This window comes from Oryctolagus cuniculus, chromosome 2 (genome assembly GCF_051225735.1).
Source record: "Oryctolagus cuniculus isolate XC-2025 breed Fujian yellow rabbit chromosome 2, ASM5122573v1, whole genome shotgun sequence".
Classification (NCBI taxonomy): domain Eukaryota; kingdom Metazoa; phylum Chordata; class Mammalia; order Lagomorpha; family Leporidae; genus Oryctolagus; species Oryctolagus cuniculus.
In genome coordinates, this window is record NC_142868.1 from 99,486,248 (window position 1) to 99,608,143 (window position 121,896).

Sequence of the window (121,896 nt, forward strand, 5' to 3'; positions counted from 1 at the left end):
ACTTTAGTACCTTCTCACTAAAGTATGGACAGGGCCAAGAATAAAGCATTGATTTACTGGCCCCAGAGCCAGAGATAATAATCTGAGGATCAAAAGAAATTGGCAATGTTTTTTTCCCAACACCAAACTTTGCTATTCATTCAAGATCACCATTTTCCAACACACACACACACACACACACACACACTCAGGCTAAAAAAGCAAAACTTCTTTATTATAAAGAAACTTTACTATTGACATTCAGAATGTCTTTTAATTTATTCTATGTGGCTTCCCATGTCTGTTCATGAAATTTAAGGTAGAGTTGATGTTTTTCTTCATTAACAGGTAATCAAAATACACCATTGGCACATCTAATCTTAGTAAAATAATAAAAACTTTCAATAATCAAAATTATAGCTACCTTTTTTTCCCAATTCAATCCTAACACAGGCTGACCATTTACAGGAGAAATAGGATGTGACAGGTACCTGCAGATAATCTGATTTAGTTAAGCACTCTCTTCACTTACTATGCTAGAAAAGATGGTAATTCACCTGACTTTTGGCATCACTGACACTTGCTAGTCAGGTATATGGGTCTAAGACAATCTGTATCATCTCTCCTGTGCACATGGACCAACTCTATTCCATGACATAAACTTAAGCAACAATTGTTCTTACAAACTCTAAGAATACAGGTCACTTAAAAAAGCCAACTCTTTGTCATTCCACTTTCAAAACATGTGGCCAATCAGTCTTGGGCATGAGTCAGATTCAAGTCCAACATGGCAGGAGTCACTATTTATGCTCCCCAGATAATCTTCTGAAAGCCCCTCTCTCCTGATCATATGAAGGGAGTTGCATCCTGACTCCTTCACCTGGGAAGTGTGATAGGACACTTAGCACAGTAGCTAGTCTCTGTTTTTGTTTTTGTTTTAATTTTTATTGACAGGAAGACCAGTCTGTTCCCTGACTCATACACTCCCAATCCTTTATAAACTTGACATGGTTAAATATCTTGAAAATCATGTAACTCATTTCCCCCTCCTCCTCATGTAAGAACTAGATCATGTTTTATTCTCTCACCTTCAAATCCTTTGTCTAGGGCCTCAGCTAACATAAATAAGGAGTCTCATTTTAAGATTCTGTCTCATGTGGTTCCAAAACTGCATTGAATTCAAGTAAGGAAAAATAATTATTTTTTTTTATTAAATGAGGTAGACCAAATGGTGACAGGTGATTTTTTTTGAGAGGCAGAGAGACATATAGACAGGGAGCACCCTTTGGTTGGTTCACTCCTAAGATGTCCCAACAGCCAGGGCTTGGCCAATACCAAAACTAGGAGCTGTGAACCCAGTCTAGAAACCTTATGTGGGTGGCAGGAGCCTAAATACTTGAGCTGTCACTGTTGACTCCCTGAGTCTGCATTAGCAGAAAGCTGGAGTCAGGAACCACAGCTGGGCATTGAACTCAGGCATGCATGGGACGTGGGCATTATAAACAGCATCTTACCCTGGGCTAAATGCTTGCCCTATCAGCAGATGATTTCAAGATATTTACAGCTGAAGTGAGATCACCATTTGACCTGTATTCACCTATCTCCATGCTTTTATTGGCAACCATATGCTCATCTTTATAACAATTAAAAATGTGGTGGAGTTGATGATTTTGATGTAGCAGGGATAAAGGCTCAAATCCCAAGAAAACAGATACGCTACTCTTTTCACAAAACCAATAATCTTTCTTCCACAGAGGACTCTCCTTAGAGAATCTACAGGTCAAGAAGAACTCAAGGAGAGGGATATCTGCCTTTCTGGTAATACTATCTTAGGGAACTCATAGGCTATTAAGAAATAATTAACATCAGATAGGTCAAATAATAGATTTTCCATCAAAGAAGATAGTGGCTCCCGGAAAGCCCCAAATAAAGTGACTCTATGTAGAACGAAAATCAGGAGCTGATTTTAAATCAATAGTTTTGTAATATGGAGAAACAATCTAAAATAGAGTCTGCTGGGTTTAAAAATCTCTAGAACTCTGAATTGTGCTTAATGAGAATCAGGCTTTGACTTCCACAGCATTTGGGTTTGAAATTCCTCTTGAATATCAGAAATCTTAGTATTTCAACACGACCCATTTCCACGAGCATCAGAAACACACTAGCTACAACACTGTGGAATGTTTTCCCTGTAATTTGCTGTTTTAACATGTTTTTGCTTGGCATTTTCAAATTTTACTTTTTCTTTTGCCATTAACTATTTCTAGGGTAGCTTTATGAATTTAAGTTTTGGTATTTGTGCAAGATTTACCTGGTTAGAAAGAATAATTTCTAAAAATTACATTTTAATAAATCTTATCAAAGTTCAGAATATGTTAGGATGAAACCATGCACAGTTTACTTTGTGGATAATACTTTTCCTTCATACCCACAGAAAGAACTACATAAACTACACAGATTTGCATTCAGAGGGCATGTTGAAACTAAGAGGTAGCATTGACTTAAAATTCTTGGTGGGAAAATGGCCAACAGGCACATGAAAAAATATTCAAGGTCACTAGCAATCAGGGAAATGCAAATCAAAACCACAATGAGGTTTCACCTCACCCCGGTTAGAATGGCTCACATGCAGAAATCTACCAACAACAGATGCTGGCGAGGATGTGGGGAAAAAGGGACACTAACCCACTGTTGGTGGGAATGCAAACAGGTCAAGCCACTATGGAAGTCAGTCTGGAGATTCCTCAGAAACCTGAAGATAACCCTACTGTTCGACCCAGCCATCCCACTCCTTGGAATTTACCCAAAGGAATTTAAATTGGTAAACAAAAAAGCGGTCTGCACCCTAATGTTTATTGCAGCTCAATTCACAATAGCTAAGACCTGGAACCAACCTAAATGCCCATCAACGGTAGACTGGATAAAGAAATTATGGGATATGTACTCTTTAGAATACTATACCGCAGTAAGAAACAATGAAATCCAGTCATTTGCAACAAAATGGAGGAATCTGGAACACATGATGCTGAGTGAAATAAGCCAGTCCCAAAGGGACAAATACCGTATGTTCTCCCTGATCGGTGACAACTGACTGAACACCAAAAAGGAAACCTGTTGAAGTGAAATGGACACTATGGGAAACGGTGACTTGATCAGCATAGCCCTGACTGTTAATGAACAACTTAATACATTATCCCTCTTAGTAGTTTTTTTGTCTGTTCTACTTAATATGACTGGTTTAATTCTGAAATTATCACACAGTTATTCTTAAGTGTTGAAATTTAACTGAAATGTGATCCCTGTTAAACATAAGAGTGGGAATAAGAGAGGGAAGAGATGTATAATTTGGGACATGCTCAAGCTGACTTGCCCCAAATGGTAGAGTTAGAAACATACCAGGGGACTCCAATTTAATCCCATCAAGGTGGCATGTACCAATGCCATCTCACTATTCCAAGTGATCAATTTCAGTTCACAATTGATCATAATGAAAGGACTAAGAGTCAAAGGGAGCACATAAACAAGTCTAGTACCTGCTAACACTAACCGATAGAATAAATAAAGGGGAGAGTGATCCAACATGGGAAGTGAGATACTCAGCAGACTCATAGAATGGCAGATGTCCTAAACAGCACTCTGGCCTCAGAATCAGCCATAAAGGCATTTGGTTCTGGCTGAAAAGCCCATGAGTCTATTTCAGGTATAGAAAGCCAAGACATTCTGGCAAAAAGATCTCTGTGAGTGAGATCCCAGTGGAAAGAACAGGTCTTCAAAGAAGGAGGTACCTTTCTCTGAAGGGAGGAGAGAACCTCCACTTTGACTATGACCTTGTCTAAACAAGATAAGAGTCGGAGAACTCCGAGGGCTTCCATAGCCTTGGAAACTCATGACTGGAGCATAGGGAGATTACTGATGCCATAGACAGGAGTGTCAATTGGTAAAGTCAACAACAGGAGTCACTGTGCACTTACTCCTCATGTAGGATCTCTGTCCTTAATGTGCTGTGCATTGAGATTTAATGCTATAACGAGTACTCAGACAATATATTTCACTTTGTGTTTCTATGGGGTGCAAACTGTTGAAATCTTTACTTAATGCATACTAAACTGATCTTCTGTAAAAAAAAAAAAAAAGAAATTATCAATTCCCAACTTGACTCTCACTGGGATTAAACATGACAATAGGTCTGATCTGATTACATCATCATTTAAAAAAAATCATCTATTATTTTCCACTTTATGTTTCTGTGTGGGAGCAAACTGTTGAAATCCTTACTTAATGTATACTAAGCTGATCTCCTGTGTATTAAGATAACCGAAAATGAATCTTGATGTGAATGGAAGGGGAGAGGGAGTGGGAAAGGGGAGGGTTGTGGGTGGGAGGGACGGTATTGGGGGGAAGCCATTGTAATCCATAAGTCGTACTTTGGAAATTTATATTCATTAAATAAAAGTAAAAAATAAAATAAAATAAAATAAAAAATTCTTGGTGGAAGTCAAACCTTTATCATGTAAACATATTTTCCTGTGTAATTTCATGAAAGCTCATTTATTTATCTTGCTAATACTACTGTCCAATATAACTTTATTTCTAAATTCACTTTTATAAGCTATAGCTTTTTGTAAAGATAGTAGTAGGAAAACATTTATAAACCATTGATTTTCATAAATTGGCCCCAATCAGATGTTTAGTAGGCATAGTATTATCTCCAGTTTTTACTGTCTTTAAATAAAAGCATTGGAAACTTTCATTTTGTTAATATTAAAAAGGCCAATTTATTAGATTCTGTGTCCTATGGACAGCTGAAAGAACCTATCTCTGCTTCCTTTTGGTTCTAACTTCCCCCCTTGTGTATGTATATTTGAGTGTGTGTTCATGAGTATAAAGAAATCATTATTTTTGCAGTAAATGCATTTCTGGCCTAAATGCATTTTAGTCCACTTGCTATAATTCAATTTACTTCCTTCTAAAAATAATGCCTCAGTTGCAATCATCTCCTCCTTAAAATCTTCATGCAAGCAAGCTTAGTTAATAAACACAGATTAATATAGCTGAATACCAATTCCCACCTTAAGCCCTCTTTCTTGGAATATTATCATCAGATTGGTTTATGGAGAGAAGAAAACAACAATAAGGTTGAAAGGGTTGGAGACAGTGGTAAAATAGCAATAAAAATAATTATATAAAAATGCTAAAGATATAACATCTGTTTTTTGCTTAGCCCACTGAGCTTGACAGTTCCTGATTTATGCTATAGTCCATGTTTGAACAGATATGAAAAAGGGAAAGGTTAAAGAATGTCTATGTGAGATTATTAAATACTGCAGGAAAAATAAGAGCCGTTATTACCCTGGCAAGAAAAAGAGAAACTCAGTGAAATTTCTTTCCACAGATTTGCCTTTGTGATCTGCAAGGTGCTGTTCCTCTGCTTACAATTCTGTTACTCTGGCAATGCGATCCTGTGAAATAAAGATTATTAAAGTGCATATGACTATTTTGCTGCTTAGTAAATAAGACAAGATGCTTCTGAAATGCCTTATCAGAGAAATTCAATTTTAGACCCAATTGTGTTTTTGCCTCCTTCTAACTTTCTCCTCCCTCCCCTCACTTCAAATAAAGCCATCATCTCCACAGTTACTACATGATATTTTGTTACTCATTGATACCCTGAGTATTTTAAGCTTTCTTTTAATTTCATGAACCCATTTTTCCCATTTTATTATAGCTTTAGTCTATTTTCCAGCTATATACCATCTGTTTGGAAATCAGTATGCAATGTGTCTTTGACTTGATTTTTATTACATAGTAGTAATAAAAGTAATGAATTCTGAACTAAATGTAAATACATATATTACCCACTGGATATGCAATATTTGAGCAAAGGATGAAACAAAGAGCTTAGATATGGCATAAGGTATATAATGTGTACATATTTTCCTGTGTAATTTTATGAAAGTTCATTTATCTTGCTAATACTACAACCCAATATTACTTTATTTCTAAGTTCATTATCTTTTTTGCAAAGATAATGGTAGGAAAACACTTATAAAACATAGATTTTCATAAATTGGCTCCAATCATATGTTCAGTAGGCATTTTCTTATTGCCAGTTTTCACTCACTTTTAACCAATCTTTAGTCTCTTGGGTATTCCCCATCCCGTACCACCCTAAGGTGACATTATAAAGATGGGAAGTTCTATAGTTACATTGATAGCCACACTTTTGTTGCCTGATACCTCTACATTTCTATTCAGTTATGTAAGATAGTAGAGGAAAGATTCTCGCAAGTCTTAAAATTATTTAATACCAAACTTCATGAGGTTCTCTATCATTAGCCAATTTCCTGAAGAGAGAGTGATAATAGTTTTGCTAGCATTATCTATTGATTTTATGGGAACCTATAGTTTTAGCATGTACACAGTCCAAGCAAAGGCTAAGCAAACACAAATTGGCAATGGTTAGTGTGCACTGTTTTCATGCTATCTGCATGCTGATCTAAGTTTCTCACCTAAACTAGTTTACATCATTATTACATCTAGTTGCCTAAGCTGTATTGCACTACATGAAAGGGAAGATAAAAGAGCAGCTGGGAAGAGATAGAAGAAAGAATCAAAGAACATAAAACACAAAGTCTTGTATTGAGAAGCTGCACCAATTAACTCCAAATTACTGCGAAAGTCAGAAAAGAGGAGCCTTCAAGGAAAAATATTTGTTGCTGCACTGCATCTTGTTTTAGTGGGGTGTCGTCACTCATGTAACTTGCAGTTAAAGCCATCCCCTTTTAAGAACTATGTCTTTTAATCTCTGCTCTTCCCCCTATAGTTTAATTAAAAGACAATGAACCTTTTAAAGTAGTCAAATGGGAAATATAAAATTGCACCATTTTATCAAGTCTTAAGATATTCCTATTCTCAAAGCATGAGAAGAATCAAAAAAATCATACTTGGCACTTTATTATATTCCAGTTACTCTGTGCCATCTCTTCATCAGGGTTCTTGGCTGGAATAGCTATTTGAAATCATAAAGGCAATTCAATCTCAGACTGAGTCAAAAATTTTAAAAACAATGGTTAAACTATACCAATCTGATGTATTATCTTGACCATAACACATAATTCTTAATTTTTAAAATGATATTTTTGTAAATCTGTATTCTTCCTATGTTGAAGTGACACAGTTCTAAAAATTAATGGACTTTCTTTTCAAGGTATTATTTACTCAAATATGTGATAGTTTTAGGGCAAGTCAGCTAAAATAAACTTAGTAAAATGTTAATGATTGATAAGCAGGCCTAAATGCTTAGCTTTCCTCCAATTCCGTAGCCCAAATCTATTAATTTTGGCAAAGGCACCAAGAAATATCCATCCCATTTGAAATGTTCCATGGGAGTCTTTAAAAATGAAGGTGTTGTCTACTCTTTATAGACATTAAAATGCTTCATCCCAAGGACCCCTTTATAGCAAATTGCAACCTGTTCTGTTTTATCTGCTTTGACAGGATGAAGGGCTGAGCTGGCCCTAGAGAAATGGGATACAGAGTCTGAGTAGCTCAAATTTGAGATTTCCAATAAACCCTCTCCACAATTAGAGGAAAGGCATAGAGGAAATTCATTTCATCAAAGAGTTGCAACCCATTAAGGATTATTCTATACTTCCTTACTTATTTCATCACTAAAAATCTAACTAAAATTGTATTCCTTCAATGTTTCACTCCAAGCTAACACAAAAGCTCATTTATAATCAGCCTAGTAAAGCACTGGCATGCACATGTGTTCTTTTTATCACCTGACTGTAATACTCACTATCTTAATTCTTGATTTCTTGCAAACTTAAATAAGCACTACTCTTATAGAGTCATTATTATTCTTTAAAATTTATTATTTTATTTGAAAGGCAGAGTTATAAAGAGAGAGGAGGAGAGACAGAGAGTGGGAGAGGGAGAGAAACCTTCCATCCTCTCCAGATGGTTGCAAGAGCCATGACTGAGCCAGGCCGAAGCCAGGAACCAGAAACTTCTGGTCTCCCATGAGGGTATAGGCGCTCATGTACTTGGACCATCTTCCGCCGCTTTCCCAGGCCCATTAGCAGGGAGCTGGATTGGAAGTACCACAGCTGGGACTACAACTGGCACCCATATCAGACGCTGGTGCTGCAGGCCAGGTATTTAACACATTGAGGTACAGCACCTGCCCCAGTCATTATTATTCTTCAGCTATAAGTCCAATCGCCTAGTATAGGTTAAAACTTGCATAGCTTCCTTTTTTTCTTACTGGCCTAACAATTGCTACTAAGTAAATAATGGGCATATTTTAGTTAGTTAATAATGCAGGCAAGGCATGAGATTTAAGTTTAATTCTTCACCCACAAATTCCTATACTTGGAATGTTGCTAAAACTTCTCAATATACTACTCAGTTCAGGAATGACAACTCTCACCATCTTTTATCCTTCTGTAAACTATGTCTGTCTCATTTCTTAGAGTGATTGCATGCACAACAGATACCAAGAGTCTGAAATATTAACTTGGAAAAAATGATGCTTTCCTTTAGATTGTAAAAAGTTATTGTGATTAATCTAACATTAAAAAAAAAATACCAAAGCCACAAAATCACAAGGATGTCTCTTTGTTAAGTCATCTACAAATATCATATTAATAAAAATGGAAGAATGGGGAAAAACAAAGTCCCTCATCACCACCTCCTAAACATTAGCAATTGCATAAATGATAATTTATTAGGAAAAATCCCAGCAATTCAGGGAATGTTCCTCAAATGCATTCTGAAATCCTATATTACAGTAAACACAAGCTGAAGTTCTGAAAAATGCGGAAATCATGCAGTCTGTTCCCTTCTCTAATTTCTCATTTTTTGTATGAAAATATCATTAAATTGTACTAATCTGTCAGAAAGGAGATGAGAATATAATGCAAACTTCTCTCAATTAGCATAGAAAAGCATAAAAAAGTGATTTAAAGCACAGACTCAAATGAGATATACCTACATTTGAATACTGATTCTACTGACTACTGACAAGGTTTTCAATAGACTAAGATTCAAATTATTCTTTTATACAATGACAATCATATAAATTTTGCAGGGTTGCTGTAATTGAATAAAATAGGTAAAATGTTCAGCATAGCAAATGTAATATAGCAAGTAAATATTCAACTGTTAGTTGAAACTGAAAGGATTTTCCTGTGAGTTGGGGGGAAATCCACTGGAGAAATATTAATTTTTTAAAAAAGTTTTATTTCAAGGGCAGAATAATATACAGAAAGAGAGGGGAGAGGGGAGAGGGGAAGAGGGGGAGAGACAGAGAGAATGTCTTCCATCCTCTGGTTGCAAGAGACAGGACTGAGCTAGACTGAAGCCAGGAGCCACGAGGTTCTTCCAGGTCTCCCATGTGCGCACAGGGATCCAAGCACTTGGGCCATCCTTTGATGCTTTACCAGGCACATTAGCAGAGAGCTGGATCAGAAGTAGAGCAGCTACTCAAAACAGAAAACATTGTATATGAAATATAAAACAGAAAACAAAAAGCATAACCAGGCTCAGAAATAAGATATAAACCTCCATGGCCCAACATAGAAAAAGAAATTCAAAGCAGGGTGTAGGGCTGAGGCTACTGGCATGCTGGATCCAAAGAGAAATGATGGTAGCCAGAGGTGGGGCTCCAGTGAGGTAAGAACATATGTTTCATAGAAATGGGAAGGAAAGAGTACATGGGACGGCCGGCGCTGTGGCTCAACAGGCTAATCCTCCACCTAGCGGTGCTGGCACACCGGGTTCTAGTCCCGGTCGGGGTGCCAGATTCTGTCCCGGTTGCCCCTCTTCCAGGCCAGCTCTCTGCTGTGGCCCAGGAGTGCAGTGGAGGATGGCCCAAGTGCTTGGGCCCTGCACCCCATGGGAGAGCAGGAGAAGCACCTGGCTCCTGCCTTCGGATCAGTGCAGTGCGCCGGCTGCAGTACACTGGCCATGAAAAGAGTACATGGGACATTGAGGGCCGGTACAAGGCTCCTGCTCACCTGAAATAGAGTACAGTGGGGGCTGTGGTGTGGAGCAGTGGATTAAGGCACCCCTTGCAATACTAGCATCTCATATAGGAGTGTTTGGTCAAGTCCCAAACACTCTGCTCCCAAGTTAGCTTCCTGCCAACAGGCTAGGGTAGCAGTGGAAGATGTTTCAAGCACTTGGGTCCCAGCCACCCATGATGGAAGTCTGGAGGGAGTTCCTGGATCCTGGCTTTGGTATAGCCCAAACCTGGCTACTGCAGCCATTTGGGGAATGAATCAAGAAGTGGAAGATCTTTCTCTTCCTCTCTCTGTTACCCTGTATTTCAAACAAAACAAACAAACAAAATCTTTAAAAAAGAAAGAAAATGCAGTAGCTGAATGTGTAAACCAAACCAATACCCAGTAATACTCTGGGTTGAACATCAAACTGTCATTATAAAACCTATGGATGGGAGTGTTAGGGAACCAGATGCAGGTAATTGAAAAATCATCATAGGGAGTAATGAGCAAAGTCAAATTAAAAAAAAAAAAAACACTAAGCTCATAAAACCTCCCACTCAAAATAGGCCTGCAAACCAAAATTCACAAAAATCTAATGCAAACAAGGTATCAGGGTGGGTGCTGTGGCATAGTGGGTAAAGTCACTGCTTGTAGTGCTAGCATCCCATATGGGCATGAGTTCAAGTCCCAGGTGCTCTGCTTCAGATCCAGGTCTTTGCTGTGGCCTGGAAAAGCAATGGAAGATGGCTCAAGTCCTTGGGCCCCTAAAGCCACATAGGAGACCTGGAAGAAGATCCTGGCTTCTGGCTTCAGATCGGTGCAGCTCTGGTCATTGCAGCCAATTAGGGAGTGAACAAGCAAATGGAAGACATCTCACTCTCTCTGCCTCTCCTCTCTCTGTGTAACCCTGACTTTCAAATAAATAAATAAATAAATAAATCTTTAAACAACAACAAAAAAAAGGTATCGAACAGAATGAACAATTGACAGTCAGAAAATTCTATCATTCCATGTAAAATTAGTTTAATTGAAACAGTTTGACAGGGGCCAGTGCTGTGGTGCAGTGGGTTAAGCCCTGGCCTGAAGTGCAGGCATCCCACATGGGTGCTGGTCTAGTTCCACTGCTCCACTTCTGATCCAGTTCTCTGCTATGACCTGGGAAGGCAGTTGAAGATGGCCCAAGTGCTTGGGCCCCTGCACCCGTGTGGGAGACCTGGAAGAAGCTCCTGGCTTGTGACTTAGGATCCGCGCAGCTCTGGCTGTTGTGGCCATTTGGGGAGTGAACCATTGGATGGAAGAACTCTCTCTGTCTCTACCTCTCTCTGAAACTCTGTCTTTCAAATAAATAAAATAAATCTTAAAAAAAATAAACCGTCTGACAAAGAGTTAAGAGAAGTACATTTACAATGTTTGAAAATATAAATGAAGGAAGAATTTCTGGCCAAAGGAAGAAATTGTAACATCAAAAAGGAAGAATAAAATAAGAACAGGAAGATATGGGTCAAAAAACATGAAGTAGTCAATGAAATTAACTCAATAACATGGATAAACTCTGAACTTGAATTTGAATATACAAAATCCTGAGGAATCAGCCAAAATTGTTATTAGATCTATTAAATGGGGTCAACAAATTGTAGAATATGAGACAAATATACTGTGCAAAGATCAAATGCATATCAATATGCTACCAATATATGGGCTACAATATTTGAAAATTAAGTAAATAATTCTTTTTAAAGTGGCATCAACAAAAATAAATACATAGAAATAAATGTTAAAAGAAAAAGGCATATTTCTATACCTTAAAGTAAAAATGTTAAAAAATCTTAAGAGATCAAAATAAGTGTAAAGATATCTAACGGTTTTCCAGTAAACAGAAAGATCTGTTGACAGCAATGCTCCTCAAATTAATGTATAGATTCAAAAGGATCCCTATTAAAATTCCAGATACTTTCTTTAAAAAACTGACAAACCAATCCTAAAATTTAAGTGGAAATTCAAGGGACCCAGAATACCCCAGGAAATCTTCAGAAAGGTGAATAAAGTTGTAGGATTTATAGTTCCTTATTCTAAAACTTACCAAAAAGTTACAGTAATCAAGAATCTGAGGTACTTGCCTAAGGATAAACACATAGTTCAGTAAAGAGAATTAAGATCCTAAAAGCACACCCATATATTTCTGGTCAATTGAGTGTCAACAAGGGTGCCAAGATAATTTGATGGAGGAAAGAAAAATCTTTTCAACAAATATGCTGTGTTATCCACATACAAATAAATTATGTAATCCCTTACCTCACAGCATATACAAAATTAAGTCAAAACAGATTAAAGACCTATAAAAATGCTAAAAGAAAACAGAAGGGGGCTGGCGCTGTGGTGTAGTGGGTAAAGCTGCAGCCTGCAATGCCAACATCCCATATGGGCGCCAGTTCAAGACTCAGATGTTCCACTTCCGATCCAGCTCTCTGCTATGGCCTGGGAAAGCAGTAGAAGATGGCCCAAGTCCTTGGGCCTTCGCACCCATGTGGGAGACCCAGAAGAAGCTCCTGGCTCCTAGCTTCGGATTGGTTCAGTTCCAGCTGTTGCAGGCATCTGGGGACTGAGTTAGCAGATGGAAGATCTCTCTCTCTCTCTCTCTTTCTCTCTCTCTCTCTATCTGCCTCTGCCTCTCTGTAACTCTGCCTTCCAAATAAACAAATCTTAAAAATAAGAAAGAAAACATAGGGATAATATTCTTCACACTGGCTTAGGATATGATACCAAAAGCACAAGCAATAAAAGGAAGGCTTAATGAATAGGACTTTATCAAAGTTAAAAACTTTTGTTTTTCAAAGGACACCATCAAGCAAGTGAAAAGATAACTGATAGAAACTATTTGAAAATGATATAGCTGAAAAAGAACACATATTCAAAATGTGTAAAACACACATAAAATTAACAATGAAAAGACTAAAAATCCAGTTTTAAAAATGAGTAAAAGATCTGAACAGAACTTTCTCTAAAAAAGATACAGAAATGCCACAAATATATGGAGAGATGTTCATTAGTCATTAGTTATTAAGGAGATGGAAACCAAAACTCCAAGATACCACTTCATGCATACAAGGATGTATAATATAGATACAATAACAGATATTAGAAGGTACACAGAAACTGAAAATTTCAGATATTGCTGGGGTGATTATAAGATAGTGTAGGTATTTTTGCCACTTCCTCAAAATGTTAAATATAGTTGTCTTGATCATCCAGATCAATTCTACTCCCAAACATATACTCAAGAGAAATAAAAATATATCCATAAAAATCTTATCCATCTAAATTCATAGCATGATTATTCACTCTCAGCAGGGAGCAGAAATAACCCAAATAATCATCAAATCATAATGAATAAATGAAATGTGGTAGTACTATTCTTCAAAAGAAAATAATGAAACACAGGCACATGCGACAATATGAATCGACATCAGAAATATTGTGGTAAATGAAAGCAGCCAGTTTCTTAAGAGACAAAGTACAGCATGTTATCATACATACAAATGTTAGGAGAAGGAAATCTATAGAGATAAAAAGTACACCAGTGTACTTTTATGTACTCTATAAGCATAAGCAAACTGAATGAGGCGGGGCTGTAACAGAAAATGACCCACCAGTGGATACAAGGTTTATTTGGGGTGATGGAATGAAAATGTTTTAAAATTAGATTTTGGTAGTAGTTGTAGAATTCTACAAATATACTACAGTCTACTGAATTATATATATACAGGTGATATCTTATTATGGTATATAAACTAGATCTAATAAAATTTTAAAAACTTAGGATGGGGATATAAACAGCTTCAAATGCTTTGAAGAACAATTTGGAATATCTAATATATTTAAATATATACATAGACCCAAGAATTCATTTTTACCTACATAAAAAGGTGGGAGTCTTAAATATGAGCACAATGAAACAGGCAAAAGTATTCATTATATATTCTAATAATTGAAAAAATAGAAATGATAGACATACTGTCATAGTATTTAGAATTCAAAAATATGATACACAACATATACCATTTTCAGATAAGTAACCATTTAATAATTTCTTAGGAATAAAAACCACTAACTTAAGGGGCTGGGGCTATGGTATAGTAGGTTAAGCCTCTGCCTGCTGTGCCATCATACCACATGGGTGCCAGTTTGAGTTTGGCTGATCCAGTTTTTTTTCAAAGATTTTTTTTGACAGCAGACTTAGACAGTAAGAGAGAGAGAGACAGAGAGAAAGGTCTTCCTTTTCCATTGGTTCACCCCCGCAAATGGCTGCTATGGCTGGCACACTGCACTGATCCGAAGCCAGGAGCCAGGTGCTTCCTCCTGGTCTCCCATGTGGGAGCAGGGCCCAAGCACTTGGACCATCCTCCACTGCCTTCCAAGGCCTCAGCAGAGAGCTGGACTGGAAGAGGAGCAACCAGGACAGAATCCACTACCTCAACTGGGACTAGAACCTGGGGTGCTGGTGCCGCAGGAGGAGGAGGATTAGCCTAGTGAGCCACAGCACTGGCAATTTTTCAAAGATTTTATTTGTTTATTTGAAAGTCAGAGATACAGAGAGGCAGAGGCAAAGGCAGAGAGAGAGATCTTCCATCTGCTGGTTCACTCCCCACATGGCTGCAAAGGCTGGAGCTGCATGGATCTGAAGCCAGGAGCCAGGAGCTTCTTTTGGGTCTCCCATGTGGGTGCAGGGGCCCAAGGACTTAGGCCATCTTCTACTGCTTTCCCAGGCCATAGAAGAGAGCCAGATTGGAAGTGGAGCAACCGGGACTCAAACCAGAGCCCATCTGGGATGCTGGCACTGCAAGTGGAGGCTTTACCTGCTATGCCATGGTGCTGGCCCCTGGATGCTCCACTTCTGATCCAACTCTCTGCTAATGCCTGGGAAGGCAGTGGAGGATGGTCCAAATGTTTGGGCCCCTGCACACATGTGAGAGACAGGGATGAAGTTCCTAGCTCCTGGCTTCAGTATGCCTCAGCTCTGGCTGTTGCATTTGGGGAGTGTACCAGTGGAAGGAAGTCTCTGTCTCTGTCTCTCCCTCTGTAATTGCCTTTTGAATAAAGCAAAAAATCTTTAAAAAATACTAAGTTCATGGTGTAACTGCTAAGAAAGGTGATGGGTCTGGTAATGAATTTTATCTACAGTGTAACATTATTATTATCAAAAATTCTGTAGCAATCAGAACAAAATATTAATTTATTAACTTGTATAATAGTCAAATAGGCACTGCTTTGATTAGTCTCCATCTTTCTTTTTAGAGATTAAAATATATTTTAACACACAAAAATGCCATGAACCAATAAATTTAAAGTTTCCCCAAACATCAAAGCTCAAAATGATTTTTTTTTTTGTTTTTCAATCAATATATCAAGGGCAAATACTCACTTGAGCCAATATTAGAGTACCACTAAAAGTTAAAGAATTCACTTAGTCAAAATGCTACTTTTAAAAAAAAAAGGTGAAATTACTATGCGTGAATTCAAGCACTTCGAAAATCATATGCTCTCTGGCCTTCCCAGTAAAGTGTCACCTGACAAGGTCGTTATTCAAAAAATGTAGTAATTATTCAGGAATGAGGGAGAACATTCAGTGAGGTATTCTCCCTACTGCTTTCTCTGTTGAAATCACAGAAATGACAACTGTAACTCAATCTTTTTTAAAAGTTACCTATGAGTTTTAAGTTGGGATGGAAATTATTTCTAACCTTATGAACTTTCACATTACACTGTACTAAAAGAAATCCTTCCAGTTTTCCTCTCAATATGACAGTTAAATAAATAGGAAGTCTTCACTTCTGACCTTTCATAGCTATTCAAAAGAAGCAATTTGGTTTGCCACTATTCTATTTACCAAAGATAAAAATGAAGAAAGTTTAAACACTAATTCATCTCTTTTCCAAGATTTGAATGATTTAAGAAAATTATTATTACAAAAAACAAGAGAGAGAGAGGGAGACAGAGGGTAATATTTAGCTCCTAAGCCACAGAAATTAACAGTTTCTTTCCTTCTGGTAGCGATGATTTCAATTTCAAAAAACAAAAGAAAAAGGAAGATTTTTCAGGTTGAAGGTAAACATCATATAAATTTAACCATCCACAACTATTATCATTATATTAAAGTTTAACTTCTTGGCCAGTGCTGCGGCTCACTAGGCTAATCCTCCGCCTGTGGCGCCAGCACTCCGGGTTCTAGTTCTGGTTGGGGCGCTGGTTCTCTCCTGGTTACCCTCTTCCAGTCCAGCTCTCTCCTGTGGCCTGAGAAAGCAGTGAAGGATGGCCCAAATGCTTGGACCCTGCACCTGCATGGGAGACCAGGAGGAAGCACCTGGCTCCTGGCTTCGGATCAGTGCAGCGTGCCGGCTGTAGTGGCCATTTTGGGGGTGAACCAATGGAAAAGGAAGACCTTTCTCTCTGTCTCTCTCTCTCACTGTCTATCTCTGCCTGTCAAAAAAAATACTTTAACTTCTTAGGAAGTTTAAGATTTAACTTTTAATAATATAACAAAATAAATTACCTTTTATTGACATGCTCTCCAAGAGATATAATGAAACAAAATGTCATATTCTAAAATTTTCTAGACTTCAGTTACATTCATCTCAGGAATTACAAACAGGTCTCATGCTGGAAGCAACTCCGAATGACTAAAAAGGACCCTGCTGGGGATACTACATCAGGAAATGTCCCTAGGGCATACAAGTTGATCAGTAAAGTGACAGACTTATTAGGGAAAAAAAAAAAAGTAGTGATATGTAGCCAAATGTTTCCCAAATTGGCTTTGTATCTATAGCTAGGGACAAGAAAAACTATCATGTTTATTCACCCATAAATATATTTAAGGATATGTACTAAAATTGGTTCCTGCCAAAATAATTTAAATAAAATTCAAATAATTGCTGGCACATAACATAAGAAACAAATAACATATAAGAGAAAAGGAAGACTTTTTCAACCAGGAGGAATATATAGGAATTGGTAGCAGGGCTGGAGGGAACATGAGCCATAAAAGGAAGAAACTCAATGATTCAAAATATTATTGCTTAGCTGATTCTAAACATTTTATATAAGTGGAATCATACAACATTTTCTTGTGAACAGCTTCTTTCATTTAGCATAATGCTTTCAAAACACATCTGTGGGGGCCAGTGCTGTGGTGCAGGGGGTTAAGCCTCTGCCTACGGTGCTGATATTCCATTAGGGGTACAGGCTTTTGTCCCAGCTGCTTCTCTTCTGATCTAGCTCTGTGCTAATGGCCTGGAAAAGCAATAGAATACGGCCCAATCCAATTGCTTGGGCACTTGCACCTGCATGGAAGACCCAGAAGAAACTCCTGGCTCCTGGCTTTGTACTGGCCCAGCTCCTGCAATAGTGGCTATTTAAACTAGCAGATGGAAGACCTTTCTCTCTGTTTCTCCCTCTCTCTGTAACTCTGCCTCCCAAATAAATAAATAAAATAATTAAAAAAATTCATGTTGTAGTATGTATAACTTCTTCATTCCTTTTTATGGCCAAATAATGTTTCATTGAACAGATATATTTGTGATTTTTCATTCATCAGTTGATGGATTTTTATGTTATTTTTAATTTTTAACATGTTTTGTTGGATATGTTAAGTAATATGATTCTCATTTTGTGTTAGAATTTCAAAGCATATGACAATTGATACCCCTATAACATCTATGAAATTGCATAACAACCATATTTTATTTATTTATTTATTTAAAAGATTTATTTTATTTTTTGAAAGAGTTTCAGAGAGTGATAGAGCCAGAGGTAGGTCTTCCATTTGCTGGCTCACTCCCCAGATGACTGCAATGGCCAGAGCAGAGCTGATCTGAGGCCAGGAGCCAGGAGCTTCTTCCAGGTCTCCCATGCAGATGCAGGGGCCCAAGGACTTGGTCACCTCTTCTGCTTTCCCAGGCTATAGCAGAGTGCTAGATTGGAAGTGGAGCAGCCAAGACTCAAACCAGCACCCATGTGGGATGCCAGCACTGCAGGCCAGGGCTTTAACCTGCTGTTCCACAGTACTGGCCCCACTACCATATTTTTAAATCTGTTGAAGATGGAGAAAAACCTATTTTGATACTCAGCAATAAATCCTTACAAATCAGCAATTACTGAGACTAAATTTACTGGCTTAAGTTGCCTCTAAAAAACAGAAAAATTATGATTTCTCAAGTACTTAATCTGTTACTGAAGAGATTTCATGTTTAGAATCTGTTCCAGTATAGAAAAAGAATAAAATAACTTGTGCAAAAGAATCATTAAAAGTATCAAGAATAGATGTATTATCCATATTATAAAAGGAAGCCCCACCTATCTCAGATCCAGAAAAATGGGTATTACCACCAGAAGAAGTTATATTCCTCTGGGATCCCATTTCCTCTCAACATATTGCCCAACTACCCAGAACCTACCCAGAAAACAATGGCTGATTCTATCAGTTCCCAGGAAAAGTCTTGACATACCCCTAACGCTCTGGCTTGTTTCCTATTTCTACCTCCAAGTAGATTTTTGTTCACCAACTACAGTGAAAAACTATGGGAAGGAATATTCGTGTAGAAGTTTTTCTGTGGACATGTTTTCATTTATCTTGGTTAGCATTGCTTAAGAATGGAATTTATTGGGTCATATGTTAACTCATTTTGGAAAACTGCTTTCCAACTTGGCTGTGCCATTTTACATTCCCACTAGCAATATATGAGGGCTCCAACTACTGCACACCATTGTCAATGCTTGCTTTGTCTTTCTTTTATTAATTGTCCAAAGATTGTTGATCATTTGTATATAAGCTTTTGAAAACTTCAAAACATTTTAGATTTAAGTACAGTGATTTGGTGCTTTTATTGCTGTGATTTTTTAAAGAATATACTCCTTTTATAGGCCACTTATGAGGTGTATAATGTATAATTAATCTCTTCAGTTCTATGGGTTGTCATTTCATTTTCTTAATGGAGTTCTTTGAAGCATAGGTTTTAATTGCGATGAAGTCCATTTTGCTATTTTTTCTTTTGTCATTTGTGCTTTTGGTGTCAAAGCTAAACACACACACACAGAGATTTATTCTTATGTTTTCTGCTAAAAAAGTTCTTTAGTTCTAACCTTTAAATTTAGGAATTGGATCCACTTTGAGATATTGTTTGAGGTAGGAGACAAATTTCATCTTATGTGGATACAATGTTATTTTCCCATTGAATTATCTTGCAGCACAGCCAGCATTCAATTAACCATAAATGTAACAGTTTGTTTCTGCAATCCCATTCATTCATCTGTCTGTCCTTATGCTAGACCAGAATCTGATTACCACAGCTTTGTGATAAGCTTTGAAATTGGGACCACATTGTTAAGAACTACTTAAATTTGAATGAAATACAGTTTATTTTTAAATATTTATTTTCAATCCTGCAACAATGATGAATTGTTAGATCTAATCTTGTGTGTGTGTGTGTGTGTGTGTGTGTGTGTTCTTTAGCTTCCTATACACAAACTAGTTTTCCATCTTCTTTTTCTCCCAGTCTGAATGCATTTTTCTTGTTAAAATTCCCTGGCTAGAAGTTCTAGTACAATGTAAAATACTAGTATTTGAGAGTAGATATCCTCATGTTTTTCCTGATCTTCCCGAAAAGCAGTCTTTCTCCACAAAAGATGATATTAGCTGTGTGGTTTTCATAAAGGCTTTTAATCAGGTTGAGCACTTTTCTAGGTACTTCTAGTTAGTTGAGTGATTTTATCATGAAAGGATGCTGAATTTTATCACTTATTCTACATCTATAATAATCAGGTAACTTTGTCCTTGATTCAACTAATTTGATATATTATATTAATGGATTTTCAGATGTCAAACCAAACTTATTCCTGACATGAATCCTATTTTGTCATAATATGTTTAAATTATTATTTTAATATTACTGATTTGGTTTGATGGTATTTCTTTGAAGACTTTCTCATCTATATTTAATAAAGACTACTGGTTAGGAGTACATTTTGATGTTTTTGTCTAGCTTTGGTAAAAGGGCAACACTGCCTTATAGAGTAAGTGGGGAGTGTTCCCTCCTCAGGTATTTTTGGAATCATTTGTGAAGTTTTGATGTTACTGTTCTTTAAACATTTGCTACAATTTCTCAATGAAGCTATCTTGGCCTGGGCTGGTAGGAAGTTTGCTAACTCAATTTCTTTACTTGCTACACAATCTATTCAGATTTTTATTTCTTCTTCATTCAGTTTTGGAATTTGTTGCCTTTCTAGAAATTTTCCTATTTCATCTAATTTGGTGGCATACAGTTTATAGTGTTGCTTTCTGAATCTTTTCACGTTGTTTATTTATTAGTGTTGTTTCCACTTTTGTTGACAATTCTAGTAAATGAAGTCACTGTTTTTTGTGGTTAGCCTGACAAAAGTTCTGCCAAACTGTAGATCATTTTCAAGAATCAAATGATAGTTTAAATGATTTTCTTTATTATGTTTCTATTCTATACTTATTTATATCTTTGCTATAATATTTATTATTTACTTTTTTCATTGTGTTTATCTTGTTCTTTTTTATCACAGGTTACTGACATGAAGTGTCTTTTTAAAAAAATACAGGCATTATTCCCATGTTTCCATGTAAGCACTGCTTGTCTTATAAATATTGCTACATTTGATTTCATTTTCACTCATCTAAAAGTGTTTTCTAATTTCATTTATCATTTTTAAAGTCACATTATTTTTTATGTGTTTCTAGATTTTCCTAATTTCCTTTCCTTGGTTCTAATTTCATTTCAGTGTGGTCAGCAAACATGTTTTGCTTGATTTTAATCATTTAAATTGACTGAGACTTACTTAATAACCAATTTTATAACAGGACAATTTTAGAGAATATTCCATGAACCTTTCAGAAGTCTGTATTTTGCTGGTGTTTGAAGGATTTTTTTATTTTTTTAACTTTTATTTAATGAATATAAATTTCCAAAGTACAGCTTATGGATTACAATGGCTTCCCCCCCATAATTTCCCTCCCACCCAGAACCCTCCCCTTTCCCTCTCCCTCTCCCCTTCCATTCACATCAAGATTCATTTTCAATTCTCTTTATATACAGAAGATCAGTTTAGCATATATTAAGTAAAGATTTCAACATTTTGCACTCACAGAGAAACACAAAGTGAAAAATACTGTTTGAGTACTGGTTATAGCATTAAATCACAATGTTCAGCACATTAAGGACAGAGATCCTACATGAGGAGTAGGTGCACAGTGACTCCTGTTGTTGACTTAACAAATTGACACTCTTGCTTATGGAGTCAGTAATCACCCTAGGCTCTTGTCATGAGTTGCCAAGGCTATGGAAGCCTTTTGAGTTCCCCGACTCTGATCATATTTAGACAAGGTTGGAGTCAAAGTAGAAGTTCTCTCCTCCCTTCAGAGAAAGGTACCTCCTGAAGGATTATTTTTAATCAGTTCATATTACTCTTACATTTCCTTCTTCAGCTATTATTCATTACTTTAAATGAAATATGAAGTCTCTATTTGCAACAATATTTATTTTCATATTGTATTTGAAAGGCAGAAGGACAGAAGTCTTCCATCCACTGGGTTACTCAAATGTCTGCAAAAGCCAGGCTTAGGTCAAGCTGAAGCCAGGAGTCCAGAACTCAATCTGGGTCTTCCAAGCGGTAGCAGGGTCCCACGTAATTGAGCCTTATCTATTGTGTCCCAGGGTATGCATTTGCAGGCAGCTAGAAAATAAGCAAATGAGCTAGGACTCAAACCAGGCACTCTGAATACCAGATGAGAACATTCAAAGTGGCCAAACAACTGCACCTGCAACTACTATATTTGAATTGTCTATTCTCTGTCTATTGTTGCTTTGTGCATTTTGGGATGTGTTATTAGTGCTAACATGTTTATAATTTCTATACCTTCTTGATACATTACCTCTTTGTTTCTGTAGTATAAGAATACTTCAAAAAGTTCAAGAAAAAAATATGAAGAAAAGATGAGTTTGTTTTAGTTAAAAAAAGTTGAAGCCCATGCATAAATTTTTCATAGTACATATTTTCCAACAACTTTTTACAAAAGAATATTTAATTGTTTGAGAGGCTGAGTTACAGATAAGAGGGAGAGACAGAGAAGTCTCCCATCTGCTATTTCACTACCCAAATGGCCTCAGTGGCTGGAGCCAGGATGATCTGAAGCCAGGAGCCAGGTGCTTCTTCCAGATCTTCCATGAGTGTGCAGGGGTCCAAGCACTTGGACCATCTTTTACTGCTTTCCCAGGCCATTAGCAGAGAGCTGGATCAGAAGAGGAGCAGCCAGGACACAAACCCACACCCATCACAGGTAAAGGCTTAACCTACTATGCAACAGTGCCAGCCCCCAACAACTTTTTGAAGATCCCTCATATACTTTTTTCCATCCTTTAAACTTATTTGTGTCTTTGGATTTAAACAATATCCTCATTGTAAAGCATATGGAGGTATTATATTTTCTTTACCCATCCTGTAAAGTTATTTGTTGACTGGAATGTTTAATCTGTGTATGTTTAATGAATAAAATACTGACAACATAAGATTTACATTTGTCACTTTACTGTTTTCTAAAATCTTGTAATGTTTTTATTCCTCTACTACCTTATAACCATGCTTTTTCATGTTAAACAGTTTTCTTTTAGTGTATTATTTAAAATTTTTTGTTTTTTTCCTTTACCATATATATTTTTAAAGATTTATTTATTTATTTGAGAGGTAGAGTTACAGACAGGGAAAGGGAGAGATGGAGAGAAAGGCCTTCCATCCATTGGTTCACTCCCCAAATGGCCACAACTGCCAGAGATTGGCCAATCCAAAGCCAGGAGCCAGAAGCTTCTTCCAGGTCTCCCAGGCAGGTGCACCCAAGAACTTGTGCCATCTTCTGCTTTCCCAGGCCCTAACAGAGAGCTGGATAGGAAGAGGAGCATCCAGGACTAGGCTTAGGTCCACTATGCCACAGCACCAGCCCTTACTATATTTTTTTGTTACCATGTCCTTTCATGTTAAATAGCTTTCTTTTAGTGCATCATTTAAAATTTTTGCTGTTGCTTCCTACACCGTAGCTTTTTCCTTTTTTTAAAGATTTATTTATTTATTTGTAAGTCAGAGTTACACACAGAGAGAGGGAAAGGCAGAGAGAGAAAGAAAGAAAGAGAGAGAGAGCAAGAGAGAAGTCTTCCATCTGCTGGCTCACTCCCCAGTTGGTCACAATGGCCGGAGCTGCATTGATCTGAAGTGAGGAGCCAGGATCTTCTTCTGGGTCTCCCACATGGTTGCAGGGGCCCAAGGACTTGGGTCATCTCCTACTGCTTTCCCAGGCCATAGCAGAGAGCGGGATTGGAAGTGGAGCAGCTGGGATTCAAATTGGAACCCATATGGGATGTTGGCATTGCAGGCTGCAGCTTTACCCACTACACCACAGCTGACTTCCATAGTGGCTTAATCAGTTTGCATTCCCACCAACAGTGGGTTAGTGTCCCTTTTTCTCCACATCCTCTCCAGCATCTGTTGTTGGTAGATTTCTGTATGTGAGCCATTCTAACCGGGGTGAGGTGAAACCTCACTGTGGTTTTGATTTGCATTTCCCTGATTGCTAGTGATCTTGAACATTTTTTCATGTGCCTGTTGGCCATTTGGATTTCCTCTTTTGAAAAATGTCTATTGAGGTCCTTGGCCCATCTCTTAAGTGGGTTGTTGGTTTTGTTTTTGTGGAGTTTCTTGATTTCTTTGTAGATTCTGGTTATTAACCCTTTATCTGATTGTTTTTAGAGCTACTGTGAATGGTATTGATCTTAGCAGTTCTTTCACAGCCGTAGCATTGCTTGTGTATACAAAGGCTGTTGATTTTTGTGCATTGATTTTATGTCCTGCCACTTTGCCAAACTCCTCTATGAGTTCCAATAGTCTCTTAGTAGAGTTCTTTGGATCCTCTAAGTAAAGAATCATATCGTCTGTGAAGAGGGATAGTTTGACTTCTTCCTTCTCAATTTGTATTCCTTTAATTTCTTTTTCTTGTCTGATGGCTCTGGCTAAAACTTCCAGAACTATGTTAAATAGCAGTGGTGAGAGTGGGCATCCCTGTCCGGTACCAGATCTCAGTGGAAATGCTTCCAACTTTTACCCATTCAATAGGATGCTGGCCGTGGGTTTTTCATAAATTGCTTTGATTATATTGAGGAATGTTCCTTCTATACCCAATTTGCTTAGAGTTTTCATCATGAAAGGGTGTTGAATTTTATCGAATGCTTTCTCTGCATCAATTGAGATAATCATATGGTTTTTCTTCTGCAGTCTATTAATGTGGTGAATCACATTGATTGATTTGCGAATGTTGAACCATCCCTGCATACCAGGGATAAATCCCACTTGGTCTGGGTGGATGATTTTTCTGATGTGCTGTTGTATTCTATTGGCAAGAATTTTATTGAGGATTTTTGCGTCTATGTTCATCAGGGATATTGGTCTGTAATTCTCTTTCAATGTTGCATCTTTTTCCGGCATAGGAATTAAGGTGATGCTGGCTTCATAGAAAGAATTTGGGAAGATTCCCTCTTTTTCGATTGCTCTGAATAGTTTGAGAAGAATTGGAGTCAGTTCTTCTTTAAATGTCTGGTAGAATTCAGCAGTGAATCCATCTGGTCCTGGGCTTTTCTTTGTTGGGAGGGCCTTTATTACTGTTTCAATTTCTGTCTCAGTTATGGGTCTGTTTAGGTTTTCGATGTCTTCCTGGTTCAATTTAGGTAGATGGCATGTGTCCAGCAATCTATCCATTTCTGATAGGGTTCCCTGTTTGCTGGCATACAAGTCCTTGTAGTAGTTTCTGATGATTCTTTTTATTTCTATGGTGTCTGTTGTTACGTTTCCTTTTTCATCTCTGATTTTATTGATTTGAGTCTTTTTTCTTTTTTTAGTTAGTTGGGCCAATGGCGTGTCAATTTTGTTTATTTTTTCAAAAAAACAGCTTCTCGCTTGGCTGATTTTTTGTAATTTTTTTGGATTCAATCCTGTTAATTTCTTCTCTGATTTTAATTATTTCTCTTCTCCTACTAGATTTGGGTCTGGTTTGCTGCAGTTTTTCTAGGTCCTTGAGATGCGCTGAAAGCTCATTTATTTGGTGCCTTTCCAATTTCTTGATATAGGCCCCTATTGCTATAAACTTGCCTCTCAATACTGCTTTTGCCATATCCCATAAGGTTTGATATGTTGTGTTCTTATCCTCATTTACTTTCAGAAAGTTTCTGATTTCTCTTTTTATTTCTTGAATGACCCAGTGTTCATTCAGGAGCATGTTGTTCAATCTCCATGTGTTTGCATACTTTCTGGGGTTTCCTGAGTTGCTAAATTCCAGCTTCATTCCACTGTGGTCTGAGAAGCTGCATGGTATGATTCTAATTCTTTTAAATTTGCTGAGACTTGCTTTATGGCCTAGTATGTGATCAATCCTAGAGAAGGTTCCATGCACTGCTGAGAAGAATGTAAAGTCTTTAGATGTAGGATTGAAAGTTCTGTAGATATCTGTTAGATCCATTTGGGCAATAGTGTCGATTAAATCTGCTGTTTCCTTGTTGATCTTCTGTCCGGATGATCTATCTATTTCTGAGAGTGGAGTATTGAAGTCCCCCAGTACTATTGTATTGGAATCTAAGTCTCCCTTTAAGTCCCTTAACATATCTTTTAAATAGACCGGTGCCCTGTAATTAGGTGCATATACATTTATAATAGTTACATCTTCCTGTTGAATTGAACCCTTAATCATTATATAGTGTCCCTCTTTGTCTCTTTTAACAGTTTTTGCATTAAAGTTTATTTTGTCTGATATTAATATGGCTACACCTGCTTTTTTTGGTTTTTGATGGCATGGAATATCTTTTTCCAACCTTTCACTTTCAGTCTGCTTGCATCTTTGATAGATGTGTTTCTTGTAGGCAACAAATAGTTGGGTTGTGTTCTTTGAGCCAATCAGCCAATCAGTGTCTTTTAACTGAAGAGTTAAGTCCATTAACGTTTAATGTGACTATTGATACGTAGTGACTTTGCCCTGCCATTTTCTCGGAGATATTTTCTAGTATATGCTTTGAGCTTCCCATGCTCTTTTACTGGTAGGTTTTCTTCCTTTACCTTCTTTCATACTGATGGCCGTGTTTCTGTGTTTCTGAGTGTAGCACATCTTTAAGTATCTTTTGCAGGGCCGGACGAGTGGCCACAAAGTCTTTCAATTTCTGTTTGCTATGAAAGGTCTTTATTTCACCTTCATTCACAAATGACAGCTTAGCAGGATATAATATTCTGGGCTGGCATTTTTCTCTGTTAGCACCTGGGCTATGTCTCGTCATTCCCTCCTAGCCTGTAGTGTTTCTGATGAGAAGTCAGCTGTGAGTCTAATTGGAGATCCTCTGAGAGTAATCTGATGTTTCTCTCTTGCACATTTTAGGATCTTTTCTTTATGTTTCACTGTGGTAAGTTTAATTACCACGTGTCGTGGTGAGGATCTCTTTTGGTCATGTTTATTGGGGGTTCTATGAGCTTCCTGTACTAGGATGTCTCTGTCCTTCTCCAAACCCAGAAAGTTATCTGCTAGTATCTCACTAAAAAGGCCTTCTAATCCTTTCTCTTTCTCCATGCCTTCAGGAACTCCTAGAACTCGAATGTTGGTTCTTTTAATAGTATCCTGTAGATTCCCAACAATATTTTTTAGATTTCTAATTTCCTCTTCTTTTCTTTGGTTTGACTGTATGTTTTCCTGTGCTCTGTCTTCTAAGTCCGATATTCTCTCTTCTGCTTCACCCATTCTGTTTGTAAGGCTCTCTAATGTGTTTGTCATTTGATCTATTGAGGTCTTCATTTCATTTTGATTTCTCTTCACTATCACGCTTTTCTGTTCTACAAGTTTCTGCATTTCATTTTGATTCTTCCTTAAAATTTCATTTTCACGAGGGAGATTTTCAATCCTGTCTAATAAGGATTTCTGTAGTTCAACGATTTGCTTTTGAAAACTTCCAAATGTTCTTATCATAAATTTTTTGAAATCTGTATCTTGCATTTCTTCTATCTCATCATCTTCATAATCTTGGCTTGGGGTGTTTTGTTTATTTGGAGGCATCATAGTGTCGTCGTTGATCTTGTTCCCTCGATTTCTGTGCTTGTTGCTTGGCATAGTTAATTCTTCTTTCATCACTGTGCATTTGTTTTTTTTATTATTATTTTATTTTTTTATACTATGTCTGGGTTAAGTGGACTGCCTGCTGTTGGAGGAGCCTTGGAGGCTTGAGATGGGTGTGGCCTGAGAGCTCTGCTTGGTTCTTCCGGGGTACGGGTGTGCAAAGGTGACACCCTCACGTTATGCGTGGTAAATCTCTCTCTTTTTATTTATTTATTTATTTATTTATTCAGGAGGTAAGTAATACCACACTGCATAGCTGTGCAGAATTGATGGTATTTAGCTTCCGATCTCTGGCTTCTACCCAAAAGTCTGTGCAGGCTCTGTTTCTCCTCTGGACTCCCACTGGGTTGCCTAGGCTACTGAATTGTAGTGACTCAGTTCCTTAGCTCTCCCCTGTTGTTATGTAAATCCAGAGTCGGGGCCTGTCGTTCCCCCTCTTCGTGGAGGAACGACACAAGACCCTGCGCTGTTCTTTGGTCTGCTTGGCCCTCCCTGGGTTTGCTGCTGGTTCTTCCCGGGTTGGCTACCGTCCCTTCCACCTCCGTGGAAGGGCGGTTCCCCCTGCCACTTTCCCCACTTCCGCGGGGGAGCGGCACACCGCCAGCCAGCTCTCTCGGGGGCTGCACAGGTGTTCCTTCAGATAGATGTTCCTGGTGCATGTTGTCTCTCTCCTCCTTTATAGTCCTCTTCCACCAATCCCAACTCTGCTACCCACACGCCGAGTATGCTGCTCTCCTCCAATCAGGAGCAGGTCCTGCTGTTTATTGGTTGAACTGGAGGCAGCTGTGTAGAAGCTGTTTCCTCCTCTCCCAGCGCCATATTGTGAGAGAGCAGATGCATAGAATAAGTCTTAATTCCAGTAACTTAGTCTAGTCCGAGTTGCTCCCAGTTGCTCCCCACAGGGGCCTGCTCTTTGTCTCTTGCAAAGCTTGCAAACTCTTGCTAAGTCTTGCAAACCTTGCTACCTTGCAACCTTTGCAAGGTTGGTGGAGAGAGAAACCCCCCACCTTTTTTCCTTCTCTCCTGTAGTCAGTCTGGTGAACTTTCCTGCTCCCCTCTAGATTCTGACTGCTGTTTCCCCACCAATGTCTTGGGTTACTGAGCTCACCTCCCCTTCCAGCACCGATGTGTGGACTCAGAGCCCTGGGCATCCCAACTCTCCCCGATGGTGTCTGTGTGACATCCACTCCCCTTCCTGCACTGGCACGCAGACCCTGCGGCTCACACGGCTCAGCTTCCGTGTGGTGGGCGACCTTGTTCTCCCAGTAGGTCCTCCGAGTCACAGCCACTAGATCCAGAAGAGTTTCCTCTGCAGTTTTTTCCTGGTCCTTTTTCTGAGGCTACCATAACTCCACTTTTATTAAACTAAATTTTCCCGGACTATCGATGCGCGCCCTCACTATTCCGCAATCTTGGCTCCACCCCCACTTGGCATCATTTTAAAAAATTACAAAATTGAAGTCCATAAGAACTCTAAAACCACAGCAGAAATATTCTATAAACATGTACTCATACATATTATTCTTACAATAGATTCATACCCATGTCATATGAGAGGAATTCCTTGCTCAAATTTAAAATTTTCACATTCTTCTCATTATTCACTTTAATACAGTGACTGTAGCTGGACACAAGGAATTCTCTGTTTTATGATTTATTGACTTATTTGATAGGCAGAGTTACAGAGAGGCAGAGGTGGAAGTGGTGGGGGAGAGGTCGTCTACCTGCTGGTACACTCCTCAGGTGGCTGCAATGGTGGGAGATGCATTCACCTGAAGCCAGTAGACAGGAGCTTCTTCCTGGTCTCCCACATGGGTGCAGGGGCCCAAGGATTTGGGCCATTTTCTACTGCTTTCCCAGGCCATAGCAGAGAGTTGGATTGGAAGGGGAGCAGCCAGGTCTCAAACCACCACCCATGTGGGATGCCAGCACTGCAGGCAACAACTTTACCTGCTGTGCCACAATGCTGGCCCCACACAAGTGATTTTCTACAATTAAAAGAAGCAATTTGGATATGATCACTTTTCTAGCCTTCTTGTTTTTTGGGGGGCAGAGTGTTTGAATTTAGACTGACAAGGATTCAGTCCACTCTACAAAGAAAAATGCCTAAATATTAGAGCATTGCTCCTGACCCCTCCTCAGTTGTTCCTCTATATGGGATTTATTAATAACTTACATGATTGGAGATATGTGAAGGAGTAAATGAGCTACCATACTTCCTTGTGTTGTACTTAGGATGTTTTTAGGATGCCTACAAATGAACATGAGTTCTTGTCTGCCCTCATTTATACTGTAAATTTAGCAGAAAATCTGTGCTCTGTTAGTGACTAGGTAAGGATATAAGGTACTGCAGCAACAGAAGAGAGTCTTTTTTGCTAAGCACCAAGACTAATAACTCTGTGGGCTATGAAGCTCACATTTCCTTCCATGTCTAGTTTTGAATCATTCAGAATGCAGAGAAAGTAGGAATGCAAGTTATGAACACTCTTCACTGCGACAAATTTTATGATACTCATGAGTTTATATTCAGGAATGACTTAGAATTTAAACAAAAATACCATAGTAAATTTTGAGGGATTCATCAATATCTACATTTCTAATTAAAGTACACATCTATAATTATATCTCCTTACACATGATTTGACAGAAATTATTTATCTGGGATGGGTATTTAACAATGCCTTTTATAGTTTTAATGTTGTATCAAAAAATTAATCCTTGAAACCCTTGTGAAGTTGATGATAAAAATATGTTTACTAAAAAATTAAATACCTTGGAAAAAATTTAACTAAAGATGTGAAATTATAAAACATTAAAGAAAAAAAAGTATAACACAAAAAAATGGAAAAATCTTCCATGTTTGTGGATTGGAAGAATTAATATCATCAAAATGTTCAAACTAGCCAAAGCAATTTATAGATTCAATAAGATCCCAGTCAACATACCAAGGACATTATTCTTAGATTTGTATGGAAACACTAGAGAACCCAAATAGCTAAAGCAATTTTAAACAACAAAAATAAAGTCAATGTCATCACAATACTAGATTTCAAGATGTACTACAGGGCGGTTATAAACAAAACAACCTAGAAGTGGCACAAAAATAGACATGTACACCAAAGGAACAAAATATAAACCACAGAAGTTAATCCATGCATCCACAATCAACCAATGAACTAAAAATAAATCTCTGAAGAAAGGACTATCTCTTTAACAAATGGTGCTGGAGAAATTGGACCTCTACATTCAGAAGTATGAAATAAGACCTGTATTAACACCCTATACAAAATAAACTCACAATTGATCAAGGATCTACATCTATGACCTGATATTATCAAATTACTAGAGGAAACCATTGGGGAAACTCTGCAAGACATTGGCATAGGCAAAGATGTCTTGGAAAAGACCCCAGAAGCACAGGCAATGAAAGAAGAAAGAGCCAAAAGCAAAGAAGCTTCTGTGTTGCAAAGAAAACACTCAGCAGCAAAGTGAACGTACAGAACGGAAGAATATAGTTGTACTCTATATAATTGATAAAGGGTTAATATCCAATATCTATAAAGACCTGAAGGGACTCAACTACAATAAAACAATGTAGTTAACAAATGGGCTAAGGACATGAACAGAAATTTTTCAAAGGATGCAATATAAATGGCTGAGAGACACATGCAAAGATGCTCAGTATCTCTAACCATTAGGGAAATGCAAAGAAAACCACCATGAAGTTTCATTTCATCCCAGTTAGAATGTCTATTATCCAAAAACCAAAAAATGATAAATTCTGGTAAGGACGTGAGGGAAAAAGTTACCCTAATACACTGTTGGGAGGAACATAAAGTGGTACAACCATTATGGAAGACAGTAAGGATGTTCCTCAGATATCTGAAAGTACATCTACTACATGAAATCAGATGAAATCAGCCTACGGGAGTTATTTGTACCCCTCACATTTATTGCAGCTCAATTAAAAGTAACTAAGATATGAAATCAAGTCAGATTTCTATTAACTGATAACGGGATAAAGAAAATGAGTAGCATGGAATACTACCCAGTCATAAAAAAGAATGAACTCCTGTCTTTGCAATGAATGGATGCAACTGGAAAACATGATGCTTATTGAAATAAGCCATTCAAGAAAGACAAATATGTTTCCCCTATTATATACTATTAACATAGGATACAAATGAAAGCAATGCACATATGATTTGATTATTGGTTTTTTACCCTTGTATATATTCTAGTGAAACTGTGGTATTTGTACTTTTTACTTGCTGAATATTATGGTTAGTGCTGCACTACATCTGAGATTATAAGGGAAGTTATGAAATTAAGTTTTTTCAAGTTTATAATTTTGCAAAAATTAAAGAAAGAAAAGAAGGGTGAAGAAGGATTGAAGGTGAGAGAGATAGAGGGAACTACGGTTATCTTCTTAGAATTGTACCTGAGAAATACATGAAATCTGTTCTATTACCATTAATAAAAAAATTTAGAGAACCTAAAAGAAAACTTAAACATCTCCAGCCAGCTGATCTTCAAAAAAGTGCTAAGAATATACACTGCAGACAGGACAGTCTTTTCAATAAATGATGTTTGCAATATTGAATACCCATATGCAGAAGATTTAAACTTTCTCTTATCTCTCATCATTTACCAAAAAATGAACTCAAGGGTGTTCATTTACCCTCATCATTAAGATACTAGTGTCTCATATCCAAGTACCTGAGCTAGATACCAAGTTCTGACTTCTGACTCCAGTTGCCTGCTAATGCAGATGCTGGGAGGGAGTCGTGATAACTCAAGCTCTGGGTTCCTTCTACCACAAGGGAGAGCTGGATTGAATTCCACACTACTGATTTCTGTTTGGCCCAGTCCTGGCTTTTGTGGGCATATGTGGAGTCAATCAACATGAGAGCACTCTCTCTATGTCTCTTTCTCTATGTCTCATTGCTCTCAAATAAATACTCCTTAAAATTAATTAAAGATGATTTAAAGACTTAAATGTAAGACCTGACTATTTGGAGAAAATGCTTCAGGACATTTGAGTGCACAAGAATTATGGGGATTAGACACCAAAGGGCAGCAAGGAAAAAAAAATAGTCAATTGGAATTTTTTCAAGTTAAAAAGCTTCAGCACAGCAAATAAAATAATCAACACAGCAGCCAACCTATGAAATTGGAGAAAATATTTGCAAACTAGACATCTAGTAAGGGATGAATAACCAGAATATATATTTATATATATGTATATATGTTAAAGAAATTTTAACAACTCAACAAAATATTAGGAAATTTTAAAACTGGTAATAGAGCTAAATGCTCATTTGACAAAGAAGACATACAAATGGCCAACAAGTACAGGAAAAAATGCTCAGCATAACTAATCAACAGGGAAACGCAAATAAAAACCACAATTAGATACCAAGTTACTTCAGTTAGAATGCCTATTATCAAAAAGACAAAACAGTGACTGGTATTGTCACACAGCAGGTTAAACCATGTCCTATGACGCTGACATCCCATATGAGCAACAGTTCAAGTCCATGTTCCATCCAGTTCTCTGCTAATGAGCCTCAGGAAGCAGCAGAGGTTGACTCAAGTACTTGGTCCACTGCCACCCTCATGGGAGACCCAGATGAAGTTCCAGGCTGCTGGCTTCAGTCTGGCACAGAAACAGCCATTGTGGTCATTTGTGGAGTGAACCAGCAGATGAAAGATTCTGTGTGTCTGTGTGTGTGTATGTGTCTTTATAATTCTTCCTTTCGAATAAACAAATCAATCTTATAAAAAAAACACATGTTTGAAGCCAGCACAGTGGTTCACTAGGCTAATCCTCTGCCTGTGGCGCCAGTACTCTGGGTTCTAGTCCCGGTTGGGACACCGGTTCTTCCCCGGTTAGTTGCTCCTCTTCCAGTCCAGCTCTCTGCTGTAGCCCAAGAAGGCAGTGGAGGATGGCCCAAGTGCTTGGGCCCTACACCTGCATGGGAGACCAGGAGGAAGCACCTGGCTCCTGGCTTTGGATAGGCACAGCACGCCAGCCGTGGTGGCCATTTGGGGTTGAACCAATGGATGGAAGACCTTTCTCTCTGTCTCTCTCTCTCTAATTCTGCCTGTCAAAAAAAATACATGCTTGATGGAATTGCATGCAAAATTTAACAAAAACTTATTTTATTATATATAAAATAAAAGAACAAGCACTTGCCAAAAACAAATACAGTGCCAATATATTTTTGTAAGCTTAAATATATTTTTATTTCTTTTCTAAATAATCTACTTTGAATTAAAAAGTTAACAAAAAAGGTGTGAGATCAATTACAGAAATTCCCAGAGAGCTACATTATTAAAATACTCTACAAATCTCAACCTATTTATTGAAGCTTATTTTTTAACTTTTATTTAATGAATATAATTTCCAAAGTACAGCTTATGGATTACAATGGCTCCCCCCATAACTTCCCTCCCACCCCCCACTCTCTCTCCCCTTCAATTCACATCAAGGTTCATTTTCAATTCTCCTTATATACAGAAGATCAGTTTAGTATATATTAAGTAAAGATTTCAACAGTTTGCACCCACACAGAAACAAAAAGTAAAAAATACTGTTTGAGTACTAGTTACAGCATTAAATCACAATGTGCAGCACATTAAGGACAGAGATCCTACATGAAGAATAAGTGCACAGTGACTCCTATTGTTGACTTAATAAATTGACACTCTTGCTTATGGCGTCAGTAATCACCCTAGGCTCTTGTCATGAGTTGCCAAGGCTATGGAAGCCTTTTGAGTCCACAAACTCTATCAGTATTTAGACAAGGCCACGGTAAAAGTGGAAGTTGTCTCCTCCCTTAAGAGAAAAGTATGTCCTTCTTTGATGGCTCCTTCTTTCTACTGGGATCTCACAGAGATTCTTCATGTAGATCATTTTTTTGCCACAGTGTCTTGGTTTTCCATGCCTGAAATGCTCTCATTGGATTTTCAGCAGCTCTATGTTTTTAAGAATTATAATTCTTGGGGCCGGCACTGTGGCACAGTGGGTTAATGCCCTGGCCTGAAGTGCTGGCATCCCTTATGGGTGCCGATTCAGGTCTCAGTTGCTCTACTTCCAATCCAGCTCTATGTTGTGGCCTGTGAAAGCAGTAAAAGATGGGGCACATTCTTGGGCCCTTGCAACTATTGGGAGACCAGAGGAAGCTCCTGGCTCCTGGCTTCAGATTGGCACAGCTCCAGCTGCAGTGGCCATCTGGGGAATAAACCAGTGGATGGAAGAACCTTTTTCTCTATTTCTCCTTCTCACTGTCTGTAACTCTAACTCTCAAATAAATAAAATCTTTAAAAAAGAATTATAATTCTCTATACACATCTGCAAGTAAAGCCAGAACAAGCCTGTGACAACATCTGAGAACTTTTGTACTATGAGGTTCCTGAGTTAAAGGGATTTAAGTAAATAGGTGTGGTTGGATTCCAATGAATATTTATTTACAAAAAGAGGTGTATTTGGCCTACAGGAATGACTAATGTGGTGAATCTTCCTTTTTCAGAATATCTTGCATGCATGTTATTACCCACTTTACGGATACCATTGTGTGCCACACCACATTTTTCAAGGGGGTATTCAAATAAAACTTTCAAATCTTTAATTACAAAATAAGGTTTCTTTCTGCTTTTTTCTTTCATTTTTAAGTAATTCAAAATTTAAATATGATTAAGAAATGTTATACTTGACTAGGGTAGAATTACCAAGTCTTTAAGATTTTCAAACATTTTATGGTATCTACAAATCTAAGCAAGATGATAAATAGTATACATAATACATATTTGGGAATTTTGAAGAAGTCGTTTTATTCTTTAGCTTTAGATATGTATCATTTAGTACCTTGGTTTGCCTTTTACTGCTATATATTCATTTCATAGTTTAAAAGCTTTGAAGTATTGCCAATATAATTTGTAACCATTATTTAAGGATTACAAAACACAGATAAGTAAAATTAGATTGTGCATGATTACTTCACTCAGCAATGATGACTGTGAAAGGACTGCCTTTACACATTGTCTTCAATATCCTTTTCCTTTACTCCTGAACAGATTCCAGTAATTTCCACTCCCCTTACCATACAAAATTTGTTCTCTCCAGGTTGACAGTTATTTTTATAAAATTAGAGGTCATTGGCCAGCGCCATGGCTCAATAGGCTAATCCTCCATCTGCAGCACTGGCACCCCAGGTTTTAGTCCCGGTTGGGGCGCCGGATTCTGTCCCGGTTGCTCCTCTTCCAGGCCAGCTCTGCTGTGGCCTGGGAGTGCAGTGGAGGATGGCCCAAGTGCTTGGGCCCTGCACCCCATGGGAGACCAGGAGAAGCACCTGGCTCTTGCCTTCGGATCAGCAAGGTGCGCCAGCTGCAGCACACCGGCTGCAGCAGCCATTGGAGGGTGAACCAATGGCAAAGGAAGACCTTTCTCTCTGTCTCTCTCTCTCTCACTGTCCACTCTGCCTGTCAAAAAATAAATAAATAAAATTAGAGGTCATTTCTTCAATGTCATTTTATATAACCTGTAAGTAGTATTGTTCTCAACAGAAAAACTTCTCCAAAATTGCTTCCTCATTTGTCTTCCAAAATATTTGCATCTAGCAAATTATTTTAGCTCATTTGTCAAGTGTTAGTTGGTTGTCAATGTGTGTGTTCATTTCTGGGGTTTCTATTCTGTCCCATTTGTTTACATGTCTATTTTTGTTCCAGTACTAGGCTGTTTTGATTACAGCAGACCTCTATTATGTCTTGGAATCTGGTATTCTGATGACTCCAGCTTCATTTCTGCTTAAGATCGAGTAATTGGGATCTTCTTTCTTTCCATATGAACTTTAAAATCAGTTTTTTCTATAATTGTGAAGAATGTCCTTGGTATTTTGATTAGGATTGCTTTGACTCTATCAATTACTTGGGGTAGTATGGACATTGTGATGATATTATTTTTTCTGTTCTATGAACATGAAAGATTTTTCCCATTTTTATGTCCTTTGTTTCTTTAATTAAGGTTTTGTAATTTTCATTATAGAGATCTTTCACATTCTTGATTAAATTTATCCCAAGGGTCTTTTTTTTTTTCTATTGTGAATGGGCCTAACCTTACTGTTCTTTCTCAGGCAGAGAATTGTTCATGTATAAGAATGACACTGGTTTTTGTGTGTTGATATTATATCCTACAAATTTTCTTAATTCTCTTATGAGTTCTAATAGTCTCTTAGTGAAGTCTTTTGGTTCCTGTATATAAAGGATTATATTATCTGCAAACAGGGATAATTGGAATGTCTCCTTTCCAATTTGTATCACTTTGATTTGTTTTTTTGCCTAATGCCTGACTAAAACTTCCAGAAGTATATTGAAAAAGAATAATGAAAATGATTATCTTTGGTTCCAGACTTAATGAAATTCCTCACAGCTTTGCCTCATTCAATATGATGCTGCCTGTGGTTTAGTCATATATTGCTTTGATTGTGTCAAGGTATGCTTCTTATATCCTGAATTTTAAAGGTTTTTATCATGAAAGGATGTCATTTTATCAAATGGTTCTCTGCATCTATAGAGAAAATCAAATGGCTTTATCTTTCATTTTATTGATTTTAAATAACATATTTATTTGCATATGTTGAACTACCCCTGCATCCCTTGAATAAATTCTACTTTGTGTCTTATTGATGTATTATTGATGATTTTATTGATGCATTTCATACCATTTTGTTGAGGATTTTTGAATCTATGTCCATTACAGATATTGGTGTATAGTTCTTATTCATTGCATCTCTGTGCTTTTGTAATTGAGCTAATTCTTGTCTCAAAGAACAGATTTGGATTGATTTTATCCCTTTCAATTGTTTTGAATAATTTAAGAATGGGAATCAGTTCTTCCTTCAAAGTTTGATAAAATTCAGCTGCTTCTGGGCTGGCACTGGGGCATAGAATGTCAAGCTTCCACCTGCAGTTTCTGCATCCCATGTGGGTGCTGGTTCAAGCCTCAGCTGCTCCACTTCCAATCCACCTTTGTTCTAATGCACCTTGGGCCCTTCCACCCATGTGAGAGACCCAGAAGGAGTTCTGTTCTCCTGAATTTGACCTGTCCCAGCCCTTACCATTGCAGCCATTTGGGGAGAGAAATAGCAGACTGAAAATCACTTTCTCTGTCTCTCTTCCTCTCCCCCATCTCTGTCTTTAAATAAATAAATAAATATTTTAGAAATTAATTCAGTCTCTTCTATAAATGATGTTTAGAAAGTTGGATTTCCACTGCTGTAGTTCAAAATCAAACCTATATCTTACTCCTGATACAAGAATCAACTCACAATGGATCAAGGATCTAAACCTCATACCTGAAACCATCACATTACTGGTGAACAACATAGGGGAAAAGCTATTGGCCTAGGCAATGAATTCTTCAATAATATAGCCGAAGCGCAAGTAATATAACAAACACCAATAGACTAATGTGATTACATCAATCCAAGAAATTGTTTCACGAACCGGCCAGCACCGCGGCTCAATAGACTAATCCTCTGTCTAGTGGTGCTGGCACACTGGGTTCTAGTCCCGGTCAGGGTGCCGGATTCTGTCCCGGTTGCCCCTCTTCCAGGCCAGCTCTCTGCTGTGGCCCGGGAGTGCAGTGGAGGATTGCCCAAGTGCTTGGGTCCTGCACCCCATGGGAGAGCAGGAGAAGCACCTGGCTCCTGCCTTCAGATCAGCACAGTGCGCCAACCACTGCGCACTAGCTGCCGTGGCCATTGGAGGGTGAACCAATGACAAAGGAAGACCTTTCTCTCTGTCTCTCTCTCTCACTGTCCACTCTGCCTGTCAAAAAAAAAAAAAAAGAAATTGTTTCATGAAAAAGGAAATAATTAACAAAGTGAAGAGGTAATCAAAACAATGAGAGAAAATATTTGAAAAAATATGCATCCTATAAAGGATTAATATCAAGAATATATAAGGAGTTGCAGAAACTCAACAACAACAAAATAATCCAGTTAAAAATGTGCCAAGGGTATAAACAGCATTTTCAAGGGATGAAGTAAAAAGGGCCAACATGGGGCCAGAACTGTGGCACAGCAGGTAAAGCCACCACCTGCAGTACCAGTATTCCATATGGGTGTTGGTTCAAGTCCTTGCTGCTCCACTTCTGACCAAGCTCTCTGCTGTGGCCTGGGAAAGCAGTAGAAATGGCCCAAGTCCTTGGGCCCATGAACCCATGTGGGAGACCCAGAAGAAGCTTCTGGCTCCTAGCTCCATACTGGCTCAGCTCCGGCCATTGCAGCCATTTGGGGAGTGTACCAGTGGATGGAAGACCTCTCTCTCTCTCTCTCTCTTCTTCTCCTTGTCTCTCTGTGTAACTCTGACTTTGAAATAAACAAATAAATCCTTAAAAAGGGGGGGACAAAAAACAGATGAAAAAACTCCAGGATCACTGCCCTCAGGGAAATGCAAATAACAATTACAGTGTGATGTCACCCCAGTTAGAGTGACCATCATCCAAAATCAAAAATGGCAAATGCTGCTCATTATCAACCATACATATTCTGAAATAAGCATGAAAACTATCACTCACCTAGTTTTCCTACTGCTTTTCTAGTGTACCCATCATAGTCTGTTTTTATTTCTCATCTCCTCCTTTTTAAATATAGAAGTGCTGTAGAGCTCAATCTTTGATATCCTTTCTAATGATTTGTACAACCTTGTTTGTACTAATGGTTTCCTAATTTGTATCTCCAGCCCAGGAACCCCTCCTTAATTTCAGATCGGTATATCACACTGCCTACTTGAGACTTCTCTTTGATTATCTATTGTGTATTTAAATCCCAAACAGGTCCAAAATATAACTAATGTTATTCTTTCTCATACCTGTCCCTTAGGTAGTCTTCCCTACTTGAGTTAATGGCAGCTTCTGCAGTTGCTGTGCTGAGATCCACAGTGCATTTATTTATTTATTTACTTTGCCAGGCAGAGTAGACAGTGAGAGAGAGAAAGAGACACAGAGAGAGAGAGTTATAGACAGTGAGAGAGACAAAGAGAAAGGTCTTCCTTCCATTGGTTCACCCCCCAAATGGCCTACAGCTGGTGTACTGCACTGATCCGAAGCCAGGAGCCAGGTGCTTCCTCCGGGTCTCCCATGTGGATGCAGGGCCATCCTCCACTGCCTTCCCGGGCCACAGCAGACAGCTGGACTGGAAGAGGAGCAACCAGGACAGAATCTGGTGCCCCAACTGGAACTAGAACCTGGGTGCCAGCACTGCAGGCAGAGGATTAGCCTAGTGAGCCACAGCACTGGCCCACAGTGCAATTCTTGATTAATCTCTCTTTCACAACTCCTTCCTTGTCTGTAAACAAATCCTATCAAGTTTACCTCAAAAATGTGTCCAAAGGCTAGAAATATCTACCTTTAGTTCACCAACAGCTGCAGTCTATATTAGTAGGCTAATTGCTTTTCTTAATTTTTTTTAAATGAAATACTCAGTTAATTAATTTTAATGCAGGAGTCTGCTACAAGTGAATGATGAAAACTGTTTATGTGATCAGGATGAAAAATGGTAAACTAAATCCTTCATTTTCTTTTGCAAAAATGTTAGCAGTGATAACTTTTTCTGGAAATAAAACAGGATTGTATCTTCCCTGGGTCATAGCAAGAAAATATTTCACTTTAACAATGACCTTGAATGCTTTACAGGTAGCTGATAATTGAATTTGTTAAGGAACCATTTCAATAGATCGTTGCTATGGAATTTTGACTGATATGGATAAGTTCAGAGAACTTAAAACATTTTTACTAAGAAAGGCAATAGAAAAGTTGGTGATAATTGAGGAATGTGGAATTCTAAGACATTTTCTTTTAAAAATAAATCAATTACAATATGTTTTTACGGTGCTTTAAGTGATCTGGTAGAGAAGGCTGTGTTTATTCTATATACTTTTGTTTGCATGTGTAGGCAGTACAAATCTTGAAACATATTTTATAAATTTACTGTGACAAAATTTATGTATGCTAGCAAAATTGAGACGTTAAAATGTGAATATGGTTTAGTGCCCTTGTCTATACTCTTGAAGAACAGTGGTTTTCTTACTTGATATCTATTGAATGCTTTACTCAGTGGAATTTTAAAAGTATGTCATTGTAAAAATTAAAAGAAAAATTAAGAAAAGAAGGAAGAGGGAAGATGGGAGCAAGGCCGAGAGAGAGAGTTGGTGGGAAGTATTACTATGCTCCTAAATCTGTACATATGAAATGCATGGAATTTGTTCACCTTATGTAAATAAAAAATTAAAAAAGAATTCTATTTAGAACTTCAATTGCTTTATAGTTCATGGTTACATGTGATTCTTTATTAAATGGCTCAGAAATAGAATTGCTTTCATTTTTTAAATTTGGAAGGTATAGAGACAAAGAGATAGGAATGTAATGAAAGAGCTAAACTCTTCATGTCCACTCCATGAGTGCCTAAACACTTGGGGTTAGGTCAGCAGAAAAGGCACTCAATCAAGGTCTCCTAGGTGGGTAGCAAGAGCAGTTATCTGTCTCCCATGGTCTGGATTATCAGGAAGCCTGCATTAGGTTCTAGAGCCAGAAATGAAACCCAGGGACTCTGACATGGGATGCAGGCATCTTAACTGCTAGGTTACATACCTGTTCCAAAAATGAAATATTCTAGCACAACTGAACATTGAAATGCTGAACTGAAAGTTGACCTATCATAAATTTATGTGATAATAAACAGAAACACTAATGACATTCTGAATATAATTTAGCCATTTCTTTCCCTCCCTAGGACTCCTGGAAAAGGATGACATGAGGCAGCTGTGGGAATCTCTTAGGTGTAGACACTTGAGAATTAACTTTCTTTTATTGAAAAGACAGTACTGGGTTATGCTGCAAATTTGGGCTTTAGGTTTTGTAATTCACTTTCATGAAATTAATTTTATTTTCCATTTAGAGTTCTGATGGTTTCTTGTAGTAATAATCATTACTTTTTATGCAGAAGTGTGAGTTTACCTACTTAGAGCTTTGAATGTAGTAAATTATCCAAAGGAGATAGCTGCTGTTGAGAGCAGTGCATTTCTAGTAATAATGTCTATTACTGTATGAGTGTCTCTAGAATAGTTGTCACAGACTTGGTGTTCTTTTCCTTTTGAGAATTACCCTAACAGTTGCCTTGGAAACCCCAGGAGGCCAATGAAGTAATCCTAACCACCCTCAAACTTAGAGAAAGCAAATGAGGACATTGATTTCATCCTGGAAGGTCTTTACTTGTGGTGAAGAAATGAGCAGAACTCATCATACATTTTGGTTATTAACATCTGTTTTGTTTAGATAATTCTGATTTCACAAGCTGGGAATTTGTACAACTGTTGTGTGTGCATGTATATTTTGCTGCATCAAAGTAGCTGCTATATGTTATTCAGATTTGATTTTTTTATATTCTTAGTTATAATGTAGGATTTGTGTCTAGTAAAATCTGATTGTTGCCTCACGTGCATTTGGGATTGTCTTTTAATAAAGAAATAAGAATTTTAATTACTGTTTTCTGAAGGCCAACTTCATATGTATTTAAATTTCATAGTAGCTCTGCAAAGTCGGTGTTTTATCTCTGCAGATGAGGAGGCAGATGCTGAGGAGCAAGATAATTGGCTCAAAGTCTTGTTACAGACTAACAAGTTTCAGGACCTGGGTTGGAACCAGGACTGGTTAGTTAAGCACATGTTATCTCTACTACTCAAACCTGAATTACACACTTCTCCATATTTCTTTTTATTGTGCCTTGTCTTCACTCGAGTTTGGCTTACCAGTCTCTCTGGTCCATCCAGCTTCAGAAGCTGGGGATGTTGAAGTAGGGTTTGGGGATAGGGTATAGGCTTCAGTGCTGCTGAACAGGGTAGAGGTCAGCTGATGGGTCAGCTAGGGGGGAAGTATGGCATCTGTTTGATGGCTGACATTACCAAGAAGGCACCAGACCCTGGATAGATGCTTCATGAGATGGAGAACATACTTCAAGCATCATGTTGAAAAATGTGTTTCTCTTCTTGTCTCATTGGAGTCAGCCTAACTGGATTCTTTAGCTGTCTTTTCTTCCTGGGGCATCTCAGTTTCTGGGAAGCTTGTTTCTGAATTTTGGAAAGGAAGAACTTTTGGTGTGGACCATCACTCTTTCAGCTGGGGTTGGCTTTTGCTCAGAGCTTGCACTCTTGTCCAAACTCTTTTCTTCCTCAAACTGCCAGCTGCCTCTATGAAAAAAGGAAAAAAATAGCAGCACCCTAGGCTCATTTTCTTATTCGTTCCATGGTGCTATGTTATCTCTTTGTCCTAACGTAGTAAGTAGCTGATCTAATAATCTAATAAATTTTAATTGACTAACACAAATGTGTTAGAGGAAGACCTGACCTTTTTTTTTTTCAATAGGGAACTCTGCTGTCTGTCTTGCTCCAACTCCTTGGTGAACTTAGCCATGAGAATTTTAATCTACAGGCTCTGGGAAGACACAAAACCCAAAACCCATGAAGTGTGGGATCGTTCTTGTCTCTTTTTTTTTTAGTGCCTGTTTGTTGAAGGATGTAACAGTGACTGTTGAATAACAGAGTGGCTGTTTTTGGAGGTAGAAGCACACAAGTGTCCAAAAAGCAGCATCTAAACAGGAGATGAAGTGACTTACTCTTCACATTAGTTGGCAGGTGCATTCTTTTTCAGAGAGTGAAGATGATACAGAATCTAAGTTAGAGAGGGCAGTTTGTAGGGAGGGAGATGTGGTCGGGAAAATGAGCTTAGGGTGAAACCTTTCTAATAGTGTTCTCACAAGCATGCATCCAATAAAAGCAATTTGAAAGATGAAATTTAGCCATTCCTTAGCATTATATATATGACAGTGTCATTGACCCTGTTATCACAAATGGCTATGATTTTTCAGGGTGCTGTATAATAGTTGTTTATACTCTAGGAAAAATGAGAAGACTTGGTAAATGTACTTAAGAAAATAAAATATTGACAATATATCACAGATTATCATTTTTATTATAAAATTTTAACATTTAAAAGCCATGTTTCTTTCCACTGTGACTATTATGGACATGCATTGGTTGTTCAATAAGTATTTGTTGAACTCAATAATAAACAATTGAACTGATGAGTAAAAAGCCTATTGATGAATTTCTTGAGAAAAAATAAATCAAGGATTGGATTAAGATGGAGCAATAGAGGGAGCTTACTGTGGTAGAACATAGTATGAAAAAAGTGGAGTACAGTCTCAAGGAAGAGTTAGGGAAAAAATGGCAGAGGAAACTCCACACAAATTAGAGGGACACTGTGGATCATGTGCAGGGTGTGGACATGCACAACGCAGAAACCCAGCAGCCAAGAACCTCAGCAGCAGCTCAGTAAGTGAGACCAGACTGGAGCAACCCAAGCCACTGGTGATAAAGTTGCAGAAAGATCCTGGTGGGAATCCAGATAGGAGCCCTAGGTAAGACAGTGTACGTGCCATGTTTCTCTCTCCCTGACCACCCTGAAACTGGCATTCTGTAACAAGCTGATAGAAAGCAGGCATCATTTTGGACATATGTAATAGATGCACCAGTGTCTGTACACCTAGAAAACAGCAGAGCAGAGAAACTTGAATTTGGTGGGGAGAACTGATGGGGGGCTAGGTGCTCATGACTGTGGGAGGCTTGTGTGCTGGGACTGTGAGAACACTGATGCTGCATGGGAGGGCTCAGGGTGTGGCTGGGACTTTGGGCAGTCACTGTGGGAAGTTACATGTACTCAGGGCTCACTGATTACCTGGTGAGGATCACTGCATATCATTCTCCCACATATGTGCCAGGGGTCAGAATATGTGTGGAATCCACTGCTGCTTTCCCAGGAGCATTAACATAACTGGTTAGGAAATGTAGCAGCCAGAATTCAAATCAGCACTCATATAGAATCCCAGTAGTGTAGGAGATGGCTCAACCCATTGTTAAACAACAGCTCCCTCTCCTGCCTTCTGTGGTGAACTATTTCTAACATGCTTACTATTTTAGAATTAAGCATTGTTTTGTTGGCATCTTATGTAGTGCACTATAAAATTTAATTTATCAGGTATATTTTTCCTTTTTCTTTTTTTAAATAGATTTATTTATTTACTTGAAAGTCAGAGTTACACAGAGCGAGAAGGAGAGGCAGAGAGAGATAGGTCTTTCAACTGCTTATTCACTCCCCAGTTGGCTGCAATGGCCAGAACTGTGCCTATCCAAAGCCAGGAGCCAAGCATTTCCTCCAGATCTCCCATGAGGGTGCAGGGGTCCAAGAATTTGGACCATCTGCTACTGTTTTCCCAGGCTATAGCAGAGAGCTGAATCAGAAGCTGAGTAACTGGTACTCAAACTGGTGCATATATGGGATGCTGGTACTCTAGGCAGAAGCTTTACCCACTATGCCACAGAGCTGGTCTCATAGTATATTTTTCAAGGATTTTTTTTGCTTTGACTTTCATTCTCAAACAGCATTTTGAAAAGAAGTTTTTGGGGCCATGCTATGGCATAATGAGTAAAGCTGCTGCCTGCAGTGCTGGCATTCCATATGGGTATGACTTTGAGTCCTGGCTGCTCCACTTCTGATCAAGCTCACTGCTATAGCCAGGGAAAGCATTAGAAGATGGCCCAAGTGCTTGGGTTCCTGCACCCACATGGGAAATCCAGAAGAATCTATTGTCTCCTGACTTCAGATCAGCCCAGCTCTGGTCCTTGTGGCCATCTGGGGAGTGAACCAGCAGATGGATGATCTCTCTCTCTCTGCATCTGCCACTCTGTAATTCTGCCTTTCAAATAAATTAATAAGTCTTGAAGAAAAGAAGTTTTAGACTTTGATTAAGTGTAAATTATCCCTGTACTCAATTATAGATTTTAATTTTTTCTTGTATCTAGGAAATCTTTGCCTAACTTAAAGTAAAAAAAAAAATTTCTTCTATGATTTTTTTTCTGGAAGTATTGTAGTTTTCAGTACTACAGTTAGATCTGTGGCATATTTTCTTTTCAATTTTGTAAATAGAAGCTATTTTATTGGAAATTAGTATCTCATTGTGCTAACACCATGTGCTGAAAAGGCTATACTTTCTTCCCTGCACTGCAATAGTGCCTCTGTAGAAAACCTGTTCACTGTTAGTGAGATATTAGCAGAAAATTTCCCAGGTTTGGAGAAGGACAGAGAAATCCTAGTACAGGAAGCCCACAGAACCCCTAATAAACACGACCAAAAGAGATCCTCACCACGACACGTTGTAATTAAACTCTCCACAGTGAAACATAAAGAAAAGATCCTAAAATGTGCAAGAGAGAAACGTCAGATTACTCTCAGAGGATTTCCAATCAGACTCACAGCTGACTTCTCATCAGAAACTCTAAAAGCTATGAGGGAATGGCGAGATATAGCCCAGGTACTAAGAGAGAACAACTGCCAGCCCAGAATATTATATCCTGCAAAGCTCTCATTTGTGAATGAAGGTGAAATAAAGACTTGTCATTGCAAACAGAAATTGAAAGAATTTGTTGCCACTCGTCCAGCCCTGCAAAAGATGCTTAAAGATGTGTTACACACAGAAACACAGAAACACGGTCATCAATATGAAAGAAGGTAAAGGAAGGAAACCAAGGAAGGAAACCTCACAGCAAAAGATCACAGGGAATTCAAAGCATATATTAGAACTTATCTTTGGCAAATGGCAGGGCAAAGTTACCACTTATCATTAGTCACTTTGAACGTGAATGGCCTGAACTGTCCAGTTAAAAGACACCGATTGGCTGATTGGGTTAAGGAACAAAACCCATCTATTTGCTGCTTACAAGAAACACATCTTTCCAACAAAGATCCATACAGACTGAAAGTGAAAGGCTGGAAAAAGATATACCATGCCAACAGAAATGAAAAAAGAGCGGGCGTAGCCATCTTAATATCGGACAACATAAACTTTACCACAAAAACTGTTAAGAGAGACAAAGAGGGACACTATATCATGATTAAGGGATCAATTCAACAGGAAGATATAACAATTATCAATGTATATGCACCTAACTACAGGGCACCAGTTTATCTAAAAGATTTATTAACGGACTTAAAGGGAGACTTAGACCCCAATACAGTAGTACTGGGGGACTTCAATACTCCACTCTCAGAAATAGACAGATCATCCGGTCAGAAGATCAACAAGGATACAGTAGATTTAAACGACACTATAGCCCAAATGGATCTAACAGATATATACAGAACTTTCAATCCTACAGCTAAAGATTTTACATTCTTCTCAGCAGTACATGGAACCTTCTCTAGGATTGACCACATACTAGGCCATAAAGCAAGTCTCAGAAAATTCAAAAGAATTAGAATCATACCATGCAGCTTCTCAGACCATAAAGGAATGAAGTTGGAAATTAGTAACTCAGGAATCCCTAGAGCACACGCAAACACATGGAGATTGAACAACATGCTCCTGAATGAACAATGGGTCATAGAAGAAATCAAAAGAGAAATCAAAAACTTTCTGGAAGTAAATGAGGATAACAGCACAACATACCAAAACTTATGGGACGCAGCAAAAGCAGTGTTAAGAGGAAAGTTTATATCAATAGGTGCCTACATCAAGAAATTGGAAAGACACCAAATAGATGAGCTTTCAATTCACCTCAAGGATCTAGAAAACCTACAGCAAATCAGACCCAAATCTAGTAGGAGAAGAGAAATAATTAAAATCAGAGAAGAAATCAACAGGATTGAATCAAGAAAAACATTACAAAAAATCAGCCAAACGAAGAGCTGGTTTTTTGAAAAAATAAACAAAATTGACACCCCATTGGCCCAACTAACTAAAAAAAGAAGAGAAAAGACCCAAATCAATAAAATCAGAGATGAAAAAGGAAATGTAACAACAGACACCACAGAAATAAAAAGAATCATCAGAAATTACTACAAGGACTTGTATGCCAGCAAACAGGGAAACCTATCAGAAATGGATAGATTCCTGGACACATGCAACCTGCCTAAATTGAACCAGGAAGACATTGAAAACCTAAACAGACCCATAACTGAGACAGAAATTGAAACAGTAATAAAGGCCCTCCCAACAAAGAAAAGCCCAGGACCAGATGGATTCACTGCTGAATTCTACCAGACGTTTAAAGAAGAACTAACTCCAATTCTTCTCAAACTATTCAGAACAATCGAAGAAGAGGGAGTCCTCCCAAATTCTTTCTATGAAGCCAGCATCACCTTAATTCCTAAGCCGGAAAAAGATGCAGCACTGAAAGAGAATTACAGACCAATATCCCTGATGAACATAGATGCAAAAATCCTCAATAAAATTCTCACCAATAGAATGCAACAACACATCAGAAAGATCATCCACCCAGACCAAGTGTGTTTGGATCTTCTCTGGAACCTCTTTTGTGTTCCATTCATCTGTCTGGCTTTCTGTATGACAACAGCACACTTTAGATTAGTATAAATTTATAACACTTAAAAATCATCCCTTTGATTTTATTATTTTTTCAGAGTTATTTTGGCTATCCTAGATTCTTTGCATTTCATATGCACTTATATCAGCTTGTTACTTTAAAAATAACCAGGTTGCTAAATGAAAGATCTCTGTGAGTAAGATCCCAGCGGAAAGAATGGGCCATCAAAAGCGATACCATTCTCTGAAGGGAGGAGAGAACTTCCACTTTGATTATGGCCTTATCTAAATAAGGTCAGAATTTGTGAACTCAAGAGGCTTCCATAGCCTCAGCAGCTCGAGATAAGAGCCTTGGGTGATTACTGACATCATAAATAAGACTGTCAATTGTTAAATCAACAATGGGAATCACTGAGCCCCTGCTTCCCATGCAGGATCTCTGTCCTCAATGTGTTGTACTATGTGAATTAATGGTAAAACTACTACTAAGTCTGGCGCCATGGCTCACTGGGCTGATCCTCTGCCTGTGGCACCAGCACACTGGGTTCTGTCCCAGTTGCTCCTCTTCCAGTCCAGCTCTCTGCTGTGGCCCAGGAAGGCAGTGGAGGATGCCCAAGTGCTTGGGCCCTGCACCCGCATGGGAGACCAGGAGGAAGTACCTGGCTTCTGCCTTTGGATTGGAGCAGTGCACCAACTGTAGTGGTCATTTAGGGGGTGAACCAATGGAAGGAAGCCCTTTCTCTCTGTCTCTCTCTCTCTCTCACTGTCTAACTCTGCCTGTCCAAAAAAAATCAGGCAGACTTTATCTCTTCTTTTTAAAGATTTTATTTATTTATTTGATAGGTAGAGTTACAGACAGAGAAAAAGAGAGACAGAGAGAAAGATCTTCCATCTGCTGGTCACTCCCCAAATGGCCAGAACTGGGCCAATCCAAAGCCAGGAGCTTCATTCTGAGTCACCCACCTGGGTGCAGGGGCCCAAGGACTTGGGCCATCTTCCACTGCTTTCCCAGGCCAAAGGAGAGAGATGGATGAGAAGTGCAGCAGCAGGGACTTGAACTGGAGCCCATATGGATTATGGCACTGTAGGCAGAGGCTTAGGCCACTACACCACAGTGCCAGGTCCCAGACTTTATCTTGAAACTTAACTTTACTCTGACTGAAGTTATCCCATCTCACAGATATTCATCTGCATGGTCAGGCTGTTGCAACAGGATGTGGTATTCAATGCTAATGGACCACATGATTTGTGAGCTCATTTCCTTTAGCAATAAAATTTTGTGGATGATATGTTATGCCCACTTAGATTGTCCCCAAAGACCACCAAGGAGCCTATACTGTTGTAAAACACATGAGTTTGGCTGGCGCCGCAGCTCACTAGGTTAATCCTCCACCTTCTGTTGCCAGCACACCGGATTCTAGTCCCGATCAGAGCACTGGATTCTGTCCCAGTTGCCCCACTTCCAGGCCAGCTCTCTGCTGTAGCCCAAGAAGGCAGTGGAGGATGGCCCAAGTGCTTGGGCCCTACACCTGCATGGGAGACCAGGAGAAGCACCTGGCTCCTGCCTTCGGAGCAGTGCGGTGCTCCAGTGGCAGTGCAACAGCCGCGGTGGCCATTGGAGGGTGAACCAACAGCAAAGGAAGACCTTTCTCTCTGTCTCTCTCTCACTGTCCACTCTGCCTGCCCCCCCCCCCAAAAAAAAAAAAACACATGAGTTTTATTGCAGGTCTGGGCTTGGGTGATCAACTATCACTGATGCCACGGGTCTGGTTGAAAGTCCCAACTTCAGTTAATGGGGTTTATATAGGGTTTTCAGAGACAATCTATACATTCTAACACCATTCAGTAAATCATCTCATTCCATGGGAAATTCAAGGAACATCTCTTAAAATTGATTAGTGCATCCAGCGGCAGGAATGGACCTATTAAAAGTGATGGGATGGCTTTTGGGGTTGATGCCTTTTAAAATGATTGGCTAAAGTATAGGGTCTGAGCCACTAGGGTATGTGCCAAACTGCAGGGTCTCAGGATATTATCAATTACCTTAAGTGCCTGAAAGACACCTGAAACTTTAGGCATCTCCCTGCTATCTGCTGATTGGCTGTTGCTAGGTGGGGTTTATTGCAAGGGGAGTTCATTTATTTATTTTTTCTTTCATGAGCTTCAGGGTTCAGGGCTTGGTCAGGCCCAAGTTACAAGATGGAGGCCTATTCTAAAATAGCTGCGCCTTGATCCAGGCTCAGGTCTCTCAGACACAACACAGTTTATTAATATATTCACCTATTGAAGAATATCCTGTTTCAAATTTAGTTTGATTTTTATATTATTGCTCATGTGGAAATTTGATTTCTTCAGTCATTGCAGTTGGATAATGTTTGCATTATGAATTAGTCCAGATGTGTTCTTCCTCTTTGTCTTTTGAAAAGTGTGTAGAATTACATTGGTTTTTCCCACTTTTTCTCCAGTTTTATTGACTTCTTCATCCTGTCACAATGAAATTGATTATGAAAGCAGACTGGTGTTCAGACATCGGGACAGACAAGTGCTTTTGGGTGCTTGGCTCAGGGGCAGTAGTGTGGCTTCTTTATGTTGACACTATCCTTGCTGACAGAGGCCATGCCATGCACTGAGCAGTGCTGTGGGGCCTTCTTGGCCATGTCTGAGATTAATTCTAGGCATCCAAGGGATGAGCCAAGTTTTGCATGGAGCTAACACCTCACAGCCAGCATGATTCATGTAGTAACCAGTCCTGAAGTGAGCAATCCTCTGCCTGCAGCAGGAAGTCCACCAGAGGCACACTCACTGTCCTCTGTGAGACATGGGGAACTCCTGGCCACACTGCCATGGGTCCTTGCCTCTTGTAGAGACTCCAGCTCCAGGCTCCACCACCGTCACTGTGGGACTGTCCTTGTTCTCTGCAGTGATGCTGGCAACCCAGTTTCCTGTAACAGAGAATGGGGAGCCATGCTGGGGTCATGCTGAGGTCAAGATGGTCAAAGTCAGAGGGCCTCTGGGTCCATGCAGGAGGTGCTGCAGCTCCTCAGGCTAAGTTTTACTGATTTTCAAGTACAAATGAGCTATGGCCTGACCAGAGTCACTCCATTTTGTCCCTGATTGTCCTCTATTTCTTTCTAACCAGTCCCACAACTGCTAGCTACTCAAAAACTAATCTTCTGAGAAGTTTTTTATAAGTTTATTTACATTAAGTACTGGGAAACCTGTTAATATCCCCAAGATAAGCATAATGTGGCTTGCTCTAGCTCCTGTAACAAATGCTTGGCTTTGTAATTAACTTCAACAAGATATGGTTTTGGCCTTTAGAACCTTAACCTTGAGCTCCTTCAGGGCAGTATGATTTGGATAGCACACGCCCCTGTGCAGCCACTGGCTTTTAGAAATAAAAGACTCCATAATTTGGCCCTGAGACTTCAGCACTTATTAATATTTTTGAAATTAATAATCTGTATGGGTTCTTGCCATGAATTCAGAGACAAATTCTGAATACTGGTTCAAATAGACCAGATGATAAGCTGAGTTTTTAAGCTTTTATTCAGTGAGAAGAATGCATAGGAGAGTGAGGGCTCTATCTAAAGGAGAAAGGAAAGTCTGGAAATTAAGTAGGGGCCATACCAAGCAGGGAGCAGGCCAAGAGCTGTGGACTTGTCCTGTGAGGCCCACACCATCGGGGAGAGTGAGGCAATGGTGTTTTTCCACAGGAAGCACCGGGGACAAGCTTCAGTGAACATGTCCACCTTTATTAATCACCATGTACACTTTTAAAGGGCAGGCAGAAGGGAAGTAACTAATTCAGGGCAACCCTAACTCTATAGGATAGAACCAACACTGGCACAAATATGCATCTCCAATTAGCTTGAAGGTCTCATAGTTAGGGTAGCTTTCCAGATGGACCTGGACCATTGCCAGCAACAGTTTACCTAATTGGCAGAAGGTGGGGATGGGAGGAAATGTGCCTGAGGCTCCCACCTCCCACCATCAGTCAGGCTAGCCACATGGGCTAGGCAGAAAGTCTCACAGGATCACCCACAATTCCCCCTTTGTTTTAGGGCAAGTGTGACTCTGCTTAGTGTGGCACAGCAACAAACCACAGCCCACAATAAGCTTTAAATTAAATTGAAGAATGCCTAGCACAAGGATTAAGGGCAGGGAGGAAAAGAAGGGCAAAGGGAAAAAGGCCAGGCCCACCATGTTTCAGGCCTTTGTAATTGGCAGCAGTGCACAGGTATGGGAAAGCAGGGGCATGAGATCACATGGGGGCTGGGGACAGTGTGATGAAGGTGTAGCCTTCCAGCTCTCAAGTCTAATGATATATGACTGCCTGCATCATCCCCCCTTCAGAGACTCCATTCCCTTAATCCTAGGGATGTTGAAGGATGTAGAATCATCACATCTTCTATAGCTGCTTCCTGTTTATGAGGGATATAGTGCAGGGCCTGTCCAGGGTCTGGAAGTCTCTGCCTATCTCATCTAACAAATTCTCTCTGTGAGCTGGAGCAATCTTGGTCACCACCAATGTCTGTGTCCTCTGCATGGTCAGTGACTCCCAGAAGTTGTTGAGTTCTGGAACATATAAGTTTGTTAATTAGTATGAGCAAAACTGGAACATGACCAATTGTAAGTGGAGTGCCTGTTTAAGATGAAAAGACTACATCCTACAGACTCCCAGATAGTGGGTGGTGATACATTATAAACCCATTTAGCTTGAGTATAGAGAATTATATTAGAAGAACACATTAGGAGTTTTATTGTTAATAACAGGGAGAATCAAAGAGGCAGGTACACCATGCCTGCCTTCAGGTGTAGCACTCGTGATGTGAGGAAAGCAAAGGCTTTTCTTTTTGCTTAAGATCTCTGGCTTACAGGAATCATCAGGCATGTCTTTTGAGTGCACGTGTGAGGACTTGAGAGGTAGACATTTAATCCTAATTTTACTGAGGTAGTCATGTTTAGTAGCACCTGGTAAGGTCCCTTCCATTTAAGCTGTAGCCCATCTGAAGAGGATCTTTCTATGAATGGCTTGTTCAGGGAAAGGTGCTGAAGTTGGTTTGTAGAGGGTCAGCTTTCAGAGACTGGGTCCAGGGTTTGGCATTTCAGGCTGCTATCCACACAGGCTGCAGAGTGATCTCTGGAAAGCACAAGCAAAACCTTTGCCCAACATTATGAGGGGATCAGCCACTTCCATTGTTGGGTGGTTGGGTCCCTCCATCAAACCAGAGGCAATTGGGTTGCACCTGTGAGAGGTCTCCAGTGTCTCACTGCTGGTGGCTCTCCAGGGGGTGAGACTGGTAAGGACTTAACAGTGAAAGGAGCAACGTTAATACACTCATAGTGGGGGTACCATACTCTCCCCTCTGTTTTTTTAGCATAGTCTTAAGGTCCTGCATGGGAAGTCAGTGCACAGTGACTTCTATGGTTAATTTAACAATTCACACTCTTTTGTGTGCTGTCAGTGATCACCTAAGGCTCTTGACATGAGCTGTCTAGGCTATGGAAGCCTTCTGAATCCACAAGCTCCATCAATATTTAGAGAAGGCTGTAAGCAAAGTGAAAGTTCTCCCTTTGAAGAGAGTACATCCTTCTTTATGACCACTTCTTTCCACAGGACTCTCACCCAGGGAGACTCTCCATGTAGGCACACCTTTTTGCATAAGTGTCCTGACTTTCCACGCCTGAAATGCTCTTTTGGGCTTTTTAGCCAGACCAGAATGCCTTTAGGGATGACTCTGAGGTCATTGAGCGTTACTTAGAGCAATTGCCATTCTATGAGTCTGCTGTATGGACTGCTACCCATGTTGAAGCATTTACTCCTCTTTAATTCTATTAATTGTATTGATATGATCACTTTAACAATTAGTGCCTCCTATATGACCAATTTAAACTTAATGCAATCAAATACAGTCACTTTTAAAATTAATCATATATATATATATAAATGTTAATACTTAAGATGTCACTTCACCATCTAGCCGAAGGGGATTTGGGATCCCATGGTGAAGTAAATCCAGCTGTGAAATTATGATTTAAGCTCTCATTTTGGCTATGCTGTTACACAGAATATGTTAGTCACTCCTTTCATAAGATCGAAAAATCAAACTACATCTTGAGGAATCCCTCAGGACAGAGTCAGTGTCCCATCTTAAAGAGAATAGAGAAATGTGGGAGCAAGGCAGGCTTGCCAGAATGCCCACTGACAATGTCTAATGGAATCTTAGCAAGTGGTTTTAACCATTAAATAATAGCTTATAAAATATTTACTGGAAGGTCCAATGCCTTCTATAAATTTTAAGAATACATGTATTTAAATATATCTTAAATATCTAACATGATGAGGCTTGTTTAAACAGCAAGCAGAAACATAAAACATTTTTTAGTTCCTTTTTCTATCAACAAATTTAAAACATCTGACAAAGAGATTCAGGTCACATGAATCAAATGTATCTTCAATTAATTTTAGCTATTAAATTTATGAGCAATCTTTCCTTTATAAACCAAGTAAGACAGAGCTCAAAATAAATTTTCCCATGTAGACATACAATATGAACACACACATAACACACATACAAGGTAGAACAATAAAGCAGTTTTAGTAGTACTTTCCTAAAATCTTTAGCTGTTTTATTACCAACCAATTAAAATTACTTTCTGTTCTTGGTAAATTGATTAACCATACTTTCTTCCAGTTGGAACCTGTAGTGCATTATTCACTTCATCTGTTTACAGAACAATTCAAAACTACTGAATTCAATAGAAGTGGCTGGAAAAAATCCATCAGAACCCATAGGAGGGCAGCTAAACACAGAACCAACAATGTTTTAGTTTAGAGCAGCCAAATCTGATATACAAAACTGTGGATGAGAAAAGACTTTAAATAGCTATGTTTAAAATGATAAACTCATTAATCAACAAGAGACATTTACTTACTTTACACAGTATTTTCAAAAGCACCTGTAGGATTTTACAAAACATTTAATTCTTTTAGGCCTCTGGGCCTTTCTCATTAAGATAACCACCATGTCTAGTAACACAAGATCATTAGACTTTTTAACTTTCAGACATTTGTATCGGCGGCATTTTATATTATCAAAACTTAAAATTTAGCGTGACTTCACATTTTAACAATACCTGTAAGATAACCCAAATAGCCTGATTGATTAGCTGGTGTCTCTCCAATATGAGAGACATATATCCTTTGACATTTCCAGGGACCTAACTGGAAATATCAAAGCCCAAATTCTTTGGAACTTTGATTTTTTTGAATGCCTGTAAAAGATGACAAGAAGGCTTAAAATATCTGGTTGAAATAAGATCCCTTAACATCATGACAAAGTATAGACCAGATTTGATCAAATCATAGCTCCTTTAAAACTCAGTTGTTTTAAACAATTAGAACTTAAGAGGCAGTAAGAGAACATAATAGATTACTTTAAAATAACACAAAATCTGTCTCTTTGGTTGTTCAAAAGTCAGAAATAAAACCTTAAATTTAAGACCTGGTGCATTGAATCAAATTCCATAATTTGGAACACTTTTAAGAGTCAGAACTAGGGAAGGAAGAATAGCACCCGCATGGGAGACCAGGAGGAAGCACCTGGCTCCTGGTTTCAGATCAACGCAGCATGCTGGCTGCAGCGCACCAGCCATAGTGGCCATTTGGGGGGTAAACCAATGAAAGGAAGACTTTCTCTCTGTCTCTCTCTCTCACTGCCTAACTCTGCCTGTCAAAAAAAAAAAAAAAAGAAATCAACAAATGACAAAACTGATGAGGATGTAGAAAAAAGTTACCCTGGTGCACTGTTGGTGGGAATGTAAACTGGTGCATGCCACCATGAAAGACCGTATGGAGATATCTTAACAAATCTGATTATAGACCTACCATTTGATCCAGCCATCCCACTCCTTGGAATTTACCCAAACCAAAAGAAATTAGCATATGCAAGAGTTATCTATAACCCTATGTTCATTGCAGCACAATTCACAATAGCTGAGATCTGGGAACAATCCAGATATCAATTAATTGTTGACTTAATAAAAAAAATTATGGTATATACACACTATGGCATACTACTCAGTTATGAAAAAAAAAAAAGAAAAAGAAACCCTGTCTTTTGCAACAAGATAGATGAAACTGGAAACCATTATACTTAGTAAAATAAATGAGTCCCCGAAAGACAGATATCATATGTTTTCCCTGATCTGAGGTAGCTAATAGAGTACCTAAAATGTAATGTATTGGAGTTAGATACACATTTTGAGATTTGATGATTGTTTAGAGCCCTTGTCTCTTCCATTGAGGAACAGTAATTTATTTTTTTTCTTCATACTATTCGCTGACTTGTTGAACTCTTACTTAGTGTAGGGTTAACTATACAATCAATAAGTAAACTGAAAACAGATTCTGTTAAAGTTAAGTGGGAATGTGAGAGGGAAGAGGAGAAAGGGTTGGAGTGTGTATGGCAGGGAGGGTATCGGAGAAAGTGTCACTTACATTAGTTAGTCTGTATATATGAAATATATCAAACTGATATTAAATAAAATTTTAAAAGTAAATATTTAAAATTCAAAATATTTATAACAATAACAAGGAGAATTTTAAAGGTGTTTATATATATGTGTGTGTGTTTAATTTATGACATTACAATATAAATGTACATATATATAATTTGTAATATAAATATATAGAGAGCAACATTTTGAAATTTTTATAATGTATTTGTCATCAGAAAAGAATAGCTCAGATTTCTGTAATAATCCAGTTTCTGATCATTACAAGAATGAAGAGTAAGCCACCAAGTTGTAGCTCATAATCTTTGTTTCTCTGTGTCTCCAAGTCTACCAAGCTCTAATGGTAGCCTGAAGTTCCCTGCACTAGAATTGGCACAAATCAGGTTATTATTTATTGAGGTGGTAATAAATTCGAATCAACATGAAAAATAGAGAAATGTATTCATTTCAATATATTGACAGTTGTGTGTACAAATGGTAAATTTAGTAGAAGCAGGAATAAGGTTACAAGGAGACGTAGCAGATATTAATAAAAATAGCCCTAAATACACATTTAAATACAGAAAATTTGTGCTCTCTTAAATCAAAGAAAGCTTATGCCATTGAATTCAGTAGTTTTAAAACCAAGATAAAACTGTCTCGATCCAATGCATGGAAATTTTAAAGAGAATGACAATTTTGATTCTCGAAATATAAAGAAGCTATAAAAAAGTGTCCTTGAAAGTGTAAAAGAATGTAATGTTCTAAAATTATTTGATAGGCCATAAAGATGGAGGTTGCTAAGACAACTTGAACATTATTTAGTGCATTCATGATATGAAAATATAAGTGCCCAAAAGAATCATCATACCTTGGCAGTGCTAAGATTGCTTTCCATGTGGATATTGACATACTCAGATGAAATTAATTAAATGAAAGACAAAATAAAAAATAGAAACCTGATGCACATGGAAATTAAAACTTTGCCTTGCCCTTAGTAACAATGTGTATTTTAATGTGAGCCATAATTAAAAAATAAATATGTGGATGAATATTTGGTGAAAAAACAGTCCGGAATAAACTGGAAAAATTACAGTATGATACAGACTTGCAGTTTGGAAAATTTCCACAATCAGAAAATAATTTACAGTTCTAGGAGCATCTAGAAACATTAAGAATGTATCCTATGTTGATGACCATGATGGTGCTGGCACTGCAATGTACTCAAATCCTATACACATGACAGTTGCTTGGACAACTTCCAGCATTTAGAGTGAGTTGATGACCACACAATTATAAATCAAACCATGGTACCCATCATTTCCCTGTTTTAGGAATGTCACAAATTGGGTTATTCATTACACATGCAGGTGATAGTAGTAAATGACAAAATAAATATGCATTCCATGGAAGGCATTTAATTTTGATTATATGGTGTATAAATTAGTAATTTGGCAGAAAGAGTCATAATCATATAGAGATGGGCTAATAATTGGATGGTAGAGTAGGGAGGGAGCTTACTGCTCTAGCCCAGAAGAAGATAGTTTTAAAAAAAGTGGAAATAGAGTAGTCTCAGGGAAGAGTTAGGGAAAAAATGACAGAGGAAATTCTACTGACATGAGAGGGACATGGTGGACCCACATGGAGGGTCTTTTTTTTTTATATAGTATCCTGTAAATATTCCCAACAGTCTTTTTTAGATTTCTAATCTGTTCTTGTGTTTGGTTTGACCGTATACTTTCCTGTACTTTGTCTACTAAGTCTGGTATTCTCTCCTCTGTCTCACTGATTCTATTTCTAAGGCTCTCCACTGCATTTTTTATTGTATTGAATTCTTCATTTCATTTTGATTTCTTTTTAATATCTGTTTCATGTTCTGTTGAATTCTTCATTTCATCTTGATTCCTCCTGATAATTTTTACTTCATGGGAGAGATTTTCTTTCATGTCCTTCATGGATTTCAGTAGTTTGTGCATTTGCTTTTGATTACTTCTATGTAATCTTATGAGCAAATTTTTGAGTTCTATTTCTTGCATTTCTTCTCTCATCATCTTCATGACCTAGTATTGAAATGTCATGTTCTTTTGGGAGCATGATGTTTTCCTTATTCTTGCTTCTTGGATTCTTGCATTTGTGGAAATACTTTTTTTTTTCCTAGCAGTTTTTATCATTGTATTATGACTGTAGATAAATGGACTTTCTGCTTTTAGTGAATCTCTAGAGGCTTGTAGTGGGTGTGGCCAGAGCTCCGTTAAGTTTTCAAGGGTAAAGAGTATGCCTAAGGTGACACACCCAGGTTTGGCATGGTAAATCTCTTTTAATCAGAAGGGAGTTATATTCTGTTCAGCTGAGTTCTTCTCTTCAATGGAGACCAGTGCCTGAGTACTAAATCAAGTGGGTATAATATTCACTATGTCCCAAGGACCACATGAGGATCTGTGCTCTCAATGTGGTTCTTCTGTCCTTAGTGAGAATTAACAGTAAATCTACTCTTCAAACACCTGTTTAGCTGGGAGCCTAGGAAACAGTGCTCAGGCAAGTAATATTGTGAAAAATTAGTTCTAAGTAATATGAAAGATAACCCAGACAAAACAGTGGTCCAGCAAATCATTCAACCTCACTGAAACTACCAGCAGCTATATCATTCATTTTCTATTAAATCTGTTTATAATAAGATTTTTTTTGATGAACACTTGTAAGAAGCTGTGGGGACTTAAACAGGGATGAAGAGCTATTTCTTATGGGTAGTAATGGAGGTGGAATGGATTAGCTGCACAGCTATTATCTAGATGGGAAATAAAAGAGCTATTGCAGCTAGATGCATCATAGCATTTGTAGCCCTGTTATCATGGGATAGCCAAGCAACCTAGGAAAAGTGTTCCTCCTGAGGGTATCCTGAGGAACTAACTGAATGTAAATCAGATTTATATCAATCCAGAAAGGACTTTGTAAATCGGAAGGAATAAAAACACACATTTTCAATAAAAATCAGGGCCACCTGCAGGAGCAGGGAATAATGCAACAAAAAGGTTATAAAAATATGTTAAATTAATACAAAAGTGTACTACAGGGGCCAGCACTGTGTCACATCAGGTTAATGCCCTGACCTGAAGTGCTGGCATCCCATATGGGTGCTGGTTCGAGACCCAGCTGCTCCACTTCCAATCTAGCTCTCTGCTATGGCCTGAGAAATAGTAGAAGGCCCAAGTGCTTGGATCCCTGCACCTACATGGGAGATCTTGAGGAAGCTCCTGGTTTTGGATCAGCACAGTCCTGGCTATTGTGGCCAATTGGGTAGTGAACCATTGGATGGAAAATTCTCTCTGTTTCTGCTCTTTCTGTGTAACTCTGACTTTCAAATAAATAAATCTTTAAAAAAAAAATACTACACCTATGCTCCTGCTTCTCTATTGCAATGGGTACCACATGGATAGACTTCATTCCATGTTCTTGTCTCAAGGCAATTAGGAACAGAATGAAAAAGCATAGAAAAGTGGCATCATGAATGAAAAAGGAATTATGCACTCAGTAATACAGAAAAATTCAGATGAGTGTTGCAACTTATAGGGTCTGAGGTTGTCCCTTTAAAGAATGAGGGTAATGTGTGCGACAACATCTACTTGCATATTCAAATAGACCTTGGGTAGTGGAGTCTAATCCGGATGTGCACACAGATTAGTTGAAATTTCTCATGGGTATATAGGTTGCCACAAACTCATTCCCTTGTGTTGCACACAACACTTACTATCCAGGGCCGGGGTACACTATGATGGCTGGAACATGTGTCACTTGATATGCCTATGGTCACATCACTGGTTTGCACTACAATAATGTGGGGAAAGAATCCTGGATGGCCAAAAAAGGAGCTATAAAACAAATAACTTTGTAATTGATGAAGATGGTATTCCAAATAACTGTTGAAATAACTGTTACTCAACTTTTAAATATTTATTAACAAAATTTACACAAGAGAGCACAGTTCAGTTCATATACTTGATCCCACTCACAATAGTGAGAAACCAAAAGTTCAGGTTGAATAAGAGAAAAATTTCTGAAGAATGGTTAACCACTCTCTGTCACAACTCATCATGAAAACTGCCCAATACTCACTAAGGTGTGATTCTACCAAAGAATTCTTCCAAACAAATTATATTTCAGGGACTTCTCTCTGTAATCTTGCTTTGTTTTGTGGAAGTTTGCCTAATAATGCTGGTATTTCACATTACAATACAGTCATAGGATTTTTTTCTTTCTGTGAGTTGTCAGGTAACCATTGAGAGGTGATGTATGGTACATGACTTTTCTATGCATGTATGTTTTCTCATTTCGGAGTCTCTTCATGTGAATTGATTGATGGCAGAAAAATTTTTTCACATTCATTAAATTCCATTCATAAGCTTTCTCCCCCATGTGAATTCTGATGTTTTATGAGGTGCTACTTATGGATAAAGGCTTTTCCATATGCATTATATCCAAAGTGTTTTCCCCCATATGAATTAGATGATGTGCAATGAGGGCTGAATTATGAGAAAAAGCTTTCCAAGTCATTATGTCCAAAAGGTTTCTCTTCATGTGAATTTTCTGATGCATTCTGAGATGTGACTTATTGCCAAGGGCTCTTCCACAGTCATTGCATTCATGAAGTTTCTCCCCAGTGTGAATTCTCTGGTGTGATATGAGCTATGATTTATAACATATGATTTAAAAAGGCTTTTCCACACCCATTAGATTCATAAGGCTTCTGCCCTGTGTGAATTGTTTTGATGTGAGTATAACTTATAGAAAAAGGCCTTTCCACAGTCATTACATTTATAAGATTATTTTCCTGTGTGAATCCTCTGATGCATTTGGAGTTGGAACTTAAGTTTTTCCATAGTCATTACACTCATGAGGTTTCAATACTGTGTTCATTCTCTGGTGCATTATGAGGTTTGACTTTTGTCCAAAGGCTTTTCCAGTCATTACATTCATAAGGTTTCTGCCCTGTGTGAATTCTGATTCATGAAGAAGGTTGACTTATGGCTAAATGCTTTCCACAGTTATCACAATCATGAGTTCTCTACCCTGTGTGAATTCTCTGCTGTGATATGAGGTTAGTAATTTGTCCAAAGGCTTTTCCACAGTCATTACATTTATTAGGTTTCTGCCCTGTGTGAATTCGCTGATGTCTCCCGAGGCCTGGCTTGTTTCCAAAGGCTTTTCCACAGTCATTACATTTATGAGGTTTCTCCCCTGTGTGAATTCGCTGGTGTATGATGAGGTGTAACTTTCTTCCAAAGGCTTTTCTACAGTCATTACATTAATGAGGTTTCTCTCCTGTGTGAATTTGCCGATGTATGAGTAGGCTTGCCTTTTGTCCAAAGGCTTTTCCACAGTCATTACATTTATGAGGTTTCTCCCCTGTGTAAATTTGCTGATGTATGGTGAGGTTTGACTTGTATCCAAAGGCTTTTCCACAGTCATTACATTTATGAGGTTTCTCCCCTGTGTGAATTCGCTGGTGTATGATGAGGGCTGACTTTTGTCCAAAGGCTTTTCCACAGTCATTACATTTATGAGGTTTCTCCCCTGTGTGAATTTGCCAATGTATGAGTAGGTTTTCCTTTTGTCCAAAGGCTTTTCCACAGTCATTACATTTCTGAGGTTTTTCCCCTGTGTGAATTCGCTGATGTCTGCTGAGGCCTGGCTTGTTTCCAAAGGCTTTTCCACAGTCATTACATTTATGAGGTTTCTCCCCTGTGTGAATTTGCTGGTGCATGATGAGGTACGACTTTCTTCCAAAGGCTTTTCCACAGTCATTACATTTATGAGGTTTTTCCCCTGTGTGAATTTGCTGGTGCATGAGGAGGGCTGACTTGTGTCTAAAGGCCTTTCCACAGTCATTACATTTATGAGATTTCTCCCCTGTGTGAATTTGTTGGTGTATGATGAGGTTTGACTTTCTTCCAAAGGCTTTTCCACAGTCATTACATTTATGAGGTTTCTCCCCTGTGTGAATTCGCTGGTGTATGAGGAGGGCTGACTTGTGTCTAAAGGCTTTTCCACAGTCATTACATTTCTGAGGTTTTTCCCCTGTGTGAATTCGCTGATGTCTGCTGAGGCCTGGCTTGTTTCCAAAGGCTTTTCCACAGTCATTACATTTATGAGGTTTCTCCCCTGTGTGAATTTGCTGGTGCATGATGAGGTTTGACTTTCTTCCAAAGGCTTTTCCACAGTCATTACATTTATGAGGTTTTTCCCCTGTGTGAATTTGCTGGTGCATGAGGAGGGCTGACTTGTGTCTAAAGGCTTTTCCACAGTCATTACATTTATGAGGTTTCTCCCCTGTGTGAATTTGTTGGTGTATGATGAGGTTTGACTTTCTTCCAAAGGCTTTTCCACAGTCTTTACATTTATGAGGTTTCTCCCCTGTGTGAATTCGCTGGTGTATGATGAGGTACGACTTTCTTCCAAAGGCTTTTCCACAGTCATTACATTTATGAGGTTTTTCCCCTGTGTGAATTTGCTGATGTTTGCTGAGGCCTGACTTGTGTCTAAAGGCTTTTCCACAGTCATTACATTTATGAGGTTTCTCCCCTGTGTGAATTTGTTGGTGTATGATGAGGTGTGACTTTATTCCAAAGGCTTTTCCACAGTCATTACATTTATGAGGTTTCTCCCCTGTGTGAATTTGCTGGTGCATGATGAGGTTTGACTTTCTTCCAAAGGCTTTTCCACAGTCATTACATTTATGAGGTTTCTCCCCTGTGTGAATTAGCTGATGTTTCCTGAGGTTTGACTTGTGTCCAAAGGCTTTTCCACAGTCATTACATTTATGAGGTTTCTCCCCTGTGTGAATTTGCTGGTGCATGAGGAGGGCTGACTTTCGTCCAAAGGCTTTTCCACAGTCATTACATTTATGAGGTCTCTCCCCTGTGTGAATTCGCTGGTGTATGATGAGGTACGACTTTCTTCCAAAGGCTTTTCCACAGTCATTACATTTATGAGGTTTCTCCCCTGTGTGAATTCGCTGGTGTATTAGGAGGGCTGACTTTCGTCCAAAGGCTTTTCCACAGTCATTACATTTCTGAGGTTTTTCCCCTGTGTGAATTTGCTGATGTCTGCTGAGGCTTGACTTGTGTCTAAAGGCTTTTCCACAGTCATTACATTTATGAGGTTTCTCCCCTGTGTGAATTTGTTGGTGTACTATGAGGTCTGACTTCCACAGAAAGCCCTTTCCACAATGAAGGCATTTATAAAGTTTCTCTCCTGTGTGAATTCGCTGATGGTTTATGAAGTATGACTTTTGTGTAAAGGCTTTTCTACAGTCACTACATTCATGAGGTTTCTCCCCTGTGTGAAGTTGCTGATGTTTTCTTAGGACTAAATTTTGTCTAAAGACTTTTCCACAGTCATGACATTCAGATCGTGAATTAAAACTGAGTGATTTGCCACAAGGTTTACAAGTGTAAACTTTTTTCCTTGTATTTAGTCTCTGGTTTATTGCAGGATGTGACTGGTGAATGACAGGTTCAACATACATAATGTACTTATAAAATTTCTTTCTTGTGTGAGTTTGTTGATGCATATTGAGGCTAGAATTTTCATGGATAGCTTTTTCTATTTGAGTTGCTTTTCCAAAAGTGACAGTTGATTTATTACAGTTTTCTGCCATATGAATCCTCTCAGATTTACAGAACATCTTTCTTATGAAGACTTTTGCTTGTCCAGTGGGTTCAAATGGCTGCTTCATGATATGAATATTGTCATGCTGACTAAGAGGCTCACAGAACTGCAGAGATTTTCCAGGTATCTTAGTGTTATCAAATTTTTCTCCAGCCTGTAGTTGATCAGGGCCACTGGGGGGAAATACAGTGTGACATTTACTGCATTCCTCAGGCTTCAATCCTGTATTTGTTCCCTTTTTAATAATCAGTGTTGGAATATGGCTTGAATTTAAACTAAGAGTTTTTCTTAATTCAATTCTCTTGAGAGCTGATGTCTTGTTATTTTTCATAAAATCCTGATTCAGATTTGTGTCCTGACTTTCCTGGTTGATCCTACGCAGGTCATCCCTTTTCATAACCGCTGAAATGAGAAAAAAGCAATCATGTCACTGAATCACATGTAACTGTTTCTCCTGGCATACTCATGTAAAGGGAATGAAGTTACTTCTAATCCAAGTGGCATAAGATTTTCACAAAATCAGTATGAAGTACTTATTTGTATCCATTATATGGTTAATCTCCTTAATACATTAATATACCATGAGGTTTCCCAATGTTCAAACATGATCCTTTTTACTATGGGAATTTGTCAAGGATGGTAGAATGACATTTGTGCTATGAAGTGTGGGATGCCTGCATCTCAAAACAGTGTCAGTTTGAGCCCTGGCTACTCTGCTTTCAGTACAGCTCTCTGCCTATGTAAACTGGAAGGAAGCAGATAATGGTTCATGTGCCTAGAAACCTATGAGAAACCAGGGAAGACTAGAGGGATTCTAGAGTTTTGGCTTCAGACTAGTTAGACTTAAGTGTTGCAGGCATTTGGGAAGTGAGCTAATAGAGGACCTCTTTCTCTCTCTCTCTTCTCTCACTATCACTCTGCCTTTCACAAAGATGAAATAACTATAAAATATTTTAAAGAATGGGCAAATGTTTAATAAAAATATTCACCCACTACCTACCAACCATTTTTTCCCTGTCCTTTTTCTCCAGTTTATTTCTATAAAAATTTTGTGCTTTTTGCTTCTCTGATATCTCAACCATAAACATGAAAAAGTTTTACTGATCATTTACTTGCAGGTGGAGAAGAGTGAAATGTGCCTGTACTTTAAGCAGGACAACATTTAAGGAGTAGAATTTGAATCTATGATTGTCTCATGCTCAGTCTTCCTAGGTAAACATCAGTTGTGGGATTTTTCAAATGAAAAACTACTTTGTCTCTACTCTATGACAGCTTCCCCAAATTCCTAAGGACACCCAACACCTTCAGCTTCTCAGAAGTACAACAGGTACAGAAAATTCCCAATATACCACTTTAGTTAAACACTCCCAATCAGTTTGAAGAATTTGTTTCTGCAAACCAGGATGTGCTCATCTTCTTTGAAAAGTGTTTTCTAGCTCATTCTGAAATCATCAGTGCTGGTTACCTCCTCTCAATTCTTTCTAGAAGCATTCCTGTGTGATAATTTGAATTTCTGGAGGCTTTTGATCAGTTGCCTTCTATTTTCACTGAAAGCTTCATTTCCTATGCTTTTCTTATCTTTTTGTTTGCTTATTTTTCAATGATACTGAAAAATAAGAGAGAAATCATACTTCAAACTCCACCCTTAAAGAAATCTGAGCTACTCAACATAAACCCATGAGGCTACTTGACTTTGGGTCTCAAAATCTCATTACTTTCTTGGTGAGTCTAGGATCACTTATTTTCATGTTTTATATAAGTTCATGCTTAGTTTATGATTTCTTTTTTTTTTCAAAGATTTACTTTATTTATTTGAAAGCTAGAATTATAGAGAGAGAGACAGAGAGAAGCCTTCCATCTGCTGGTTCACTCCCCATATGGGCACAACAACCAATGCTGGGCCAAAATGAAGTTAGGAGCCAGGAGTGTCTTTCTTGTCTCCCACATGGGTACAGGGGGCCAAAGACTTGGGCCAACCTCTGCTCTTTTCTCAGGTGCATTAGCAGAGAGCTGGATTAGAAGAGGATTAGCTGGGACTTGAACTGGCACCAATATGCAATGCTAGTGTTGCAGGCTAGAGCTTTAACACACTGCACCACAATGTCATTCCTAGCTTCATAATTTCTGATGTCACAGCACAGAGGCTTACTCATGACCATCTTTTATTTTTAAAGATTTATTTATTTATTTGAAAGTCAGAGTTACACAGAGAGAGGAGAGGCAAAGAGAGAGTCAGGTCTTGATCCAATGGTTCACTCCCCAATTGGCCACAACGGCCAGAACTGTGCTGATCTGAAGCCAGGAGCCAGGAGCTGCTTCTGGGTCTCCCTCAGGTGCAGGGATCCAAGGACTTGGACCATCTTCTACTGCTTTCCCAGGCCATAGCTGAGAGCTGGATTGAAAGTGGAGCAACTGGGTCCCGAACTGGTGCCCATATGGGACGCTGCTGCTTCAGGTTAGGGTGTTAATTCACTGCACCACAGTGCCAGCCACATGACCACCTTTTAGCATTTACTTATTTACTTACTTGAGAATCAGAGAGACAGAATGAGAGATAAAGACAGACTGAAACAGAGGTTTGCCAACTGTAAGCTCACCCCTCAAAGGTTTCCAACAGACTATAATTTTCTTATTTATTTGAGAGGCACAGAGGAAAAAAAAAGAGACTAAGAAAGAGAGAGTTCACATTTATTGATTCAGTCCTGAGCCTGGGCAAAATCATGAGTAGGAACTCAATCTGAGCAATGAGTTAGAAATAAGTTTCCGGGGGCTGGTGCTGTTGTATAGCAGGTAAAGCCACCACCTGCAGTGCCAACATCACTATGGGCACCAGTTTAAGTCCTAGCTGATCCGCTTCTGATCCAGCACTCTGCTATGGTCTGGGAAAGCAGTAGAAGATGACCCAAGTCCTTGGACCCCTGTACCCATATGGGGGACCTGGAAGAAGCTCCTGGCTCCTAGCTTCAGATCAGTATAGCTCCAGCCATGACAGCCAATTGGGAAGTGAACCAGGGGATGGAAGACCTCTCTTTCTCTCTCTGCCTCCCCTTCTCTCTCTCTGACTTTCAAATAAATAAATAAATCTTAAAAAAAAAAAAACAGGCTGGTGTGGTGGCTCAATAGGCTAATCCTCTGCCTGCAGCACCGGCACACCAGGTTCTAGTCCCAGTCAGGGTGCCGGATTTTGTCCTGGTTGCCCCTCTTCCAGGCCAGCTCTCTGCTGTGGCCTGGGAGTGCAGTGGAGGATGGCCCAAGTGCTTGGGCCCTGCACCCACATGGGAGACCAGGAGAAGCACCTGGCTCCTGGCTTCGGATCAGTGTGGTGTGCCAGCCACAGCACAATGCCCATGGTGGCCATTGGAGGGTGAACCAACTACAAAAGGAAGACCTTTCTCTCTGTCTCTCTTTCTCACTGTCCACTCTGCCTGTCAAAAAAAAAAAAAAAAAAAAACAGAAAAATTAATCTTAAAAAAAAATAAGTTTCTATATGTTGCCTAATTAACAAGAACTGAAGGAACTAATAAATGCATGAAGGAAAAGGTATGAAAGTGTAGAGGAGGACAAGTTAGAATTGGGGGAATGTATCAAACCTAGATAAAAGCCTTAGTAACAGCAGAAAATGACTAGATTTTTTTTTTTAATCAAAGAACATCTTCACTAAGAACAAAAGTTAGAAAGATACTGGTATCTCTAAATGCCTGTGTCTGATGCACAAAACCAGCTGTCATCAGGAGTAAGGCTTGAGAAAAATTCATGGAAAGAACACCAGTCAACATCTGCATACTCTCTGCCTTGGCCTCCCTGTCTGTTATGTGCAGACTGACCTGAAAGGCTCTGATTCAAGCATTCGTCCACCATCCATGGCTCTTCTCCCCGCTCCAACTTGAAGATCAAGTCAGGTTTGGTAATGCAGTGCCCTATTAATGGAAACAAAGTAACACTTTGTAAAATCACTATCTTGGGTTATTTAAAGGACTACAGCTTGGTTCAGGAGCTATGCAACAAATGTTCCAATTTGAATCTTTTGTTAGATGGTAGATAGTCAGATTATTCATGGACTCAAATTCTAATCCTGCCCAATATTAAACAGCATAAAGTGTTCCCTTATTTGTCAAATAGCAAGAAAATGTTATCACTGGGCATGTGATGGGTGTCACTCACCCAACGAGAACAGGCTGCTGTAGGTCTCCAGCATCACATCTCTGTACAGGATTTTCTGAGCATTGTTCATTTTCTGCCATTCATCCCATGTAAAGTACACAGCGAGGTCTTCAAATGCTGTCATCACCTATAATAATACACTTTCAGTCAACATGTTAACTCTGTCACAAAATAAATACTGACAGTTGTGTATTGATATGAAGGAAAAAAGGAAGGATATGGTTTCACATTAGACTTGTTGAGTGTTTAGAACGCCACACAGAGCATTCAACAGAGTCAAACCAATGATCTACAGGCTGTGAGAAATGCCCAAGCTGGAGGGAAACAGGAGGTTCAAATCAAAAAGGCCATATCATTCAAGGGGAATTGCACAGCAGGCTAGAAGAGGGGCAATACTGACTCTTGACTGGGCAATGTTAAGGAGAAGTATGTAGAAGCATTGAGAAAAAAAGGCAAGAAACCATCGGTGAAACTATGATGGGAATGAACAGAAAACAATTTCCAGGAAAACACCATGCATATCATTTCCAATATGTCAGAGAAAAAATATATTAAAAGACAGGGCAGACATTTAGCTTAGTGTTGTTTATGATGCCACCTCAGAGTGTCTATGATTTCCAATGCCAGCTGTAGTTTCTAGCTCCCAGATAATGCAAACCTGGGGAAGCAATGGTGATGTCACCAATGAAGGAGGGCTAGATTCCATTCCTCAATCCTGGCTTCAGTCCTGCCCCACCTCTGTTTGGTATGGTTATCTAGGAAGTGAATTAATGTGTGAAAGCTCTCTATCTCTCAGTCCATCAACTTCTTTCTCTATCAAGCTAATAAATATTTTTAAGTAAGAGAGAAAATACAAGTAAGACAAAGAATACAAATTAGCTTTTGCCCTTGTCTATGATTATTCTACTCATAAACAATTGAAATAACATTATACATAATTAAAGTGAAAGCAATGGAATTATTTGCCCAAAAAGAGAACCTGGGAATGTCTGCAGTACAATCTGCATTTGTGACTCAATGACAAAAATGCTTAGAGATTTGTTTCAGAACAAGCAATAGTCACCAGAACTGTAATCCAGCAGGCTAAGCCTCCACCATCAATGCTGGCATCCCATATAAACAGAGGACTTGACTCCTTGCTGCTCCACTTCCAATCTAGTTCCCTGCTAATCATTTGAAAGAGCAGTGAAAATGGCCTGAGTATTTGGACCCTTCCACCAATGTGGGAGACCCATGGAGTCCCAGGCTCCTGGCTTTGGCCTGGCCCAGTCCCGGGCATTGTGGGCATTTGGGGAATAAAAAGTAGATAGAAGATATATCCTTTTGTCTCCCTGTCTCTCCCAATGTCTGCAAGTCCACCTTGCAAATAAATAATCTTTTTTTTTGGAAATACTGGAACATACGTTTATTTTTGTAAGGAACTCCCATACTAATGTCCCCCCCATAATGTCACTCCCACCCGCAACCCTCCCCTTTCCCACTCCCTCTCCCCTTCCATTCACATCAAGATTCATTTTCAATTCTCTTTATATACAGAAGATCAGTTTAGCATACATTAAGTAAAGATTTCAACAGTTTGCTCCCACACAGAAACATAAAGTGAAAAATACTGTTTGAGTACTAGTTATAGCATTAAATCTCAATGTACAGCACACTAAGGACAAAGATCCTACATGAGGAGTAAGTGCACAGTGACTCCTGTTGTTGACTTAACAAATTGACACTCTTGTTTATGGCCTCAGTAATCACCTTAGGCTCTTGTCATGAGCTGCCAAGGCTATGGAAGCCCCCTGAGTTCACCGACTCTGATAATTTTTAGACAAGGCCGTGGTCATAGTGGAAGTTCTCTCCTCCCTTCAGAGAAAGGTACTTCCTTCTTTGATGACCCATTCTTTCCACTGGATCTCACTCGCGGAGATCTTTCATTTAGTTTTTTTTTTTTTTTTTTCCCCCAGAGTGTCTTGGCTTTCCATGCCTGAAATACTCTCATGGGCTTTTCAGCCACATCCAAATGCCTTAAGGGCTGATTCTGAGGCCAGAGTGCTGTTTAGGACATCTGCCATTCTATGGGTCTGCTGTGTATCTCACTTCCCATGTTGGATCGTTCTCTCCCTTTTTGATTCTATCAGCTAGTATTTGCAAACACTATTCTTGTTTATGTGATCCCCTTGATTCTTAGTCCTATCATTATGATCAATTGTGAACAGAAATTGATCACTGGGACTAGTGAGATGGCATTGGTACATGCCACCTTGATGGGATTGAATTGGAATCCCCTGGTATGTTTCTAACTCTACCGTTTGAGGTAAGTCAGCTTGAGCATGTCCCGAATTGCACATCTCTTCCCTCTCTTATTCCCACTCTTATATTTAACAGTGATCACTTTTCAGTTAAGTTTCAGCACTTAAGAAGAATTATGTATTGATTACAGTATTCAACCAAAAGTATTAAGTAGAACAAACAAAAAAAATACTAAGAGGGATAACATATTAAGTTGCTCATCAACAGTCAGGGTGAGGGCTGATCAAGTCACCGTTTCTCATAGTGTTCATTTCACTTTAACAGGTTTCCTTTTTGGTGCTCAGTTAGTTGTCACCTATCAAGGAGAACAAGTGGTATTTGTCCCTTTGGGATTGGCTTATTTCACTCAGCATAATGTTTTCCAAATTCCTAACAGGGATCACTTTTCAGTTAAAATTTAAACACCTAAGAATAATTGTGTGTTAATTACAGAGTTCAACCAATGGTACTAGAACAAAAAAAATACTAAAATGGATAAAGTATTACATTGTGATCTTAAAAAAATAAATGAACCTCCAGTAGATTCTTTTCTTCACACATTCCTTATCCTATTCCAGAATCCCATTCAGCTTCTCAAAGGTATTAAGAACTCCATTACTCTAATAATTTGAAAACAAACTTAACTGATTTGTGTTCCAGCACTAGGTAACTCTTCCTCTTGCAAAATGCTAAGTGTTTACTTCATAGGTAGCACTAAAATACTGTTCAGTACATCATCTATGTGTACACTGTTTCAGACATGACTCCAAAAATGTAGCATATTGTGCTTAGTTTCAACTCAATTCATGTAACAAATATGTATTTTGCTATAGCAACAGAAAGAGAAGATACCAAATTGCATTATTATAGATGACAATAATGTTTCATAATCATGCCAAATTCATAATTCATTTCTGTATATTCTGTGAGAACAAATTTTATGTTTATTTTTCTATTTTAAAATTTTTTAAAGATTTATTTATTTATTTGAAAGAGTTACACAAAGAGAGGAGCAGCAGAGAGAGAGAGGTCGTCCATCTGCTGGTTCAGTCCCCAATTGGCTGCAATGGCTGGAGTTGCACCAATCTGAAGCCAGGAACCAGGAGCTTCTTCTGGGTCTCCCACATGGGTGATGGGGCCCAAGGACCTGGGCCATCTTCCACTGCTTTCCCAGGCCATAGTAGAGAGCTGGAGCAGAAGTGGAGCAGCCAGGGCTCAAACCGGTGTCTATATGGGATGTCGATGCTTCAGACAAGGGCATTAACCCACTGAGCCACAGAGCCAGCCCCATATTTTCCATTTTAATTAACTAGTATACTGGGACTGGCATTGTTGCTAGCAGGTAAAGCCACTGCCTTCAGTGCTGGCATCCCATATTGGTGCCAGTTCAAGTCCCAGTGGCTTCACTTCCAATCAAGCTCTCTGCTATGGCCTGGGATTTCAGTAGAAGATGGCCCAAGTCCTTGGGCCCCTGAACCCATGTGGGAGACCCAGAAGAAGCTCTTCACTTCTAGATTTGGATCAGTGTAACTCCGGCCATTGTGGCAAACTGCGGAGTGAACCAGCAGATGGAAGACTCTCTCTCTTTCTCCCTCTGCCTCTCTGTAACTCTGACTTTCAAATACATAAAAAATACTTAAAAAAATAAATAAATAAACTAGCATTAAACACCTAAAATGAGTACTGACAAGCTGGGGAATAATTTAAAAAAAAAAAACACTTACAGGTGATATATTAATTTTCTTTCATCTTAGAAACATGTGGAGGACCCAGAATCATATGTGGGAGAGGAAGTGAATGGAAGGAGTTCAAAGAAAACTCTGGAGGCCAACACTGTGGCATAAGGGGTAAAGCTGCTGCCTGCAGTGCCAGCATTCCATATGGGTTCTGGTTCAAGTCCTGCCTGCTCAACATACAATCTAGCTTTGTGCTATGTCCTGAGAAAGCAGTGGAACATGGTCCAAGTCCTTGGGCCACTGCACCTGCATGGGAGACCCAGAAGCTCTTGGGTCTTGGCTTTGGATCGGCTGAGCTCCAGCCTCTCAGTAATTTGGAGGGTGAGCCAGCAGATAGAAGACTTTCTCTCTCTGCAACCCATTCAATAAATAAATGAAATCTTAAATAAAAAAAAAAAACAACCTCTGGTTTCCTTCTGCACTGAACAGTGGGAAAAAAAGGATATAATAGATGAATAAAGAATAATAAACATCAGCTTCACTGTGGAGGAATAATCCTGTAAAAATAGAAATACATAGGAAAATGCACCCACCTATATTAAGTAGCAGAGATTAAACAGAAGTTATCATTGGTTTAATGAAAGCATTATCTACAAATTTTGTAAAATAATAATGTAAAAGTAAAAAGAAAGGTTGAGTGTTCAAATGAATAAGGTTATCAAAGATAAACATTATGTTGTTATTAAAGTTTATACTAAAGAAAGTTAACAAATACACATAATGTATATTTAATGCAGTGCACTTTACCAGTAATGATTCCAAGTAGCACCTTTCCCTGTATTCATCCCTTCACAAAACCCTGGATTGGGGCTGGCACTGTGGCCTAGCGGGTAAAACTGCCACCTGCAGATTGGCATCCCACATAGGCACTGGTTTGATTCCCAGCTGCCCCACTTCTGGTCCAGCTATATGCTATGGCCTGGGAAAGCAGTAGAAGATGGCCCAAGTCCTTGGGCCCCTGCACCCATGTGGAAGACCCAGAAGAAGCTCCTGGATCCTGGCTTTGGATTGGCACAACTCTGGCCATTGCAGCCAACTGGGGAGTGAACCAGAAGATGGAAGAGCTCTTTCTCTCTCTCTGCCTCTCCCTCTGTGTGTAACTCTTTCAAATAAATAAATAAATCTTTTTTAAAAAGACCCTGAACTTCACCATTTCAATTGATTTACCCCATGAGATACCAGTAAATGTGATAGAAATAGACAATTTGTTAAAATATTTATTTATATGAAAGAGTTACACAAAGAGAGAAGGAGAGGCAGAGAAGAGAGAGAGAGAGAGAGAGAAGGAGGGAGAAACAGAGGTCTTCAAACTGCAGGTTCACTCCCCAGATGGCTGCAATGGCTGGAGCTGTGTAGATCCAAAGATATGAACCAGGAGCTTCTTTCAGGTCTCCCACAAGGGAGCAGGGGCCAAAGGACTTGGGCCATCTTCTACTGTTTTCCCAGGCTGTAGCAAAGAGCTGGATCAGAAGTGGAGCAGCCGAGTCACAAACTGACACCCATATGAGATGCTGGCACTGCAGGTGGTGTCTTTACCTGCTATGTCACAGAACCAGCCCCAGAAATAGACAATTGGTAAAGTATTTGCCTTCTCAGATTTTCTTTTTCTGACAGTTATCTTCTGAAAAACCCTGGGGCCTGCCTGTTGAAGAGATAGTAGTAGGGTGGTGCCATGGCTAACTAGGCTAATCCTCCACCCGCGGCACTGGTACTCCGGGTGACAGTCCCAGTTGGGGTGCCAGTTCTGACCCAGTTGTTCCTATTCCAGTCCAGCTCTTGACTGTGGCCTGGGAAGGCAGTGGAGGATGGCCCAAGTTCTTGGGCCCTGCACCCACATGGGAGACCAGGAGGAAGTGCCTGTCTCCTAGCTTTGGATCAGCACAGCAGGCTGGCCATAGCAGCCATTTTGGGGGTGAACCAGTGGAAGGAAGACATTTCTCTCTGTCTCTCTCTCTCACTAACTCTACCTGTCAAAAAAAGAAAAAAAAGAGATAATATGTAGCCAAGATTCACCACAAACCCCAGACACTTAAGTGAAGCCTCAATCAGTTCCCCAAATGGCTAAACTCTCATTTCTGCTCCTGGACTGATCATAGAAACTGCCCAGCTGAGTACAGCCCATAACAGAGTCAGAACTGCAAATCAAATGGCTATTTGTTAAGCCATTGTGTTTTCTGGTTTGTCCTACATCAAATGCTGATATGTATCAGTAAGTATGGCAGAAAGTTGAATTACATGCAAACTACAATGCATACAACTTCAAAATTTCATTTGGAAGTTCCCATAAAACAGGGCCAGCATTGTCACATAGCAAGTAATCCTGCCGTCTGCAATACAAGCATCCCATATGAGCACTGGTTCATGTTCTGGCTGTTCTGCTTTTGATCCAGCTTCCTGCTGATGGCCTAAGAAAAGCAATAGAAGATGATCCAAATACTTGGGCAAATGCTACCAATGTGGGAGATCCAGATGAAGATCTTGGTTCCTGGCCTCATTCTTTCCTGGCCCTGCTCAATGCAGCCATCTGTGATGTGAACAAGCAGAAGAAAGATCTCTCTGGGTCTCTCCTCTATATACAATATTTTCAAATAATTTTTTTTAAAAAAACTTAGAAAAAAGCTCCTATAAACACAATATTTGCCTATCAATTAGACCTTAGAAAAGCTGCTGATACAAAAAAAAAAAAAAAAAAAAAAAGTCCTGGGATTCATAAAAATAAATTATCTGGAGACCTTAAGGTGGTTCTTCACATTTCGGCTTATATATGGTCATTGTGTTCTTTTAGTTTATATTTTAAGAAGCTTATTATCATATGAAATCTAATTTAATATAATTTTACTATCTCAGAAGGCAGGATAAATGTTCACAGTAATTTTCTGTAGGTGCATGTATACTGCATATTGTTGAAGATGAAATTACTGAAAGGGGTAAAATGTTTATGATATCTTTTGGTTTTTTTAAAAGATGTATTTATTTATGTGAAAGTCAAATTTACTCAGAGAGAGAGAGAGAGAGAGAGAGAGATCTTCCATCTGATGGCTCACTCTGAAAATGGCTGTAATGGCCAGAGCTTCACCAACCAAAGCCAGGACCCAGGAGCTTCTTCCAAGTCTCCCACATGGGTGCAGGGACCCAAGGACTTGAGCCATCTTCTACTGCTTTCCCAGGCCATAGCAGAGAGCCGGATCAGAAGTGGAGCAGCTGAGTCTTGAACCTGTGCCAATATGAGATGTGGGCACTTCAGGCCAGGGAATTAACCTGCTGTGCCACAGCACCAGCCTCATGATATGCTTTTTGAAGTCATACACTCCAAACATAGCATTAGTAGAAAAAGGGAAGACATACTCTTGAAAGTTTTCTAAAGCAGTACTATTTGAACTGGTGACAATTTCTGAAATGGATCTGAAAAATAAATGTTTTTTAATTAAGTGTGGCAAGATAGAGAACATTAGGCAGAAGTTAAGGTGCTGGGTATTTACAAATCATGTGACACTACACAAAGCACTTTTCTCCTGAAATACAATTTATTTCATCTTTTTCACAGAGATCCTGGCAAAACTTCCTTGAGCTACCAGGAAGGACTATTAGAATACAGGGGGCAGGAGTCCTCCAAGATGGTGGAATAGGGAGGGAGCACACTGATAGCCCAGGAAAAGATAGTTTAATAAAAGTGGAGATACTGTAGTTTCAGGGAAGAGTTAGGGGGAAAAAACTGCAGAAGAAACTCTTCCAGAAATAGTGGGACATGGTGGACCTACATGGAGGGCACGACCCCAGCTGCTGAGTCTACACACCAGTGCTGGAAAGGGAGGTGAGGCAAAACCTCAGTAGCCCAAGACACTGGCAGGGAAGTCGCAGGAAGAGCCTAGAGGGAATGAGGCTTGAAGCCCTGGGGGAAAGTCCACCAGGCTAACTAAGAGAGAAATAAAATCAATAAAATAAAATAAAATAAAATAAAATAAAATAAAATAAAAGGAACCAGTATGAACATGATTCTCTCTCTCCACTCACCTTACAAAGGTGAGCAAGACAAAGAGCAGGCACCATTTTGGACATATGTAAGAGCTGTGTCACCTCAGGGCTGCACCCGCCCTCAGCCAAGTAGAAAAACTTGACTCTGGTGGGAGAAATAAAAGGAAGTTAGGACCTAGTGATGTGTGGGAGCTTATGAACTGTGACTGTGAAAAAAAAAAAAACCTGAGGGTATGTGAGAGAACTCATGGAGTGCCTGAGATGTGAGTACTCCTGGGAGACGCCGCAAACTTGGTAACCTTGGCAACCTGGTGGAAGACTTCAGGGGAATTTGAGCTTTCACTGAGGACTGCACAGATCCTTTGTGTGGTCCTTGGGACAGAGCAGATGAATATTATACCCACAGTGGCCAGAGCTCAGACACTGACTGCCTTCAATTCCACTCAGCTGTGTGGAATTACTTCCCTTCTTAATAAAAAAAAAAATAAAATAAAAAAAAAACACAGAAAGAGAAAAAAATTTAATATGCCTAACCAGAGTGTGTCACCCTTAACCCTGAAGAATCAAACAGCACTCTCTGGCCACACCCATCACAAGCCTCTAAGGATCCATCAAAAGCAGAACAGAAAGTCCACTTAATCGAGTCATAGTATAACAAGAAAAACCTCAACAGCAAAAAAAAAAAAAAAAAAAGAAGAAGAAGAAGAAGAAAACCAAACCAAAGAATAATTCCATAATGTCAAGCAACAAATGCAGAAACTGAGGAAACAAGAACAAAGAAGACATTATGATGCCCCCAAATGAACAAGACACCCCAAGCCAAGATTATAAAGGTGATGAGATAGAAGAAATGCAACATATCAATTTTCAAAAATATATGATAAGAACACTTAGAAGTTCTCAAAAACAAATTCTTGAACTACGGAAATCCTTACTGGACAGGGTAGAAATTCTCTCTCATGAAAATGAAATCTTAAGGAAAAATCAAATTGAATGAAGCAATTAGTAGAACATGAAATTGTGATAGTGAAGAGAAATCAAAATGAAATGAAGAATTCAATAGATCAAATGCCAAACACATTAGAGAGCCTTACAAACAGAATCAGTGAAGCAGAAGAGAGAATACCGGACTTAGAAGACAGAGCACAGGAAAGCATACAGTCAAACCAAAGAAAAGAAGAGGAAATTAGAAATCTAAAAAATATTGTTGGGAATCTACAGGATACTATTAAAAAACCCAACATTCAGGTTCTAGGAGTTCCTGAAGGCCTGGAGAAAGAGAAAGGCCTTTTTAGTGAGATACTAGCAGAAATCTTCCTGAATTTGAAGAAGGACAGAAACATCCTAGTACAGGAAGCTCATAGAACCCCTAATAAACATGACCAAAAGAGATTCTTGACATGACACGTTGTAATCAAACTCACTACAGTGAAACATAAAGAAAAGATCCCAAAATGTGCAAGAGAGAAACGTCAGATTACTCTCAGAGGATCTCCAATTAGACTCACAGCTGACTTCTCATCAGAAACTCTAAAAGCTAGGAGGGAATGGCGAGATATAGCCCAGGTACTAAGAGAGAAAAACTGCCATCCCAGAATATTATCTCCTGCAAAGCTATTATTTGTGAATGAAGGTGAAATAAAGACCTTTCATAGCAAACAGACATTGAAAGAATTTGTCACTACTCGTCTAGCCCTGCAGAAATGCTTAAAGATGTCTTACACACAGAAACACAGAAACACGGCCATAAATATGAAAAAAGGTGAAGGAAGAAAATCTCCCAGTAAAAGATCACAGGAAGTTCAAAGCATATATTAGAAATATCTTTGGGAAAATGGCAGGGCAAAGCTACTACTTATCAATAGTCACATTGAATATTAATGGACTCAAATATCCAGTTAAAAGACACAGACTGGCTGAATAGGAGCACATAAACAAGTCTAGTACCTGCTAACACTAACCGATAGAATAAATAAAGGGGAGAGTGATCCAACATGGGAAGTGAGATACTCAGCAGACTCATAGAATGGCAGATGTCATAAAGAGCACTCTGGCCTCAGAAACAGCCCTAAAGGCATTCAGATCTGGCTGAAAAGCCCATGAGAGTATTTCAGGCATGGAAAGCCAAGACACTCTGGCAAAAGATCTCTGTGAGTGAGATCCCAGTGGAAAGAACAGGTCATCAAAGAAGGAGGTACCTTTCTCTGAAGGGAGGAGAGAACCTCCACTTTGACTATGACCTTGTCTAAACAAGATAAGAGTCGGAGAACTCAAGGGGCTTCCATAGCCTTGGAAACTCATGACTGCTGCATAGGGAGATTACTGATGCCGTAAACAAGAGTGTCAATTTGTAAAGTCAACAACAGGAGTCACTGTGCACTTACTCCTCCTGTAGGATCTCTGTCCTTAATGTGCTGTACATTGAGGCTTAATGCTCTAACGAGTACTCAAACAATATATTTCACTTTGTGTTTCTATGGGGGTGCAAACTGTTGAAATCTTTACTTAATGCATACTAAACTGATCTTCTGTAAAAAAAAAAAAAAGAAATTATCAATTCCCAACTTGACTCTCACTGGGATTAAACATGACAATAGGTCTGATCTGATTTCATCATCATTTAAAAAAAATCATCTATTATTTTTCACTTTATGTTTCTGTGTGGGAACAAACTGTTGAAACCCTTAATGTACACTAAGCTGATCTTCTGTGTATTAAGATAACCGAAAATGAATCTTGATGTGAATGGAAGGGGAGAGGGAGTGGGTAAGGGGAGGGTTGTGGGTGGGAGGGACGGTATGGGGGGGAAGCCATTGTAATCCATAAGTTGTACTTCGGAAATTTATATTCATTAAATAAAAGTCAAAAAAAAAAAAAAAGACACAGACTGGCTGAATGGATTAAAGAAAAAAACCCATCTATTTGCTGCCTACAAGAAACACATCTTTCCAACAAAGATGCATAGAGACTGAAAGTAAAAGTTTGGAAAAATGTATTCCATGCCAACAGAAACCAAAAAAAGCAGGTGTAGCCATATTAATATCAGACAAAATAAACTTTAACACAAAAACTGTTAAGAGAGACAAAGAGGGGCACTATATAATGATTAAGGGAACAATTCAACAGGAAGATATAACAATTATCAATGTATATGCACCTAATTACAGTGCACCAGTTTATTTAAAAGATATGTTAAGGGACTTAAAAGAGAGACATAGACTCCAATACAATAGTATTGGGGGACTTCAATACTCCACTCTCAGAAATAGATCAACCCGACAGAAGATCAACAAGGAAACAGAAGATTTAATTGACACTATGGCCCAAATGGATCAAGCAGATATCTACAGAACTCTCAATCGTACAGCTAAAGCATTTACATTCTTCTCAGCAGTACATGGAACCTTCTCTAGGATTGACCACATACTAGGCCATAAAGCAAGTCTCAGCAAATTCAAAAGAATTAGAATCATATGATGCAGCTTCTCAGACCATAGCGGAATGAAGGTGGAAATTAGCAACTCAGGAATCCCTAGAGCATATGCAAACACATGGAGACTGAACAACATGCTCCTGAATGAACACTGGGTCATAGAAGAAATCAAAAGAGAAATCAAAAACTTTCTGGAAGTAAATGAGGATAAGAACACAACATATCAAAACTTATGGGATACAGCAAAAGCAGTGTTAAGAGGAAAGGTTACAGCAATAGGTGCCTACATCAAGAAATTGGAAAAACATCAAATAAATGAGCTTTCAATTCATCTCAAGGATCTAGAAAAACTGCAAAAGAACAGACACAAATCTAGTAGAAGAGAAATAATTAAAATCACAGAAGAAATCAACAGGATTGAATAAAAAAAAAAATTACAAAAGATCAGCCAAACAAAGAGCTGGATTTTTTGACAAAATAAATAAAATTGACACCCCACTGGCCCAACTAACTAAAAAAAGAAAAGACCCAAATCAATAAAATCAGAGATGAAAAAGGAAACATAACTACAGACACCGAAGAAATAAAAAGAATCATCAGAAATTACTACAAGGACTTGTATGCCAGCAAACAGGGAAAACTGTCAGAAATGGATAGATTCCTGGACACATGCAACCTACTTAAATTGAACCAGGAAGACATAGAAAACCTAAACAGACCCATAACTGAGACAGAAATAAAGGCCCTCCCAAGAAAGAAAAGCCCAGGACCGAATGGATTCACTGGTGAATTCTACCAGACATTTAAAGAACTAATCCCAAACTATTCAGAACAATTGACAAAGAGGGAATCCTTCCAAATTCTTTCTATGAAGCCATCATCACTTTAATTCCTAAGCTGGAAAAAGATGCAGCATTGAAAGTACATTCAGACCAATATCCCTGATGAACATAGATGCAAAAAAACCTCAATAAAATTCTGGCTAACAGAATGCAGCAACACATCAGAAAGATCATCCATCCAGACCAAGTGGGATTCATCCCTGGTATGCAGGGATGGTTCAACATTCGCAAATCAATCAATGTGATACACCCCATTAACAGACTGCAGAAGAAAAACCATATGATTATCTCAATAGATGCAGAGGAAGCATTTGATAAAATACAACAACATCTCATTATGAAAACTCTAAGCAAACTGGGTATAAAAGGAACATTCCTCAGTGCAATCAAAGCAATTTATGAAAACCCATGGCCAGCATCCTATTGAATGGGGAAACGTTGGAAGCATTTCCACTGAGATCTGGGACCAGACAGGGATGCCCATTCTCACCATTACTAGTCAACATAGTTCTGGAAGTTTTAGCCAGAGCCATCAGACAAGAAAAAGAAATTAAAGGGATACAAATTGGGAAGGAAGAACTCAAACTATCCCTCTTTGCAGATGATATGATTCTTTATCTAGGGGATCCAAAGAACTCCACTAAGAGACTATTGGAACTCATAGAAGAGTTTGGCAAAGCAGCAGGATATAAAATCAATGCACAAAAATCAACAGCCTTTGTATACACAAGCAATGCCATGGCTGAGAAAGAACTGCTAAGATCAATCCCATTCACAGCAGCCACAAAAACAATCAAATACCTTGGAATAAACTTAACCAAGGATGTTAAAGATCTCTATGATGAGAATCACAAAGTCTTAAAGAAAGAAATAGAAGAGGATACCAAAAAATGGAAAAATCTTCCATGCTTATGGATTGGAAGAATCAATGGCATCAAAATGTCCATTCTCCCAAAAGCAATTTATAGATTCAATGTGATACCAATCAAAATACCAAAGACATTCTACTCAGATCTGGAAAAAATGGTGCTGAAATTCATATGGAGACACAGGAGACCTCGAATAACTAAAGCAACTTTGTGCAACAAAAACAAAGCCAGAGGCATCACAATACCAGATTTCAGGACATATGACAGGCAGTGGTAATCAAAACAGCATGGCACTGGTACAGAAACAGATGGATAGACCAATGGAACAGAATTGAAACACCAGAAATCCAAACATCTGTAGGCAACGTATATTTGATCAAGGATCCAAAACCAATCCCTGGAGTAAGGACAGTCTATTCAATAAATGGTGCTGGGAAAACTGGATTTCCACGTGCAGAATCATGAAGCAAGACCCCTACCTTACACCTTAGGGAGGCACCTACTGTACACCTTACACAAAAATCCACTCAACATGGATTAAAGATCTAAATCTATGACCCAACACCAGCAAATTATTAGAGAACATTGGAGAAACCCTGAAAGACATTGGCACCGGCAAAGACTTCTTGGAAAATACCCCAGAGGCACAGGCAGTCAAAGCCACAATTAACACTTGGGATTGCATCAAATTGAGAAGTTTCTGTACTGCAAAAGAAACAGTCAGGAGAGTGAAGAGGCAACTGACAGAATGGGAAAAAATATTTGCAAACTATGCAACTGATAAAGGGTTGATAACCAGAATCTACAAAGAGATCAAGAATCGCCACAAGATCAAAACAAACAACCCACTGAAGAGATGGGCCAAGGACCTCAATAGACATTTTTTCAAAAGGGGAAATCCAAATGGCCAACAGGCACATGAAAAAATGTTCAAGGTCATTAGCAATCAGGGAAATGCAAATCAAAACCACAATGAGGTTTCACCTCACCCTGGTTAGAATGGCTCACATACAGAAATCTACCAACAACAGATGCTGGCAAGGATGTGGTGAAAAAGACACTAACCCACTGTTGGTGGGAATGCAAACTGGTAAAGCCACTATGGAATTCAGTCTGGAGATTCCTCAGAATCCTGCATATAACCCTACCATTCAACCCAGCCATCCCACTCGTTGGAATTTACTCAAAGGAAATTAAATTGGCAAATAATAAAGATGTCTGCACCATAATGTTTATTGCAGATCACTTCACAGTAGCTAAGACCTGGAATCAACCCAAATGCCCATCAACAGTAGACTAGATAAAGAAATTATGGGACATGTACTCTATAGAATACTATACAGCAGTCAAAAACAATGAAATCCAGTCATTTGCAACAAAATGGAGGAATCTGAAAAACATCATGCTGAGTGAATTGAGCCAGTCCCAAAGGGACAAATATCATATGTTCTCCCTGATTGGCGACAACTAACCAAGCACCTGAAAGGAAGCCTGTTGAAGTGAAATGGACACTTTGAGAAACATTGACTTGATCACCCCTTTTCCTGACTATTGATGAACAACTTAATACTTTATCGCTTTTCGTATTTTTTTGTTCTACTTAATACTTTGGTTGAACTCTTTAATTAACACAGAATTATTCTTGGGTGTTTAACTTTAACTGAAAAGTGGTCCTTGTTAAATATAAGAGTGGGAATAAGAGAGGGAGGAGATGTACAATTTGGGATGTGCTCAATTGGACTTGCCCCAAATGGTGGAGTCAGAAATGTGCCAGGGGATTCCAATTCAATCTCATCAAGGTGGCATGTACCAATGCCATGTCACTAGTCAATCAATTTGATCAATTTCAGTGATCAATTTCAGTTCAGAATTGATCATAATGATAGGATTAAAAGTCAAAGGGATCACATAAGCAAGACTAGTATCTGCTAATATTAACTGAAAGAATTAAAAAGGAGAGAAAGATCCAACATGGGAAGCGGGATACACAGCAGACTCATAGAATGGCAGATGTCCTAAACAGCACTCTGGCCTCAGAATCAGCCCTTAAGGCATTTGGATTTGGCTGAAGGGCCTATGAGAGTATTTTAGGCATAGAAAGCCAAGACACACTGGAAAAAAATAAATAAATAAAAAATAAAAGCCTAAATAAAAGATCCCTGTGAGTGATATCTCAATGGATAGAACAGGCCTTCAACGAAGGAGCTACCTTTCTCTGAAGGGAGGAGAGAACTTTCACTTTGACTATGACCTTGTCTAAATAAGATCAGAGTCAGTAAACTCAAAAGGCTTCCACAGCCTTAGCAACACAAGAGCCTAGGGTGATTACTGATGCCATAAACAAGACTGTCAATAGTTAAATCAACAACAGGAGTCACTGTGCACTTACTACCCATGTAGGATTTCTGTACTTAATATGTTGTTCAATGTGAATTAATGCTGTAACTAGTACTCAAACAGTACTTTACACTTTGTGTTTCTGTGTGGGTGCAAACTTTAAATCTTTACTTAATATATGCTAAATTGATCTTCTGTATATAAAGATAATTGAAAATGTATCTTGATGTGAATGGAATGGGAGAGGGAGCCCGAAATGGGAGGGTTGCAGGTGGGAGGGAAGTTATGGGGGGGGGGAGCCATTGTAATCCAAAAGCTGTACTTTGGAAATTTATATTTATTAAATAAAAGTTAAAGAGAAAAAGAATACAGTGGGCAGAAGCATAGCCCAGGTACCAAGTATATAACAAACCAGATTTTACAGACCTCCATTTCTAGAGATGCTGATAGTGGAATGATGCAATGGGCATATGGTAGGAAGCAATGCAAATAGTGACTCTCAGATTGGAGAGGTTATCCCTCCACCCCAGGATGCACCCTTAAGACCACTGTCTTTCTAATCCACTCACAACGCTCTTTTGAATGCTGGTCCAGAACTTCTATTACCACCAAGTTTTGAAAACTAATGGATGAGGTAAGGTAATATCAAGTACTTCTTGTTTCTCTGGTCAGTATGCCCCATAACTGCTTGAACCATGCAACTAGGATCTTTACTTTTTAATGAGTCTTGTCTCTGCTCTGAGCCTTAAGGTATTATCTTAGAGAGCATTAAGTTGTATTCTGTTAGAAAAGATTCCTATTTATTGAGCTCCCTTCTTCAAATGCCATAAAAGCTTCTCACTTCCAAAGGAAATGGGACTGTCCCCCAGTACCCAAACTTCCAGGTTCCCAGAAACTATGTATTGTGTAAGTTCTGTAACTTTGAATGAGTAGCACGGGGCAGGCTATACAGTGCAGGAAATGAGAAACTTCATTTAAAGAAGACACACCAGAAACCCCATAAATGCAATTGCAACACAGTGTAAGTCAGCATGCACATATCTCACAGTAAAGACATTTCACTAGTATTGTTGCTATACTCATCTTAGAGATGAGTAAACAGTGACAGAGGTGCAACCTACATTCAGCTCATATACAATTCAGCTCAAATGGTCTGAATACCCATCTCCATCCCACGGCCATTTGTATGAGACTAGTTGTCTACAGAAATTTTAGAAACCCTTTCTGATTACCTGGAGACCCACTGGTCTGTCAGACACATCATCTTCTTTTTTTAAAAAAAGATTTATATTTATTTATTTGACAGGCAGATTTACAGAAAGGGGTAGAGACAGAGAGAGAGGTCTTCCATCCACTGGTTCACTCCCCAGATGGCTGCAACTGAGCTGTGCCAATCTGAAGCCAGGAGCCAGTTTTTCTGGGTCTCCCACATGGGTGCAGGGGCCCAAGGACTTGGGATATCTTCTACTGCTTTCCCAGGCCACAGCAGAGAGCTGGATCAGAAGAGGAGCAGCCGGGATTAGAACTGGCACCCATATGGGATGCTGGCACTTGAGCCCAGGGCACTAACCCACTGAGCCACAGCGCTAGCCCTTCATCTTCGGACAAAAAAAAAAAATCCTTGAAAATCCAACATTATTCATTCCTTCTATGGCTTTGAAACTGAGGATCTACCACTAGTATCCCTTCCTGAACCAGCCAAGGGTGTACCTGAAAGAGAGATTATAATGCCTCCAATCTACAACTGCACCTATGCCATCAAGAGACAGGAACCTGCCCTGCTCTCCAAAGTTCCTTTTACCCCCACACTAACATTCACAGACATAGAAACCAATCACACAATCCTTGAGCAATATGAGGACAGCTTCAGGACCAGAAATTCTCTAACGATGGTGGGAGTGGTTGCAATGGCATATGCTGAGAAGGAAAACAAAGGAGACTTTCCATGATCTTTCCCTGTTGACATCACGGGCTGCTGAAGCTACTTTCCATATAAAACAGTGCACACCTCCATTAGGAAGAAATTTGCTAGAAAATCAACCTCTTAGGCTACAGCGAGGATACATAAAACTTGTCTAACCACATGAAGTGCTTGCATAATATTCCAATTCCTCATTAATTCCTGGCTTGGCAAATACATTTGAAAGAAACATACTATAAGTTGGCCGGCACCATGGCTCACACGGCTAATCCCCTACCTGCGGCACCAGCACCCTGGGTTCTAGTCCCAGTTGAGTTGCTGGATTCTGTCCCAGTTGCTCCTCTTCCAGTCCAGCTCTCTGCTGTTGCCCGGGAGTGTAGTGGAAGATGGCCCAGGTCCTTGGGCCCTGCACCTGCATGGGAGACCAGGAGGAAGCACTTGGCTCCTGGCTTTGGATCAGCACAGCATGCCAGCCATGGCAGCCACTTGGGGTGTGAACCAACGGAAAAAGGAAGACCCTTCTCTCTGTTTCTCTCTTTCTCTCATTCTCTAACTAACTCTGCCTGTCAAAAAAGAAAGAAAGAAAGAAAGAAAGAAAGAAAGAAAGAAAGAAAGAAAGCAAGAAAGAAAGGAAGGAAGGAAGGAAGGAAGGAAGGAAGGAAGGAAGGAAGGAAGGAAGGAAACAAAACGAAACATACTATAAGTGGAGAAATTAAAATGTGGAAAGAATTTTTGGAAATTGTCATTATATATATCAATATTTTTTAAATTCTCATAATTAAATTATGGTTCTAAAACCTCAAATACTTCTACAGATACTTAGAAAAAACCTCCACGGACTCTCTTTAACTTTAGTGTTTAAAGAAGAAAATAATATCCTAAATAAATCATTTTTAATCCTTTAAAATAATGCTTGATCTTACCTATTAAAAGAATTTGTGGGCCATCAATGGATCATATTTTACAGTAAAATAGTAATAATTTGGTGCATTAATATGGCTGGAAAACAGGGTGAATGCCTTGTAAAATCTTTGTGAATATTTAAAACTGCACTATCTAGAAATTCTTTACCCAAATCATCCTGAAATTCATCTATCCATCACATCCAGTTATCTGTATATTTTTAACAAAGCTATATTTAAGAAAAAAACTGCACTTAAGTAGTGGTTTCTGACACAAATTAGGCAAGAGACAAATATTAGGGTGTCATGGAGCTCCTGCTTTTACTCCTCTTCTAGTCTAAATGAGAATTGCCATGAAATTATAGACAAACTCTTGAGGATTTGAGTGATGGTCTCATGGGCCACTGACTGTTGGCGAACAGCTATTGGTCATTTTTTCTATGTATAGTGTATGAATTGTGCCATGCAAATGCCTATATCAGCACTGATCTGGTAATTGCCTTTCAGTGACTAAACTCTGCAAATTGAAGGACCTCAGTCTTGAACTTCAATCTTACATAACTTCACCTCAGACCCAGAATAAAATTATTACTTAGTTCCCAGCATCATACAATGTAAACAGAAAATGAAGTTGTAGGCATCAAACAAGAATAGTATCATGAAATAGTGAATTCCCTTGTTCTTTCTAAAAATTATTGCTCCCCATAGTGGTAGCCACACACTTCTGACAGCAGGAGTTGCTGATTTTAGAATTATGGTTGAAAATTCTGTGGGGATTCCTGAGAAGAAAGTGGGAAGACAGCACGCAACACTCAATTGTTGTTGATTGATCTTTTACAATTCATTTTCTCTCACTGATTTTAAATACACCTTAGTTTTTATTTGATAGGTAGATTTATAGACAGTAAGAGAGACAGAAAGGTCTTCCTTGTGCTGGTTCACTCCCCAAATGGCCGCTGTCACCAGCGCTGCATTGATCCAAAGCCAGGAGCCAGGTGCATCTTCCTGGTCTCTCATGGGGGTGCAGGGGCCCACGCACTTGGGCCATCCTCCACTGCCTTCCCTGGCCACAGCACAGAGCTTGACAGGAAGAGGAGTAACCAGGACTACAACCTGGTGCCCATATGGGATGCTGGTGCCACAGGTGGAGGATTAACCAAGTGAGCCATGGTGCCAAGCCCTAAATACACCTTCTGACCAGCATTTATAATTTCAAGCACTTAGAAATAGGAGCTCTAACATTCATTTTACTCAATCAATAATGAAAAATGTAGTCCCTAAGATATAAAGAGAGTGAGAATCACAGACTGAAACTAATTCAGGATCCTACAAGGACTAAATCTGAGGTCAAGGTTGAGCTACTTATCACTAATAGAAGCAACCAGTGTTATCTGATCAAGTTTTACTAGATGGGAATTGTGTCCCATATTTGTGCCAGTTTGTGTCCCAGTCTCTCCACTCCAGATCCAGCTCCTTGCTATTGAACCTGGGAAAATAGCAGCAAAAGATGGCCCAAGTGTGTGGGCCTCTGCCCACACCACAGTGCCAGCCCTAATAAGTCTTAAAAACCTAAAGAATGAAAATGTAAAATCTATAAATTATAGTTGTATATATGTATAAATTTCTGAAAAGTACATAATTTCATCCTTTTAGACATATAAAACATATTTGTAAATTATATAATTAAAAAAGATAAAAAGACATTGATCCTTATGTCTCTTCAGCTTAAGACGTCAACTTTTCCAGGTACTAGATGCACTTATTCACAGAGTTTCCTAGATGTAATCAGTAATGTGGCTCAAATAACAGTCTTACACAGGGAATACCCCTAAATTTAAACAGGGTGCTCAATACCATTTTAGAAAAGTTCCAAAATATGTATCAGAAGAAAAAAATAATTTATTTGGTACATCTCATTTTAACTATAGTATTACCTAAATTTCCAATAGTCAGATGTACTCAAAAAATCCCACAGGTGGGAGAGATGGCCTAACACAGCAAGTAATTATTAAAATAAAAATTTTAAGCTACAACTTAACTAGGGAAAATAACACTCCACAGGTCCCAAACTAAGTAATTAAGATGACATAATAAAAGGAAACTCAATGTCTTCATGCATTAAAATTTATTACATTAAACTTAATAAACAAAAAGGTGATTATTCCAGCTGTTTCCCGCTTAGCAGCCCAATTTTACCTGTTGAATCTGGAAAAAAGTAAATGGCATCTCATGGTAGATTACTAAAATCTTAACGCTATATGCCATCGATTATGTGCACCATACTTTATATCTAATATTAACATATCTGATGCCTCTTAATAGATAAATGACCTGTCTTAACTATTACAAAAGTGGCAAATGTGTTTTTGCTCAAAGCTTTTCCAACAGCTCCTCAGTCTAGTTTGCCTTCACTTTGGAAAGACACTTTTTCTAGAGTATACATGAGCATTTCATTGACTTGACCATCAAACATAATTTTTGCAAAGAATTTAACTGTACCAGCTTTTATCAGGAGCACAAGAATATATCACACTGATGACTTCCTCCCTTCATGAGACTATTTGACACACTTGTGAAGAACATACAATGCTAATACCTTTTAGTCCTTCCTGTGTTTTGGTGCAATGCATGCCTCATTTAAAAAATTAATTGTCGGCCGGTGCCGCGGCTCACTAGGCTAATCCTCCACCTAGTGGCACCGGCACACCAGGTTCTAGTCCCGGTTGGGGTGCCGGATTCTGTCCCGGTTGCCCCTCTTCCAGGCCAGCTCTCTGCTGTGGCCAGGGAGTGCAGTGGAGGATGGCCCAGGTGCTTGGGCCCTGCACCCCATGGGAGAGCAGGAGAAGCACCTGGCTCCTGCCATTGGATCAGCGCAGTGCGCCGGCCGCAGCGCGCCAGCCGCGGCGGCCATTGGAGGGTGAACCAATGGCAAAGGAAGACCTTTCTCTCTGTCTCTCTCTCACTGTCCACTCTGCCTCTCAAAAAATTAAAAAAAAAAAATTAATTGTCATGGATGCTACAAATCAGCCCAGCTTATATGGCCTCCCTTCCAATGAAAAGTCAAATTGAATTCTGTAGGCACTATCCTTAGTACTCTCAGTGACTTCTTCACTCGTGGAGCTCATATGCCTTCTAAATTCTCTGGATCATTTGTGATATCCATTACTTCTCAAGGGCTGTGATGCAAGGAATACCCTCTTTTGGAACCTTGCTATGTTTCAGTAAAATTAAATTAGATGGCTATTAACTGGGCTATACTGGAAAAACAGTCACCTACACACCTTGAGCCTGTGATTCTACAAACCTTGTTATCTAGTAGGACTTTGGCCATGGATATAGAACAGTAAAACATGAGAATGGCTACTAAGGCCTCCTTAATAGATGATGGACCCAAACTTAGCATACTCCATCTGGCAAAGGGGATGGCTTCCAATGTCTGCTGTCTATGTCCGGATGCCAGGGTACAGCAGGAGGTCACTATTCTAACAATAATAAAGTAAAACCATTTAAGTTCAGCTGGACACCATTCTGCTGACTGTTGATTTCATTACTATTAATCTGGATGCCCTCACTGGTGACAATCCAGAGACCCAAAGTAGTCACAGCCGTTATCTGCTAACAAAAGCTTAAACCAAGAGTTATGGATTAATATCTATTATAACACAATTCCTCAGAACCCATCTAGTCCAAACCTTGAGAGCTGGAAGCTGTTATACTTGGCCCACCCATAAATAGGACGTTAATTGTGCAAGATGGGCTCTATATCCTTGTACTACAAGGAGAATGTCACAGATATTGATGCTCCAAACTTATCCCGCTCCCTGCTAATGTGCCTGGGAAAGCAGTGGAAGATGGTCCAAGTACTTGGGCTCCTGCCACCCCCATGGGTGACTCAAAAGAAGCTCCTGGTTTCAACCTGGCCCTACACTGGCCAGTGGAGACACCAGGCACGTGAAACAGATGATGGAAGATCTATGTCTCTCTTTCTCTTTCTCTCTCCCTGTAACTGTGACTTTCAAATAAAGAAGTAAATAACTTTTAAAATGATTTTAGAAAGGGCAGAGAAACACACAGAAAGTGGGTGAAGAGAGAGAGGAAAAGAGGTCTTGCATATGTTGGTTCACTCTCTAAATGTCTGCAACAGCTATGGCTGGACCAGGCTCTCAGGTCCCCTAATAAGTAGTAGATCTTGCACTTAGGTAAAAGGAACTGAAGAAGTTGAGCCACTACCCCATGCTTCCCAGAGATATTAAGCAGGAAACTAGTTTGGAAGTGAAACACTGAAAACTTAGATTAGCACTGCAATATAGAATGTGGGCATCACATGCAATGACCAACAAATTAGAAAACCTGGAAGAAATCAAGACACATGCTAGGTAAAAAAGCTGAGCCATGAAGACATATAGAAAACCTAAACAAACCACAAACCAAAACAGATATTGAATCAGTAACAAAAACCCTCCAAAGAAAAGCCCAAGACCAGAAAGCTTCACTGCTAAATTCTACCAGACTTTTAAAAATAGAACTAATTGGCCAGCACCGTGGCTCAATAGGCTAATCCTCCGCTTTGTTGCACCGGCACACCAGGTTCTAGTCCCGGTTGGGGTGCCAGATTCTGTCCCAGTTGCCCCTCTTCCAGGCCAGCTCTCTTCTATGGCCCGGGAGTGCAGTGGAGGATGGCCCAGGTGCTTGGGCCCTGCACCCCATGGGAGACCAGGAGAGTCACCTGGCTCCTGGCTTCAGATCAGCGCAATGCGCTGGCCACAGCGTGCCAGCTGCAATGGCCATTGGAGGGTGAACCAATGGCAAAGGAAGACCTTTCTCTCTGTCTCTCTCTCACTGCCACTCTACCTGTCAAAAAAAAAAAATTGAACTAATTCCAATTCTTCTTAAGCTATTCAAAGCAATTGAAAGAGAAGAGTATTCCCAAACTCCTTCTATTTGGCCAGTGTCACCTTGTTTTCTAAACCAGAAAATGATGCAATAGAGAAAGAGAATTAAAGAATATCTCTGATAACCACAGATCCCAAAATTCTCAACAAAATACTAGCTAATAAAATTCAACAACAGATTATAAAGATAATTTACCTGGACCAAGTGGAATGTACCTATGGTATGCAGGGATAGTTCAACATATGCAAATCAATAAATGTGATATGTGACACTAGCAAACTAAAGAATAAAAACCACATGATGATCAATAGATGAAGAGAAAGTATTTGATAAAAAAACAACCTTTCACTATAAAAACCTTAAGCAAGTTGGGAATAGAAGGAACATTCCTTATCACAATCAAGGCAATATATGACAAATCTTCAACCAACATCATATTGAATGGGAAATCTTGGAAGCATTTCCACTAAGATCTGAAACCAAAGTTGCTCTCCATCACAACTGCTGTTCAATACACTACTGACAGTTTTAGCCATGGCAATAATTCAAGAAAAAGAAATCAAAGGAAAACAAATTAGAAAGGAGAAAGTCCAATAATTTGTTTGCAGACGACATGATCCTAAATATTGGGAAACCAAAAGACTCCACCAAGAGATTATTGAAACTCACAAGAAAGTTTGGCAAAGTTGTAAAATATGAAATCAACACATAAAAATCAATAACCATTATATATACAAAAATGCCATGGCTGAAAAATAACTTATCAAATCAGTACCATTCTCAATAACCATAAATTTTTTTATTACCTTGGAATAAATTTAGTCAAGGGTGTGAAAGATCTCTATAAGAAAAATTACAAAACATTAAAGAAAAAAAAAAAGAAAACCCAAAAATGGAAAAATCTTTGATGTTTATAAATTGGAAGAACTAATATCACCAAAATTCCCATTCTACCAATAGGAATTATTTTTAATTTTACTTTTATAATCATTTATTTATTTGAGAGGAAGTTATAGACAGAGAGATGGAGAGACAAAAAGCGATGCCTTCTAACTGTTGGTTAATTCTCCAAATAGCTGTAATGGCTGGTGCTGGGCTGATCTGAACCCAGGAGCTAGGAGCTTCCTCCTCATCTCCTATGTGAATACAGGAGCCCAAGCACTTGGGCCATCTTCCACTGCCTCCCTAGGCGATGAGCAGAGAGCTGGATCAGAGGACCAGCTGGGACCCAAACTGGCATCCATATGAGATGCCAATGCTGCAGACAGAGGCTCAAACTACTATTCCACAGTGCCAGCCCCTCAAAAGCAATTTACAGATTCAACATGATCTCAATCAAAATACCAACAATGTTCAGAAGGAAGACCTTTCTCTCTGTCTCTCTCTCACTGTCTGTAACTCTACCTGTCAAAATAAAAAAATAAAAAAAATTTAAAAATAAAAGAACATACAGCATCACCTGATGGTTCAGGAGCATGACAAGTAGGACCCTGTGGTGGCCTATTACTGAATAGTTGCTCAAGAATTGATCTGAGGGGTGTTTGTTGTCAGCCATTGTTTGATCATTATGTATTTCACCAAGGGGGTCATTTATATGCCATGCAAACTAGAATGAAGATTGATAATAAAACTCCTGAGTGTCATAAATTTTTATCAAATTAACAGGTCAGTTAAGAGCTCTTAATAAATAGTTGGGGGGTTGGCACTGTGGTGAAGCAGGTTAAAGCCCTGGCCTACAGTGCTGACACACCATATGTGCTCCAGTTCAAGTCCCAGCTGCTCCACTTCTGACTCAGCTCTCTGCTCTGGCCTGGGAAAAAAGTAAAAAGATGGCCCAAGTCCTTAGGTCCCTGCACACATGTGGGAAACCTGGAAGAATTTCATGGCTCCTGGCTTCAGATCAGCACAGCTCTGGCCATTGCGGCCATTTAGGGAGTGAAATAGCGGATGGCAGAGGCCGACTCTCTTTCTGTTAGACCGAACTTGGATGGGACTCAATTATCCCAAAGACAGACTTCAATGATGCAAAAGCAAAGAGGTTTATTGTTCTAGCTTGATCTAGGGTCCACTCCTCCAATCATCACAGTGGTCATCTGATGAGGACCCACCCCGTATACTTTGTAGGGTTTATATAGAGTTTTCAGAGACATTCTACATATTATAGCACCATTCAGCAACTCATCTCATTCTGCGAGAATTTAAAGAACGTCTCTTAAAATTGATTAGTAAATCCAGTGGTGGGAATAGACCTAGTAAAGGTGGTTAGATGGCTTTGGGATTGATGCTTTTTAAAATGATTGGCTAAAGTGTAGGGTCCAAACCGCTAGGGTGTATGTTCCAAACTACAGGGTTTTGGGATGTTATCAATCACCTTAATGACCTAAAAAGACACCTGGAAAAGATTCAGATTCCTTTTGAAGCATTTATCGGTAGCTTCAACCAGTTTTTATTGTCCATTTAATGGCTCCAATAATTTATGGGTACATAGGGCTGATGTTGGCAAAATCCTAAAAACACCCTTTGAACCCTGCTTCAGCAAATGAAAATACAGAAAATATATATTGGAAATAAGTTTTATTAATTTACATACATGAAGAGAATTTTTTAAAAGGCATACTATTTGGACAGATCATATTACTTTGCTGTAAAATTCTAAATCTAATGAAAGATTCCAGAATTGTCTAGATTAGAGATTACCTTTTTGTTTTCCTTAAGGCTTATAAAACAAAAACAAATGTCCTAAAGTGCTAGATTAACCTGAAAAACTTATGTTCAATACACAATTTTTATTCATTAGAGTTTAACATTGACAGAAGGGAAAGTCATTCAGTAAAGAGGTAGAAATGCTTTCAGACTTAATATTAATAATGTGGGTTTCCCAAATGCTTTTTCTTATACATTGAAGCTTAAGGTGAATTGGTATTTGCTGCATCAGCAGTCTGACTGCATGTCTTAGAGAATGAAAAATAGCCTAGCCTAGCCTGAAGAGTTGGTGCTTTTAAGTTAAGATTCTTCTCAGCTGCTGAGGAGTTCATTCCATTGAGTGCATAACTATGAATGATTCAGAAGATTTATAAGACTTAAGATACTCAATTATTAAGTTAATCAATTTTATGGGAAATTATGGACTTAAGGTATCACCTGAGTTTGCTGTATTAAAAAAATAAATACAAAGATTCTTTTTAAATAAAACTTAAAAAAAGTATAGGCTTGTATTGAACAAGATGTATCTAAACTTCATAAAATGCTGTTATTTTAATACAAAACATACATAAGCATATGTTTTAAACATAAATAATTGATTATAAAAGCTTGTGTTTCTACTCAAATACACTTGTGAAAAGAAATTACAATTTACTCACAAAATAATCTAGAATTTCCTAACAGTATCTAACTTAAATAATGAAGTAAAACATACTAAAACATCTTTTGTTTGTGTGAATTTAATTACAGTACCTTAAGTTAGCATTCTCCATCCCAAAGGTTATTAAAAGTTTTGAAAGGGAGATAAACTCCATGAGGTTGGTAGATTTTCTGTTCTAAATTCTTCACGTACTTGGGGCTGGTGATGTGGTGCAGAGGTTAATCCTCTGCTTGTGGTGCCGGCATCCTGTATGGGTGCTGGTTCTAGTCCCGGCTGCCCCTCTTCCAGTCCAGTTCTCTGCTATGGCCTGGGAAAGCAGTGGAAGATGGCCAAGTGCTTGGGCCCCTGCACCTGCATAGGAGACCAGGAAGAAGCAGCTGGCTCCTGGCTTTAGATCCATGTAGATCTGGCCATTGCAGCCATCTGGGGAGTGAACCAATGGAAGGAAGACCTTTCTCTCTGTCTCTCCCTCTCTCTGTCTGTAATTCTACCTCTCAAATAAATAAATAAAATCTTAAAAAATATATTCTTTATATATTCATATCACTTACAACCTCTTATTTTAGAAAAATGAGGGTTAGCCGGCGCTGTGGCTCACTACGCTAATCCTCTGCCTAGCGGTGCCGGCACACCGGGTTCTAGCCCCGGTCGGGGCGCCGGATTCTGTCCCGGTTGCCCCTCTTCCAGGCCAGCTCTCTGCTGTGGCCAGGGAGTGCAGTGGAGGATGGCCCAGGTGCTTGGGCCCTGCACTCCATGGGAGACCAGGAAAAGCACCTGGCTCCTGGCTCCTGCCATCAGATCAGTGCGGTGCGCCGGCAGCAGCACGCTGGCCGTGGCGGCCATTGGAGGGTGAACCAATGGCAAAAGGAAGACCTTTCTCTCTGTCTCTCTCTCACTGTCCACTCTGCCTGTCAAAAAAAAAAAATTAATTAATTAATTAAAAAAAAAAAGAAAAATGAGGGTTAATGGTTTATGACTTCTGCTAGTCTGTGATTGTTACAAAGTAAAACTTCTAGTTAAGGTATGAATTTGTAAATTCCTTATCAGCAATCAAATTATTATAACAAAAATTGTCATACTGAGTTAATAGTCTTTAAATAAATACAAAGTAGGAGAATAGTTAGCAACTTAAAAACACCTGGCTATCAAAATTATTCAGATGCAGACAAGATAAGACTCCTTGTTGGGTAACCACATGCTCAATATCTGGTTTTTTTATTTCCATGTCACTGTCACAGGCTGAACAGCAACAGAACACAGTATGAGAATGATGAGCATACCTCTAATTCTAGAGACAAATGTGCCCTGTCAGGACTTCATTGGCCTAACTCATCAAAAGACTCAGGAATAAATGTTTCTGTTTTCAAGAGAATTGTGGGGCCAGTGCGATGGCACAGTAGGTTAATCTTCCACCTGTGGCACTGGCATCCCATATAGGCACTGGTTCTGGTCCCAGCTACTCCTCTTTCACTACAGCTCTCTGCTATGGCCTGGGAAAGCAGTAAAATGTGGCCCAAGTGCTTGGGCCCCTGCACCCATGGGCAACTAGGAAGAAGCACCTGGCTCCTGGCATTGGATCAAGCAACTCTGGCTGTTGTGGCAATTTGGGGAGTGAACCAATGGATGGAAGACCTTTCTCTCTGTCTCTACCTCTCACTGTCTGTAACTCTGCCTCTCAAAGAAATAAATAAAATCCTTCAAGAAGTCTGTTAAAGTGAATTACAACCACCATTGTAGGTTTCCTTTCACAACTTCAAGTGGACATAACTCATAAAATAAAATAAATCATAGGCTGATGCCATGGCTCACTTGGCTAATCCTTCACTTGTGGCACCAGCACCCTGGGTTCTAGTCCCAGTTGGGGTGCCGGGTACTAGTCCCATTTGCTCCTCTTCCTGGGCCCAGGAGGGCAGTGGAGTGTGGCCCAAGTGCTTGGTTCTCTGCACCTGCACAGGATAACTGGAGGAAGTACTTGACTCTGGGCTTCGGATAGGCAGAGCACTGTCTGTAGTGGCCATTAGGGGAGTGAACCAACGGAAGGAAGACCTTTCTCTCTGTCTCTCTCTCACTGTCTATAACTCTGTCAAATATAAATAAATAAACAAACAAATAAATAAATAAATCATAGTTTCATATACACTAAAGCTTAGACAATTGGTACCAATGAATAGCTTCTTTCATAGTCTCTCTTTATAAATAATTAATAAACCAATTATTTTCTTCCTACTCTGCAAAGTCAGTCAATGTAGTTGATTTCGAATTTAGTTTCCAAATCACCCAGAAATGCACAATGTTAATGCTTTTGCAGCTTTATAAGAGCATAAAATAATAGCAATTTTTAATTCTTGTACTTTTTAACATTAGAGAGTTCTAAGACATTAAATGGCATTTTTTTCTAACCCATGTAAGACTAACAATGTGCAGAAAAAATTGAGGATTTTTGTTATGCAGATAAATAATTGTGCTTTGCCTAGAATCATGCTTCAACTGTGGTTATTTTTCCTCTCCACTGAAGCCAGGAAGAAGAAATTCCTGTGAAACTAATGAAATGCCCCTGATGTTCTTAAATGATTACTTTTTGGACAGGAACTTCCAAGAAACAACATCACAGTCATAGTGAGCTTTTTCTGTGGTTGGAATCTTCTCTTTGCTTCCAGGAGACTAAGGAAAGCCACCTGGAGATCTCAGGGGAAGGCCATGTGGAAATGAAGAGGCATGCATCTCCTCTGGAAGCAGTTGTGTCTGTGAAATTTTTTGCTCATGGCAAATTTGACAGGTCTCTATCCATTGATAAAGATGAGACTCATCATAAAAATTAGTAGTAATACAGAAAAAAAATCATTGAAATCACATTTTTTTCTGCCACAGGCAAGTGGAACAGCATCTCTCACAGTAAAACAGACTGTAAAGAGTCTATCCAATATGTCTGGCTCTCCTCACATTCTAAGGAAAGACCTCAGAGAACTTCCAGCTGCCTCTTCCAGAAAGGTAAGTCAATAAATAAATTATTAATAAAAAGAAAAAGGAGGTAACTTTTTTTTCCATATTTCTGGATAGGATTCCTGTCTTTGAATCACTATCTCATGTTTTTTATTCATTTTTCCTTCTTTGGAATTGGAGTAGGAGTAGGCAAAAACATGCATGAAAGAAGGGGGAAAAATCTTAAAGTACTAGATTGTAAAGTAGGAGCAAATGGACAGGAAGGCTGGAGGTGAAGGGGTAAAGACTAGGTTAGGGAAAAAAAGCCAGCTTATTAAATCCTTAAAAAGAGAAAGGAAGAAAGGAGGGGGAAATAGAAAAGTATGGTAATGTTCTTCTGGAATTACAATCTTATACAATCTGTTCTCTTTGTATTAATAAAAATAAAAATGTTTAACAATTGAAAGTTCATTCCTTTATTGCATCACTACTGCCTCATTCCAACACTCTATGAAAGCAGAATCCAAAGGCAGGCATGGGTTGCAGGGTGGAAGTGACAGTGCTAGCCCTATTTCTCTAATGTCAACCTCTGCACCCCAACTTCTGATCCAACAAAATTCTATACAGTACCCAGAATCAGCTTCATAAAATAAACCACTTAGGGCAAAAGCTCAGAAAAAATCAATGTCCCCATTATTCTTTGCCTATGAAGTACTCATAAAAATTAGCATGCTGCTAAAGAAAATGAGATTGTGGCCCAGCTATGTATAAAGAACATAGGGATGCAAAGTCAAGAGGCAGTTTGGTGTTTTATGAGCACCCAAAGTGAACTGCAGATGATGGAAGGGGATGCATTACAGAATGGGAGCTGAGTAGGCAGCCCAGCCAGTAGTGACCACCAAGCCTTTAACCTGAGATTTGTGAGTATTTGTGAAGTGTACAAATGAGTTCTAGCTATAACAACAGTAATTACTTTTTCCTTAGGACACAAGGCAAAACACACTTTTTCCAATGTTTATCTGTTTTTCATTTTATTTGAAAGGTAGAGGGAGATGGAGAGGGAGAGAGATTTCTTCCATTTTCTGGTACACACCCAAATGCTCACAACAGCAGGCAATGTTCAGCCTGAAGCCAGGATCCCAAAACTCCAGGCAGGCCTGGATGAGATCAGTTGATTCTGAGGACACACAGTCTTCAATGACACCTGTCTTTATAAAGACACATCTCAATACAAAATAAAACTCCCTACTCAGGACTTTTGAGATCCAAGAGAAAACTCAAATATTTTGCAGATGAGTGCAAAACAGAAATCTGGAGACTTCTGTGAGCCAACAAGTTCCCTGTCTATCTGAGAATCAGCCTGGTCACCAAGGAGATCAAGGGAAGAGAACCAAGCAAAGCCACTTGGGACCTGTTCCCAGAGTCTTATCTCTTGAGTGAGCATAAAGGCAGCCCAGTCATTGGGCATTGGCAGTTTTGGACCACCTTAATCCTGAAGTGAGTACACAAACTAGTCAACTCCAATTTGGGCTGAGTTATCAGACTGGCAGTCTGGACAAAGATTGTCACCCATTAAGGAATCTGGACACAGGAATGGCCAAAAAAGAACCATCAGGAGATGCGCACAATAGGAGTCAGAGTACTAAGTGTATAATAAATGCACAGATCCCAGACCAAGGCAACAGGCAATGCCAACCTTCTCTTTTGTTGCAAAATTTGCTTATTTTATCTTAAAGGCCTTGAGAAACAGATCTGTCGACATCTCATGTGTAAGACAAACATGCATCATTCATAATTGGCCTATAAATATTAGCATTCTTGCCCTGATCAATAAGCCTCAGGAACTAGCTCAGGGAGGGGCAAGGAAAGGGAATCACTTCTGTCTCATTTCTAGGGAAGTACACATCCTCCATGAACTGCTTCTTACAAAATATTTCTCTAATTATCCAGGAGAAATACATCAACTCTGAAAAGGCTACTTTTTTTTTCCATAGAGCGCAACACCTGTCTTGGGAATCACCTGTGATGCCAGGTAGATGGATAAGAAAGCCAATTGGAATCATCTACTAGAAGACAAGATACTTTACCCAAATCACTATATTTCACTCTACAGAAAAATGCAAACTGAATCACAAAGAACTCCAGTCGATCAATCCCCTGGTTTAAGCAAAGGGCTTATTTGCATTACTCCAGATATGCAGGCCTCTCTTTCTATTGTACTCTCATGTGGACTATCTGCATAGGGATACAGAGTGAGGGGGAGGCTGCAGCAGTAAAAATGGTCAATGTTTCAACTATGAAACTGATTTTTAATTGTCTCAAATTCAGTCAAAAATTCTGCTCTAAGCAAGACACACATAAAGCCAAGCTCATCCCTTTCTCAACAAAAATTTAATGCTAACTGCATATTTAGGAGTGTACTATTGCATTTAATTCCAGTACTTCTCTACATCTTATTTTTTAAGATTTTATTTATTTGAGAGCTCAAATTATAGACAGTGAGAGGAAGAGACAGAGATAAAAGTCTTCCATCTGCTGGTTCATTCCCCAAATGACTATAACAGAGGGAGCTGCACTGATCTGAAACCAGGAGCCAGGAGCTTCTTCTCTGTTCCCCCTTGGGTACAGGGACCTAAGCACTTGAGCCATCTTCTACTACTTTCCCATGTCATAGCAGAGAGCTGGATCAGAAGAGGAGAATCTGGGACTAGAATGGTGCCCATATAGGATGCCAGTGCCACAGGCAGAGGATTAAACTACAAAGCCACAGTACCAGCCCCTCTACATCTTATAAGCACATCTTATCTGTAAGAAGAAAACTGAAAAGTGAGTCCAGTATATCACAAATCATGTTAGAAATTATCTCTAATTAACAAGAAAAAAAAAAAAAAAAGGAAAACCCTATAATGGAAACCTGCACAAATGACCTGTGTCCTATTACTTTATCCTTTGGAATACTTTTCAAGATTTCTTCTGGCCTTCCCATCTTCCCTTGTTCCTCATACCCTTTCAATATCACTGCCTCTCTGTCCCTGCAGCTCTCTCCCTTTGGAAGCAGTCTTGTGGACTGTCAATCACTATTTCAAAATGTATTGTAGGAAGGGCCTGAATGGCCTTCTACTGTCCCTTAAATATTTCCATAAAACAGATGATAGAGGGGCTGGTACTGTGTCCCAGCAGGGAAAGCTGCTGCCTGCACTACTGGCATCCCATGTGGGTGCTGCTTTGAGTCTCAGCTGCTCCATTTCTGATCCAGCTCTCTTCTAAGGTCTGGGGAAGCAGTAGAAGATGACCCAAGACCTTGGGCCCCTGTACCCATGTGGGATAACTGGAAGAGTCTCCCGGCTCTTGGCTTCAGTTCAGGGTAGCTCCAGCCATTGCAGCCATCTGGGAGTAAACCAGAAGATGGAAGGCCTTTCTCCCTCTCTCTTTCTGCCTCTGCTTCTCTCTAATTCTCTTTCAAATAATAATAATAATAATAATAATAATAAACAGACAGTAGAGCATAGTGGGAAAGCCATTGCCTGTGATGCTGGTATTCCATATTGTGCATGAGTTCATGTCCCAGCTGTGCCTAGGAAAGCTACAAAGTTTGGTGCTTATGCTCCTACTCCCACATGGGAAATGTGGAAGAAGATACTGGCTCCTGACTTTAATCCAGTTTCAACCCCAGGTTCTGTGGCCATTAGGGGTGTGAAACAGTGGATAAATAATTTACATCTCTCCTTCTCTCTTTGTAACTCTGCCTTTCAAATAAATAAATACTTTTAATTTTTTAAAAAATTTAACACATGGCCCTAAATATTCTGACTCATCTTGACATGTAACAAGAGCCAAGAAAGTTGCTGCTGACTTTATGTAGTGCCTCCTCAATCCATTCTATAAGAAAAAAAATATGTATTTCTTTTGCTATCCAAGCACTCAAATCCAAAAGAAATAATACTACCCAGTACAGCTCTCTTTAAGGCTGCTCCTGCACTGAAGAAAAGTAAAGGAGCAAGGGGCCCAAGCCCTGTGTGGCAGGCTGGCAGTCTCCTCCTCACTCTGCATCTGAATTTCTGGTTAGAGATGGAGACAAAGGCAACTCCAGATACTGCAGTGGTACACAAACAGCCTCAATCACAGACATGCCTTGTGTGTGTGCAACAGAAGGAGAGCACAGAGCACTATGTAAGGAAGGAATACAATGAACAAAAAGGAAAGGATGTGAATGGACATAGCAAAGAATTTCCCCACTCTGCTGATCATGATCTCAAGGATGTCCAGGCCAGAATTCCATTTCACTTTGGAAAACCCACTCCTTGAAGTTTTCTCCACCTAGGTGTATTCTTCTTTGAGGAATCTATCCTCCTGTGAGAGAGGGCACCACCACAAATTGAAAACCAGTCAAAAAGCAGAGTGATGGCTTTAATTCTCAGAGGTGAATGGATAACCATATCTATGAATTCTGCCTTGAAGAATAAGCTTCCTTCTGCTCTAGGAATCTCATGTAGGTTTGGGCTAAAATGAGAAACACAGAGACCAGCTGGGTCTGTTAGGTGAGAAGGAAGGAAGCTTGATTTCCAGTTGTTACTTGCAGCATGTTAGTTTTGAGAGGATTTCATTTTCTACTTCTACTTGAAGAAATGGAAAGGTAGAATCAGTGCCAACCTAACACATGGCAGCTTTAGCCACTGATGACATCACAGCTTGCTACCCAAAAGTGGCAGCCAAAATAAACTCAACAAATGAGAACCAAAATAAAATAGAAGAGTCTAACATAATACCAACAGTTGTTCAGCAGATATTACCCAGATCTTGACACACAAGTCACCAGGATAAAGGGTGGGACTGGCTTTGTGGCACAGTGGATTAAGCCACCACCAAATAAAATGCTGGGATCCAATATGTGTGTCCACCCTTTAAAAAAGATTTATTTATTTGAAAGTCAGAGTTTTGGGGGCCAGTGCTGTGGCACAGCTGGTTGAGACACTGGCCTGCATCCCATATGGTCACCAGTTTGGGTCTTGGCTGTCCCACTTCCAATCCAGCTGCCTGTTAATGTGCTTGGGAAAGTGGCACAGTATGGCCCAAGTCTGTGGTCCCCTATATCCATGTGGGAGATCCAGAAGAAGCTCCTGGCTCCTGGCTTCAGATCAGCTCAGATTTGGCCACTGTGGCCATTTGGGGAGTGAAACAACAGACTGAAGACCTCTCTATCTGTCTCTATCTCTATCAGTAACTCTGTCAAATAAATAAAATAAATCTTAAAAAAAATGTCAGAGTTATGGAGAGGAGGGAGAGTCAGATGGGATGCCATTGTGGACTAGCAGGTAAAGCTGCTGCCTGCAGTGCTGCCATCTGGTATAGGCACCAGTTCATGTCCTGGCTGCTCCACTTCTAATCCAGTTCTCTATTAGTGGCCCTGGAAAAGTAGAAGATGGTCCAATACCTGGGTCCTTGACACCCAAGTGGGAGACCTGGATGAAGCTCTTGGTGCCTGGCTTGGGCCTGGCCCAGTCTTGGCCATTGCAGCCATCTAGGAAGTAGACCAGCAGATGGAAAATCTCTTTCTCATTCTCTCCCTTTCTCTATCTCTGCCTTGCAAATAAATAAATAAATGCTAAAAAGAGAGAAATCTTCCATCTGAGATGGCTGCCATGGCCAGGGCTGAAGCACACAGAAACCAGGAGCCAGGCACTTCATCTGGGTCTCCCACATGGGTTACAATGGCCCCAACACTTGAGTCATCCGCTGCTGCTTTTCCCAAACCATCAGCAGGGAGCTAAGTTAGAAGTGGAGCAACTGGGACATGAACGGCTGCTCATCTGGGAAGCTGGCATTGCAGATGGTGGCTTTCCCCATTGTGCCACAATGCCAGCCTCATGAGTGCCAGTTTGAGTCACAGCTGTTCCACTTCTGATCCAGCTCCCTGCTAATGCAACTAGGGAAGCAGAAACAGATGGCACAAGTACTTGGGTCCTTGCACCAACATGGGACACTGGGTTGGACTTCCAGGCTGGGCCAGCATTATTCATTGCAGTCCCTTGAGTGAACCAGCAGATGCAAGATCCCCATCCTTCTGTCTCTGCCTCTTTCTCTGTAACTCTGCCTTTAAAATAAAATTTTTAAATCTTAATAAAATAAAGAGAAAGGGTGAGAGAGTAGCCACACTAAAGTAAGAGAGCAAAGCTACAGTTGTGCTGTCCCTCAGCAGCCTTCTGCCTTAAGTGGCAAATCTCCAGCTTACAGATACTGACATAAAAGACACATTCACAACACATTTCAAAACAAGAGATGAGAGGTTTACAAGGCATATTGATTTCATGATGAATTTCATTCATTAGGTACACTGGGTTTAGATATATGCCTTTTGTGCAGCCAAGTTAACCCAGGGTCTAATTCAAAGAGACGTACTGAGGAAGATGTGCTGCCAGGGGAGAGAGCTACAATGTCCCACTGCTCTTCTAACATCATAAAGAGAAGGAAAATAAATGGCGTAGCGTCTCAATAGGCTAATCCTCCTCCTTGTGGCGCTGGCACACAAGGTTCTAGTCCCGGTCGGGGTGCTGGATTCTGTCCCGGTTGCCCCTCTTCCAGGCCAGCCCTCTGCTATGGCCCAGGAGTGCAGTGGAGGATGGCCCAGGTGCTTGGGCCCTGCACCCCATGGGAGACCAGGAGAAGCACCTGCCTCCTGCCTTTGGATCAGCACGGTGCACTGGCCGTGGTGGCCATTGGAGGGTGAACCAATGGCAAAGAAAGACCTTTCTCTCTATCTCTCTCTCTCACTGTCCACTCTGCCTGTTAAAAAAAAAAAGAGAGAGAGAGAGAGAGAAGGAAAAGTGCTACTCACGTCCATGGTTATAAGGAGGACAGAAGCACAAACATTTCAGAAAGGGGGAGCAAATTACAAATATAGTTATTTTAAGAAAATAAAAGGAAGTAAATTTCAGAATTCTCACAGTGATCCAGGAAAATTGCCCTGCCTACCCATAGACCAAATGTTTCAAAACACATTTTCTGATTAAATTCTGAAGATTACAGGACTCAGCACTCTGGGTGTTCAGATGCCAAATTAAGTTTTAGTTTCCACTACGGGCAGATGTAGCCAATCACTCAGATCATGAGAAAAACTTTTCCATAAGAAGGAACATGAAATATTCAGTCACACAGAATAACTGTGCTTAGTGTTCAAAGTGAACCCCAAGATAAGCACCCAGAAAACCTGTTAGGTCTTGGGGCCAGCTCCATGGTATAGCATGTAAAAATTTATTTATTTATTTAAAAGGCAGAGTTACAGAGAGGCAGAGGCACAGAGAGAGGTCTTTCATGTACTGATTCACTCCCCAAATGGCTGCAATGGCCAGAGATGGATCTATCTGAAGCCAGGAGCCAGAAGCTTCTGTCAGGTCTCCCATGGAGTGCAGAACCCAAGAACTTGGGCCATCTTCCACTGCTTTCACAGGATCTCAAACAAGCACCCATACGGGATGCCAGCACTGTAGGTGGCAGCCTCACCTGCCATACCCCAGTGCCAGCCCTCAAAATAAACCTATTTTTAAAAGCATTTTAACTGAGGGATGGGAGAGAGTTTGTTTATCCAAAGCAAGGATAACATAACATAACTATTACACAGAAGAAGTGAAAACTTCATTACACTGAAAGTTAGTCTATACCAATAGTTTTCAGGGCCACATTTCTCTTTTTTTAAAAGATGTTTTATTTATTTATTTGAGAGGTAGAATTACAGATATTGAGATGGATAGACAGACATGAAGGTCTTCCTTCTGCTGGTTCATTCCCCAGTTGGTCAAAATGGCCAGAAGAGCTACACTGTTCTAAAGCCAGGAGCCAGGAGCTTCTTCTGGGTCTCCCACATGGGTGCAGAGGCCCAAGCACTTGGGCCATCTTCTACTGCCTTCCCAGGCCATAGCAGTGAGCTGGATCAGAGGAGGAGCTGGGACTCGAACTGGTGCCCATATGGGATGCTGGCACCACAGGCAGAGGATTAAACTACTGAGCCACAGTGCCAGCCCAAAGCCACATCGTTTACCGTACTGTGTGGGCATCTCTGTGAGGGGAAGAGGGGCACATTTTCTCTTTTCTTCCTTACCCATCTTCACATTAACACCTGTACAAAGGCTTCCACAGAGCAGTCATTTTGAAAATCTATCACTATTATCCTCCCATGTTGAAAATGTCATGGGGTTAAACACAGAACCCAGAATAAGAAAAGTAACTTGAAGTTGGTGTTGTGGCTGAGTGGGTAAAAGCATACGGGTGCTGGTTCAAGACCTGGCTGCTCCACTTCTGATCCAGCTCTCTGTTATGGCCTGGAAAAGCAGTGGAAGATGACCCAAGTGCTTGGTCCCCTGTACCTGTGTGGGAGACCTGGAAGAAGGTCCTGGCTTCTGGCTTCAGATCTATGCAGTTCTGGCCATTGTGACCATCTGGGGAGTAAACCAGCAGATGGGAGCTCTCTCTCTCTCTCTGTGTGTGTGTGTGTGTGTGTGTCTTTGCCTCTCTGTAACTCTGCCGTTCAAATAAATAAATAAATTTTTTTTTAAAAAAAGTAACTGACCAGCGCCATGGCTCACTTGGTTAATCCTCTGCCTGCAGTGCTGGCATCCATATGCACACCAGATTCTGTCCCATTTGCTCCTCTTCCAGTCCAGTTCTCTGCTGTGGCCCAAGTGCTTGGGCCCCTGCACCCATGTGGGAGACCAGGAGGAAGCACCTGGTTCCTGGCTTCGGATCAGCACAGTGCGCCAGCCATAGTGGCCATTTGGGGGATGAACCACCGGAAGGAAGACCTTCCTCTCTAACTCTGCCTGTCAAATTAAAAAAAAAAAAAAACTGGCCCCCTAATTAAAACCCTATGGACTGTAAGATAATCAGCTTGGTGGAGCATTGAGTGACTGTAAAGAACTAGACAAGAAAAATTGATACTTTTCTGTATTTATGTTTTCGTAGCTCTCCACTATGAAAATCCAGATTGAAGTAGCTCATTATTAACTCACACGGTAGACTTGCATTAATTTCAGTTCACTTCTCACTTTGCAAAGGGATTAGCAGCAGGTAATAAAAGTTCACATCCCTAATAACATGAGAAGAAAGAAGGGTTGAAGACAGAAATCGACATGCAGGAAAATAAATCACATTTCCATGGCCTCAAGCTCCAGATTGAAAAAGAGTCTGTTAATTAAACACGGAGGAGTGATCAATCCACAAAGCTACTGCACAAGCTTCACGTGCTGCTGGGAAAGTCAGCCAAACACATAATGCCCCAGCAGTCAGATGTGTCCGTGGGGTCCAGCATGGGGGCCAGGAGCCAGAGCCTACTCTGATTTTCTGTCTCCACCTCTCCACTGCCTCAGGCTCAGGCTGAGGGCCGCTGAGCCCCACCCAGCTGGAACTACCAGGGGATATAGCCAGAGGCCAGCCACAAGGCATTCTCTGACTCACCCAAAGTGAGAACTGGGCTTATTTAAATATAGGGAAAGGGACTCCTTCCTTAGGCGTGCTCTCAACTGCCCTGCTTGTGCCGTTCCTCATCCAGTGTACTTTAAGGAGAATTTGAGCGAGGCAGCCCATGGCACTGGCCAAGCATCGGGAGACTGGGAAGCGGTGGCGGGAAACACAACACCTGGGCCCCAGGCTTGACTCTGCCGGAGAAGCTCCCAGGATCACTGAGAAGCAAGTGATCGAGGTCTGGGAGCCGCCACCTGCCATCGCACCCTCCCTTCTCCCACACACGCATAGATGCCCCTCCTGTTCTCCATACTTGCCGTGGAAAATCTCGGGAGCACGTCCCCTTTCTTCAGGACACCTGGAGAGCAAAGCAGAGAGTGTGGGACAGGAGAAGTCGCTGGAACTTGGGGCCCACGGTGGCAGATGCAGAGGCACAGAAGCAGTGGGCGGCAGGTCTGAGGTGTGTGCTCCCGAACCGCCGGAAATTGCACTTGCAAAGCAAGACTCCCCAGTGAATGTGGGAGAAGGAGCAACGCGGCCTCTCAGGGCCCTCTCTGATCAGTAAATCAACTTCTGTTCCCAGCCCCGAGCCACAGGGAAAAGCACGCATGCGCACGTTCTCCCACATGCACACGCACAGGCAGGAAACGTTAGAGCACTGGGTGACTCTGGGAAATGGAGTCCAGGCCAGAGCATTCCTAGATAGACTTACTGGCCCTCTCCTAGGACTTCAGTGTGGGGTGGGTGGAGACAGGCTGGGAACCAGAGGGTGTTTGCTTTTGTTTACATCCCTCCTTCCCTTCCTTCCCACCCCAGATCTCGAGGATCAGCTGCTGTTCATCCTTTCTTGAACAAAATCTTAAGAACTGACAGCCACTGCTGCTGAGTCCCAAATCCCAGTTCCCTCACACACGCTGTTTCCCTCAGGAAAATCCCCTGCTGCTTTATTCCTGGACAGCTTCTCTCAAATAATGAATGACAAGGATTTCAATGTAACTCTCAGCACAGGTGTACACGGCATAGTTTAACATCTAGATTTGAGAATACAATTTTTATTTGTGTCTTTTATTTGTGGTTCTTTTCAAAGCATTTTACACCACCATCTAATTCACCAAGTACAAAAAAAAAAAAAAGAGAGAGAGAGAGAACTGGATACAGGACTAACATTGCCAAGTATCTTCTAGGGGCCAGATTAACAGAGTAAATGCCTTACATTGTATCAATTATACCTTAGGTTAATTCTGGAGACCGTATTCTCAATTCACAAAGAGAAAGCTGAGGTGGAAAGAGATTAGAATTGAATTTTCCCATGGAAGTATGGTAAAAAAGTCTAGCTTAAAGGCTGACCAATGTGAAATATTGGTTTAAGAAGTCTTTCAGGATCAGCACTGTGGCATAGTGGGCTAAGCCTCCGCCTTCAGCACCGACATTCTATACGGGGGCTAGTTCAAGTCCCTGCTGCTCCACTTCCAATACAGCTTTCTGCTGTAGCCTGGGAAAGCAGTAGAAGATGGCCCAAATGCCTGGGACCCTGCATCCACAACAGAGACCCAGAATTTCCTGGCTCCTGGCTTTGGATCAGCTTAACTATGGCTATTGCAGCCATTTGGGGAGTGAACAAGTGGATGGAAGACCTCTCTCTCTCTCTCTCTCTCTCTCTCTCTCTCTCTGCCTCTGCCTCTCTGTAATTCTACCTTTCAAATAAAAAAAAATCTTCTTTAAAAAAAGAAATATTTCTTTTATCTTGGGGCTCAGTTTCTAAAACCCCAGATTTCTCATCTCTAAAATAAAAAGTGAGGGAGAGGAAGAGTATCTGCAATCCTAATCTTCACTGTAGAGAAACACATAGGATTATAATTTATCTAAAAAAGAAAGGAGGTTCAAAGTTGCTTTTGCTGTATGGTTATTTTTCTCATGCTTAATATCAAGATAGCATATAAATATTATGCATTCTTAGGTATATGTGTGGTGTTTGATTTTTAAGATTTTAAGTAGAAATGTAAATGGAAGCAGGATGACATGGAGTTCTGTTTGTGATTACTTCTGTCAATTATAATTCATGGGATTAGAATTGCTGGATTAGGAATGCTTAAATGTATCCATTCATTTCACACTAATGTTTATTATGTCAGGCAATATTCTTTGTGTAGACTGCTTTTTCTTGCCAGATTGAAATTCAGGAGGGCAAGAAACATGTTTGCTTTGACATTGAAACTCAGCATCTTGATAGAGTCATTCTTTTAGTTGAATGAATAAATGAGGCTATAAAAATTAAACAAATATAATTTCTGACCCCCAATAACTACCTAGTTGAAGAGACAATGAAATAGATATCTATTTGATAACACACACAATTAGATGAATGTATAATTTGGTGCTCAGAGACAACTTTGATAATAAAAGAGACATATTGATAATGACACAGGGTTGAAATGTATAAACAGAAACCATCCAGGGCCAAGCAGGTTAAATGTTCACCCTAGCTTTGTAAGGCATTCCATTCATTATTTAGTAAGCATTTACTGAGCATTCTTTTGTGTGGTGTGTTGAAAGAACTACCAGCCACATGATTTTCTTAGTTATTGGAGTAAGAGAACCTGAGCAATCAGAAAAATATTTGGATGAACTAAGAGGCTTTACACAAAGGTAAGAAAAACAAAAAGCAGAGAAGTCAATTAAAAAGTATATCAAAGGAAATTCCATAGAATCTAAACCAAGGTATGGTGGTAGCGGGAATGAAGAAGAGGCAACAGATTACAGGGAGATCCAAAAGGCAGAAACAACAGGATTTCAGTGGTAGATGAAGGCAGGAGGGAACTCATGTGTAAATCTTCATTTGGATTTTATTATTAAATGGACAAGGAGTTCTCAGTACATTCATGTTCACCAGTAATAAAAGGCTACCTCCAACTGACTTATAAACTTCCCCTAAATCCAAGACACAATCTCATGGGTAGCTACTATCTATAAGCCTTATGTTGATCATCAAGCCAAATATTTTTAACTGCTACAATCTACAATGGTCCTCATTATGATGCAGTTACTTAGAAACTAGAAGACATAATCCATTTCTATAAGAAAGGTTTAAATAAAAAGTTAAATTCAGGGGCTGGCGCTGTGGCGCAGCAGGTTAACACCCAGGCCTGAAGTGCTGGCATCCAATATGGGCCCCTGTTCAAGACCTGGCTGCTCCACTTTCAATCCAGCTCTCTGCTATGGCCTGGGAAAGCAGTAGAGGATACTTGCTCCCTTCCATCCACATGGGAGACCTGGAGGAAGCTCCTGGCTGCTGGCTTTGAATCAGCACACTTCTGGCCATTGTGGCCAATTAGAGAGTGAACCATCAGATAGAAGACCTCTCTCTCTCTCTCCCTCTCTCTCTCTGCCTCCACTCTCTCTGAGTAACTCTGATTTTCAAATAAATAAGTAAATAAATATTTTTAAAAAGAGTAGTAATGGTCAATATTTTAAAAAGGCCGGCACCGTGGCTCAATAGGCTAATCCTCCACCTTGTGGGGCCAGCACACTGGGTTCTAGTCCAGGTCGGGGCACCGGATTCTGTCCCAGTTGCCCCTCTTCCAGGCCAGTGCTCTGCTGTGGCCAGGGAGTGCAGTGGAGGATGGCCCAAGTGCTTGGGCCCTGCACACACATGGGAGACCAGAAGCACCTGGCTCCTGGCTTCAGATCAGCACAATGCGCTGGCCACAGTGCACTGGCCGTGGCAGCCATTGGAGGGTGAACCAATGGCAAAAGGAAGACCTTTCTCTCTGTCTCTCTCTCTCACTGTCCCTCTGCCTGTCAAAAGAAAATTTATAAAAAAAAGTTAAGTTAAAAAATGCACAAAATCATATATTTCACAGCTAAATTTGGAATACCTTGCTAATTCACAATTTATAGATTCATCAGCCTTAGGTAACTAAAGCACAATTAAGCAGGAAAGATGTAAAAAAAAAACAAAAAATTCCTTGGGGAGGGGCCAGCACTATGGCATAGTGGGTAAAGCTGCCACCTGCAGTGTGGCATCCCATATAGGCATTTGTTCAAGTCCTGGCTGCTCCACTTCTGATCCGGCTCTCTGCTATGGCCTGGGAAAGCAGTAGAAGATGGCCCAAGGCCTTGGGCCCCTGAACCCATGTGGGAGACCTGGAAGAGGCTTCTGGCTCCTGGCTTCAGATTGACACAGCTCCGGCCATTGCAGCCAATTGGGAATGAACAAACGGATGGAGGACCTCTCCCTCTCTTTCTTCCTCTCCTTCTCTCTCTGTGTAACTATTTCAAATAAATAAATAAATCTTTAAAAAAACAATTTCCTGGAATAGCCAAAATGCACATTATAAAGTCCAAGTAAGGTGTCTAGCCACTGGCTCACCATCATGACTCATAAAAACTCACTCTGTCCTGGCTACTCTGATATGAGTGGATGGACACAAAGCAGAAAAGAAAGCAATAGGTTTGAGCAGTGAATAAATGGAAAGGGCTAAAACAACAATGCCGCAGAGCTCTGTGTCTCCTAAATGAATGGGATATGCAGGCAGGCTGTGGGGAGCAACTTGGACTAGACTAAGTTACTGGAATTAAGACTTATTCTATGCATCTGCTCTCCCACAATATGGCGCTGAAAGGGAGTAAACAACTTCTACGCAGCTGCCTCTTGCCAACTTGACTGAGCTGCAGGCGCTGATCTTGCTCCTGATCGGAGGAGAGCAGCATGCTCGGCGTGTGGGTAGCAGAGTTGGGATTGCTGGAAGAGGACTATAAAGGAGGAGAGAGACAACATGCACCGGGAACATCTGGATAACATCTGAGCAGCCCCCGAGAGAGCCAGCCGGTGGTGTGCCGCTCCCCTGCGGAAGTGGGGAAAGTGGCAGGGGGAGCTGCCCCTCCACGGAGGTGGAGGGATCGGCAGCCAACCTGGGAAGGACCAGCAGCAAACCCGGGAAGGGCCGAGCAGACAAAAGAACAGCGCAGGGTCCTAGTGTCGTTCCTCCGCGAATGGGGGAGCAACAGCAGGCATCTCCTTAATTCCTGCCATGCTCTCAGTTGTCATAGGACCATAGAACTGAGCACAACAATCAGAGCTTTCAAGTCCAACATCCACAATTCATTTAGTGATAGTGGAGCTCTGTAGCTTTGCTTCATGAGTACAACTAAACCTCCACACTTGATATGTCCTCCTGTTAGGATCCACTGGAACTGGAGAGCATATGGGTTCAGAGGGAGTAAAGGAGTATGGTGTGTGGGTCTCATGGTGGTGCTAGCTGTGCAGAGGGAGGGGTGGAGGAGGAGAAGAGCAAGAGCCCCTAGCACTGTGGGAATGAGGAGCAGTGGAGGAAGCGAGACAGTGGTTACTTGTCTGCATTATGCCTGGTACTCTCCTGGGTATGAATGATGCAATACGAATAATGTGAATATCATGATTACCCTAAAGGTGATTTCAGTCCTGGTGGACAAATGACAAGGACATAGATAATTAAAAACAATGTGACAAAAGTTTTGGGTGCAGAATACAATCACCTACAACATTTGTGGGTGCCATGCCCATCAGGCAGGAACCACCAGGTTAAGGTCAGATCTCAGGGCTGGCATTTGGTGTAGAGGGTAAAGCCACCCCCAGCAGTGCCAGCATCCCATATGGGCACTGGTTCAATTCCCAGCTGCTCCACTTCTGATCCAGAACTATGCTGTGGACTGGGAAAGCAGATGGTACAAGCCCTTGGGCCCCTGCACCCTCATGGGAAGACCTGGAGGAATCTCCTGCCTCCTGGCTTCTGAGCAGTGCAGCTCTGGCTATTGCAGCCACCAACTGTGAAGTGAACCAGTGTATGGAAGACCTCTTCTCTCTCTGCCTCTCCTTCTATCTCTGTGTAACTCTGACTTTCAAATAAATAAATAAATCTTTTTTAAAAAAAGAGTCAGATCTCAGAGGTAGCAGAGCCCAGAAATGACACCATTGTACGAAATGAAAATAGGCAGATGGTAGGTAGAAGCTTGGTAACTAAAGCTGGGATCAGCACATGGATCTTGACTGGCAGGCTGTCAAACCAATCATTAACCTGGACAAGGCTGGGATCTCCCAACTTCTATCCTAGTGCCCATGTCTTTGCAGAGAGGCATAACCAAGAAAGAGAAAATCATCTCTGGCCTTGGCTGAGGGGACTGTGGGAGCTCCCCACATTTGAAGTCAGAATCTTTTTAACCCTGAGATTTCCTCTTTCATAGGAAGGCTCTTTTCTGACCTGGTCTTCTTAGCATAAACCTCTCAAGCCACCAGACCCCCCATAGCCCCACATCACAGGGCACATGTGAATGTGAATGGCTGAATGAACAGAATCTTGAGGTATCATGTAAATGGAAGACTCATGAATCTATTCTCACCTTATGGGTGTACTTGAAGGTGAGAAAACTGAGGCAGGGGACTTTGGTCATGTTCAAATGTTCAACCATAGAGTCCTCCTTACAAAGCAAAAAAAAAAAAAAGAAGAAGAAAACAAAACACAGAAAATCCTGTTCACACTTCAGAAGTGCTCAGCCACCCACCCCTGAGTACATGCTCCTGGAACAATGACAAATCCCCTAAGACCAGAGTTGAGCAGGCACTGTCTTGACAGTGTAGAAAACATTTGGGGAGGGAAAGCCCTGCCCCTCTAGAGCCCATTGGTTAAAGGATCCAGCAGAAGACTCAGAGGCTTGCCACATCACACATCTGCCCACAGAGTAGGATGGTCACAGATGTGCTGTGAGCTGTGGCCTCGTGGTACTGGCTGCAGCTGTTGACACATCAGGGATGACTGGTGGCAGTGGTTTGAGCTAATCCTGCCTCTGTCTGGCCAGCACTGCAGTATGCATGGAGCGAGTCTGCTCCTGGAGTGCCTGATGAGGCCAAGGGATGTGTGTAGACCTACAGTCAGAGGAAGTATGAAGCACTGGCCTCAAGGTTGGAAAGTTGCCATAGCAATAATATTTTCAGAAGGTGATGTGGCAGGGGTAGCCCTGCAAGGCAGGGTGGACTCCTGACTACATGTCCTTCCCCTTATGCTCCTGTGAACTTAGATGAGCCTGAATTGAGTGCAACAACCTGGGTGGGTGATGCTGAGAGACCACCAGATGAGATCCTGGTTAATGTATGCAGGTTGTGGGTCATAATGACAAGTGAATGTGCAATGTTGGGTGCTGTCCCATGTGTTCACTCACATGCCTGATATGAATGAGGGTCAGACAGAGGGAGAGTGGGCATGACAGGCAGAGTGGACAGTGAGAGAGAGAGAGAGACAGAGAGAAAGGTCTTCCTTTTGCCATTGGTTCACCCTCCAATGGCTGCCGTGGCCAGCGTGCTGCAGCTGGTGCACCACGCTGATCCGATGGAAGGAGCCAGGTGCTTCTCCTGGTCTCACATGGGGTGCAGGGCCCAAGCACTTGGGCCATCCTCCACTGCACTCCCTGGCCACAGCAGAGAGCTAGCCTGGAAGAGGGGCAACTGGGACAGAATCCGGTGCCCCGACCAGGACTAGAACCCAGTGTGCTGGTGCCGCAAGGCGGAGGATTAGCCTAGTGAGCTGCGGCGCCGGCTGCGCCATGGGATTTTAAAGAAGAACCTATGAGCAAGTGAAGCAGGCTGATTTCTTACCTGGGGCTACTAGAGAAGAAGAAAGGTTTGCAGGCTAGAAAATGAGCAAAGAGACAGGAAACACAGCATTTCCTTTGCCCCTTCCCCAAGATGCACACCCAAGGTTAGCAATTGTCCTCCTCTTAAATCTGAATTGGTGGTAGTAATGATGTTGGAACTTATGAATAAAGCGCCTAATGTGGCTAATATTCTGCTTGTCTTTCCGACAAATGGCCCAACAAATATTTGCTTAAAACAAATATAGGCATGCACATAGCTTGAGACTTGACTGAGAGTTCTTGCAAAAGGTAAATACTCCTTGCTGACATGAAAGATGCTAAATGTGTGGCTCTATATTGGGGATTGGGAGTTCTGTCATTAGAGCTGGATTTTGCCATTGGTGGTGCACATCATTTTCTCTACTAGGTCTCTGACAACTCCTATGGCATTTACCCTTGCTAGACATTTCCTCAGGTTCCCAGCTGAAAGGCAGCCAATAATGAATTCAATAATGAATCCCATTATTGAAAGACTGACATCTGTGGTCTCTTTCCATGAGACCCTCAGCTGTTGGGCTGGAAGAGCAACAGCATCTCTCCACAAGAAACACTGGAGACAGGCCTGATGAGCCTGTCTGTTTTTAGCAATCAGGCTCAGAATTTATAGGTTAGGAGGGGAAGAAAAAAGCTGAGGTGGCAACAGCAATTCTATAGAGCAGAAGGGGCAACATGCCAAAAGGCCTCTAACTAATTGACTTATAGGTCACTTAGCACACATAGGCCCCTGGGCTCCTTTGTGCAACCAGCCCATGTCTGGGAGTTGCTTATCAGCTCTCTGTTTATGAACCACAAAAGCATAGCCACAAGGCTTCCAACAGGAAGAGGAGATGTTGGAAATGGGCCTGGAGCTCCTGCCACTTGCCAGCAGCCAGGCCCGGGTCCCTCCTGGGAGGCATAGTGCACCATGCCCTCTCAACCTCCTGCATGGGCAGGGCAGGCAGTCCCATGGGATCAGCCACAGAAATCTATCCAAACTGCAAAACATTGTGATTGGCTAAATTTTATTATAGAATTTATATCAGAAATTTCCCACCAAAGTCTGCTTTATTCTGACTTTGTCATACACAGTGATGGAGAAAGGACAAAAATCCTTATGCCCATGTTGACCTCTCACCTACACAACAAGCAGTCCCCTGTTTCTCTGTCTTGCTAATACAGCCTCTCCCCCCTCCACCCACCCCTGCCTTGACCAGCCATGCCCTGCCTCAACTTTTGGGCACAACACTATGTGAAAACTCTGCTATCAGCCTGATATCTCCCCCACTCCTCCCAAGCTGTCTCCCTCTATCTCAGCGCTCAGCCTCAGAGTCCAGCCTCAGCCCAAACCCCTCCCAGCTCACACTGTGACCTCAAAGAACCTTGAAATCTAGCCCAAGCTCTTCTCTATCTCAGCAGCCCTGCTTTAGCTCAGACCTCCAAGCTCCTTCCCACCACTTTGTGCTATATAAAGCAGCAGTCTGTAAGACAGGGGGTTCTCTCTTTGCTGTTTGCTGGGAACTCTCTGCCATGCATTCACCTTGGAGTGAATAAACCTGGCCTGCCTGTGGCTCCATGCTCTGTCTCCTCTTTCTTGGCACACAGCTTGTCTTGTTTTGTGGACTTGTGCATGGAGATTTAAGATTATTACCCCAATCCCCGACCATTTAAAAGCTAATTTATAAACATGGACTTGGAATGTGGCTCCATTAATGTGTGTCTGTGATCTTAGAAGTTCTTTTGGCTGCTTTTATTGGAAGGTGACTGTCAGGAAATAAACTGCTAGGAAGAGATTGATGAGATTTCCTTTGAATTCTGTGGTGCTTCATTGAAACTTGGAACACTTTGGTGATCTAAGATTAAAAGCTCATTAACAATTCTTGCTCAAAGATGCTGAAAATAATCAGCTATCTAGATCATAGACCTTGGGTAAATGTTCTCTCCAACTTGAAATTTCTTTTCTTTTCTTTTCTTTTCTTTTCTTTTCTTTTTTATTTGACAGGTAGAGTTATAGACAGAGAGAGAGAGAGAGAGAGAGAGAGAGAGAGAGAGAGAAAGGTCTTCCTTCTGTTGGTTCACTCCCCAAATGGCTGCAATGGCCAGAGCTGCACCAATCTGAAGCCAGGAGCCAGGTGCTTCTTCCTGGTCTCCCATGCAGGTTCAGGGGCCCAAGCACTTGGGTCATCCTCCACTGCCCAGATGCCAGTAAAACAGAGGATTAACCAAGTGAGCCACGGCGCTGGCCCATCCAACTTGGAATTTCTAAAGAAGACTTCACTTAAATGTTTTTAGCATTGATGTTTTCAGAAAGGAAATACAAAGAGCTACCCTTTTTCTTTGACTTAGCTAACTTAGTTATGGGAAGGAAGGAAAATGTGGAACCCAGTGACTGGTGATGTCTGGAGACCTAAACTCCTAATGGCTACTCCCATGATTTCCTACAGCTTTTAAATCTGAGTGAAATCAGACAAGAAACTCCAGTGTGCAAGCAAAGCACTCTGACAATCAATATGTGGTCCACAGTAGAGACTAGGGTACCTGAGGAGTCAATATAGTCATTTTTCAGCATGGTGATTGCCTTAGAGCCATGCTGAGTGTAAGAAATTCCCAATTTTTGGTCCCCCAAATCCAGAGAGGATTCCATACAGCTCATGACAAGAGAAGTTTTGACCAAACATGTGAAGCCCTTTTTGCATTCTTGACAGGATTTCTCAGGATCAAGGTTCTAAGCATTTTGACCTTGAGATTTCTAGCTGGACCCTTGGATATGTCAAAGGATAATTTTGTATTTTCTAAAAACACTTGAAATCAGTTTAACAGAAAATATTCTTAAATACAGATCTTAGGCTACTTTAGACACTAATTTCCAGAATGCTGAGGGAAATAAAAAAACTAAAAATTACATTAAACTGCTAGTAGAGGGGCCAGTGCAGTGGCACAGTGGGTTAAAGCCCTGGCTTGATGCTCCAGCATTCCATATGCGCACCAGTTTGAGTCCTGGGAGCTCCACTGTTGATCCAGCTCCCTATTCATGTTCCTGAGAAAGCAACAGAGGATGGCTCAGGTCCTTGGGCCTCTACATCCACATGGGAGACCCAGAAGAAGCTCCTGGATCCTAGCTTCAGATCAGCTCAGCTCCAACTGTTTCAGCCACTTGGGGAGTGAACCAGCAAATGCAAGTGCTCTCTCTCTCTGTGTCTCTGTCTCTCTCTGTAACTGTCTTTCAAATACATAGAATTAGTTACATCAGATTGAATTAATCATATTTATGGATTTCTATGCTTTTATTTAAATTTTTTTGGTTCTGCATTTCAGTGTTCCATCTAGATTCAGGAAGATTTCTACAATTTCTATTGGTTACTATACTTTAGTATAGTTTTGTAAATAGATGGAAATGTTTACCTTTCCACTTACTTAATTCCTCTAAAATGCAAAACTTCTTTGATTTCTTGTGGCAACGTTATTGTATGAGCTCAGTAAGAATCCATTATCAGGGCCAGCACTGTGGCATAGCAAGCAAAGTCGCTACCTGCAGTGCTGGCATCCCATGTGGGCAATGATTCAGGTCCCGACTGCTCCACTTCTGATCTGCTATGGCCTGGGAAAGCAATGGAAGATGGCTCAAGCCCTTGGGCCCCTGCACCAGTCTGGGAGAACCAGAAGAAGCTCCTGGCTTCAGATCAACCCAGCTATGACCTTTGTGGCCATCTGGAAGAGTGAACAAGCAGATGGAAGACATCTTTCTCTCTCTCTTACCTCTGCCTCTTTGTAATTCTGGCTTTCAAGTCAAAATGAATAAATTTAAAAAAAGAAGAATCTATTATCATCATACCACAATATCCTTGAAAACATTAGCATATACACAAAAATGATGCACAGAATATCTGGCATCATGAACTCCTAGCCTTACAATTAGTGAATAGAGTTGTCACTTCTTAGTGAACCCCAAAACTTGAAAATACCAGATATTGCTGTTAAAAAAGAAAATATAAGCCTGTCTTGGATTCAATTTTTAACTTTCAGAATTTTTGGATCAGACATTATACATATTTCATGTAAGTAGTTAGCACACTGTAATACTCCCTCTTTCAGATCACAACTGTTCATTGTTTTTGTTTTATTTCAAAGATTCAGTTTTTCATTTATTTGAAAGGAAGAATTACAGACAAAGAGGGAGAGACAGAGAAAGAGTCTTCCATCCATGGTATATTCCACAAATGGCTGCAATATATGGAATGGGGCAAGGCTGAAGCCAGGAATCAGGAACTTCATCTGAGTCTTCCCCATGGGTGACAGGCATCCAAGCACTTATGTCATCTTCTACTGCTTTCCCAGGTCCATTAGCATGGATTCAAATCAGAAGTGACTCAAATTGCCACTCATATGGGATGTAGGCATCAAAGATGGCAGCTGAACCACTGGGCCACAATACCAGCCCATGTTCATGGGCCTGAAAACTTTCACTGAGGTTAATAAGCATTTCCTGTGTACTTATATGATGTTAATTATGGTATTCTGCTATTCACTTGTAACCTTGTTCATTGTTTTAACATATAACTTCTGCATAGCTTACAGGCATAGATGTAACTCAATTTGTTATCTTGTTGGTTTTGTTAAACACTTTTATTTTGAACTTTGGGCCTACTGAATGGCATACTTCTGCAGAAGTATAATTCCCAGCAAAATAATCCTGGCTAGGTACTTCGGGGCGATGACTTCTGTATACAGAACAGATATATCTAAGTTTAGCAATGGAGTACAGATAAAGTTAGCCTGAAGACCACTCCTAAATCTTCATTGTTAATCAAATGTGACTAAAAACATATTTACACTGACTTCTTCTCATCAAATGTTTCTATCTTGCCATGAGTCTGCATGAAAAACCAGGTCAAATACAACTTTGCAACAAGAGACAGATGGAACATGATTGATCAGCTGTGATTTCAGAACTAGATCTTGATCACATGGAAGAAACAAAAGTCAAGATGTAATGAGTCACTGGTGTGAACTCTAAAGCAAATTAGATAAAGCAAAGAAGTTATAAAGATTTTTAATGAATGATGGATAGTAACTGGCATAAAAAGACTCTGCTAGAACTACAATCTCTAGAGTGCCCTCCCATTTTTAAAAAGAGATGAGAACTAGATATGATACTTAATAGTCTCACACCTAATGCTACATCTATATGCTATTTAAAATGATTGTCATTCTATGAGTCTGCTGTGTGGACTGCTTCCAAACTCAATATGTCTTAAAATGCAATGTCTGGCCTCATTCTAAGTCTTATTTATTTTTGCTAAATATTTATTTATTTATTTGAAAGATAGCCTTACAAAGAGAGAGAGGGAGAGACAGAGAGATCTTCCATCTGCTGGTTCACTCCCCAAATTGCTGCAACAGCCAGAGACGGGCCCACCCAAGTCAAGAACCAAGAGCTTCTTCCAGGTCTCCCAAGTGGTTGCAGGAGCCCAGGACTTGGGCCATCCTCTGCTCATTTTCCGGGTGCATTATCAAAGATGGATCAGAAGTGGAGCATCTGGGACTCAAACCCATGTCCATATGATGCTGCCAAGGCAGGCGGTGGCTTTATTCTCTACACTAAAGTGGAAGCCCCATGCACACAAGTCTTAATCAGTGACTCTTCCCAGTTTTAAACTGAAAGTTTTCAGGCAGAAAAATCACTAATTTCTCTGGTTTCATTTGAGGTACAGAAATACTAGCATGTTGCTTTTATTACTGCTGGAGAAAGGTGATGTACCTGCAAGATAAAGCTATGCAGAAACTGGCTGTGTAAACCTTCTATTTATGCAGAAGATCACTACAGCTAAACCCAGAACTAGGGAGTTTTTTCTTAAAGAAACACCTACAGCAGCTGCTGTTGTGGTATAATAGGTAAAATTGCCAACTATGACTCCAGCATCCCATATGAGTACTGATTTTAGTCTTGGCTGCTCCTCTTCCAATCCAACACTTTGCTAATGGCCTTTCAAAAGCAGTGGAAGATGACCCAAGTACTTGTGCCCCAGCTGCCCAGGCAGGAGACCATGAAGAAGCTCCTGGCTCCTGGATTTGGCATGATCAAGCCCTGGCTGATGCCGCCATCTGGGGAAGTGAAACAGCAGGTGGAAGATCTCTCCCTCTCTCTCTCTCTCTCTCTGTTAATTAATAAGTAAGCAAATAAATAAATTAAAGCAATGCCTACAACCTCCTCTCCTTTCACCCTTAAAATACCCTCACATTACCCCATAAATTTCATGAAGCACTCCAGGCTCTCAATGTTATCTGGATAATTTCTCTTCAAATGCAAAAAGAATTGGTTGACTTTTCCAAACACCTTGTATTGAAGAGACTACTCATTTTTCTTCATCTGTTCTAGACACCTTAAAAGTCAATTGACTATAGATTAATGACTTGTTCTCTATTCTGCCCCATTGCTTAATGTATCTGCTTTAATGCCAGTGATATGCTATTTTGATTAGTTAAAGAGGGGCTTGTTGGCACTGTGGTTTAGTGAGTAAAACCACCACCTGCAGTACCAGCATCCCATAAGCATGCCAGTTCAAGTACCAACTACTCCACTTATGATTCAGCTCTCTGCTATGGTCTAGGATAGCAGTGGAAGATGGCCCAAGTCCTTGGAGACCTGGAAGAAATCCTGTTTCTTGGCTTTGGATCAGCACCCTGCCACAGCCTTTGTGGCCATCTGTGGAGTGAACCAGTGGATGGAACACTTGATTCTCTGTCTCTGTCTCTCTGCAATTCTTTCAAATAAATAAATCTTTTAAAAAGTTTTGTTAAAGAATAGCATTGAAACTTTGCAATTGCACTGTGTCTGTATATTGCTTTGGATACTAAGAGAGACCTTTAATCCACTGATTCACACTTCAAATGCCCACAGCAGCCAAGGCTAGAACAAAGTCATAGCTGAGAGCCAGGAATGTAGTCCTGGCCTCTCACTTGAGATGCAGAAGCCTACTTGCTTGAGTTGTCAGCACTGACTTCTGGTGTCTAGATTTGCAAAAATCTAGAATTAGGAGCCAGTGCTGGAATTATTTGCTATAAGTCAAATGCATATGTATATGCATTCTAGTCCCCGACCGGGACTAGAACCTGGTGTGCCGGTGCTGCAGGTGGAGGATTAGCCTATTGAGCAGTGGCACAGGCCATAAATAAATCTTAAAAAAAAAAAAAAGACACTGCTGCCTTGCCACAAAAAAAGAAAAAAAAAAAAAACTAAACGTGACTTGTAAATTAACTGTGGTAAATTAAATAATACTACTCAAAATAAATAAATAAATCAGGATGTGTGACATTTACAAATCATTTGACATATCAATGTACCTCATCATAGTTCTAGATATCAAACATGACAAACTAGGTTTCACATTAATTGT

The 121,896-nt window shown here is 40.0% G+C and overlaps 1 protein-coding gene and 1 pseudogene across 3 annotated transcripts; one reads left to right on the plus strand and one right to left on the minus strand.

Moving 5' to 3' along the window:
• The window catches only part of LOC149127936 (inducible T-cell costimulator pseudogene), a 4,412-nt pseudogene extending 2,589 nt beyond the window's left edge, over window positions 1-1,823 (plus strand).
• Window positions 1,824-60,049: 58,226 nt separating this feature from the next.
• Window positions 60,050-107,489, minus strand: LOC127486179 (uncharacterized). Of its 3 annotated transcripts, none has more exons than XM_070067819.2 (4): window positions 107,182-107,489; window positions 67,947-68,073; window positions 67,610-67,702; window positions 60,050-64,187 (listed from the first exon to the last, which is right to left on the minus strand). In XM_070067819.2, exons 2-4 carry the CDS (start codon window positions 68,068-68,070, stop codon window positions 61,420-61,422), a joined length of 2,985 nt encoding a protein of 994 aa, XP_069923920.2. In that variant the 5' UTR covers window positions 68,071-68,073; window positions 107,182-107,489; the 3' UTR covers window positions 60,050-61,419. The 3 variants fall into 3 exon arrangements, with proteins under 3 accessions (XP_069923920.2, XP_089183502.1, XP_089183501.1); XM_089327376.1 differs by having other exon boundaries at window positions 107,178-107,476; XM_089327375.1 differs by lacking the exon at window positions 107,182-107,489 and adding an exon at window positions 85,614-85,770.
• Window positions 107,490-121,896: the final 14,407 nt, after the last annotated feature.

Bases quoted from the DNA above. Each gene is read 5' to 3' on its own strand.
- LOC127486179 (XM_089327375.1), bottom strand. From the start codon at position 85,754: ATGCAGGTGCAGGGCCCAAGGACCTGGGCCATCTTCCACTACACTCCC. The intron at 67,703-67,946 runs GTGAGTGACACC...TTCCATTAATAG, and splicing joins CAGCAGCCTGTTCTCGTTGG to GGCACTGCATTACCAAACCT. The intron at 64,188-67,609 runs GTCAGTCTGCAC...TTCTCATTTCAG, and splicing joins CTTGAATCAGAGCCTTTCAG to CGGTTATGAAAAGGGATGAC.